The sequence below is a fragment of the Anopheles moucheti genome, chromosome 3, assembly GCF_943734755.1.
Source record: "Anopheles moucheti chromosome 3, idAnoMoucSN_F20_07, whole genome shotgun sequence".
NCBI classification, from domain to species: domain Eukaryota; kingdom Metazoa; phylum Arthropoda; class Insecta; order Diptera; family Culicidae; genus Anopheles; species Anopheles moucheti.
Window position 1 is genome coordinate 14,561,899 of NC_069141.1, and position 143,380 is coordinate 14,705,278.

General features: G+C 42.9%; 10 protein-coding genes across 13 annotated transcripts; 4 read left to right on the plus strand and 6 right to left on the minus strand.

The window, feature by feature from the left end:
* Positions 1-7,358: 7,358 nt before the first annotated feature.
* On the plus strand, positions 7,359-17,618 carry LOC128301217 (FERM domain-containing protein 5). 2 transcript variants are annotated; one of them, XM_053037587.1, is made up of 8 exons: positions 7,359-7,984; positions 9,197-9,301; positions 10,226-10,268; positions 10,614-10,787; positions 13,188-13,567; positions 13,643-13,731; positions 13,810-14,027; positions 14,277-17,618. In XM_053037587.1, the coding sequence occupies exons 1-8, from the start codon at positions 7,895-7,897 to the stop codon at positions 14,900-14,902; spliced, it is 1,725 nt and encodes a 574-aa protein (XP_052893547.1). In that variant the 5' UTR covers positions 7,359-7,894; the 3' UTR covers positions 14,903-17,618. The 2 variants fall into 2 exon arrangements, with proteins under 2 accessions (XP_052893547.1, XP_052893548.1); XM_053037588.1 differs by lacking the exons at positions 7,359-7,984; positions 10,226-10,268 and having other exon boundaries at positions 9,192-9,301; positions 13,810-14,036.
* On the minus strand, positions 10,820-11,341 carry LOC128301219 (uncharacterized). Its single transcript, XM_053037590.1, has 2 exons — positions 11,042-11,341; positions 10,820-10,978 (listed from the first exon to the last, which is right to left on the minus strand). Exons 1-2 carry the CDS (start codon positions 11,309-11,311, stop codon positions 10,820-10,822), a joined length of 429 nt encoding a protein of 142 aa, XP_052893550.1. The 5' UTR covers positions 11,312-11,341.
* LOC128301218 (uncharacterized) lies at positions 12,357-13,007 on the minus strand. Its single transcript, XM_053037589.1, has 2 exons — positions 12,759-13,007; positions 12,357-12,695 (listed from the first exon to the last, which is right to left on the minus strand). The coding sequence occupies exons 1-2, from the start codon at positions 13,005-13,007 to the stop codon at positions 12,357-12,359; spliced, it is 588 nt and encodes a 195-aa protein (XP_052893549.1).
* A 1,375-nt stretch (positions 17,619-18,993) lies between the features above and the next one.
* Positions 18,994-35,519, minus strand: LOC128300476 (uncharacterized). Its single transcript, XM_053036548.1, has 21 exons — positions 35,425-35,519; positions 34,269-34,366; positions 32,769-33,445; positions 32,659-32,703; positions 29,690-32,587; positions 29,239-29,618; positions 28,965-29,175; positions 28,525-28,883; positions 26,470-28,462; positions 26,216-26,374; positions 25,196-26,148; positions 24,687-25,103; positions 24,190-24,600; positions 24,012-24,123; positions 23,093-23,944; positions 22,134-23,018; positions 21,927-22,068; positions 21,051-21,850; positions 20,901-20,981; positions 20,242-20,828; positions 18,994-20,167 (listed from the first exon to the last, which is right to left on the minus strand). Exons 1-21 carry the CDS (start codon positions 35,517-35,519, stop codon positions 19,186-19,188), a joined length of 13,137 nt encoding a protein of 4,378 aa, XP_052892508.1. The 3' UTR covers positions 18,994-19,185.
* Positions 35,520-36,078: 559 nt separating this feature from the next.
* On the minus strand, positions 36,079-44,659 carry LOC128300499 (galactosylgalactosylxylosylprotein 3-beta-glucuronosyltransferase S). The gene is made up of 6 exons (XM_053036577.1): positions 43,739-44,659; positions 41,655-41,738; positions 39,560-39,922; positions 38,974-39,236; positions 38,501-38,855; positions 36,079-38,241 (listed from the first exon to the last, which is right to left on the minus strand). The coding sequence occupies exons 1-6, from the start codon at positions 43,845-43,847 to the stop codon at positions 38,180-38,182; spliced, it is 1,236 nt and encodes a 411-aa protein (XP_052892537.1). The 5' UTR covers positions 43,848-44,659; the 3' UTR covers positions 36,079-38,179.
* Positions 44,660-47,118: 2,459 nt separating this feature from the next.
* LOC128303746 (ubiquitin carboxyl-terminal hydrolase 3-like) lies at positions 47,119-53,478 on the plus strand. The gene is made up of 7 exons (XM_053040803.1): positions 47,119-47,966; positions 49,706-49,853; positions 49,920-50,463; positions 50,531-51,034; positions 51,107-51,249; positions 51,323-51,469; positions 51,545-53,478. The coding sequence occupies exons 1-7, from the start codon at positions 47,708-47,710 to the stop codon at positions 51,759-51,761; spliced, it is 1,962 nt and encodes a 653-aa protein (XP_052896763.1). The 5' UTR covers positions 47,119-47,707; the 3' UTR covers positions 51,762-53,478.
* A 201-nt stretch (positions 53,479-53,679) lies between these two features.
* LOC128302443 (peroxisomal biogenesis factor 19) lies at positions 53,680-55,178 on the minus strand. Its single transcript, XM_053039268.1, has 3 exons — positions 54,960-55,178; positions 54,740-54,869; positions 53,680-54,650 (listed from the first exon to the last, which is right to left on the minus strand). The coding sequence occupies exons 1-3, from the start codon at positions 55,024-55,026 to the stop codon at positions 53,960-53,962; spliced, it is 888 nt and encodes a 295-aa protein (XP_052895228.1). The 5' UTR covers positions 55,027-55,178; the 3' UTR covers positions 53,680-53,959.
* Positions 55,179-57,054: 1,876 nt separating this feature from the next.
* LOC128300339 (protein transport protein Sec24D) lies at positions 57,055-61,230 on the plus strand. 2 transcript variants are annotated; one of them, XM_053036360.1, is made up of 8 exons: positions 57,055-57,204; positions 57,329-57,505; positions 57,583-58,284; positions 58,357-59,754; positions 59,831-59,999; positions 60,065-60,664; positions 60,802-60,995; positions 61,087-61,230. In XM_053036360.1, exons 2-8 carry the CDS (start codon positions 57,383-57,385, stop codon positions 61,228-61,230), a joined length of 3,330 nt encoding a protein of 1,109 aa, XP_052892320.1. In that variant the 5' UTR covers positions 57,055-57,204; positions 57,329-57,382. The 2 variants fall into 2 exon arrangements, with proteins under 2 accessions (XP_052892320.1, XP_052892317.1); XM_053036357.1 differs by having other exon boundaries at positions 57,334-57,505.
* A 3,905-nt stretch (positions 61,231-65,135) lies between these two features.
* On the plus strand, positions 65,136-67,021 carry LOC128305627 (phosphoglycerate kinase). Its single transcript, XM_053043172.1, has 3 exons — positions 65,136-65,348; positions 65,435-65,783; positions 65,982-67,021. Exons 1-3 carry the CDS (start codon positions 65,287-65,289, stop codon positions 66,816-66,818), a joined length of 1,248 nt encoding a protein of 415 aa, XP_052899132.1. The 5' UTR covers positions 65,136-65,286; the 3' UTR covers positions 66,819-67,021.
* A 1,585-nt stretch (positions 67,022-68,606) lies between these two features.
* Positions 68,607-114,897, minus strand: LOC128305688 (trafficking kinesin-binding protein milt). 2 transcript variants are annotated; one of them, XM_053043263.1, is made up of 5 exons: positions 113,578-114,897; positions 76,693-76,971; positions 74,421-74,621; positions 72,777-74,354; positions 68,607-72,683 (listed from the first exon to the last, which is right to left on the minus strand). In XM_053043263.1, exons 1-5 carry the CDS (start codon positions 114,599-114,601, stop codon positions 71,710-71,712), a joined length of 4,056 nt encoding a protein of 1,351 aa, XP_052899223.1. In that variant the 5' UTR covers positions 114,602-114,897; the 3' UTR covers positions 68,607-71,709. The 2 variants fall into 2 exon arrangements, with proteins under 2 accessions (XP_052899223.1, XP_052899224.1); XM_053043264.1 differs by lacking the exons at positions 76,693-76,971; positions 113,578-114,897 and adding an exon at positions 75,511-75,556.
* Positions 114,898-143,380: the final 28,483 nt, after the last annotated feature.

Sequence of the window (143,380 nt, forward strand, 5' to 3'; positions counted from 1 at the left end):
GGACCGGCGTCGGTACGAAGTTTTGTTGTGGTTTTGCGGACACACTACAACAAAAACATTTTAGAGTTTGAAGCGAGAAAAGATAAGTGGTTCAATATTCAAGATCCTGCGTCTTGAACATCTCAGTAGAAAGTGTGACGAATTCTATGAGGTTCGTGGTGTACTGATAATTACTACTTCACTGAGGAACTCCAAGCGATCATTCAATCATCTCGCCCCGTTCCGGTCATTTAGGCTCGGAAATAAATCATTCCGTGTGTCAACTGCATTACCCTTTAGTGCATCAAACCCACGTAAGGAAGGCTACGCACTGGAACTGTTCAATTTGCGCACCTAATTACATGCCACACAGGTGAGCACAGTCGCACGGCCACCATTTCCTACCACGTGTTCCGCACACAAACACAGGGTGGGCGGAAAATTGAAATCCACTAAAGGCGATCTTGCTGCATCGATTCCATCCCAGCTGCTATAGATGAACCGTAAACGGTGTGCCTTATTAATGGGACACCTTAAAAAAAGTAACGCCTCCAAATCACGGTTCGTTATTCGCTTGGATCTCTATTCAACCGGGCGGTTATTAACAGCAACATGATTCATCGATGCATTTATAGCGCACAAAGAACAAGGGAGGCAATCTTACACGGGGAATAAATTTTACTGTCAACCTGAATCAACTGGCCGGCCCGATGCTGGCGTGTTGAAGATGACAGGCAGAGCAAACACAACCCGGTCACTGTGAATTATCGTCAGGAATGCACCCAACAATCGCGGGCCACTGACCGTTTCCTTGCGCATATTACGCGTGACACACACTAGGTTCCGCGCACCCACCTGAAACTATCAAAAAAACATTCCACTCGTGTCGGAGGGCGGCAGTTTCCCTGAGACGTAGAATGCGACGTTGATTTTGTTGGAAGAAAGCGTCAGCTGTGTCCCCGAGGTGTGTTTTACGTACGGGACATGCAGCCAACAGCTCAGCAAATCACCTTTCACACACAAACAGATCACGCTCTTATCTGACGAAAGAACAAACAAACTGTCGCATCGGATGCATAATGGATATGCATTTATGATGAATTGTGAGCAGCATTTCAAAACGCCGAGAGTTTGTTTTTGGTTTGGAAATACGATAGCGAATGCTTTGCACTATCATTACTCGGTGATCTGAGAGCTTGAAACAGCTGTCATAACATTCCAAGCTAAGACTAAGCAAATCGCCTATAGCTCCATTATTCACACCCTTTGAGAAATGAACTGTAATTGTGGAAGAACCTCCATTCTCCATAGTCACTACATTGATAAGCCGCATTAACTTCTTCGAAAGACTCGCCAAACAGGGGTGGATCATCTGTTAAGCAAACTGATAGTCCCTGAACTTCAAGGGACTTCGATCGCCATGAATACCTGAAGAGCTTCGCCGATGTGATGACAGGCGGAGTTAGCCCGCTTGGGGCCCCAATAGAAATTAAAATATCAGCCACTGGCATTCAGCATAGTGTCTCCAAGGAGTTTGATCGCCGCCGTCCGACTTCTGATACTGAACGACACAGTCCTTTGATTGTTTTATAGAGTCCATATGTCCAGGAAAAACTTGCGTGGAGCAGACTCAAATATAGAAATGGATAGGATGTCGCTGACATGTGTGCCAGAGAGATCAGGATATAAACTTAAAGAACGACAGGACTTGATCGTAAGCAACTGAAAGACTCCTTCATCAGACTAAAATCACCAATTAGTAAGTACAGCTTAAGAACTTTGATTATTCCGACTTTAAAGAATAACTTCTACTAACAAAGGAGTTCAAGTGAACTCCTCAAATTTTACTCTTACTAGAGATCTCACAGAATCTCTAACTTTCTATCAACTTTCTGTTGTGTACAGCTTCACACAGTTAGCATGAACTTAAAATACAATAACCAAGCTGTTCGAGAAGATCCCAGAACCTTCCAATGTTCACCTCACTGTACCGGAAGTTTATTAGCTTATTCGTCAACTTCAAACAGCGTGCCTTTCGACTTTAGCTGGGATTAACGGATTTTCGGTGAAATTATTAATTTTTATAATATCCCCATCGGTCGGTGGTTTGCTTCATGGTTGGTTATAACAAAGCAAGAGACTACCAACACCGGACCGGGTGACAAAACATCAGTCGGATTCGTACGCGCTTCATTCGCTCGAAGCAGACGTCTTGTGATCCTCGTCTAAAAGTGCTAAATATAGCTGACTTGCCGATCCGTTTGACTACTCTCACGAAACCGGTGTTTGTAGTGTGCTGATGATAATGGCATGTTTTTGCCGTCTCCAACACCGTGCGGTGTGTTTGCTGACATTTGGTTGGCTCCGTATTTGCTAGAGGTTGTTTCTTACTTTCGATTTGTTATTTTTTTCCCTTGGTCCGAACCCTAACACGGCCGCACAAAAACCACCTTTTGCACGGTTGTTCTCGTGCACTAGCAGCGAGCTGTCACTACGATTACTCGGGCCGACTATGTAGGAAAATTCACCAAAGATTCACCGGTCCCCCGGTGGTCACCGAGCGCTTGGTATCGGATTAGTCTGAAGGTTCGGTTCGGTTTCTTCAGCCAAATACACCTGCAGCATGTGAATGAAAGGAAGCAGTGACGATCGACTGGTGCAATCAATTGTGCTACCAATAGTAAACCAATGACCCGTGGTGAGCACTGAAGCCACTGTATCAACCTTGGCATTAAAATGCTTCTGCCAAAGTCGATTGCTAAAGTGATTCTAGCGAAGGGAAGCTGCTAGCTCGCTATCGAAGGATACGAACGACATCTGAGGTTATGCGAGTGAACTCTCTTATCTAACTATGCATCCTTTTAACAAACCTTGATCTGTCCATTGTTCTGTTGATGTTGCTGCTGATGCTACTGCTGCTGCTGTTGAGGCTCCTGACAGATGATTTCTTTTAATCAGCACTACAGCTTTCCTTCTAGTAGTAGAGATCCTTTCGCAAAGGACAAGCTTGCAAGACACAAATACACAAACGAATTCACTATCTCACATACAAACACGCACTGTCAGTGATCCAAAAAGCACCATCCAATATAACTACTTCAAGTGTCTGCCGATCTGATCTGAGGCACCGGATCTTCCAACCACAAAACACACACTGCGAAAGAACCCACACTTGTCACACTTGCTTCTGGGGGTGCACTACCAATAACTCCACGACGGTTATATCTATTCCTAGCAAAATTTCGTTTCGTTTCGACAACTGTTACTTTAGCTTGTTTAGCTGCTTACTTTTCGGCGATCAGTCGCGATGGAGCTGGATCCGTTTGTCACCAAGATTACGATCACTTTAAGCCGCTTTCCGTACTTGAACCATCTCACAATTCTGCTGCATACTCCAACGCACACGTGCGGGTAGTAATCTTATATGCCACACAATTTACAATACTATGAACGAAGATCAACATGTAAAGCACTCGTACTGTATGAGATAAAATAAATAATACAACGATCCACAAATATCACGAGAATATCTTGGCTATAATATCTTGCTGTTTTCGCGATTTTCTTTTCCTGATTTTTGGCCTAGCAGTTTTCCCTGTACTATCGATGCTGCTGTTCGGTGCTTGCTCACAAAAAAACTTAACAATGAGGGTATATATCAAACAGTTGTTCCACTAGCTAGAGCTGGCTAGAGTGTTAAGTACTTGGTCGTTTCTATCAGTCACAGAGCTTAGACGTTACGCGTTCCATCGTCCAACTCACACTGGCCAGTTTTTCCGAGTACGATCGTCGATCGGTCGAGATCGTGGGTTTTCCCCCCGAGGGTTCCGCTCGCCGCCACATCCGCCCGCTTCGGCGTTCTGTTCTTCCCACAGAACACGTACCTTTTTGCCGCTACCAACACAACTATCCGACACAGCGAAAGGGGCAGGCTGATTTTCGGGGTGTTTTCCCAACATCTTCGCTGTCGCCCGGTGGCGTTCTCGTGGAAACCTTACCCATCGCCCAAAGGATAGAACCGCTTGCGAACGATCGGTTCCACACCTCCCCACGCGTGGTGACACCTACAAATCGTTGAAGGTTTTCCACCGGCGTTGCTTCCCGCATGCCCACCCCAGTTGCGGCCGACCTTTGCTTTGGCAGCGTGTCGCTTGTTGTGTCGCCGTGCATTGACACAGGCCCAACACCCTTCGATTGTGCGTTTTGCAGGGTTGGAAAGGGGTGACCGGTGGGCCGAACCGAAAAGCCTCACCATGACAATCCGCGGACGCCGGATTTCGTAGCGGTGTGGTACAGTTTTTGGCATTGATCCTATTTTAGTAACAGATTCAATACGATTAGGCGCAACGTGCGCGAAAGGGTTTCGGGTTGTGCGGTGATGCGACCAGAAAACCCACCGCGAATTCAAGTGGGCGGGCGGTCACAGGAAACCTTTCGCTGTGCTGCTGTGTGCGGGGTGTGTGACGAGAGTGATATTTTTGGCCAGTTGGAAAAACCTCTACGCGAACCGCCGGCACGCACACACGCTTCAGGACAGTTTCGTGTTTTTCGTTGATTTCTTTTAGTTTTTCTTTTTGTTGTTGGTTTGCTTCTGGTTGCGAAAGTGAAAATGGACTGCTCAGTGCGTCGGTTCGGGGAGATTCACAGCTTCTTCTCGCATCGATCGGAATAGCACGCAACGTTTCCCTTTTTTTCTATCTTGTTCATTCATCGCCCTTTTGCCACGATCGTGCGTCTAAGCAGTCAGACTGGCGCACCGTCCGTAAAGCCGCGAGCGGCGTTTGCGCATCCAAGATGCGGTCCCCAAAACAACCACCCAACCACCGATCCCGTGCCAACCCGTTCCACATCTCCACCCACCCGGGGCCGTTTTGTGCCGTATCGCCCAATGTGTTGGACACCTTTGCAATGGACGGTGCGCAACATGGTGCGCGAAATGGGTAGTTACTCGCGCAATCTCGCGTGCGTTTCCATCCTTTGCTGCTCCACCGTGGTGCGGACTGTGGACGAAATGTCTCCACCAGCTGCTTGTAAGCAGTTTATTATCTAAACAGCACCGTTCAACGAACGCGCTAGTCCGGCCGGCTACATGGACCTGCCGCATGACCTTCGGTGGATGAAAATGTTCTTCCGTTTGCACGAAAATCTGAGCCCATCTTCTTGCACACCGACCCCGGACCCCATCCCATTTGATGGTACCAGATAAAATCGAGCGCACCGCGTGCAATTAATTGATGATACTCGCTTCTAGACTGCCATCGAAGAACAATTACAAAAAAAAACGGGTAAAAGAAAATACGTGGGAAAAACGAAAAACACACAGCAGTACAAGATCGGAAGCGATCTTCGCCAACCAAGCGAATGGTGCGTGCGTGCGTCCGTACGTGTGTGTGAAGCTCAGTGTGTGAACGTGAAAAAGATTTATGCGTTGTAGGAAAGAATCGTAGAAGAGCAATAAGAAGTTTTAGAACGATCGTGCAATTTATTCGCTGCGAGTGCGAACTTTTGCTGCCCACACTTTTACTCGATACAATGTCTGCGCTCTGACAACCACTTGTCACGAATGTGTTTCCTTTTTACTGAACTTTGAAATTTGCATAAGTTTTTAACAGATTTTAGGTATTCAGATAACGAAAGACATTATTTTGGAAAAATGCTACATTATCTTAATATTTCATTATAAATCGTATTTTCAGATATATACACTTCAAATTAATGAATGAAAGAATCAACTTTAGTAAACAGAAAGATAAATAAATATTTAACTATTACTCGTAATATGTTTGTTAACAGCTTGCAGTTTGAATTAAGATAAACTTTCTGTATAAACTTACAAGAGATTACAGGCGATACCCAGCAATTGATTCGAATTGAATCTGACCCAAACGTAAAACGTGACGATTGGGGGGTGAGAAGGAAAACTCACCAAACAAAAGCATTATAAAACGAACACAAAACAGAACCTAGTCTTGCGAATGTTTTCTAAATTCGCACAGCGCAGGTCATTGTCCTTGCTGCCCGATGTTATGTTGTTTTATTTCTACTTGTTATTTACACTACCAGGGCTTTGCATAAAATTGCGACCGAACTTCTTGTGGCCGTAACATTGTTGATAAACTAAGCGTTTTCTTCTTGTGTGGGGTTTGATTTTTGGTTTGATTTTCTATTGTCAATACGTTTCACTTGGTCTGTGTACTGAGTGCTATGCGTACAGAGAAAGAGTTTACCGATCAGAAGTATTTGATAATAACAGTCGTGTATCGTGTGCAGATTGGCTTGCGCACTCAATCTACCAGGATGTTTCGCGCGATCTTCCCTAGAGGTTGAGATGAATAGTATAATTTATGTCGAGATCGGATTATATCTGCAATCAAAGTGAAGGTATTTTTACGTCCTCGCCATAATCATATTTCTTTGCCGTTCGGCAAAATGGTGGCAAAGTTTCGTTTGCTGAACCAGAAATGAGTGGGGAAAATTCGGATAGAGAAGTTGTTGATGATGATTCATACATTAAAATTAAATTTATTCTGGATCGAAGCTGTAAGCGAGCAATAAAAAATGAGTTTCATTTATCTTGCTTGCTACTAAAATAGCCAGCATGAATATTTTTTGAAAATGTTACAAACGGTCAATCATTTGCTCATTTTGTCCTTTGAAAAGTAGCTCCATTTGTAGCTCACAGCTCACAGCATGGAATACACGTACACAGCTTTGCACGGACAAAGGATATCGATGTTTAAGGATCACCAGGTCACGCAAAACGTCCCATCTTTGACAGCTACGCTACTTTGTTTTGTTGCGAATCTTTGTTTATGTTCCAAAAATCTTACAATTTTCCATGATTTTGGGTGGAAAAGTGTACACTAAAAGCAAAATTATATAAAATCAATCACTCTTTGCTTATTATGCTAAACCACAAACGTTACGCAAAGGATAACCATTCTAGCGGAATGTCAATACAAACGCCATGATGGCGGCACCTCTTCCCCGTACAGGATATCAACACAAGCGTCCTCGTTCACGCACACGCTGACACACTCGAGCGTTTGACAGGTCCTCGCAGTTGCACCAAACGCACCTAGAACGAACCCGTACGCACACCACGGCCGTGACCGCGCACATACAGTCAGGCAGACACACGCGAGCGAGCGAAAAATACGTCCGAAAGATTTCAGAACCATCGCTGTAGTTCGCTGCCTAGGTTTTGAGCGTTTGTCTGACGTGGATTACGACGAACGTAACGAAAATATCAGTATTCTTAGCAACCCGTTGTCGAATGAGCAGTCACGGGTCGGATAAAGGCTAAGCTGTGTTACGGAACGGGTGTCGTGCAAAGGGTGCCTCGGTCGCCAAGAGTGTCCTAGTGTTTCTAGCTTCCCGATTCCATGCAAAGGTGTGTTATATGTGTCGTTTATTCCCAAAGTCCTATCATCCCGAACATCGCGTAAACCACATTATCAGCAAGATAACGTCAATCTCCTGGCCAGGAAGCATCGCACAGGATATCAACAATTTTTCTGAAGGAACAACAGTCTCCATGGGTATAGAACCGCAGCGCTGTCAAATGTTTTGAGGATCCGATCCGTACCGTACCCGTAGAAAAGCGCTGGGCCCATGCTGCACTTTCGCACACAAACACACGCGAAGTGTGGTGTCGTCCTTGCAGAATATTACCCAAAGTGTCAATTATCATCGCATCCCGGCCAACGATCTCTTCCCTGTGCCAGATAGAAACAAGAAACCTCAGCGACCTTTCTCCGAATGGTGGTGTGTGCGTGTGTTGGACGGTAGACAGTTGGTCGCGTATGCCCGCGAGGCCCTTGACCGGCTGATTGCGTTTACGAGAAGTAGCAGCAACCCCAAAACATCCATTCGGCCCAGTACAGCTATTCCCGGTTCCGGCACCACGGCTACTATGTTCAAGAGCCGCAGCGAGGGCAATGTTGTTTACAAGTGCACCGTTCGACTGCTGGAAGATCTCGATGTCCTGGAGTGTGAATTTCAGGTAATGGTTTTTACGGGGAAACACCCGGTGGTGGTGCTAGCAACATTGTGCTTCACTTGTATCCTTTATCGTGATCCTGTACTCTCTCCCTCTCCCTTATCGCTCTCTCTCTCTCTCTCTCTCCCTCCGTACCGAGCCAAAAATGTCAAGGACTACTATTCACATCTATTTCAACTGGTTCAAGGACTAAACGGCCTCTTGACCACCATCCATCTGGGGCTTGGTTACGAGCCCACCATGCAATAGGGCGCTCGAACGGGGATAATGATTTTGCCTAGACGCGAGGTTCGTGCCTAACAGCTAGATGGCCAATGCAACAAAGCGCTTCTGTGTATCATCATCCATGCAATCACACCACCGTGCTCCGGCGTTTTAAACATGAACGGTGGCGCTCGTCACGAAGCGCATCTATTCAAGTGTGCCAATTTTGCCGGCACCGTTCCAAGTGTTCGTCGGTGTGCATGTTGGGTGGTAGCATTTTATTTCCCCACCACCAGTGCTTTAGTCCTGACCGTACCGGTGTGACCAGTGCACCTGGAGCAAGGAGCAGGCAGGCAGGAAAGTAAGCGCGACACCGTTGCATGACTTATGACTTTTGCGGATATCCAGGACTACTCCCCTGTGAATGATGGTCTCATGGATGAAGGTTTGTTGGACATGCTAGGAAAAGCTGGGTTTCCCTCGTTCAGTTTCGCAATCTTGACGCGATACGGATACAGACGGTACGGTGTCATTCGTTCGTGTTGCTTACCGACACGATCGGCCACCGTATTTCCTGGTGGTGCTGGTGGTCGATGAACGTACCACGAACAAACCGTCGATAAATGTGACCGATCTAAAAATACTTTCGGTCGCGCGCGGCTATCGTAAACTTTACATTAATTATACATTAGTTATATTAATTCCATCCGCACGCCGGTTCCAAACCCACAAACCCACACACACGACTGACGCATTCTCGTGTATCCCTGCCAGCCTTTTTATCCACATTAAACAGCATGCTTCATAACGCAGGGTGATCGGGGGATGGTCACCGTCGGTTTCTTTTGGACACCGAGCGCACGGAGGAAACTTCTTGCTTCCCGTTTCATTTTCCCCCCTACCACTCCGCACGATAACACAACCTATGTTTTATTTTACTCTTTTTTTTGGGAGGAAACGGTGGGACAAATGGTTGGTGTGTTTTTAATGTTGAATGTCTTCTATTTTTAGCCACACCATAAGGGTAGTTTTCTGCTGGACTACGTCTGCGAGCAGCTGGAAATCACCGAAAAGGATTATTTTGGGCTCCGATTTGTCGACTCCGCAAAGCAGAGGGTAAGCATGGGAACTGGTAGAGGGATTTGGGCAGCAGGTTAATGTTTCGTGATATTTGAATCGCTACCGGTGCAGTGCGATAGTGCTTAACAGTTGGATAACGTACTTGTATGTTTATGGTTAAACACATAAGAATACTGTCGTGACCTAAAACATAAATTATTTTTGGAATCCTATTGAGGATATTTTTAAACATGTGAGAAAAAATAATGCATATGTTTAATCTAGCATAAGGCTACAACAAATAATGCTTTGGCCTATATTGGGCATATCCTACCGTTGCGACACCATGTGTTATGTAGCCTCCCCTAACGATAACCTACTGATCGGTGGTCATCATAGAAGTCTAGTCCTAGTCCCGTCTAGTTAGAACGAAATTGAGGTTTTTCCTTTAATCTCCGAGCTCCTGCTATCTTGCGTAGTATTTTTTGATTAATTTTAAATTGAACTATTAAAAAATGTGTTTCGGATGTAGAAATGAACATAAAAACATACATCGAAAGTAACAAAAAGTTCGATGATAAAAAATGTGTTAAATCAAAACATTTAAATTGCTTTCAAATCAGGCGGGAACTGTTTTTAAATTATTATGTCCTCCAACTTTGAAAACATGGTTTTGGGATAATCGCGACCGAAGTTTTGAGTCGTCGCTCGAAGCACTGCGACAATGGTACGCTTGTCGGCCTAAAACTTTGAAACGATGTATCTAATGAACTTCCGGAGTTACAACCTCCTTAACATGGTGAAAGGAAATGTTATTCTTTAATGTTTCTTCAAACTAAGTTACGTCGTTTGATACATTGGATACATTCTTTAGTTAATAATTTGTACGATTTCTTGGGTGCTCTTACAACAAACTTGTGCATAACATTCAACGTTCTCTTTGAATCTTTCTTCCCAAACTCCCATGCAATAACCTAACAGCATTGGCTCGATCTGGCGAAAACTATAATCAAACAAGTCAAAGGTAGAGTGTTTGAGGCCACTTTTATAAATCGACTGTAAATGTCTCGTTCATTTTGTGTGTTTTATTTTTCTTGTCTTATTTTTTTGATGAATTCTCGTTCTGATATAATATATTTTTTATTATCATATTAAAAATTATTAAGATTATAAATTGGATTAAAAACTATAAATTAAATTGGATCAATTCAGATCGCACCAGTAAACTATTCGATACAATTTGTTTATATCCTTTATTTATTTTTTCATATCTTTCAACATGTTTTTTTTTTCTTCATTTGCTCATTTGAATTATCAAATAGATCGCGATCTGTGTTTATTAATTGTACATTTCATTTCCCACCACCAGATGTTGATCCACTCGTGCTTTCGTTTCGTGTCAAATTTTACCCCGCCGATCCCCTACGGCTAACCAACAATGGGAAACTGATGCTGTACCAGCAGTTAAAACGCGATCTTCGGCATGGCCGTTTGTACTGTTCAGCTGGTGAGGCGGCCGCCCTGGGAGCGCTTATAGTACAAGGTAAGTTAAATCGAACGGATTTAGCTCGCTGATTACTGCTTGTCGGTCACAGCGATTTCGACAAAATCGCACTGCATAGTCTGGTTGTGTTTGTTCAGGAAGCGGAACTCCATCTGCCAGAACGCGTTCTCGATCGGAAACATTTCCAGCATCTGCAACTTTAGCTCCGACTTATCTGCCACGTAACGTCCCTGGGGATGAGAAAATAAAACGAATAACTGGGGAAAACCTTCACTCAGTAGGTGTGATTGTACCTTCTTCAATGGACAGCTTAGCGCCGGTGTAAAGATGTCCATATATTTATGCAGTATTGGGTTGCTCTCGATCTTCGAGCATATATCCTCCATGGCGATGTGTTCGTACGTTTCGCAGGCTTCCTTCTGCAGGTTGCATCGTTTCACAAAGAGCTGCAGATGGACCGGTGGTTCTATTTCCTGCGTCACGTCCATGATCGCACTCAACTCGATGGCGTTCGGTTTACCAAACACTTTCACCTGGCTCAAGGTTGCCGCAGAATTTTCCATGTGTTTACAGTTGTCGTACGTAATGACGTTGTAGAACTGTAAATCATATCGTGCATATAAAAGTCTCACTTTGGTTTGCACTGAAATTCATTTTATGATTACCTTTGCCAGTGCAACGGGTACGAGTACAACCTGTGCAAGCGCTAATGTTAATATCAAACCGTTTCTAAATGTAGCACTCATCGTGCCGCTGTCGCAAAACCTGTCAACTGATACCGAATGAAAAATGGTGTCCAATGAGTGCATTTATATTTCTATCAACGTATTTATATTATGTTTGGATGGGCATCAATTATATGCTCCAATGGGTTGTATCATTTTAAAATGTATCACAACTCCAATGGTTAATAAATTGGACAAAAAATAATTGCATGATCGGTTGATTGATGTTAAGATAAAAAATTGTTTGGCCTAATGGATATTTAGGCTTCAGTTTATACACATGACCGTGAAAGGCCGTGTAATGTAAACTCTAATTTTAGGAAAAATGTACTTTGCCTCATTCGCTCAACGGAATCATTTGTGTAGCAGAGCTATGTTTACTATTAACTTAAACGGTCAGTCTTTGCTAGGAAAACTTCCAGGAAAGTAGCCAAAAAGGAGCTTAGATCTCTACGAAATATGAAGAATTTAGGGATTGTTTAAACCACGGACCACCTAAAAACCAACAAGCATGTTAATATTAGCGTGTCTCATCGACCGATTGGCTGTCTATAGCTTCACATACCCATGACCTAGTCAAGAGCTTGATGTTCTTAAGTTATGGATATAAAATAATAATCCAATAGAAAATTATGGTATTTTTGCGGTGTTGCATTAATCAGTGTGTAAAAGTTCTAAATCAAACAAATTAAATTGGTATTAAAATGTCATAAATCGACGTTCAATCGAAAGGTCGTGAAGAAGCTGATGAATAACAGGTACAAAAAGAGAATAATAACACAAATTTATAGTATTTGGGTTTATTTATAAGGAACGGTTTGCTTATCAAAATTTAAAATAATAGAATACACAAATGTATTTCCAGAAATAGATAGTGGAGTGCTTAAATTCTGTTGCCCTTCTTTCTAATCACCACAATTCTTGCCATCATTTCGACACAGTAAACTATTCGTCCTGTCGCCGTTTGCTTTACACTAGTTACAATTTTCCATCGGTATCCACTGCCCGGTAGATTAACGATCGCTGACATATCCCACTTGGTGTTGATAAACTGATAATCCCCTGGCTGAACCGGACACGTCAATGGTTGCGAAATACTGTTTAGGAAACGATTTCTGAATCCGGCATCCTCAAAGTACTCACATAGCACATCCGTTTCGATCGTGTTGAAAAATTCACACTTGGAGAGATCCATCTCACAGCGTCTGATGTTTGCTTCGTACTGTAAAGGTTAGACAAAAAATGCCTTGTAAGTCTAGCTCCTTCCAGACATGTGATTTCTTACCTTCAAAGGGCCTTCAATTTCTTCCTTTGTGCGAAGTGTGCAGTTGAATAAATTCTCGTTGGGCTTGTTGTTTACGCTATATTCCGGCAGCATTGTCACGAGAAATTGATCCGCTGGATCACAGTTATTTATACGGTCTATTTTAAAGTATTTGACTCTCTGGTCTCTCTGTCTGGATTTGGTCTCTGTGATGACTGGAACGGTGTTTAAAGCCACCAAGTTCAGTACAATAAGCGTTGTGATGAACATAGTGTAGAAGATGTAAAATCTAACAATTTACTGAACTCGTTGCCCATTCACGCTCTCTTTTTATGCACTTTCTAGACGGTAATTCGCAAAAGCTGCCAAGTTAGCGTACATGATCCACATTCAGTATTCTCCATCAATTAAATTAGAAGATTAATTAAGCGATCTCTATCTTCCATCCAGATGAGCTTGGGGATTTCGATGCGGAAACACACACCGGTGAGTACGTGTCGTCCCTCAAAATTGCCCTGCGACAATCGGATCAGCTCGAAAAGAAGGCGATGGAGCTGCACCAGAAGCGGGAACCGGGCCAGGAAGCGGTCGCGGTGTACGATGAGTTTGTCGGTATCGCGCGCAGTTTGGAAACGTACGGTATCGATCCACATCCGGTGAAGGATCACCGTGGTACACAGCTTTACCTGGGAATTAACTTTTCCGGCATCAGCACGTTCGCGGCGGGACGCAGAACACAGCACTTCCGCTGGCCTGAGGTGCACAAGATCAATTTTGAGGGCAAGATGTTCATCATCCATCTAGCGTACTCGGAGGACCGGAGAGAAGTGGTACGTGGCAGTGTACTTTGACATTCGACTAGGTTTGCAGATGAAACAGATACAAATATTTGGTTTTATTCGTAGAAAAAGCATACTGTCGGATTTAAGTGTCCGTCTGGTGCGGCCTGCCGTTATGTGTGGCGATGTTCCATCGAGCAGATGTTGTTCTTTACGTAAGTACTCATTGACTCAACTCGGACGGGAGACCGTCCGATGAGCATGCACTAACACAAATCTCCTTCTTCCAACAGTCTTCCAACTAGCCAACACGCCTCCGTTGTTTCCGGAGGTGGATTTTTCTCTTGGGGTACCAAATTTCGTTACTCGGGGCGCACCGAACGGGAACTGATGTCGGAAGCGCTCCAGGCTCTTCGCCAGCAGAAGCTCAACAATACCAGCCCGAGCAAAAGGAAAGCGCAAAGTGTGCCAGCGACACCCTCGAGCCCTCAGGGAGATTTGGCGGAAATCCGTAAGTCCCGTAAGTCACTGCCGAACGCCTTCACGTTTTCCACTAATGTATTCTCTTGTGTTCTTTTTTTGTAATTCATTACGATTTTACGATGCTCCTGTCCCGTGCTCTTTCACTGTGCATCCTTCTTCCTTTGTGATCTATTTTCGTGTGTGTGTGTGCGTCTGTATGTGTGTTTGGTTGTGTGTGTGTATGTGTATCTCGATTGGCGCTTATCGTGTTATTACCCCGGCTTTTCCCACCCGGCAGGATATAGTAGCCTTCCACGATCGACCATGTCGGAGCCGCTGGGCGGTTGCGGCGATCATATGGCATCGTCCGTGTACTGCACCGACAATCCACTGCCAACGCTAGAGACTGTGTCGGAGGAGGCGCGCAAAACGAACGGTGAGAGTAATGATCACCTGTCCGATTACTACTTCCGCGATTCGTTCGACCATTCGTCGTCCGAGTCGGGCTTTACGGCGGCCAACAGTGCAAACGCGATCGGCGATCACCACCACCATCGGCACGGGGCATCCTCATCCGGTGGCCATCATTCGCATCTGCATCATCACCACCGTCAGGCGTACACGACGGACAACATCCCAGCGCTTGCCATCCATAGTGTTACGAACCATGCGGCCAGCATCATCCAGCAGCAGAACGCAAGCAACAGTGCGAAGAATGCGAAAAAGTTCTCCCTGGTGCAGGCGTTCGTACCGTCGTTTGTATTCGTCGTGGTGGTACTGATCGTATCGGCGATCTACATCCTCGAAACCGATTCCGAGCTGTTTGCCTCGATGCGCAACTGGCCGGAGATGATCTGTTTGCGCTACCAGTACTACCAGCCGCTGAAGGAGTTTCTGGCGAAAAAGTTTGGTGCCATATTTTGATTCATTCTGACCGGACGCACGGAAGCATCCTGCACTGGCGACGATGGACGGACCGTATGTGGGCAGGGTGACGGATTTTCCACCTACTATCCGCCCCGGGAATACTTTCGCGAGCGGGATACGAGCGGCGTCGGTAACGAAACACCGATTACGCTCACGCTCACCCTGCCAACCGCAAGGGCTATGTGAAGAGTGGTAGCTTCTGTGCTGAACCCCACGGATTACAATCGGTTAACATCGAAAAAAACACTAACCCCCTATAGCTTAGACACATTTGCTTGAACAGAATTATCGGTTAACAAGTATTTTTTCCATCGCGCTAGTATTTGCAGTATTTGTAATATAATGTCAATCATTTTTGTTGTATTAGCACCGCTTCGCATTGCCCTCTGGGATAACGTTAAAATATTCGTTAAAATTCAGTTATTTATTTATAAGGGACGATGGCTAAGGCTTGACACTACTAAACATTTATTCTTAGATGCAAAAAGGGTCCTGTTTCTGTATTTATTATCCGCGCTACCGTATAAGTATTTGAAGAAAATGGAAAACAAACCACACTGACACATGGTTCGTATTAGACGACATGTTTGCATATTCTAAAACAATTCGCAACTTCTCAACAACGAACCAACCAACTCCAAATCCGTCTTATCTGTATTTTTTGACGCAGTGTTAAATTAATGAGAGATGATATTAATGCTACCGGTTTGCTTTAGTTGAACTGGAAGATAAAAGAAAGATCCCAATCCAGGTTTTTACGCAACGCAACGGTATGCTCTGTACCTCCCCGCTACGCTAAAGCAGTATTGATTTGATCGTGCTAAAAGCGACACTTTGTAATGTAAACTTTGTTAGACTTATGCTTAAAAACGCTTGGATTAGTATCATAATGTCGCACTTTTTCTTGAAACGCGCCTTAGCATTATAGTATGTTAGTCGATTTTGTAACGAAAGCGTTGTGTTCGGGATCCTGTGCACCCTATATCGGTTTTAGTGATGCAGAAAAAATAACAAACACTCTACTTCATCGTACCTCTCTTTTCTGGGACCACCATCATATACGGTCACACAACACCAACCGCGTCAAGGTGTCGCTCTTCTGTGGCAAATGCATTCTGTGCAAAAGATTCAATTCTCGAAACGATAGTTTAGCGCTTAGTGAAAACAGACCGGCATATTAGCAACCGTCGGGAAGCGACAAACGTGACAATGAAAGTAATATGTGACAGAATAATGGTAAAACAATGGCTTAGCTTTTGCAAGGCTCCCCTGCAAAACGAAGATGATAGATTCAGTAGGAAATGGGCAGTGAGAGGAAATAGAAAGTTCCCCCAGGAAGCAAAATCGCCAAATACTAAAAGGGAGATGATATGTTGGCTGCATTAGGAAGAGTCTACAGCATGGTCGCCAACCTAAAGAAAAACTCTTACAACACACAACCGGAATGGTGGTGAATGTTGGAGAACTTTACTTAGAGATACAAGAGTGTTACCTTCTTCCTCGGATTACTTGCAGCTATAAAGTGCTGTTAGGCGTGTATGATATAAAACCTACGACGAGGATGGCAAATGACCGATTACTTAGCTTGAGATATGCTTAAACATGGTTCAATTCACATCGGAGAAGCGCACTCTTCGGCAGTCAACGGCTCGAACATTTGAAGTAAACAAGTATTAGCTATTTAGAAATCGTAGGATAGCTCAGAACCTGCTTCATCATTCCAGATTAGCGGAACGATATTGGATAAAACCCAAAGGCCAGTGATAAGATAAGCGTAGGAAGATGCGGCAAACGTATCTCTTGGTCTCGACTTGCCCGCAAAACAATGGCCATGGCGAACGTGGTGAACGCAAAAAGAAAACGGGGAACGGAAACTAAGTATTAAAACGCGCTAGAAATATTGTCGAAACCCATTGTCGTTCCACGACCACTGTCTGCATGAAATCAGTCTGCTTTTGCTTACGGTATGCAGGTGCATCATATACGGCTCTGTATGCTCGCTTAAGAGAGTTCTAGATATACACATTAATACGGAAGGATAAAAGCTTCCAAGCAGCAGCAGAAGGGGACGAATGATTTGTGTGTGGCCAACAGCTAAAACATAGCAGTATTTGCAGGAAGAAGATACATGATGAGAGCGATGACTAACAAATGTAAAACACTGTTTCGTAATTGGAATATGTAAGCATAAAACAGTGCACATGGGCAAGGTGAAGAGCTATCGTGTGGAAATGTGGAAACTTTAAGCAGAATGCATTTTAAAAACACGCACCAACACACCAACACAATACAAAAAAACGAAACAAATTGCTTGCCTTATTTGCTACTGCACCGAGAAAGATAGAGAACGAGAGAGGGAGGGTTAAAGGTGTCCCTTTGGCGACAGTGAACATGAAAGCATGGTTTTATGGTGCGATTGATTGTAGAAGTAAAAGTAATGCTGCATTTAAGCAATTCATTAACTTTAGCTAGGTAATTTTGAGTATTAGCTCGAAACACACGTGCACTACGCTGCCCAACATAGGGTAGCTTGTGTGTGCGTGTGTGTGAAGGTGGACACCATACACGAAGGCGCAATTTATCAGCGATACGTCCATTACTGTTCGAATCCGTTCCGCAGGATGTTAGCAATTTCCTACGGCGCACGGATATAGCAGCTCACATTTTTACGGCTTGAAAAGAGAGAAATTATGTACGCTTTAGTTAGTTAACATGCACGAGTATTATAGTGATTTATCCGTTTTTTGATGTTGTTTATTTCGTAAGAAGTCGTTAGGAGACAAACACGCTTTAATTAAGATTGTTTGAAAAGAACGAAATTCCATTGTAATTTTTGTCAGCAATAATACTACAATTGGAAGATGAGATAGACACACTCCAACTAGCGACAATCATTATTGTTTCGCTGTTTTGCTACTGCTTGATGTTATTTTTTTTAATTTTGGTAAACTGTACTTAAGTTGCTTTTTAAAAACTACCCACAAAATGCCACCGACTAGCTGGATTTATGCAAGCAGCAGTAGCAGCAGCCGCAGCAGCAGTAGAACATATCAGAATGGAGAAAATAGACTTAGGAAATAGTTATGTCCCAAAGCCCAAATGCCCATGTAAACAAACGATAACACTACGATCTGAGAAAATGATCACCGAGTTCCTAAACTCTCCTCATTGCAACTATACCAGAAAATAGTTACAGAGATGCAGTAGTACACGATTACCGGATGCCAATGATAGCCGCTCGCTTTTCGGTAGAAAATTGCTTGCCTTTATTTATCGTTTTAGCAATTTTTAGTAAGTACAACAGCACCCAAAATATCTTACTTCTTTTATTGACCAACTTTGGGTGCAGCAAAAAGATCGCGGAACGACGCATCATTACCACATTCACTCATGTACGAATCGTTTCCTTTATAATCTCTCAAGAAATCTCAATGGTTTAGTGTGAAATCGATCGTTCAAATACTTGAACGAACAGATTTAAAATGCAATCTCCCCCGGCCGGTCAAGTCAATGCGGTACAACGGTGCCATTCGAGGATGGAAATGTATGCAATACAAAACACTTTCACGTAAGCACTGTTTTCCGCTCGACCACTAGCGTGTATACAGTTTGTGAAAGCACTGTAACTTTCCAAGCTTCTACCCTGTTCCCTGTAGCGTGGTAAGTACAAGTTGGGTTTGTTTTCGCAATAGCGCAAAACATTTAACAAACACTGAACTTTGCGCAAAGTTTAAAACAAATTTGGTACAGAGTAAAGCACACGCTCTGAAGTGTATTGATACAAAACGCAGAACGATACCCTTCCTGCGAGTTACAAGAAATCTTGATATAAGAAATGGACGCTACAAAAAAAGAACAAATAAAACAAACAGCAGAATGCAAGAAAGGTAAACAAAACTTTAAAACTTTATTCTAATAGGTTTTAAGATCAAGAAAAGCAAATGCTGCAAACAAAGAGAGTTAAGAAGATGCGAAGGTGAACAAAAAAAAACAATTATATGTAACCAAACTGGATAGTAATAAAATGAGATAATCTTTCCTACATGCAAAGTGTTTTGATTCCTTATACTTTCACAATTCAACAAGCTTTAATTAGCTTATTTATTGTTGTTCTTTTTCATTTAGTTTTATTGTATATTAACACTAAATATACGTTTGTTTCACCTCAACTTTACATGTTTGATCAATTTACTCTAGAAATATGCCGCATAATTTGCATAAAATGCTTATAAACTAACGTTTCGCCCGTTCAGTTAACCCTTGTGCTTCAGCCCTTACTATCAGAACTGCTCGTACTCATCGTCCAGCAAAAAGTCATCGTCTGGCTGCATCGCGGACAGTAACATGTCTTCCGTCATATCTTCGTCGTCCATCGAGAACGGTGAAGGATAGTGACACGGCGTACACTGCATGTACGCCACACCGGTATTGTGCCCGGTACATTCGCACCATTGGCAAGTGTTCGGTTGGGCCGAAACCGCGATACGTTTCGCAAACACCTTGATGAACTTCTTCGTGTTGTTCGTGTTGGAGCGATCCTGACGCAGCTTGTGGCCTCCAAATATGGACCCGTCCGTTTCCAGCGCGAGTGCAATACATTCGCCAAGCGTTTTCTTCGGCAGCCGAATCTGCTGTCGCAGCTCCGCATCGCCCTTCAGCTCCTTCACGTCCTTCTTCGTGTAAGCTACCTTGCTATCCATGCCGTAAAACAGCCGGGAAACGCGAGACTTTTGGAACGACAGGTCGTGATCGGCCAGGATGTGAAGCTTGATGTCATTCTCGAGCAGAAGTTGCGCCATCGAGGAAAAGTCTAGCCTCATTCTGGATTCGATGCAGCGTGAGCACGGTAGCACGATGAACGTTTTCGATGCTCCCGGACGGAAGATGAGCTTCGAGGCCTTTATTATGGCGTCGAAGATGTCTTCGTTCGTACCATTGCCGATCGTGATGTGATCGAAGAACGGTTGCAGCCGATCGTACGTTTCGAACACATTGTTGCCAACGACGACACTGTGTGGCCGATCAAACGGTGCCAAACCACCGAACGCCACCACCCCGAACAGTGTATCGTTAATGTTCAACTGCTGCAGCTCACGGTTGATACCATCTACCAGCAGATTGATGCTCTTCGTCTGCACAAACTCATCGTTGCAGGGCTTTGCTTCCACGATGAACACCACGTCAGCCGCGCTCGGGACACTTTCGTTACGTAAATTCTCGAATGATCCCTCTGCTACATAGGTCCCGTTCATTAGCTGGCAGCTGAAAGTCGAAACAACCTCGATATGTTATTGTTTTCCAAGAAAAAACATCACTTCAAACACTCTAATACGCACCTAATGCATTTATCCGGCACGCGCAACAGAACATTCTCGAGCATACAAGCCTGAATGTATGCCAATGCGGCCGTACACGCACCACGGTACAGCTCGGTAGAGTTATCGTTGGAGGGCTGCAGATTGCTACCCAAATCCATACACATTTCGTAGAATGGCGTAGCGTCGAGTTCCGAGAAGCAGGTGGATAGGTACGACATCTTCTGGTGGAAGAACTCATCGCACAACTGGCTAAGGTTGTTTGAAGCTCTGTAATAGTTGCTGGTGTGGTTCGTTGCAGTAACTTGTGCGTCGCAACCCGGCAGAGCCCAGCTGTTAAGGAACTGTTCATCTGTTTCGCTGTACCGATTGCTCGAGGTGATCCGATCGTCGAACGGTTCGTTGTTCATTGTGCCAAGCAAACCGGCAACTCTGCCAAAGTACCACCCGTCCAATTCCAGCCAGCATAGGTGATACCGAAGACTGCACGCAAGCAGGAAACCATGCTGTGACTGCACGTACAGCAGGTCCGACTCTTGGAATACTTCCGTCTTACTGCCTATCATTGCAGGCAGTGCAGTTGCTTCTTTGCTGTTGATTTTCACGGACTGTACATGAGGGTGAAAGTAGAATTATTGTTTAACTATATTTCACTTTCATTTAACGCGAATCATACATACCATTTTAAACACATCGATCGCAATTGTTTCTTCATCTGTTATGATCGTGATCTGTCGAGATGGTTGGTCGTGGTTTTGTAGCTAAAAGGAATGGATAAAGCACACATATAATTTTTCATCGCCACTATCACGCAATCTCTCGATACATACCGATGGTTCCAAAAGCAGCGTAACCGATTGATTGTGGTAGTCATGTACCAACAAGTACCGACACTTATTCGAGTCATTCAGCTCAAGCGATACGAAACGTTTATCAAACGACATGTAATGTCTCGAGCCGATCAGCAATCCAACACTCTTAAACGGTGGTAACCACATTTGGGGTTTAGCAAACGGACATATTTGCTGCCACAACGTCCAGACCGTCGTATTGCTACCGGCAAACATATCCTGCACATCGGTGATGTACTTGAACTCAGGAATCTCGTCAAATTTGGGCGTTTCGTTGAACGCATGCCACGACATGGGAAGCTTCTGTTCCAGCTCAATGACGCCATTATCCGGATCGAAGATGAACTTGGTTTTCGCCTCACGGTAGTGATTTTCGGTCTGCAGTGCGGTCTGCGCCATATGTGACAGCTTCTTGCGCAAGATTACCCACAGCTGATGCAAGCGCCTCTTTACCTGGAACTCCTCGGCAAGCCATTCCACCTTCGCTTGTGCTTCGTCATAGCGCTGTAGGAAGAACTCTACGTACTCGATCTTGCGCAGCTCCTTGATCTCTTCCTTCAAACCCTCTACCACCTGGTACAACTCCCGTGCAAAGGGAACCAGCTGGAAGTATTTTTCCCACAAGAACCGCCGCGTAATCGATGAGTACTTTTCCAAGTTCGTGAACATGTCGTTCGTCACCAGATCCTTGTACAGATTGTCCAGATCTTGGGTGAAGTTCGTGACCGTATTAAAGTACGGGGAGTCTGCAATTTCTTGCGTTTTGTTGTACAAAAATGCTGCAAGAATAGAAAGGAAAATTAGTGTTGGATACCTGATCACCCTTGTTTGTATACGTAGCGACGAAGAACTTACTGAATATTTCATTCCCAACATACCAGCCGAGCGATTCGCCGTAATGCGCCAGTCGGATTATCGTAGGTTCTATGTTCTGTAGCATCTTGTGCCAAAATGTTGTTGCCATCGCCGCAGTCTTTTCCCACATTTCCTGAATATTCTGTAGAATGTAAAGAGTACATTAGGTTGTTTCACTATATTTCAACACCTCTGTCGACACAGTACCTTTATAAACTGCAGATGTATGTCCTTCACGAATTTATCATACCGCTCCAGAGAATTTTCCAACGTAGATGACAAGTAACGCATGGCATCACCCTGGAAAATTCTTCCAACGATATCGATCAATTTCTGATACGTGATTTTCACGCGTTCCAGCAACCAAGTGATGGATTTCCCGAAAGCCTCTCCCGATTCGCCCATCACATTCCACAGCTCGGTCAGAATCTTTGGCAGCGATGTGATCTTATTTCTTATCGCCAGCTCGTCCAGCACCGTGATGGTAAAATTAATAGCCGAGCGTATGTAAAAATCATCCGCCGCATACGACGCGTTGAGGAACTTTTCCAAATCTTCCAGATCGCCTTGCAGTACGCTCAAACCAGCAACGTCCTCAAGCAACCCTTCTACGTACGGTAGGGCGGCCTCGCTAATGCTCGCCGTGGTGTCCTTTGTTTCTAAGTATATGTGCTTGATCCAAAACTCGGCATACTCCAGCAATCCGTGGTGCATTCGGTTCACGTAATCTTTGATCCAGTTCTGGACATCCGATTTGATCTGTGGGCGCCACAGCAGGTGCCCAGTAATTAATCGCGAATGGTTCATCTTCAGGTAGTAGGTCACGTCTACTTCGCGCGCATTATCATAGTCTCTCCAGAAGTCGAAATAGGCACTGCGCGAATCCGGTATGATGCCGTACATGTGCACGTTTTCTGAGCCGTCGGGCGTTATGTTGATCTTCATCTGCACCAGTTTGTCGTCGACGTTTAGGTAGAAGAATCCTACGGCATCTACCTCCGGGCCATCCAGAAGCGTTCCATTGATCAGATACACCGGATACGCACCTTCTGCCTTAGTCCACAGGCGATATTTACTTTGGGAAGTTATTCGCTATGGGAAGTGAAGAAAATATCAAGACGTTAGCAATCGAACAACTCACACGACGCCATGTTTCTACAACAAACCTCGTAATGCATTTCCTTCTTAGGCATATTTATCCAGCCCAGCACATGTCCGTGCATCTGCGACAGATAGGCACGTTTGTAGTGCGAATTCGAACTCACACCGTACAGTCCTTGTCTTACGCCGACCGATCCGATCGAATCAAGGTCCAGGTCCGACGCATCGTGCCTGCTAAAAAGATGGTACGAATAGTTCCAGTAACCAACGACTGGTTTAAGATCGTTCAAATCAAAGCCCATCGCCATCAGATGCTCATCATCATCGTTGTAACGCAGTTCCATCATGGAGCTGAACCAATGCTTCGGATCGGTGAAGTAGTGTGCATTCAACGTGACATCCTGCTGGAAACTAGGATGTCCCAACGCCACACGTATATGCTGCCCATTGGTGGTCCTGTTGAACAGGTCACGCCACTGAATCCCGCCTCGAATCGTACGCTCCTTCGGCAAGACGCGTTCGTCCTCGGAGTTTTCGGTGCGATTCGGGCTGTACGAGAAGGTAACATCCGAATCGAAGGCTCTCTTCGTGTACGAGTACCATCCATCCGCTGAAATGTTACGCTTCGGGTAGGATATTTGTAGCGTAAAGTTCTGTGACGCCAAGTCATCGCGCGACCGGTTGGTAAGCTTAAAATCGTACGCAATCCACACGTTGGGCGATAGCTGCAGCTTGGATTTCTTTTTGCTCACATTATTCTCCTCCTCGAAGTCGGCCGTCAACACTACGGTACGGTTCGAGTGGATAGCTTTCACGAGATATTCCTGACCCATATCCTTCCGCATCACATGGAGCTCTCCGGTAATGTTGAAATTGGTTTTATTGTCCAGTTGGAATATTTCTGCTCGCTTGATGTCCTGTAGAATTCGATCAGAAGTTAACAACAATTCGAAGGATTCCCATTAAATTTCCAATTACTCTTACCAGCGATTGCACAACCGGATCTAATGTGCTTAAAGAGTGCACATAAAGTACTCCCACCGGCATGTATTTATTTCTCAGCGTAACATCTATCGTTTCCTTATCGAAGCCAGCCCTGTAAAAGGCACATCGAGAGAGTGCTATTAGTTTGTCGACTTGTTTGCGTAGTTATTGTACCTACCTTGATTCCTCCTTCGAGGTGTACTGTCCGCTAAGCACCTTCTCACTGTTATAGTCAATCTCTGCATGGCCGTTTGTGATTAATGGTCGCTGCGCTAGACCATACTTGACCTCAGCAAAATGTCTAGTTTGCAACGGCACTTCGATCTTTATCGTTCCTTGCTGCTCGCGCGCATTATTACTATTCCGATAGGTTGCTTTCGCATCAAAAATAGCGCTCGATTCAGGCCACGTTCCCTTCAGGTACCGTATGGATTCGATCGGGTTTTCAATAAACTCCAGCTGTCCATGGATCCACGATACGTTCAAGAACGGAGTGGTGCAATTAAAATCACCCTTCATGTTAGACAGATTGGTAAACGCCACATTAGCGCTTGCCACCTTTGTTGATGCCGGGATGGAAATATTGCCACTTCACAAAGAAAAATGTTAGTAAAAGAGGAATGTTCAATATGTTCAATACTCTCGGCACCTACGCCTGTCTGAATTTCTACTTACCTAAAGAGATATAACAAATCCACAATATTGAATGTTCCGTGTGCGGAAAATGCGTCTTCCAAATGCCACGGCCCTCGTAATCGTGCCATTAACTCCCGGCTTTCCCCGTTTCGGAACATGTTCAACACTGACTGAATCCGTTCCTTGCGAACATCGGGACCCCAATCAAAGCGCACCAGCGCTCGAAGATCACCAAAAGCACTGTACTCCGTATGGTAAGCGTACCGTTTGCGGCTTTCATCAGTTTCGTACGAAGTTTCCATGTTGAAGGTTTTCACCGGCTCTATGAAGGGTAGATCACCGTTCATAACATAGGCTAACGTGTGTACATCTCCCACCGGCTTCGGTAGCTGTACTTTCATCACAGCCGACAGATCGCGGATGGAAATAAAGTCGACCGACGCATTGGCGCTGAACCTGAAAATATAAACGAAACGGTGTGATTACCCTGTTCCTTTTGCGGGGACAAACAAACATAAAAGTACTCGGACTTCGGATCGTTTACTTACACCCAGACGTTATTCAAGTTGAGATCACCACCAAAGGTTAGGTTATGGTTGTTTTCCACATCCGGGCTCACGTATCGCACGCCTGTGCGGAAGTAACGCTCGATCGAGTCTCTTAACACTCGATTCTCCAGGGCAAACTGCATGTTTGACTTGAGTGCCCAGTTCCACAGGCAGCTAGCATTGCCGGACACGTTTCTAATGCTGTACCGCGCAACAACCGAACCCGAAATGGGTTGTACATCGAATACCATCTCGATATCAGCCTGATCGACACCGTAATTTACCCAGGGCGAATGGAGATTGAACTTGCCCAGCGCTTTTCCACTTGCTTCCGGGCTTATTCCGATGTTGAAATCTACATTTTTCAGACTCGGTTCGGACGATTCCAAGCCCAGCTTCATGAACCAATCGGACATTGCCGACAATTTGAAGCTACCGCCCAGTTTGGCTACTTTGGGACCACTTTCCAGCTCGAGATTTAACTCGGTGATGGCCGAATTCTTTGTGCACTGGTACCGAATCGATCCTATCGAACCTTCCGCAGAAAGCGGTTGAAACACTAGCTCTGCTCTGTACGGAATGTCGTCAGTGATCGTTGCGTCACCCTCTAGTTGGAAAACGTACTCGTTGCGGTACAGCTGGCCGGAGACGGCGTACTCACTACCCTGGCGATGCTGCAGACGTCCATGGATGGACAAATTCTTATAATCCTCCATCGGTACGCTAAGGTCAATCGTGAACATTTCACGGTTCCGCTCCGCTTTCGCTCGGATCTCCTCGGCCAAACCGTTCTTGTCGTGGAATTTAATATTACAGTAAGCTTTAGGCAACGGTGATCGGGTGATCAGGAAATCGGTATTAATTAAATTGATCGGTAGAAAATTGGATTGATATTTTCCGACGCCCTTGATGTAATGGGGCTTCGCAAACGACCAGCTTCCATCCATGCGGAACTGCAAACAATTTAGAATCAACGCATTAGCAACGTAAACAAAACCAATTGGTGTGACTAGTACTTACATTACTGTACAAATCGCCGTCGTTTACCATGAAGCCCAAATCCATCAGGTTTTCGGTGTTGGAGAAATCTTGCTTGTAGAACACACGACATGCATAGTATGGCATTAGTGGCGCACGCACCCAAATGCTCATGAATGTATCGATGAACTCATCTTCGCTCTGCAGGAAATTCAAGAAAAACCCCGTATTAGCACAAAACATTAACTATTGTTGCTTGTCGTTTCGTCGTTTCGTTTTGGATCGTCGTCCCTTACCTCAAACGACAATGCCAACGATGCATCTGTGGTCATGGTTTTAGCGGTCAAATTTCCTTTATAGCTGTGGTCTTCCAACTCTAGCGTGCCATTGAGGAAAACTTTCTGCAAATTTTTCATCGGTGTCATGAGATCGACCAGCGCTTGATGTTTATGCACCTCGGCCTCATCCAGGCTGTACTTGTAGTTCACACGGAAGCCGGTGTTGACCCATTCCGAGCGGTTGTTAAACTTTACGTTCATACCAACCGTTATATCCGTCGCCTTGTAAGAGTTTTTCAGCAACATCTCCGACGTTACCAAGTTCGCCACCGGGAACGGTGTCTTGAGACGCAAGCTGTTCTGCATGTTCAAGAAATCCTTGAGATAGAACCGATTCCGGATGTCGATGTCACCTTGCGGTAGTTTAAGTTTACCGATCGCACGGTACCGCGACTTTTGCTCGGTCAGCTCCAGCGTACCTACGATCGTGGGTAGGACAATGGTGTACAGCTCAACATCGCCAATGAAGTTAAGCAAGTCCTCCTCGTCATCCTCCTCGTCTTCGTATTCGTCGTCGTCGTCATCCAACTCCTCGGCAGCTTCATAGGTCCACTGATCGTCCTCGACCATCGAGGATGCCGTTTGCGACAGCAGCTGCAGTATCAGATTCGGTTTCGGTTTCGAAATAGCCTTCAGACCCAGTTTGTAATCCGAAAACTTGCCCGACAGTTCCACATCGACGTACTCTGGTCGCTTGCTGTCGATAACGACTTTCGCGATCAACGCACTCTCCTCAAACTTCTGAAGTGGCGTGTAGATGCGGTACGAATACTCGAAATCCTTCAAATGTAACTTTCTCCACACGCCTGTACAGCCCAGCACCATGTTGTTCATACCGGCACGGAAATCAATGTTATCCGACTGGAGCTTACCGCGTAGAATCACCTTTTCCAGATCCTTCAGCGGTGTCGCAAGGTGGAACTTTACGTCAAAGTCCTGCGTGGAGACGACCGCGTACAGCAGCTCTATACCGAGCGCAGTTTTCGGCGTGATCACTTCGGCCACCAGATGCCGGTTCTTCTCGCTCACACCAAAACGTCCATTAATGTTGCGATAGTTTACGTTCGACGAGGTAATGTTGGTCGTCAGCATACAGTCGACCAGATTGCGCACGTGTCCCTCCACAACCATTTCGTACTGATCGTCGTCCAACTGCACCTCGGCCGCACCGGTAATGGCACGGTTTTCGTTAAAAGAAATCTTCGTTACAAGTGCACCGGTCCGGTAGCTGTTGAAAGGACTGATCAGTTTCAGCGATCCGGTGATGTTGTTATAATGCTTATCCACATCGTACTGCCAGTTGGAATGGACGGATAGCACCTGTGGCGGCTGGTCCGCTGGCTGGTGTTTCATCGAGCATATCGTCTCGAACCGATTGGCTGTATACTTGTGTTTCAGATGCAGCTTTACCGTAGGCACATGTTGGAGGGTACTGGTTAGTTTCGTGTCCAGCTCGCAGTTAAAGATCTTTTCGTTCGATCGGTAGTAGCCCATCAGTTCCAGCGCCAGTTGCCTATCGTTGGCCCAGTGTGCAATAAGGTTCGTGATTAACTTGTTGTTCTTGAAGACAAAAGTGCCGTTCAGCACATTTCGGGGCCAATCGTTAAACGTTGAATTCAACTCTAGCAATAGTGACATTTTCGGGAACAAATCATCATCCTTGCGGGCATCCAAATGCAACACAATCGCTTCGCTAGAGTTCCACGAGACGCGGGCGTTCGCTAAATATCTTGGATCACTCAGCATCGAGTCGAACGTGCCGCTGAAGGTGCGGTTAGGATAGGATAGCAAAAATATGCCATCGTAAAACCGATCCCTAGGTGTGTTCAATTCTCCCGACAAAGTGAATCGCTGCGTCGGATCACGGTTAGCATCCCACTTGATCTCTACTCCGACTTCCCGCTTCAGCGCTGTCGAATAGCCTCGAAGGGACATGCTCACATCGCGAACTCTGTAAAGTAAGGTAAGGTTTAATCACCGTCTTCACTCCCCATTTGCACGCATTTCATTTACTTATCGATGTGTAACTCGATGTCCAGTTGCTTCACCGGCACAGATTTTAAAAATGCCGTAAACTTATACAGCTCTTCTTTCCATTTTAGCCGCGCGACGCTCTTGGTGCCATTCTCGACTTGTTGCGTATGCTGCAGTAGGATCTGGTACGGTTTGTTATCGTAAGAGGCTTTTACAGTCAGCTTATTGTCCAGCTCGTCCTGGATGTAAATCAGATCACCGTACGCTTCCTTCAACGAAGGTCCAATATGTGCCGCTAGCTTCGCATGGTGGTAACTCTTCACGTTCGAACTCCGGTCCTTGTACCAACCGCTAACGTTGAGCGCGTGCATCGAAAACCAAATTCCCGTGAAATCGAACTAGCCATGGAGGTTGCGAGAGGAGAAAAAAAGGCGGAAAACATTACATTACATTACAACGTAACAAGGTACTATACTTACACTGTGCTCTTTCCGGGATATTTCGTTTAATTTCAGACTAGCGGTACAGGGATGAAAGCCCGGCACGGTCAGATTGAACGTACCGAAAAAGCGAAACATCTTTTGGCGTGGAATGAAAAAGGACACCACACCTTCCACATTCCGATTGGGGGCGTAACGAAGCAGCATCCGCACTGTATGATCTTTACCCTTTTTGGCCGTACTTTCGTGGCTAAAACATAATAAGATGAGATGAGATTACACCCTACTAGAGGAGATCTGTAGGTTCACTTACACAACCATTGCCTTCATTTCGGTCTTTGATTGAGTGCTGTTGACTTCGAACGACAGGATGGTACGTTCCATCAAATTCTCCATTGACTGTTGACTGTTGGCCGCCATTAGCTGTAGGCCGCGGAATGGATTGTCGCTGGCGAATATAAGCTTAACTACGGTGTCGTACGCTTTATCCTTCAAATCCGGTGCGTTGTTGTGCAGCAAGGTGAAATCGAAACGGCCAATTCCCTGCACCAGCGTTGCATTGAGCGCTACATCAAATTTCGGATAAGCGCTGGAACGCAAGTCGAAGTTACCGCGGTACACCATTAAATCCTTCTTGATCGCTTCTGCCAGCGCATTGACAACCACATGCTCGACCTTGTTCGATGATGAAAACTGCGTAACAAACAGTTGACAGTTAGCAATGTGAAACAATAGTCAGTATCGCTGTAGTAAACCCTACTTACCTGATACTCCATTGAGTTGTGTATCATGTACGTCGCATCGTAGGAAATCGATACGTAACCGATTGTTTTCGCCCGAACCCGCTTCGTTTCAAACATGATCGTGTAGTCCCACTGCGAAACGTTGTTCTTCGCCGTCTGCCTAACTTGACCGTTCATGCCGGCAATCCGTTCGTTATTGATCGACAGATAGAACAACGGATAGTACATCCGGCCATTGCGGAACTCCGTCTTGTTGTAGCCCATTTCCAGCGCTAAATACTTACGATCGTTCACATTCAACGACATTTCCATACGATGCTGTTTCGGGTTGTTGATGTAGATACCGACCGCCTTGTGCGAGATGTTACCATTCACGAACGACATGCTGGCCGTTTTACGTTGCGCTTCGTGCGTGACATTCGCACGGAATATTCGGGGAATGTGCGAATTGGGCGTCTCGAAGAGCACCGACACGATCGTATGGTTCTGCCGTTCGGTCCAGCTGTACTTCAGCGCAAACATCTTCGCCGTCAGATCTGCCTTCTCCAGGCTGACGTCGAAGTTGATCGGTCCGCTAAGGATAAGGCTCGGCACCACGATATCACCGCTGCTAGTTACGTTCGGCATGCTGTAGTTCGCGCACATTTTCAACCCGATCGCCTGATCGATAAAAGGCCACGTGCAGGTGGAGTTGGAGTAGCGGCTCTCAATACCAGGCTGGCGTACTTCTCGCCGTCCCGTCGATACAAGCATTTCCGATCGGATGCTTAGGATATCGTTACGATCCTGCGGCAAGCTAACCTGCAGCACGGCTTGTTCCTTGCCGCGTATCTTTAGCTGTGCCGACCAGGCCGAGCTGGAGTACAGGTTGGTCTTCACCTTGATCGCCGTGCCGGCATACATAAGGTCGCTTTTCATCGTGGCGGTCAGGTCAATCGTCACGCTCGGCTTAATTTTTCCCTCCATGTCCACCAGAAAGCGGTTAAATTCTAATGCACGGACAATGCCCGTCATACGCAGATCTACTGACGATGCGCCAACAAGACCCAGAGCCAGGGGCATCCCGGTACTGAGCGGTACATCGTACGAGGTGTCCAAAAATACAGACGACTTCGTGTAGGCACGCTCTTTGCCGGAAAACAAATCCTTCAGCATTTTGCGCTGGTTCGCAATGCTGCACAGTTCTAATCCATCGGTGTAGTAGCTCAGCTCGTTGCCAAATATCTTGACACCGATCGTGAACAGCGGATCGTTGAAGTTACTCTTCAGATGGTACCCAAGCTTATCCACCTCGTCCTGTACTTTTCGCGCAATCAGTGCTGGCAACCGCTCCGCCACTGCAGCACGTTTACGGCGCCCACCATCCTCAGTATCGTCCAAATCGTCGCTCACCACCGTATCGTCTTCAAACAGCTCCAAAATTTGAGTGGGGATGTATTGGCGCAGGAACTTCATGTGCTTCATCAGTTGTTCGTTCACTATCTTGGCGCTGTACGTTCCATTCGGGCCAAAAAATCGGTGCACCGAATCTTCCAACCCCTCGAGCCGCACATTCAGCTCGAGGAAGTTGATCGACTCCCCGAACAAATCCGTCGTCAGGTTCAACCGAACCGAGCGCGGCAGGTACGATTCGGCACTGAAGATAACGTTACTGTCGACCGTCAAGCCAAAGTTATACTCATCGAAGAACAGTGTCTGCTCGTAGTTGCGCGAAAACATGCGCACGTCTCGGCGGAACTTTTTGCCAAAGTTTTCCCCATTCTCTGCCAGCAGGCCCTGCGTTGCGACCCGCACCGGGGACGCACTTTTGGCCAGATTCGTCAGATGGGACCACACAAACGAACCCACCTGATTCACTTCCTCCGTTTTCAGCACGTGCTTAATCAATTTCACCGACAAATAATCGGGACAGCGCATGGCTTGCAGATATGCGGCGATGCGCACCTCCACGTCCTGCTGGAACGATGAATACACCTTCAGGAAGTAATCCTTCGTGCGGGTGCAGTCACTGCGCCGAAACACGTTCACTGCTTCCACGCGCACCGACGTCGGATATTGATCACCTTCGATAATTTTGCGCAGCTCGTAATTGAAATGCTCGTTTACCACACCCATGTTGCTCAGTGACATTAGCAGCACGATCACGCGTTCATGTTTGCGACGATTGTGCACCAGTTCCGATCCCACATCCTGCAGCGTTTCCAGCAACTCTTCCTCCAGGTTCTGTACGATCGCCTGTACTACCTCCTCTTCCGCACAGTCGGAGTGTATGTTGCAGAACGTATGTACTACCGCGGTTGCCGACAGCAGGTACGTCTGATTGCCGGACTCCTTGCCGTATTCGATCAACTCCTTCATCACCCCGAGCACTTCCTCGTTCGGGCGCGTCAAATAGGCGAACGATTCCATCCATTTGCTGGCAAGCGGATGGCTTACCGTTCCTTCCACGATGTGGTCCTTCATGACTTTTACCGACGCAGCTGTACCGATGTAAGGCAAGCTTTCTACCAAGTGGTTTTGTCCATTCTCGCAAATAGATTTCGAGCGCTTCACCAACTCACTCAGTGCCGTGTCCGATAGGACGCGAGCCGCAGTAAGAAATTTGAGAAATACGTCCGGAAATTCGCGCTTAATGTTGGGGAATCCTTGGGCACACAGCTCTATCAGCAGCTCCCGGGCCGCTTTGTTTTCATTGTGGCTATCGCGCACCGACGGTGTATGATCGTACAGCAAAGAGGAACGGTGCTGAATGTCAATCTCCTCGTTTGTATGACTATCATGAGTGTATGCCTCTTCATCGACCAGCTCCAGTTTATTGGACGTCTCGGTCACGGCACCGCTCAGCCCGTGGGAAAATGGTTCCAGCTGATGACGTTCGTAGCAGGTCACACTTTTATAGATCGAATTATCGATCGAAATCTGTAGTATTTAAGTAACACATGTGAGTTAGTGTTCCAAACCTCGAAACATTTACCACACTTTATACTTACATCACAATAGCTGGTAGAGTTGAGAATGGGCCATGCAACATAATTCTGGGTGAAAGGAAAACATTTTACTAGTACACAACACACAGTAGTTAATCTCCACCGTAGCTTACCGATCGAAAATCGTACGCCACCGTTTGAATAAACGATATGGTTTTGTAGCGCCGCTTGCACGACATGATGTCCTTCGTCTTGCGGAATATCAGGCTGGTCCCGTTCCGACCGTTCGTCTTGTACTTCACATCGCACACACCGGACACATCGGTTTCGGTCGTTTCGTAATCGATGTCAAACCGTGGCATCGTGTTTTGCAGGGTGGACAAAATTCCACGCTTGAAATTCAGCGTCCACACTGGCTCATCGCTCTCATGGCACAGCTCGCTGATCGTGCCATCGTGGAAGGCAAAGCGAAGCTCGAAACGCGTCAGCTCCTCGGCGATTGCTTCACTCTTCGGATGCACACCGCCCAGTTCATCATGATATAATTCGAGATTATCCGTTGCGCTCGGTTCCTCTCCATACTCAACGTCCGTATCGTCTGTTTCCTGCACCGCTTGTTCGCGTACTTCGATCGAGTACAGCCTCAGTATACCCTGGCAGGGCGCATAGTAGTCTACCTCGACGACGGACGATATGTGTAGCTCCGAGACATTATCGCCACTACCGACCAGGGCGGTTTTCACGAACATCGAATGGTCGTACTTGTACAAGGAGCCAACATTGTACCGGAACTTATTGTTAGCATTGGAGCACACGGGCCGTCCACAAATGCGAGGATCTTTAAGGGGATCTGCAAGCACCAAGGAAATTTATTTATTTTCTTTCCTGCTTTCCCTACATTGTAAAATCTGTAAAAATGTGCTTTGCTTGTATTGAAGTCTCGTGAAAGATACATCTTCCATAATTAATCTGATGTAATTCTCCAGGCGCATTAAACATTTACATTACTGAGGCATGGGCTCTGTCCAAAAGTTAACTAAAACCACCCAGTAGCGTTCGAGAGGAAAATGCAACTGCTAGTCTTACGATCGGATAACAAATTACACTCTCTCCGGACTCCAGTTGGTTGGACATGTCATAAAAATCACACCGAACAACTCTTCTCGAAAAGTTTCGTTGGAGCTGGCAGAAAGAAAGGATGGGTATTTGTGTTGTGACAATTGCTAAGCAAACACCAATGAAAATGCTTTCCTGAGCCCGCAAAGTTTTGGGCCTGAGTCAGCAGGTGACCCAAGAACTGATCATCTGTCAATGGAACGCACTCCCGGAGGTTTGAAGGCATGTAGGCAGGCAGGCTATCACCTGACACAAAAGGTGTTGAGGTTTATTGCTGGTAGGATTGCTCTGTTTCTGTGCAGTGGCGATCGTAATTCTCATTATGCATTAGCCCAAAGAACGGTTTCAGTCTACAAGTATTGATCGAACCGTAACTCCCGACATTCTAGACTGTAAGTAACTTGTCCTCGATAGTTAGTGGGAGGGTATGCTAAATTTGTGTTCTGTTGATTATCTGTACTCATAAAAGCTTATAGACATAAAGCACTGATGCAAAACAAAATTTAGAACAAAATTGTTAATAGATATTAAATGGTAAAAAAAAACTTTGTGCTTACTTCTTTTGTAACCGTCGACTGTGCTAATCAGTGCGAGAAATAAAATAAATCCACGCACTACACTTTTTCGCCGCTCCATATTTGCATACACTTTTAGTCTTCGGATATGCAATTAAACAATACTTCAGCAATCACTCATTTTCCTCGAACACAGCACATGATTAGGATTCTGAAAAGATAGCACACGAAAATGGTAAAGAAATATGTCGGACACTCCTCGCAATCAAATGTATCGATTAGTTTGATTTTTTTGCGAATAATAATTTCTTTCACTGATTCACTCATTTCACTTCCTAAAGCTATTCTTGGGGGCACACGCACGATTGGCATACATCCGGGCACCAAAATATTTATACACACACCGGGACAGTTCACATAATCTTATCACTTAAAAATGAAACAACACAACACGATCACGTCCCAAATCCCGGAATCTGTGTCGTTCGGCGTGTTCACAGGACGTACGTTCCCTTTTCCTTTCTGCCTCGTAATGCGCGTCCACCCATCTAGACGACTGGTGCAGTTGAATCACTTGATACCGATTGTCCGGCGACATCACCGTAAACTTGAACTTTGGCTGCGTACGTCAATAAGCGGCGATTGTTTGCTTGGTTTCCATTCCATCACTTAATCTCACATTGCTGCTTCTTGTGCGTATTTTTCTTTCATGCTGCCTGCAATCAGTAACTTTGTTGATAACGAGAGGATCATCTTTCTTTCAACGTACTGACGTTGGGATGTCATTCACCGTGCCAACGTGGAACCGACTGATCTTCGCCACACTGATCGTTGAATGCGCACATTTTCACCTGATCGGCATGATCAATTTCACTTACAAACCCATTTTTTTTTTTGGGTCAGCTGTAGGAAAACACGGTTGTTGTTTGTTTAAACCAACTTGCATGGACGATAATAGCACATGGTTCTTCGCCGTGTAACGTTGCGTAATCAGAGCATTCACGATCTGCTTTTAACAAGTAGGCCCAACAATTGCAAATCACACCGAACTAGAACTTCGCTATCAGACACCACAGATTTTCCCCTTTGCCTTGATCGTGTTTTATCCGCGTTCAATCGCCAGCTCACCACCTCAGAGTGACGGTATAACTCCTAATCACTAGCCAGTATGTACCACGCCATACACCGCTCAACTTACTGGAGCAAGATCACGAACCGATCCGTACCAAACGAACGAACAAACTGACGGAGCAGGAGTATGCCCCGGGCCAGAAATCCCTGCAACTCAGACATCAGCCCCGATAGTGAAGCGACGTGATGAAGATGAGCATTCTCTTTATCACCAGTCTCGTGTCAAAGGTCTTGTACGATCGGTACAATATAGAACGGAAGAAGTTCATGGGGCGGCAGGGCAGGACGTTCACTGATTCGTGCGTGTGAGCACTCTCTCGTGGAAGATTACGATAACAATATTCTCCCAGGAAGGAGTCTCGCGATCATGCTTTTTTTCATGATTCCCGTCGCAATCGATGAGCCGTGAAGACGACGCATTATCAGACACGGTGAACAGAAATAACCAGAGGAAATCAGCAAACAGGCAGGCAGATAATATATTGGTAAAAGTGAAGTAAAAGCTGCTGATAAGTCTGTGGAACGTTTCCCGATGCGGCCGACTGTATTCTGGAAGGAGCGATAGGGTTTGAGAATTGTACAATAATGCCTATTCTTAAGAGGGTTATTTAAGGTCAGAATTGTTTAAACTATTAGCAACAGGGTAAAACCCTTCTATTGGATACGTACCCGTCTTGGAAAGTTAAACGCAAACACGAAATGTTGTCTTTCCTTTACTTTGTATGTTTTCCTTTACTTGTATCAATCTTTTATTTTTATCCAATTTTTACCATCACATGATATCAAATATCAAAATTATAAAAAAAGTTGTTCATTTCCCATCTAACTACATGCCTTTACAGTTTTATGCTCAAACACTTTACAATCGATACGTTTTGTTTAATTATTACAGATCTTTTTGTTTTGTGCACTAGTATAAATAGATGAACATTTTATAGAACTGGTATTCAAATGCACCTACACTGGCGCCAGTTTTAACCATGAGGAGCAAAGATAGTAAACATGGGTCGAAGCTATCGAAATTGATATCAAACGAACAATATCATTTATGTACATTATTTCCTTAGACTTTCCGTTACAAAACTGCTGCTTCCACTGTTATATAACTTGTAGTTTCATACAAATATAAGCCGAAACTTAGGTCAGTTGGACGAATCAGTAAGTTAAATCGTCCGCTAAAATCATTTGATCGCCTGGCACGGGGTTTTAATGTAACGCAGGGGGAGGGCAATATTGAATAGCTTTCTAAATTAAAATTTAACAGCGGAAACATGGACAAACTTCTACAGTTTTTACAAACATTGGAAGAAATTACTCCTTTAATTATCCCTTCCTGGGGGAAGCCTGTTTCAATTTCAATCCGGTCAGTGGCACACATTACGCATACAGATTCCAAGTTTCGTTTGTTAGTTGTTTTTTTTTCACCATTTACGACCATTTCATTATTACATTACTAAATATTGTGTCTTTTTTACCGATGCATTTGTCTGGAGTCTAAAATCAACCGCTAACGCTCATTGGAACTCATTGAAGCTTAACTAATATCACAAGGAATCTAAGCTAACCTGGGCAATCTATAGCTATCGCTATTTACCATGATAGTTTGGTTCTTTTCTATTGTGCTACCGATGGACTAGTATTACTGAGTGTATGCTAAATTACAACGATTTGTGTGCTTCAAATGAACTCCCAACATATGGAATGTATCCGTACACAGGGATGGGGGTAGTGCCCAGTTACGATTTTGACACCCCCATGTTTGGAACCAATCAAGTTCATGGAGAAGGATTCTAATGAAGCATGGCAAAACACACACAAGAGGATTTCGAAAAAAAACTGTTCTTCAACAGTACTACCTACACAACCTAACTAAACACCTGGGTTGTATGCTACATACAACAAAATATCAAACTGTAATTTTCACACCAGCCATAGGTCTTTGTTTCGTTACATTTCACACTTCTAGTACATTATTTAAAATGCAAAACACCGTTACACGCAGTGTATACGGCATTTGCAGTAACCTTTTACAACCATTATTGTGCGCGGACGAATGGAATACAACGCTAAAGTTTTCATTCTTTACCAATAATTAAACAAACAAGCATGTGTCTTTACAGTAGTAAACCCTTGTAATGCAAGGGACATGAAATGTCTAAATGAACAAAACACACAAAAAATGTGAACTAAACGGACGCACGGTTAAAGTAAAATTAAAACAACCATATTTCGTTTTGGCTGTTCCAGTAAAGTCACAGCTTTATAGTTATCCCCTCATTCAACTAGCTACATGTTTACAATTCAAAGTGTGTTATTGTTCGTTTATGATTTGTTCTTTCGCTTTGCGATCGAATTTGCGCTCTTTGTTGCTCTGCTACGATGTGATCGTTTTGCTTGTTGTGCGCGTTCGTCCGTGAGTTTAGCGACTGTTGTTGTTCGCAATGATTTTTGGCATGCATTAATCATAGGCTTTAAAAGCAACAAACCGACTAAAGGAGTACCAAATACGTAGTAACTTTTCCACAATTTAAAGGCAAAGTACAATTAAAATCGTTCTTGTGTCCAATTGTCACGTCGCAAGTTTTTCATTTCTCCCTGGGGAATCGGTACTTGATAGCAACGCACATTCTTTATGATTTTCTGCTAGTGCCGTGTATGCGCAAGAGTCGATTGCATAGCATTTTAAAATTAACAATTTTACGACTAATGAAATAGTGGAGATGTCGCAGGCGAATTTCCGTGCAGCTCACTGAAGAGTTCAATTGAAAGCGTTTTAGAAGATTGTGACTTAGTCCCACTAGCCGGCGAGTGGATTTCACTTATTAGCTAAACCAAAAAGACAAAGGTTTGACGCTGCCATTCACAATGGCCTGAGCTGTGGTTCCTACGGAAAAGAAATAAATAAATGCAACAATAGCTATAAATAATATCGTAATGGCATCGTAGCATATTGAAAAAAAAAAAAAGATTTATAACGCAAATATTATATCTACAAATATACTTAATGCTATCAATCATTTAAACCACTTGATATGTTAAATAGCCTTTTTGTTGGAAACGTTACGTTCATAAAAAAATAACAACCATACGCACACGATCTCACTTGCAATGCGATAACGTTTTCTGTCAACATTTACACTTACCTTCTGATTCGCTGATATGATTCACTCCCATGCTTTCCAGCTGGCTCAACAGTGCGCCCAGATTCAGCTTATCTAACTTTTGCCGATCCATTGAGATTCGTACGGTTGGCGATTTGCTGCTTTTCGTTTGCGTGTGCCACACGAGAATATCCGTGCAGTTGCGCGCCTTCGGCTCAATGTCTTCCAGCTTCAGCCCGATGCTCTTCAGGAATTCGTCCTCCTCGTAGCCGGCCTTGTACGGCATCGTTGCGTTAGGGCTGAGTGCCAGGTACTCGAGATTGACCGCAAACCCGGCCATATCCACTGGCCACTTACGTTTGGCTGGCCACGAATCGAAGAAACCCTCCACGCGACCCTAGTTAAATAACCAAAAAAAAAAACACACACACAACAAGAAGGAAGCCAATGGTTAGTGTATCATTAGCTTCACACTGCTTTATTGCCCAGCGAGTGGTCAAGAGTGGTTTGCTTACGTTTCGCACGATGGGCGTACTGATGGCATAGTCCCCAATCAGTCCCACCGGAAACATGGAAACTTTCTTCGTGTAACGAATCTCACTAAACAGCTTCAGGTCGAACGTGTTGTCGTCATCGCCAAAGTAAAGAACGCCCGTTTTCTTCTGATTTTGCCGTATCCAGTTCAGTGCCGCACGTCGATTGGCAACACCGCGGGGTGCATTCTTCCGAAGACGGTACATCTCTGGCATGGGGCTAGCGAGCAGAGTGTACGGTATGCCTATGCGTAGAGAAAACAATAAAGATAAGGAAAATGTTCAGCGGTTTATTTTTTATTCCTAGTGAGAGATTGGCAGATATGAAAACAATCTTGGGCAAATTGCTGAATACAACCCAACACGTAATTATTTTTGACAATTGTATAAAATGACATCTTAGAAGAAATATTAATAATAGAAATTAGAAACCACCAAAGTGTTGTTTAATATAAACTTATATACAAATACGTTATTGTGTACGACAAACAATGATCTTTAAAGATTAAAAGATCACTCTAACGGTTGAAACAACTATGACTATTGCCCCGTCATGTAAAATACTTACCAAACTTTTTAATGTGACTGTTTAACGTAGCGCTGCAACTGCTCGTGTCGTCGGCCACGATCCAGTGCAGCCGACCCACGTGCATCAGCGTTTGCCCGAGCCGAATTATTTCCGGTATCTGCTCCCGCCTCGGGTAGGTCGGCGTAACAAAGTATATCACCGGTTCGGTACCATTGAACAGTTGCGAAGGTTGCAATAGTTGCTGGTGTTGACGATGGTTCCGTTGTGTAGTGCTGGGTTCTTCCGCTGTCTCGGACAAACTGTATGTAGTGTACAATGACTTCCGGTGGTCGATGTGACTTTCGTAACAAACTACCAATTGGTCATTTTCCAGCAACAACGGATATTCTTTCTCGTAATCTTCTAAAAACAAGTAAAAAGAAAAGAGAGAAAAACAAACCATTTATAAATTCAAAGTGTTTTTATATTAAATTTTCATTTAACTAATGTATGGTAATGGGAAGTATACATTACTCGACTGCGTTACAATAGTGAAAATGTATCACCTAATAAGATCGTCCGTGAGAGCAAAACAATGGATATCTATTTTAATCGCTCCATCGGCCGCATATTTATCCCCACTAATTGTAATTATGCGTTGAGAAAATGTCAATAAAATATGGCACAATTTATGATCACATATGGTGCCTACCTTTCCATCTTTTGAATCGCTTCACGTGACAAACATGTTTCTTGATCAGATATCAATATTCTCACCTCGTCTGGCCGGCAGGTATTGTGACCGCCGGAAAACAAAACATCGAAACAAACTTCCAGGGAATGGTAGTGTAACATCTTATCACTTATCATTTTAATTACACTGCACAACCTTCAGTAAAATATCAGTTTCCCGTACCCATTGTAAATAATCATTGTTGTTCTAATCTTGATGTTGTTTTTCGCTCTTTGACTTGTTTATGGATTGCAATTAAATAGTCACATGCTAAACATGAATGTGCAGTTAGGACTAGGGCTTCGAAATTACCGGAGTGTCATGTGTTTTTATATGGCGCCATTGTACGTCATATGGATGACGTTAACTATTCGATTGTTTTTTGTTCTGCTGACTGACGATTATGTTACAAAAAATGGCACAAGTTTCCGAATCTCCATACAGCCAATTCCCTAATAATGAGCAAACACTTCAACGAGTTTTTCTCATACGGAGCAAATCTAAATACTAATGAAATACCCCTTATAACGAGCAACATTTCACACAACGAGCCTGTTTCTGGCATGCTCGGTCAATTCGAAATTTTGGCCTGATATGACTCAGGCAAATACCCCACATCAATATGATTTGAGAGCCAGCCATTAGAATTCAGGTTTGACAATTGCAAGCATTAACTTCGAAGAACTTCTATCGGAGCATAACGAATAAAAAACTCAAATGTACTAAAGTCGTTAAAAGAGAATTGACCTTTTTCGATTATTAAATAAATTGGTTGCGATAGTGATGGTGGAATCTGTGGGAACAATTTAAATACGTTTCAGCGTACGTAAGTAATTTGGGCTAAATTTCGATCAAATGTTTCTATTCTCCAAGCTTCATATTCTTGTGGTTATCCCACACTCAATACTGTTAAATATATCGTTCAATAATTTATAGTAACAAAAATCGTACTTTATCATCTAAATAAAAAGTACAAATCCTCGTCTACTGATCAATATCAAAAGAGAACCGGGACATATTAGAGAATAAGGTTGCGTCGCTGACCATAAAGCAGTCATATTTGCCACTTAACGGTAGCAAGTACTAAACTTTAATAATTCAATGAATGTGCCACTACAGCCCGAACATACTGCTTACGTTACCGACTATAACTACTGTACAAAGTAATACAAGCTACTGGTTATACATATGGTGAAGATAAATTCCATAAAGCCGCACGCGATGAAAAGCACAACAATGCGGTGCTGTAAAACTAAGCGAAACCAGTGTACACATGTCAGGTGATTTTCTTCATCGTGTCATCAGCCGCGGCAACAGGCTGGCATGCCCTGGCGGCGCGAGAGAATCAAAATAATATCGAATCGAAGTTCCTATGTTTTCCCTCGGTCCCCAATGACTCAACTTATTATTGTGTGTTAGTACCTTTGCGTGGGAACCCTTTCTTGCTTCTCCATGGCAGATCTAACCGTGTAAGGACATTCGTTTCTTCGCTTTCGTGTTTTTTGTCTGCAAAAGAAAATTGATCATGTAAATAGCGGGAAAAGCTAAACCGGAAAATGTTGTGTGTGGAGAATTTTTGTTAAAATGTATGTCACATGAAACAAAAAAACACGGATTAAAGTTACATTTTCAACTTCAAACCCAAAGCAGACTCAATCCAAAACCCTGTAGTTTACTAATTTTATGTTATGAAGTTGATAGTATGTTAAATATTCATAAACATTACAAGTTATTCAGTAAAGTTACAACTTTTCAACTCAGTTCGTTCGATTATTTTAAACAAGTATTTTTTCTTCACACCTAAACAAAACTTAGTGTTTTTACATATTGTTTTATTAATATATTTACAAATATCTAATTTTTCTTAATAAAATTATTTTATAATTTCCATGTATTATTCTATTCAATGTTTACATATGTAATTAATTATCTAATATCTTAGTGCACACACACATTAATGGTTTTAATTTGGACAAGAACTAAGTACAACTCTGTTTTCAATCATTACTAGTAGAGCTTTATCATTTATAATTTCATCAATCAACCTCCAGTATGCCCCTTAAACCAAACCTACCCCAAAGTGGCAGAGAAGAACCGATACAACAGATAAACGATCACAGCACCCCAAAACCGTCAAGTGTTCAACAGACGTGCTTGAAGCTGCCAAACCATCCACGCTAGTGGTGACATGAAACATTAGTCATAGGCAAAGTACCAAAGGGCACGCAAAGCGAACTGGCCAGCAGTAGTGCCTCTGTAGCAAAGCGAAGCACATTGAGCACGGTCAAATAGCAGAAGCGTCCCGGAACAGAGTCCAAAATTCAATAGCAAGGAGAAGCAAAGGGGGAAACCCACCACCGCCACCATCACCACCAACACCAACCGGTCTGTGTTCCGCGTTTATCACGTGGCCTACTACAATCCACTACACACCACGTTTGTTTCTTCCGGTATTGTGCGCACACAGCACATGACCTGCTTGGATGAGCATCGTTAAAACAATCATAATCGGCATAATTTCTTCACCGGTTTGATCCCATTATGGTTACAGGTTGGGAATTGTCAGGTAATTCGTTGGTAGTTATAGATATTACATACAATTACAGCGCACGTTAGTTTCGTGTAATTGGAAACGGGTACTGTGTACAGATATCATAATACCTTCATTAGTGTTCATTAGATTTCTAATCAAAAGCATCAAACCATCGAACCAAACTGGGCAGAACCCGCCGTCACAACAAAAACCAGACTCCGAACGGTTGCGTTGCAATTTGTTAGTGAATTATATTCTAAAAATTATATTAATCTTTTAACCATGGTTGTGTACTGTTTAAACACATTTTATGTTTAACATAAGTTCTGAATCTGATAAGAATCTTAACATAAGAATCTGATTCATATATCTTAATCAGAATCTTCACTCTGCGAATTCGTGACTCCTCAACAGATCATGAATCCCGAAAGATTCATTAATCATTAACCCTTCAAGTTTTATGAATATCCAAAGAACGACTCCTCAACAGTTTATGAAACATCGAAAATAGCTTATTTAATGAAATAAGAATAGAATATGAAAGTAGTATAGAAGACTGATTACGTAGAGCAGTAGAGTTACTATTCTAGTGTACACTTTGTAGATAACCTGGGATGATTTATAATTTGTTATTCGAACAAATGCTGCTCAATGATTTAACGCAATCGAATGCAAGCAGGAGCTAGGTTAAATCTTCAATTCAATTTCAACAATTTCAGAAGTTTCCGCAGAAAGTGCAAAATAAAGGCAAGGCTTCTCAGCGATTGATGTGTCTTGGAGAGTTTATAAACCCTTAAAGATTATGATCAATATGTTTAGAGTGTATTCATGATTTAAAAGACTCTTTACTGCAGATTCATATCGATGACTCATATCAAAAGATTCATTAGACACAACACTACACAAACAAAGAACACAAACACCCTTATGCTCCGCTTACAGCATACATACAGCAACCATCGCTTTAACTTACCTTTGTTGTACACGAAAAACCCAACAACGAACAGGAACAAGCACGCCACAACAGCGATTTTGAGTATATTTTTCTGCCGTACGACGGAAGAAAATCGAGCCACTGCCATTTTTGTCACCGTGCGTTATTTTCAGCTGTAGCTTAGTTCTTTCAATGCCGGTCAATGGTTTCGCAGTACTACTACTGGCCGGTGACGGAATTATTGGGAAACTGCTATTCCACGGATCTCATGAACCGGATTTAGAGGCGAGTTGAACGAATACTTATATTTTACGATCACTCTATTTGGTACGTTTGCTGCCGCATAAAAAATGATTGATAAAAATATCTTTAATCAATCAAAAATCTTCACTTGCTTTTTCTCTGTGTGACACACAGGCCTGTTGGTTTAAGTGCTGTTGCAAGTATCCGTATGCTGAAGGAATATCATTTTCACACGAGGATGCTTATCGCTTTAAGCAAGCACTAAGCAGACGTCTTCTTATGTGGATATGGTGCTTGATTCTAGCTCGTTTACTTTATTAAGAAAACCCCATTCGGCACATTAAGCGCCTGCTTGGATGGGTCAATAGTTAATGCCAGAGGTACGTGGGAAGTGTTTGAACATTCTCGCACAATTAATCTGCCAGCTTCACGTACGGCATAGTACGTGTTGGGGAAGTTGCCAAATAAACTGTCGCACAATTCAGACACTATCAAGCAACACACAACAAAACCTTCACCACACAAGACCTGTTACCATTTTCTCTGTTACGCATTTCACTTTCACTGGTTCCGTGTTGTGTAACATAGGAGGCTGGCTTTTGCTGTTCCACAGTTGAAACTAATAGGGCGCGCAATAGTTGGAGGAGCTTCACTTTCGAACCACTAGAAGCATAACCGCGTAGGCCGGACCCAGAACTCTTGGCTTTTCGGTAAGGAAGTTTGCGAACGAGCGAGAAGCACAACGGAAAGAAGCTACCGCAGACAACTTTCCATTTCGCAAACTATTGTTTTTCGATGCTCTAAACGCTGTGCGTACACACAAACGGACTGGGGCGCCCGAATCAAGAGCAGCACAACGCGCAGCAACCGCACACCCCACTGTTTTTCTTGGTACTAGTTTCGCATTGGTCTCTGCTCTGCTTTATGCTTTTTTTGTGTATATTTTCGCACACTTTGTCACTCTGCTAGTCGGCAGGGCGAGGTTGGTAGAAGGGAACACTGTGCTTGCTATTTTCGATACCACGCACACTCCTACACTTTTAAATCGTGCTCTCGTCCTGCCCAATTTGCACTCATTATTCCATACAAGAAAACGTACTCCTTGGTCCTTGAATGCGGATGGAAGTAGATCCTACATGGTGTTATTGCAGTTTGTATTTAAAACACGAATACTGGATGAAAAACCTTTTTAAAACATGCGTTATCGACATGTTTATGGAATACCAGGAAGGTGACAGTTATAATGTGTGGTAGTGTTGGTGCAAACTGTTGACAGATGGAGCTGGCAGCTAGATTTGAAGTGGCGGGTAATTAAGAAAATAATAATTATCGTAAATATTATTCTTTTAAACCATTCATGGATGAGAATAATTAGAAAATACGAATCGAAGGCGGTAAGATGAAATAATGGTAAAATAATGGTAATAGTAGAATTAATTAATTTCGGTAAAAAGGAAGAATAGCATTCATCCGCTCAAGTTTCTAGTGTTCATTTTGGAATGATAAGGTCATTTTACACGACTCGTTTTGATTGCAATGTTTTTGTATACAGAATTGGTACGTTAAATTTTTAAATACGAGGATTGCGACGCGATGAGAATGAAAATTTTGAAAATGGTTTGAATATTCTGAAGAGTATGACAGGAGATTTCTGAAATGTTTTGAACAGTTTTCGAAAAACCGTTTAAATAGTAATTTCCGAAGTTAAATAAACGCTACTGTATGTTATAAACTTAGGCTCAAAAAATAAACAAAGCTTAATTATTTCAGGTGATATAGGCCATTTGAAATATTTATTGGCGGCGGCTTGGGGGAGGCCCGGTGGTATGATAGTAGCGGCGCCGGTCTTTACACGAACGGACCGGACCATATCCCATTCGTATCAATCCCCCGTAGCAAGGATTGACTATCCGGCTACTTGATAAAATGAGTTTAATAAGCCGGAAATGACAGGCCGGAAATGACAGGCTGTGCAGGAAAGAAGTCTACTAATATAGAGCGATTTGACAAGTAGCCAAAAATTTGTTACACGTGATTTGACGTTTGGACGCCGATTTCCATTCAAATATTTTGTGTATAATTTTGTTCATTAAACGGGCCGGACAATTCAGGCGATTTCAACGTATCAAAATATTATCCAATAGCTCTCCGTAGCACCATCGATCACCCTCTCTTAGGTCTGATTTCCAAATTATGTTATTGTAACAAAATATATACGTTTAAAAAAATCAGAAATGAACATGGAAACCTCTGTCGTGTAAAATAGCCTTGAGCGCTTCTGGCATTCATTCGTTGCCCTTTCCCTTTTCCTCCTAAAATGGATAGTTGAATAAGATAATTTGGAATTAAATATAGAACACAAGCAATATCATGGTAACATTTGGAGACAATAAATTCCCCGATTTAGATAAGAAAAAGGTATATTTTTCTCCTTTTCCCGGTAATTCAACCCTTGGGAAGTTTGTCTTGAATATAAAGAGCAGTTGAGATACTTTCTTGCAATTTGCAATATGGAAGTCATTCAACCGATCAAGCACGGTTTCAACTAATTATTTTGTAATACCAAAAACTAATTGAAGCAAATAAATTGTTTAGATTTCTCGATAGCCTTTTAGATATAATTTATTGCATAATTATCAACAAGTACAGATTGGATTTTCACTTAGCCATTCAGTTTTATGTTAACTACGCGAAAATGCTTCGTAAAATAAACGAAAAAATTACCCTACCAACGACACAGAACAATTTAAACTGCCCTTTGCCTTTATCCAGCTTGATGACGAGTAGAAACTGCGCTTTAGCCTTCAAGAACATCATATGAGCAAAACAACACACCATCAAACAAACGCACACGACGCAACGCTGCCCTCTTGCCCGGGGGTTGTCAGTGTGCGTGTTTGGTTGAATTTGTGCTGCTGAATGGTCTGTTCGCTGTTCTTTTTTTACTACCACTGCAAGTTTTCCGCACCGTGTTTCGAAGACGCTGGAAATCCACGCACGCACCAACGTGAAAATTTAGTAGCCTAAAGTTAAGTGAAGTGCGTTGCATAAATTTCAAGCGAACCCTGTGCGGCTGTGTGTGTATTCGTCCGTGTGCCAATACGGATTTAATTGAAGCGTGTGAAGAGAGTGCGAGCGAGTGGGGCGGGGGTAGTTAGAGCGGGGCGGGACGGACGGACAGCCTTGTCGTCCAGCAGGAGTGCTGTAGTGCGAGTGCTAGAAAGAAGAGAACACGAAGAATTCAGCAAAGGTAGCACACACATCGGCTAAAGGGGCCTCCGGACAAAAAAGCACAAGCAGACGGAAATCAACGAAACGGGCAGGTCCTACACCATCATTTCCATCTGCCCCAGAACCCCCCACCCTGCCTTCTATTTGGGATTGTCCGACTGCTGCTGCACGGGAGCAAAAACCACAAAAAAGAATAGTTCCTCGTTCTGCTGCCCTCGCTCTCCCTGCACGGTGAAGTGACCGACACACGCACTACGACGATATTACACCAGCTGCTGTTTGGTGCTTGTGAAAAAATAGAAAAGAAAACGAGCTGTGCGAAGGTGTGCTAAAAAGCAACAACCCCACGAGAGATACGAAGCCAAGCATCGTCACGGCGGGGTTTCATAAGCGAACTCAACGTAGATCAGCCAACTTTGTCGCGGAAACCCTTAGCAACAGAATATCCCAACTCCAGCCACCTCCCCAAGAGAGGAACAAAAGCAAAGCACCCAAAGCCAAGCGCAAGTACTGCTTGCGTGTGGTGTTGTGGCAATGGATTGTCCGCACATCGTCGATAACGTAGGTCTCGGTAAGGAATCGATCAGGGCGGTGAAGAACAGCAACATCGCAACTACGGCCGTTGCTGCCGAACCCATCATAAACACCCCCGTACGAGATGTGTCGGATGCGGTAGTGCTGTCCGACGTAGTAGTTGCTGCTAGTCCGACCACTGTTCTCACGGTCGCATCTACTGCGTCATCGTCCTCATCACCATCATCGGCAGCAGCGTCAAAGCATTGGAAATGTACAGGTAACATGATTCTGGGATACACACGATTCAGCTAAGATTAGTGTTATCTAAACGACACCACACGCTCAAAGAGAGAGGACGAGACGCGGACAGTGTCTCGCCACCCCTTCAGGTTCCGGGGTTGGATAAAAACCGTGGAAACAAGGAAGGCAATAGCGCAGACTAGACGGAGTGCGTGGATTGTGAAGTGCGAAAACGAAACAAAAAAAAACCCCTCATATTACGCTTCTCTGCTGTAGGCCGCTGTCCGTCAGTCGCCGAATTGAAGAAGCAACCCGCCAGTTGCCCTTCACCGTCATGTCATCGCGATGTGTGGTGAAAAGTTTTGTGAATCATTTTAATTTGCTTAATTTTTTGTCTACCGTTTTGTCAACATCTGGTTGCTTTGCTGTGTTTGTGTATGCTTTGCCCACCACTGCCCACCCACCCACCTAAGGGCATGGGTTGCTAGGAGTAAACAAAAAATCGATATTACATCACACGTTAAATTTATTGCTCCTTCGGACGCTACTTTTCTCTCATACCACCGACATGTGTAAAGTGGCATCTCTTTCGCTCTGTGCGAGGAGCTGGGGAAGAGAAAATTGCACTCATCGCAAGCCCTTTATTTGTTGTAGGGATTCGCACTTAGACCTGAGGACATTGGGGGATGTAATTGGTGGATCGCACTAATGCGCCTTTGCGAATGCCTCCCAATGTCCAATGCTAGATCCAATTATATTTGTCAAGATGTTATGAGCTGCTTGAAGGAACCATTTCAGTTTTCACTCGGATTCTCTATATGCACCTCCTCAGTGACACTGATTCTGAGGGTACTATTTCATGCGGGGGATGAATCCCAGTGCATTCTCCGTACATTAAAAAAAATTGAGGATATAAAATGCATATTTTTAGACAGTACAGACAACTCTCTTTCTCTTCTGTGTGCTCCCATATGGTGGTATCCCTTTTTTCGCTTCGTTTGCCAAAATGCCACGAAAAGATGGAATTTTATCCGCATGTATGCTACTTCAGTCTATAAACTGCAGAAGGTACCACAGCACTCCGAAACGTCACATTTCGCCCGCCTTGCACGGTGTACTGCATCATCATTATCATCATCATCATCTGCATCCCATTCATGGCTGCAATAGCGCAAAATACACATTCATGGCCAAATCAGTGTAGTGTATCCATAATTACCGTCGTAGTTTCCCGTCTATATAACGTGTGCCAGCACACGGCGAAGGCAGGGGCACTCTTTTCTTCTGACAGAACGAATTGATAATGAGAAGGAGAAGAAATAAATGAACTTGGGTCGATCTTTTGTAAGCGCGCACCGCAACGCATCACCATTATCTCTCGCTTTCTCTCTGTCTCTCTTCAGTGATTCATGGTTCGCTACACCAGTCTATCCTGTAAAACGCGTTATACAGGTTTACTTTACCTGAGCATACAGTTCCGTGTGTATGTGCGTGCGTAACGCAAGTGAGAAGCGACCGAGAGTTACACGCTGTACGATAGATAATGTGTGTGTGTGTGTGTGTGGTGTGTTATTGTAGGGTGGTCTGCTGTATCGATCTGCTGAAAAGTATTGCAGTCGTATCCGATATATACCGTTGAAATATATAAGTCGAGGAGTCTATTCAATTAATTAATTATTTACTAACGTTATTGTACCTATCTTATTTTACTTTTGTGGTGCTATATTTATTATTGAATACTAATTACCTTTGTTTTATACCGTTTTTTCTCTGTAGAATGTTCAATCAGCAAAGACAACTGGATGTGTTTACAGTGCGGTGCGGTACTATGCGGTCGCTACGACAACGGCCATGCATTGAAGCATTCGAATATGAACAAAAATCATAACATTTGCATGAATACGTCGAACCAGTCAGTCTACTGGTAAGTGTGGTTAAATTAAATTACTCACAGGCACTGTTCATCAACTTTATCTTTATCTTGTTGTAGCTATAAATGCGATGAATTTGTGATAAACGACACCAATGACAATGCACTGGAAGAACTCCGGCAAGAGTTAAAGGAAGGCAATGGCGATCAGATGGATACGATCTCCGAAACATCCTCCACGCTGGAAGAAATTAGTTCATCTAAATCGACGCAAGAAACGGCCAGCACTTCCTCGTCGAGTGATTCCGGATGGGAAGAACCATCGCCGACCGCACTGGTTACACCCGTACCAATACCGACCGTTGCTATCGTTAGTTCGCGAAAGTTGCGTCCCCGCAAGCGTACGATATCGAGCGATAGCAACAACGAGAACGGTGCGACCACTGCCAAACGGAAGTCGATGCGGCGAGTCGTCGGATTGCGCAATCTTGGCAACACCTGCTTCATGAACTCAGTATTACAATCGTTAAGCAACATACAGGAGTTTAGCTGCTACTTCAACACGATGCCTGCACTGGAGATGAAACACAAACAGAAGTCGTACCATTCGCGCAGCATCAAGGAAACGATGGACGATGTGTTTGTCGTGGAGGAACTGCGCAAGGTAAAAACCTCAGTGATAAATGGTGATTTAAGGATGATTTATAACATTTACTTTCACCCACCAACAGGTTCTTCTGAACCTCAGTCAAGGTGGCGATGGGTCGAAAGGTGCCATCTCACCCGAGTGTTTGTTTCTGGTCATCTGGAAGGTGGTACCACAGTTCCGTGGACACAGGCAGCACGATGCACACGAATTTCTGCGCTATATGCTTGACCGGCTTCACACCGAGTTGCAGCAGGTATCGTTTCCGGTGGAGCTTTCAGCACAGAAATCGGGCGAACACAAAAATCCTTACAACGTATCGGGGTTAAGTCACCTGCAGGCGAAGGGCCGAAATTCCATCGTCACAAACGTGTTCGGAGGTGTTCTGCAAAGTGAGGTGCGCTGTCTGATCTGTGGCATGGAAAGCAAAAAGCACGACCCATTCCTCGATCTATCGTTAGACATTCCTGAAAAGTTTTACAGCAAAGATCACGCCTCGGATGTTGGTGGAAATGGGGTGGATGCGACGAGTGGAGGTGGTGGGGCTCCTGTTTGCCACATTGCTGACTGTCTCTCCAGCTTTACAGAGGTACGTAGATGGTAAAGAGCAAGTTCCAAAGGTACATTATTAACCTAAACTTAACAATATATGAATTTTTAGGTAGAAGAATTAGCAGAAACTGAACTATACTATTGCAATTCGTGCAAATGCAAGCAGAAATCGACCAAGCGCTTCTGGATTCGTCGATTACCGAACGTGCTGTGTTTGCATATAAAACGGTTCCGATGGAATAATTTCTACAGGTACGTCAGATATTCTTAAGCGAGCTGTTTTGAATAAAGCCTACCTGTAATGCATAACTACATTGTTCCACAGAACAAAGATCGACCTGAGAATAGCATTCCCCATAAACGCGCTCGATATGTCACAGTTTGTGCTAAATAATGGACCGGAAACGAGGCGATCCAATTCCAGCTGCAACATTTACGACCTAGCCGCCGTTATCGTGCATCATGGCAATGGGTACATAGGTTATAGGTGCACAACCTCCAAACAGTCTCGCTTATACATATTTGTTTTCCCTCCCTTAATATTCAGCTCCAGCTGTGGTCATTATACGTCCTTTGCCATCAACAATGGTGTCTGGATGCACTTCAACGATCACACGGTGAAGGAGGTGAGCAGTACGGCGGTCGCCGAATGCAAACCGTATATCCTGTTCTACATCAAGCGTGATCCGACGAATGCCAACCGGCTGTCTACGATCGGTACCGTGGCGCCAGGTGCTGCAGCGGGACCCAATCAGTCGTCCTGAGATTAAGTTATTTTGTTTCCGTTCAAGACTGATTAAAATTCGTAACTGTTAATCTGACTGATGATCCGCTCGTTCGTTCGTGAACGTATTTTCTTTTCCGGGAGTCGCCGGCTTTCGCATTACATTAAAGTGCATAATACGTTTGGATTCAATGAAGTTTAGTTTGATCGTAAACGGTGATTCGGTGCCGAGAAAGTATAAAGAAGCTATTCAAACGTATCCCACCAACAAAACCATTGCTGGTGCAATGCATTGCATTACCGTGTTTCTTTGGATACCATTGTATTGGGTTTATTTCATTTTAGACCATGTTCCAGTGGTACTAGAAATGTAATACAATGAGTACCGCCAGCGTTGATAATAGTGGGTACGAAAAAAAATTAAATAAAACAAGTTTAGGCAAAACGAAATTATACAACGTGTGTAGATGCACAAATGCGGATGTGAAGGAAATCTAAACAAAATGCGATGCAACGGCGAAAAAAATGTATAGAATTATAGATATGTATAATGTAGAATTTGAAATAGTTTACAGTACGGCTATAACATCATAAGGATTCGGTGAAGTAAGATAGAGTAATTTAATTTTGCTACCTAAACAAACCTTTTTCTTTCTTTTTCCATACAACAACGCTTTTCTTTCTCATTTTCTTACTTGATTGCTGTCCCAGTGCTTTTTCTTCTTTTTATATGCTGCCTCTTTTTCCTTTTCTACAGCTCGTTCTATCTATTCGAGTCGTTTCTTTACTTTTTGAAGATAATGAATTTGATATGTGATAAACAGATGCATTTTAGTTCGTGTAAGGAAATCTAGCGCGTACAGTAAGAAAACTGTAGAAAACGCCGTTATGCAAAAAGCAAACAAAAGGAAAAACGATCAAATTACAGTTTCAACTCACACGATGGTGTGAAGCACGAAAGACGCGGGAGTATGAAACTAAATAAAAAAAAAAATCACATAAAGGCCGCTCAGTTTCGTACACTACATAAACTATTTTAAGGCATTAAATCTAAGTATGAGTATATTTTAAAATTGATAATTTATAAGATTCTCAAAGAGGCCGCCCCGAGTTATTGTGATGTTAATACAGTTTTGTCTACGTTTTTTTTCCTTTTCCTTTGATAGAGAGCGTTTCATCTGATTTCACTATTTCTGCTATATGCTGATTGCAATGCAATCTATCTAACTTTTTATGCGAGCTATTTTATGCTGTTTCGAGACTAAAAACTACTAACACTGCATCATTCAATCGCCAACTTATCTTTTTTCGGTTGAAACCTTTTAGTAGTCGATCAGATTCTCGAGTGCGAATGTGTGTGAAATCTTCGATAGAATGCAATTTTTTCCTTTCTCAGTAAAATTTAATAAACACAGAACCGAAGGTAAACCCATCTTAAACTTTATTCCTTACCTCTAAACTACTCTTACTTCATTCGATTTGTTAAACGAATAAAGCGGAAAATGGTACACAATGTTGAAACGACAACAATATTACCATTGCCGTTCGCTGCGACGTATGAAAGACAAAGTTACGACAATGCGTGGTACGAAACCAAACTTTTATAAGAGCAGACCGGTCGGAGGAGGTAAAGTAAAGGAAATAGAAATAGGGCACAAAGGCAAAATTCAAATAACAAAAAAAAAACAGTTGATAGGAAAAATTTAACGCATCTTTAAGCCGGGATTTACATTACAAATTGAATCTATTCATTCAATGCTAAGCTTTCTTCTTCAATATCAACAGCAAACAGGCGAAGAGAAACGAAAACAAAAAAAAAACACCTGAAATAAAATTTAATATTACGTGAAACAGCATAACACCGGAAGGTAGCGCACTGTACAATAGAAAATGATTGAGATGAAACGGAATTCAGTTGTTAAGGGTAAGTTGCACAAAACAACACAGTAGTGTATACTTGTATGGAACGCTCGCGGCGTTTTTATTTTTAATGAAATAACAAAGATTAAGCAACCCAAATACGGTTCACCGGGAATATTATTCGGCCCCCCGGGGGAGACAAATGTAAATCTAACAATCAAAAGCTCTATGCGCTACCAAAAAACACAGCATACCCGGTAATACACCTGCAGTGTCAAGCCAACACCATCCATTACACCGACAACGGGCCTGGGGCACCATATTTGTTCGCTCAGTTAGTGGTCAACAGACTAATCCCGCCCGGTTGTTTCTTATGAGTTAACTGATCGGGCAGGGGTTTTGCTCACTAAATGAGGATGGATCGATCGTGGGCAGGTTGAGATTTCCCCCCATATCGCCGACCAAATCGGTCGGCGGTTGTCCAAGATCCTGCATCGATTGCATCTTTTCCAGCACGATCTGAAACCGGTCGCGTTTCACCTCGGCACTGTCGTCAGCCTTTTCCTTCTCCAGCTCTGCGCATACTTCCTTCATCAGCTCTAGCTGCTTCTCGTACCGTTCCTTATCCTCCTTGGCTAGGGTCGCTCCATGTTCCGCTAACCATGGCGGGTACTTAGCGACCAGATCCCGCATACTCGGCAACAACACGTCGGCCGACAGCAAGTTCTGCATCATGTTTTGCATGAACGGTAGAAATGCATTGTTTTCACCCGTCGCGTTTAGATCGATGTTGCCGAACATGTTGGCTACATCTTCCGGGCTGAATGGTGTCTGCAGGTTGTCTCGACCCTCGCTCATCGCTTTCAATGCATCGCTAATACTTTGGCTAATTGATGGATCCAGCGTGTTGGCCGGGGCTGCTTCCGCTTCAGGCGCACCTTCCGCACGGACAGCCATACCGGCCGCTTCTGCGATTCGTTGGAATCCGAGCATTATCTGATCGCTGTCCACCTTCTCACCCCCACCGAACAACGCGGCCATATGTTGTTCAAACATTTTCGCTTGTTGACTGTAAAATTGAATGAAATTGAATTAATTACCATATGATTGCGAAGTTACGTCCTAACAGGGGATGAAGCTTTGGAACCGTAACGGTACTTCATAAATTCTTCATTCCAAAGTTGCTCCGTTGGTGGATCTTCGTGCTGCTCGCTCTGTGCACCCGCAGCACTATCAGTGGTCTGTTTTTTTGGTTCATCCTTCTGTTTATTGAAATCTTCTAGCGCACCTGCAATGTAACGGGCCGGGACATTGGGAATCATTATATAATCTGCACACACCCCATGTTCCGGACACTACACAATATTGCGGTACTTACTGTCGAGCAGATCGTCCAACTCTTTGTCCCGCGAGCCGTCTTCGGTCGGTTTCTTTGATTCTGCCATGCTACGTTATGCTACGTTTTAGTTTTGCGCTAGAACTTCTCGGCGGGGACACGGGATTAGACTATGCGCCAATCATAAATGTGTACTTTTGTACACCGTCGAAAATTACTTCCTATTTGCACGGCAACGTATCGAGAAAAACACGCACAGTCCGAATCTGATGCAAGAGCACCCAAGCAGCAATTCTTATTGCTCACCGAGAGCTTATCCCTATCCCTTTCGCACATTCCACTGCTTTTCTCGCTCTGCTGAGACTTGGGTAAAAACATTTAAAATCCAAATATAGTGGAGTGCAGATTTTCCGTGCTCATTGGGATTTGACGGTTGCCGGATATCCGTTGTGTTAATCTCTACGACCGCCATACCCGGGTATCCCATACATTTTGTATGGGGAATGCAAATTTTTCGTCTTGAAGTTTAAATAACTTTTTTTGTAATTACAAATTTGGAACACAAAAGCGGACATTAGTTTTCTATACAATCGTGAAAAAAACAATTTTAAAAGTTCCTGTAGTATTTTTTAATGTTGTTTTTGTGTATGAAAACCCAACTTTTGAAACACCGTGCGTGACTACAAGAAACTGAAAGGAGGTGTTGATAACATCTAGAAGTATCTCGAAAGTATCTATAAGAGTATACTACTAAAAGAGAAACAAACAGATGGCCTTTAGCATTTATTCATAATGTATTGGATATAGAGCGCTTGCAGCATACGTCATGTACAAAAAAAAATTAATGTTCCGACTACTACAGCTACGAACAAACGACGAATGTTCTTACATGAGTTATGCGAAGAGTTGACAATGCCTGAAAACCTAACCCGATACAACAACATCCAAATTATGCATCACTTCGGCCCTCGTAGTGGTATTGAAGCCATGAAAGGATGTCCTACAACAGCAAAAGATTCCTTTGAAACGATTGCTCCGATAAGACGAGACGTTAGTGGCAGTCGAAAGCATACTAGATCTTGTCATCTGATTGACGGATCTTGTGTTTTCTGTATAGAAAACTAATGTCCACTTTTGGAGCGGCCCGGTGTCATGATGGTAGCGGAGCCGGTCTTCAAACGAACGGACCGGACCAAATCCCATCCGAACCAATCTCCCGTAGCAACGACTGACTATCCGGCTACGTGGTAAAATAAGTCAATATGGCCAGGCCGTTCTAAAGAAACAAAAAAAATGTCCACTTTTGTGTTCCAAATTTGAAATTTTAATTTCCAATATTTAAGTTTAAAGACGAAAAATCTACGTTCCCCATATAAAATATATGGGATATCCAGGTATGCCGGACGTAGAGATTTGGGGTGAAATTAAAGGGAATAAATTTGTAAAAAAATGATATTTCCAGTCATTCAAACGACACACATTGGGTATTTTCTAAAAGAGAACTAAATTTTCTGAAGATACAGCCAAAATCTGGTAGCAATCATATTTCAATAAAAAGTTATTTAAGTTTGAGAACGAAAATCATACCCGGGTATCCGGTCCTAGAGTTGACGGATATTCGGCAACCAAGCATCCAAGCAGACGATAAAAGTGCAGTGGAAAGCGTGTGTGTGTATGCGATAATCTATTTTATGTATGTTTTTATGATAAAAAAAACAATCTCAATTGATGCATTAGAAAATGTGAACGTAAAAACTATTGTATAGGGCGTTTAAACGAATAGAATTCTATTCACATCCGAAAACCGCGCTGATGGAAGCGCAATCCCGTTGTACGAGAAGCTTCCGGAACGGCCCTTTCCTCGGCCCTTTCCTCGTTCCTTTTTCGCTTCTTTCACTTCCCCCTTTGGGCTGGACAGTCCTGCCCGTTGTTGAGTCCAAAAATGAACTCATCTTTTTCGTCGGGAAATACACGATACTTAAGGAAAGCGAAAAATGACCAGCACTCGACCCGGTGTGCTAAACGCAGCAGGGAAAATCTTCGTTAAATTACGTGGCACCGTTGACAGTTTGGGTGACACAATCAAAATAGACGAATCAATTCATTTACGTACGTGGATATCAGCAAGCGAACCGAAATTGTGCGTGCTCAACTAGAAAAGAGATTTTTCCCGAGTGCCGTTTGTATAGTTGCGTAGTTGTGTACACAGAATTATGTTAATTGCCCAACAGTGAATTCATACCGAGTTCTTGCGACGGAAAGCCGCTGATAGTAACAGAAAGAAAAGGTCAGTCGTGTAGGAATGCGCAAACCAAAAGATCCAACTCACCAACTGTGTTCGCGTGTGATGACTTAAAACTGGCTGGAGAAAAAAAAGCTTCTCCTAACATATCGTTTGTGCTTCTTTGCAGAGTAGATTGTATTTTTTGGAGTCACAAGTTACGTGAGCGACATAATCCAACAGCATGAATCCGCAACTTGCGTACGGGCAATATCCGCCACAAAGCTGGCCACAACAGCAAGTTGCCCCACAGGCGGGAGGACCCCCACCAGCGCCGATGCCAAGCTTAAATGGAACACAACCCAATGTACGTCACAAATAAATGGAATTGCCCAAATGAACAACATTAACCATTTTTCTTTACATTTTTTTTTCTAATAACAGCATCAACTGTCCAATCAGATGCAAAATATGTCTTTATCGGGTCCTCCACCACCTCAGCAGCAACAGGGTCCTCCAAAAATGGGTGCACCCAATGTGAATGGTCCCGCCTTGGCCGCACCGCTACCATCGTCTAATTTTACGAATCAACAGCCTCCTATGGTACGTCCACCGTCGGCCGGGGGTCCAGCACCGGCTGGATATGGTCCACCTTCCCAGCAACAACCGGCACCACAGGGCCCACACATGATGAGTAATGGACCGCCAGGACCACCGCCTGCCGGTGGTGTGAGACCTCCGGCACCAATGGCCGGTGGATACGGCCAAACTAATGGGCATCAAATGGGTGCTCCAGCTCAGCAGTTTGGAGGTGCCGTGCCACCGATGGCGGCTCCTGGTGGAGGGCCTCCACGCCCTGGTCAACCATTTCCCCCTCAGCCAGCCGGTTTTCAACAACAGCCGCAACCTACTGGATATCCATCTGCTCCTGGTGGTGGTGCACCACCCCAAACACAAGGTGGTTCTTATGGTGGACCTCTTGGCGGTCCTGCGCCTCCCCAGCCACAGCAACAATTCCCCGGATCGGGACAGCCTGGACAACCAATGCCTCCGCAGCAACAGCAGCAGCCACCCCAAGGATATCCGGTCCAGCCGGGTCAGATGCCACCGATGGCCGGTGGCCAAATGCCTCCAAGAGGATATAATGTAAGAGATCTTCGAATGGGTAAACAAAGAACACAGTACCCAGGTGTTTGATTGTATCACTTTCTCCCACAGCAAATGCCGCCCGGTGCGGGATATAATCAAATGCCTCCCATGGCTGGTCAACCTCACCAGCAGCAGCCACCCCAGCATCAGCTTCATCAACATCAACAACAGGGGTACCATCAAGGTGGGCCTGCAGGTATGATGGGTGGTCACTATCCAGCACCACCCCCAGTACCACAGCAGAAGCGTCTCGATCCGGAATCGATGCCCAACCCGATCCAGGTGATGGCGGAGAATCAGGAAAACTGTGGTGGCATCTTTTCCACCAATCAGCCCGGCCAGTTACCACCGCTCGTGACGACCAAGTTCGTCACACAGGACGAGGGTAACACCAGCCCACGCTTCGTTCGTTCGACGATGTACAACATTCCGCAAACGGCCGATATGATGAAGCAAAGCGCTGTCCCGTTTGCGCTTATCATTTCGCCCTTTGCACGCACGGTCGAGGGTGAACTGCCGATCCCCATCGTGGACTTTGGTGAGATGGGCCCGATCCGGTGCATCCGCTGCAAAGCATACATCTGCTCGACGATGCAGTTCCTGGATGGAGGTCGTCGCTTCCAGTGTCAATTTTGTAAGGCAACGACCGAAGTGCCGCCCGGATACTTCCAGCATCTCGATCACACCGGGCAGCGTATGGACAAGTACGAGCGGCCGGAACTAGTGCTCGGTACGTACGAGTTTGTCGCGACGAAGGAATACTGTCGCAACAGCACGCCACCGAAACCGCCCGCAATGGTGTTCCTGATCGATGTGTCGTACAACAACGTGAAGTCGGGGCTGGTGCAGCTTTTGTGCGCACAGATGAAGAACATTATACGCCACCTGCCGGTGGATCAGAACCAGCAGCGTACGTCGATGAAGGTCGGCTTCATCACGTACAACAGTTCGGTGCATTTTTACAATCTGAAAAGTTCGCTCGCCCAACCGCAGATGATGGTAGTGGGTGATTTGCAGGAGATGTTTATGCCATTGCTCGATGGGTTCCTGGTAGATCCGGAGGAGTCGGCTACCGTGATCGATGCACTGATGGAACAAATACCGAAAATGTTCGGCGATACGCGCGAAACGGAAACGATTCTGCTGCCGGCACTGCAGGCGGGTGTTGAAGCGCTAAAGGCATCGGAATGCGTTGGCAAACTGTACGTGTTCCATTCGTCGCTGCCGAACGCGGAAGCACCCGGCAAGCTGAAGATACGCGACGATCGCAAATTGCTCGGTACGGATAAGGAAAAAACGGTCCTAACACCGCAATCGACCGTCTACAATATGCTGGCGCAGGAATGTGTTTTGGCCGGTGTTTCGGTGGATCTGTTTGCGTTCAACAATGCGTACATCGATTTGGCGTCGATCGGACAGGTGGCTCGTTTGACCGGTGGCGAAGTTTACAAGTACACTTATTTCCAGGTATGTTGAGCGGGAATCACTCCAAATCGGTTAGAGGATTGCTTATTGAATCGAATTTTACTGTTCTTTCTGACAGGCGGATATTGACAGTGCGCGGTTGGTGAACGATTTGCTGAAAAACATTTCGCGCCCGATCGCATTCGATGCGGTGATGCGCGTACGTACCTCGACCGGTGTCCGTGCAACCGACTTTTATGGTCACATGTTTATGTCGAACACGAAGGATATGGAAATTGCCAGCATCGGTAAGGCAGTGCCGCTAGACAATTGAACGTTTCGATCTTCTAGAGTATTCATCTTAAAATTGCAGATTGTGACAAGTCCGTGTCGGTGGAAATTAAACACGACGATAAGCTTACGGATGAGCTAGTGCTGATACAGGTGGCGCTGCTGTACACCTCGTGTTCCGGTGTTCGGCGACTACGCGTTCACAATCTGAACCTGAAGATGTGCACATCGCTGTTGGATTTGTTCCGCTGCTGCGATCTCGACACCACGCTGCTGTATTTCGCCAAACAGGGTCTCACCAAGCTGATGGACAACAATCCGAAAGCGGTAAAGGATGCAATTGTGCACCGTGCGGTACAGCTGCTCGCCTGCTACCGTAAGCATTGCGCTTCACCGACCTCATCCGGGCAGTTAATTCTTCCGGAAGGTATGAAGTTGTTGCCGCTTTACGTGAACTGTCTGCTGAAGAACGATGCATTCTCCGGCGGTTCGGACATTTCCATCGATGATCGATCGTACGTGATCTACTACGTGATGAGCATGGATTTGCCCACCTCGGTGCATTACTTCTATCCGCGCTTGATTCCGCTGCACGATGTGAACGTGGAGGGTGGCGATGCGGTCCCGGCGGCTATTCGTTGTACGGGCGATAAGATGCTTGAGGACGGTGCATACATTTTGGGTGAGTTGATATTGATGTACTCCAGTAAATTGGTTGTAATAGATTTTGCTAGTGTTGTGCTTAAAGCTTATGGATTAATGTGAAACTTTGTTGGAAAACCTTTCAAATCAAATCAATCTTAATATGTCTTTTTTCAGAAAATGGTGTTCATATGTTCTTGTGGTTGGGATTGTCGCTGTCGTCCGAATTTACCCAATCGGTATTTGGAGCACAGTGCACGCAGCAGATTGATACTGATCGTACGGGTTTGCCAGTATTTGATAATGCTCTTTCGAAGCGTATACGGGGTATCGTTGACAAGATCCAGGAGCAGAAGCGTCGTTGCATGCGAGTAAGTACAGACCAATCGCGCTTTATTTAAAATTGTTGTTAAACAGCAGAGTGTAATAAATTTCCGCGTTGTTTTGTTCCTTCTTTCGCAGCTAACACTCGTTAAACAGCGCGACAAACTCGAAAGTGTATTGCGCCACTTTTTGGTAGAGGATCGTGGCACTACCGACGGTTCGGTGAGTTACGTGGACTTCCTCTGTCACGTGCACAAAGAGATTCGGCAAATGCTGAGCTAGCTGGCCAATACCACTAGCAACAACGGCAATGCGAGCAGCGGTGGCAATATAGCAACCAGTTTTTTCTCGGGCGGAAGGTTTAGATTTAACAACGGCAATGGTGGTACCAGCAGCGTCAAAACGGGTGTCACTGCTGCCTCTACTATTAATACTACTTACAATACTACACGCAACACTGTTATGGCCAATTGTATCCATCCCGATAGCGGAACCCGAACGATCGACGTAAATGGTAATGTAATCATGCACCATGCGCAACCGTACGTGGCCGCTGTGCACGTCGGTAGGGAACCAATTTCTCTCCCAGAGCAGCACGCAAAGGCAAACACTTACCACGGCACTTCGGTGCCACCGAACCAGCGTTCAAAATTTATGAGTACAACACGTTGCGAAGGATATGTTGGAAGTCGCATCGCGTCCCGTTACGATGAGGACGAGGAGGATGACGATGGTGGTGGTGAAGATGTGGACCCCGATGGTACCATTCCGGAGGAAGACGAGGAGGCAGAGGAAGTTGTGGATGAGCAGGGAAATAATACGGTGGAGCAGTGCCGAGCATCATGGCATCACCAACGACCGTCTGTCCAATCGCCCTCTCAACAAGTTCAATGCTCACGTGAGGAATTTCGTGGAAGCGTCTCGCAGACACGCACCCGTGCAAATCGCTATCGACGCGCTTTCGGTGGCAGATGGTAGGATGGCGTGCGGAACATACTTAGTGAGGAAGTTTGGTCAATTGTTTTACCAGCAGGCTAACTTAGCTCTTTAGGTATTTTGTTATATTTGTCAGTTTTTAGAACAATCAAGTGTATGCGAAAGTTCTTCTCTATTTTACAACGGTTCAGTTTCACTTCCAATAGCCTTTTTTGTATTTGTGTTATATTTAATATGATTTAGTACCACGATATATCGATATGGATGCGATTTGATTTAATCAATATTATGCAATGATTCAGATAAGCCGAATGCCATCATATAATGGGCTATACTAATGATTTTTCGACGATCACGTTTAACCGTTTCGTCTGCCTCGATAGAGCAATTCCGGTATTTTGGCAAGTGTAACCAGAAAATGCACAGATGGAAGCTGTAAAAGGGAAAAGGTCTATCGAGAGAGGCAATTCGGCAGAATGGGATACACTTTCGGAAAGGTGCACAGCAGCAGACACGTAAGATTGTATGTTGATATCGATTTATGAATCCAATGGTATATTATAAATAGCGAAAATATATACAATTAGATCTTTAGTTGCATTCTTCTTAATTCGAAAAGCCACCACCGTCACTGGTCCTCCACAACACACGTTCCGCTGCGACCGTTTATTTGTATTTTGCTTCATCTTTTTGAGCCACTTCGAAATAGCAGCCGGAGTCACCTGTAGCGTCGTTGCTATTCCTTCCAGTGTTTGTGTCCGATCGCGGTACCGATCCAGCAGTGCCTCTATTGCGGAATCTTCAAACTTTTTCCGTTGCCCATGTCGTTCGTCGTCTTCCAGGTTGAAATCTCCTGCCTTAAACCGTGCAAAGCACAACCGATAGGTTTGCTCTGCCAGTGCATGCTCGCAGTACGTTTTTCCGTTTCCGTACGGTGACTTTCGGCGGCCGTGTTGGCTTTCAAAAATAAGTGGAGCAATACGCCACGCAGAAACACTTTACTCGGCACAAAGCACGACACTCGCGCACCGTTGCGTGGACTGCACATGACTATCATGCTGGAAAGATTTTGTAAAGTACGTTGACAACATGCGAGAGTGGATGTGCTATATGCACGCTGCAGGGGTATTGATGTTGGCTCTTGTTTTGGATGCTCTCCTGGTATCAGGAGTCGGAAAACGGTTCGTTTGTATGGAATTTCGTGACTGCATAGGGGATTTTGAGAGAGAGACAGTGGAGGATCAATCCCCTTGGAGGCCCAGGGCGGAACAACACAATTGTTTTCAGACTTGCTATACCAGGAAAACATGTTCTTCAAGAGGTGATACCTGCAGTGTGGAATTAATTTGCCTATCACTATTGCATTACATACTATCAAACCCGTGAGAGCGATCGCTAGTGTAAGGAAGATGGATGAAATGGAAAGCATCCTTCATCTCGTTCAAACTTCCCGTCGGCTGGTACGAAATTCCATACCAACTAGCTATTTTCAGATTGCCGATACCAGGAAAGCATCCTAGGAAGATGTAGCACCTAGTACAGCAATTTTGCTCGAAAAACGCCGAAAGATATGCAATATTTAAACACTAACTTTCCCGTTGGTCGTGAAAAATTTCTTCGAAAACCACCAGTTTCCGAATGTATAGTACCAGGAGAGCATCCACGGAAGAGGTAGCTCCTGGTAATTTTGCCCGCCTAAAGGTATGCAATGTTTAAACACTAACTTTTCATACAAACCAGCTGTTTTCAGATTGCCGATACCAGGAGAGCATGTACTTCAAGAGGTAACAACTGGTACCAGCCGAGTACCAGGATGTTGCACAACACATGTCGCACAACATATGTTGCGCAACATATGTTGCACACCATCTGGTATGCAACATATGTCGCGCAACAATTGTTGCGCAACATCTGGCATGCAACATCTTACATGCAACAACTTGGGATTGCAACTACCGGGAAGCGCGTGATTTGTGCTTGCTCGGCTGGTACCAGGTGTTACCTCTTGAAAAACATGCTCTCCTGGTATCGGAAATCTGAAAACAGCTGGTTTGTATGAAAAGTTAGTGTTTAAACATTGCATACCTTTAGGCGGGCAAAATTACCAGGAGCTACCTCTTCCGTGGATGCTCTCCTGGTACTATACATTCGGAAACTGGTAGTTTTCGAAGAAATATTTCTCGATTGACGGGAAAATTAGTGTTCCTGGTTCTGGTGCAATTTCGTTTATACTTTAAAGTCACAAAGTCGATATTCTTCTCTGCATTTAATTTATCACATAGAAATAAATGTTTTATATAACTAAGGAAGATGTTTTTGACCATTTTTTTACCTTTTCAATTAAATGTTTGTTCTATAAATTGCTCTTCGCACAATCGGTACCAATTTTTTGGGGCCCCCAACACGGCGAGGCCCTAGGCGACCGCCTACTCCGCCTACCGTTTGATCCGCCGCTGGAGAGAGACAGGATACTTTCCATTTCATCTATCTCACATGCGCTGGCGATCGTTCTCAGGAGTTTGATAGTATGCGATAATGGTATCCTATGTAGTATAGAAGATCTGCTATCACGTTCAATGACAACCTGCGAGAATGGAACAGCTGTGTGCACGCTGGAGGGGAATATATGTTACCTCCTGTTTTGCATGCTCTCCTGGTATCAGGAATCGGAAAACGGTTCGTTTGTATGGAATTTCGTGTCTGCACAGGGGATTTTGAGAGAAAGATAAAGGATACTTTCCATTTCAACTATCTCACTTGCGCTGGCGATCGTTCTCAGGAGTTTGATAGTATGCGATAATGGAAGCCAATGTATTAAGAGATCTGTATCTGTACAACAGAACGTTTGAAGTCATACCCATACAGTCAAAATGTTGGACATTGAACACATTATGTACGAAGGAGAAGGAAGACACTTATGGATTGAACAAGCAAGAGCAACCTTTTCGCTGATTAGTGGTGACTAACATCCAATTAAGCAGCCATTTTGATTGCAGCTTCAATTTTAAATGCTGTTTTGGGACTAAGATTGCAAAAAGGCATTTAAATAAAATTGTCATTTCGCATCGTTGTTTTAAAATTATTTTAAGCGTACGATCAGCCCTTGTTGTACGAAATAAAAGTTTTGATTTAGTTTGAATTGAAGTTTTGTAATTATACATCAATTCGAATGGTCGAATGCGTCCGAGTGGGCGTCCCACTGTGATGTCCTTGATGTGACATTCAACATTTCAAGATTGGTGAAAATTTTACCAAACAGACGTTGGAAACAATAATCTTGTGCCGCTTACCATCATCCTTATCGGTGCGCTCGTGCGTTGATTTTCGGGCAAATCCACCGTAAAATTGGTTCTATTGTACCGTCTTGCCAGTAGATTATCTCACCTGCTATCGACCGGAAAAATGGCTCTCAACAAGCTAAGCATTGAAAACGTCGATCTGAAGGGCAAACGGGTGTTTATGCGGTAAGTGTGCCCATCCCGGGAGTGGAAAGAATCGATTTCGATTTTTCTCTAAGTAGCCTAATCGTATGTGCTCTTCTCTAAAACAGTGTCGATTTTAATGTCCCAATCAAGGAGGGCAAAATTACCAGCAATCAGCGTATTGTCGCCGCACTCGATAGCATTAAGTTTGCGCTCGAAAAGGGTGCGAAATCGGTGGTGCTTGCGTCCCATCTTGGGCGCCCGGATGGTAACAAAAACGTCAAGTATACGCTGGCCCCGGTTGCGGACGAGTTGAAGAAGCTGCTTGGGCGTGATGTAACGTTCCTGAACGATTGCGTCGGTGCCGAGGTGGAAGCGGCCTGTAAGGATCCGGCGGCCGGATCGGTTATTCTGCTGGAAAATGTCCGCTTCTACGTGGAGGAGGAGGGCAAGGGTGTGGACGCTAGTGGCAATAAGGTAAGCGGCAGCGAAAGAAAAGAAAAGCAACCCGAAGCTTATCACCTTCGCAACGGAACGTTGCTGCGGTATATAAATAGGAGCAGCTTGTGCTTTGTTTACTACGGTTTGGCATTTGGACGATTTCGCGTCCAACCCGAAAAACCATCCGTTGCATAATAATAATGTTCCCTCTTTTGTCTCGCAAATGCCCCGTAGGTCAAAGCCGACAAAGATAAGGTGAAAACATTCCGCGAAAGTTTGGCCAAGCTGGGCGATGTGTACGTGAATGATGCGTTCGGTACGGCTCACCGTGCCCACAGCTCGATGATGGGCGAGGGTTACAGCCAGCGGGCGGCCGGTTTGTTGCTGAACAAGGAACTCCGCTACTTCTCGCAAGCCTTGGACAACCCACCAAGACCGTTCCTGGCCATCCTAGGCGGCGCTAAGGTGGCGGACAAGATTCAACTGATCGAGAACCTGCTGGACAAGGTAAATGAGATGATCATTGGCGGTGGCATGGCCTTCACCTTCCTGAAGGTACTAAACAACATGGAGATCGGTGGTTCACTGTTCGATGCCGAAGGTGCCAAAATCGTGCAGAACCTCGTCGACAAGGCCAAGAAGAATAATGTGCAGCTCCATCTGCCGGTTGACTTCGTGACGGGTGACAAGTTTGCGGAGGATGCAGCGACCGGTACGGCAACGGTCGAGGGCGGCATTCCGGCCGGTCATCTTGGGCTTGATATTGGGCCGAAGTCACGCGAAGCATTCGCGGCCCCGATCGCCCGGTCGAAGATTATCGTTTGGAACGGACCGCCCGGTGTGTTCGAGTTTCCGAACTTTGCTAACGGTACGAAGTCGCTGATGGATGGCGTTGTTGCCGCTACGAAGGCGGGCACTGTGTCGATTATTGGCGGCGGTGATACGGCTTCGTGCTGCGCCAAGTGGGGCACCGAATCGCAGGTTTCGCACGTCTCGACCGGTGGTGGCGCATCGCTGGAACTGCTTGAGGGCAAAGTGCTACCGGGTGTGGACGCACTGAGCAGTGCGTAAAACCCTTGCCGGCTGGTGTTACTCCATTAAGCATTAAAGGTCACTGTCTCGTTATTATAATAATGTATTGTAGCAAGTGTTGTGTGTTACAGCCGCCATGTCGTTAAAGTACCCATCTCACACCGTCTCCAGGAGGTATGAATAACCCGACGGTTCGACGAAAGATTATCGTTGTAAAAGAATAAAACGTCTAGAAGTCAAAAGCTTTGAGGTTTATTTCTCGTGGAATAGGCATGGGTTTTCGCAACCTTGCTTGTTCAGCCAGGAAGGAAACTAGAAGCTGCCGGAAATGAAAGCGTTCTTTGCAGAGATGTACCTATATCAGAACAACTTAGCAACGTATTCTCTGAAAAAATATTTACCTGATATTTCCCATCTTTTCGGACAAGATTTACAGTGAAATAACTTCACAATTATTTAGTTTACACGGTAAACGTTCGTGCTAAATTTATTGAAGAATGTGCTAAAGCACCGAATTATGCGCTACGTACATCTCCTACTGCATGTTTTCGAGATGTCGATTTCTTCCGTTTTCATCGTACGTTGTTCAGGTTCTAATTCTAGTTAAGCAGCTTATTTTGCATCCAGTACTGTGTGTGGTCCAGTTGGTAAGGAGATTGGCTTTATTAATATTTCGCACCGTTTGCCGTCGCGTATTAATACTTACGAATAATGCTGTGTGTGATATTGTCGCTGCGGAAACATACAATATGATGTATGTTTCCAAGGTGACCGGAACACTGGATTTCCATTTGGATGTAGCGATTGTAAATCGAAGACACAATTTTTGGTAAAATGGTGGTTCCTTTCAACGCGTGTTTGCAACACGTCCGCACGGTTCGAAGTTTTAGTAGGAAAGGCAAATTTTGGCTCGAAGAAGCCAAAATACCGGTTTGCAAACAAAACAGTGCCCAGCTGACGGTGCTCGCTGATTAACAAGGTTAACAAGCTCCAAACAAGGCCGATGAAAGGCTTCCGCGACCGATTCCTTTTTAGTAACCTGCCCCAGTTCAAAGAAAACCAGCCCAAAAATCGTCTTTTTTACGGGGTTGACGGTAATAATTTACATTTCACTTTCTTTATTTTTTGGAAAACGTTCAAAAATAAAAATGAATACGCGATGACCAAACTATGTCAGCTGGGTGCTTGAGCGAGGTATCCCATCTGTCAAATTACTGCTCCATTCTTTCAGTAGCTAGTTTCGCTACTGGCTCATAGATGGCCTGTACTGTTGTGCATGCCTGTGTGCAGCGGAATAGATGTCACCTCCTATTTTGGATGCTCTCTTGGTAGCGCAAATCGGAAAACGGCTTGTCTGGATGGCATTTCGAATCACGCTCAAAATGACGCGCGAGAGCGGAACAGCTGTGCGCATGCTGTGATGTGTGTAAACGTGATAAAAACGTGTGTAAAAGTTATATAAAGTGATGATGATGATGATAAGCCCCCCTCATACCCCAACACAGGTTTGAGAGAGACGAAATTATCTTTAAGATATTTAAACTCTAATAATCCTGTATATAAAAAAAACTAGTCGGTAAGTGGTGGCATCAAAGTACGAAAGTCATCATAAAGCAATAAAATCGTTAGCAATAGGTTATCAATTACAATACACGTTACAATACAATAAAAATAGCAATAGGTTATCGTGCCTCTAAACAGTTTAAATTAGTTTGAAAAGGAAAACACAATAAATGTCAATTTCATAAATTTTCTATATTTCTTTCACGATTATTCTTGAAGGTTAATAATAATAATACACCGTTTCAATGGTTAAATTCTTTTTATTACTGTAACAGTTCGGTCTCTTTTTTAAACGAGGAAGAAGTTCGAATGACTTGGGCCAGAAATGCTTGCATCATCTCTACAACACGATCTACCCGCTCCGTTATTAAACAAGCTATCCATGTAATTAACAGTACAGTACACTTTCTCATTTTTGTAAGTTTTAAAGTTGCAATTGGAGATCCTTGTTTATTATTTTTTTTTTCAAATAACCCGAAGGAATACACCATGCGCGCATAACATTTTTCTGCCATTCAACCACTGTGTGCAACCGCAATTGGAATTTCTTTCACTGTTCTGAAATGTTGTATAATCTAGCTGCATTTTAAGTTTGAATACATCGTAATTTCATGATCATTTCATATCTTTATTTTGCCATTTCGATCTATATAAAAATAAATACTTAACTTTCTCTCGTTACAGCTATTCTGCAAATGGAGGAGTTGTGTGTTGCAACAACAAACCGTTCCACTTCTATCGGCCCACAACTTACAACATGTGTGTAAGAGTGGTGCGACCCAAACACGGTGCGTTTTCATATTATGCGCGCTTTCCATTAGCTTTCTAAGTTTGTGAATTGTTTCCTTTTTGTTTCCTCTAGTTTATTAATTATCTACAATAGCAGCAGCAAACTTGAATGTTTTTTATTCTTCAGATTTCCCTCTAAAACATCCTGCACTTTATAGTATGTGTGTGTGTTTATTTCATCTTATCCACCATGTTTAGCACGTGTACGCGCGAACTTCCTTGTCTCTTGGGTGTATTAGCCTTCACTATATTTGCTCTATTTACACATCATCGTCCATAACAAACTGTTCAGCACAAAAACACAAACTAACGAAAGGCCTCTCTGCTTTCTATCGCCTTAGCAACAAAACCGATGTTGATTCAACATTCCATGCTACCCATCGTACTCTCATCACATAGCCTTTGCATTCGTTTAACGTCTCCTTCGATAAGTGTCTTCTTCACCTTTCACAGCACCTTCTAGAGAAATAAATCGAAACAATACAAAAAACTACTCCGATATTCGGACATGGTATTGTGCCTCGTATTTCACGTTACCCTTTAACCACCTTTTTACTGGTGCACGTATTTCTGGTTTTCAATTAAAAAAGAAGTAAAGAATAATAGAATAAGACCCTGCGAAAGCAAGTTGTTCATAGTGTGACGTCCTCTAATTATAAGCCCTACCCATGCTTCGGGCAGGTTGTAAGCTGCTACACGCACTAAAAAACTCTCCAACTGTAATTTTTGCATTTTCCCTTGTTTTTGTTCCTTTTGCCTATCTACTAACCTTGTTTAAGCACCAACACAAGAAGAAAAAAAGGATAAAGTAACTATCGGCTTGCTAGATCTGTCTCGCTATCTCTCTCTCGTGCTCTTCCACTCAAATGAATTTAATAACATGAATGAAAGGAAGCATTAGTGTGTAAGATGTAGATGTAGATTTTAGATGATAGTTGTTGAAATATTACACTACTTCTCCTTTCCATGCGCAATACTTTCCTTTCGGGAGATGGATCTATTTCGCTTAAGCAGTTAAAAGATGCAGCAGTTTACGTTTTACAAAAAAGCTATATCGCGTGCCGATATATTTCAGAAATTGATGTTGTTATACAGCGTGTGCAGTAAAGTTACACTGAGAGAACTAATATACTCTCAGCCTCACGGAGAGGAGGATGGAAAATAGTAACTAGGCCAGTCAATTCAAGCCACTGCAACACATGAAGAGATAAAGATGGAAAAGAATAGTAGCGGTAGCCAATATCTTTATCTCGCATTAACTGATAGTGAATGTTCTCTTTACAATTGATTCCGTCCATCAATGGGTTTGCACGAGCTTTTCCAGATGATTTGGGGAAAGGTTCGGAACCGGACAGAAACGAATGGTGTGTGAGAAATGTTTAAGTAATTCGATCAATTGGAGTTACCGTATTGCGTTGGGAAGGAAGGTGATTACGATAACAATGTATTTATGATAGAGAAGTGAAAGTATTCGTTGTTGATTGGACTAGAAAAATAAAATAATTAGGTGGTGATATAAAAAATAAAATCTGCTAATTTTACGCCTTACTTTTGTTAGTCTTTTTTAGAACATTCTACGTGTGATGTTTTCTACTCAGAAGTATTTGTGATGTGCCGCCAGTCACTACCAATTTTCTGCCCTTATAGTAAGCATCGAAAAGCCAAAATTATCGCCATTCATCATCTCTAACTGTTTGTGTTTGTTTTGAGTGTAGAACATATCTCGTTGGCGAGGGAGAATCGGGATTTGGGTGTGAAGTCGCGTTGAAGAATTGACAAATTAGTCCTACTACAATATACGGCATGTAAAGGTTATGTATGCAAAATAAAATCTTTTGTAACAGGACATATGTCCACAAGGAGCCTAATTCTTCGAAAAGCGGAGGATTATTATTCTTGCTTTCTGTACACTACATAACATACCACCCCCTTGCGGGCGGTTCAGTTCTCGGTGGCATCGTATTTTACTGGACACGCCGGAATGTTCGATTCTACTTGAAGCTGCTAATACTCTTCTGCAGGAGCAGCATGAAACGAAAGCACCATGTATCTTACAGAATACTGAAACTTCTATCAAATGACGGGTAGGACAGCGCGCAATGGTGTTCGAGAATGCGATGAAACTTACTGAATCTTTTGGTGCTTACAATCAATGTAGGGAGGTAAAAATGGTAGCTTGGGCGGTTTGGATGTTGAAGTTCGTATTTTCCTTTTTTCCAAAGTGAAGAAACATTTAGAGCGGAAATTATAAAGCACAAAATGAAGAATGTTTTCCGGTGAGTGAAACTAAGAATTAATGCTTCGTTAAGAACTTGTTTGTATGTGTGCGTAATATTTATGTAACGGATCTACTAAAACTCGGTAGAAATAAGGGAGCTTAAGTTACGTGTGGATACTATTTAAATAGGAAACAATCGGTTGTTAAAATGATACAGCAAAGAAATGAATAAAGGTGGATAAACGACGTGTGGGGGCGACCATGATGAAACGAACTGGATATAACTACCCAAAATAACTTCAACCCGGATCTGGATCTGGTCCTTGCGTTCTCACTAGCTCACTAGTGGTTAGCGCCTAATTACAGCAAACCACCTTTGCGTCCAAACAACAGCGAACTAATCGTACCGTACACGCTCTGGCCAAGCGAACGACTTTCCTCCTTGGCCGTTGTTTGTGGTGCCGTCGTCGACGATGGTGCTGCTGCTGCTAATTGTTGCTGTTGGTTCTTACGACCGTCCTTACCGCTTCCACCACTAGCAGCCTTTGCTGTTGGTTTGTTAGCCACCGTGCCAAGGTCGGGTCGCACACCGGGCCGATTGGAACCGTTCACTGTGCCCAAATCAGGCCGCTGGGACCCACCGTTGGCACCATTTAGTAGATTGCGGCGTGATTTTTGTCGCTGCATCTGCTTCAGTCGTGCCGCTGTCGTTGGAGAGGCTGTAGCAGCCACCGAACTACCCATCGTTTCCTTCGTACGGGGTTCCGAGTCGAAGCTGGCGACGGACGAGCTGTCGGAATCGGAGGACATGGCCGTACTAATACCGCTGCTAGCACCGGACGAGGAAGCCATACTCTTAAGGCTATCGTGCGACAAACCCTTTGTCAGTACGGCTTTGATCGTTTCCTTATCGATCGTTACGAGGTCGTCCTGGTGTTGCTGCTGTTTACGGAGGTGCTTCAGACTGGTCAGCTGTGCCATTGGGCTGCGACCACGACCGGTTGCAGCCGCAGTGTAGAGCGCGGATGTACCGTGCAGGGCAAGCGGACTGATGCCCGGTGGATGCTGGGGTGGTAGCATTATGTTTTCCAGCCCGATACTCTCAACCTTCTCCATGATCTTGATGGAGCGCAGCGCCTTCTTTTCGAGCCGCGACAGAGCGACCTTGTTGCGGGATATGATTCTCGAAGGCCGATCTGCTGGATCAGTGGCGGAACCATGGGCCGCGCTACCGGTAGAGGCCGTGAATCGTTTGCGTAAGATGTCAGCGGTCGACGCTAGTAGCCCGGATAGCAATGGTGGTTCTGGTGACATAGAACGAGTAGGTGAGCCATCTGTAACAAAGCAATTATAGATTTATTATTATTTATTTTTCACTTATTGATTTATGAATTCTTCTAAATTAGCCCTAGGTCATTTTTACTTACCGGGACTATTGCAGGGTGTAACCGTCGGTGAAAAGTTGGGCCCGGCGGGCGTATTAAGTGCACTGGGTGTAACCGCTTTGATGCCTCGTTCGTTCAACATTGACGCCAGTCCCATGTTTACGCTGAACGTCGAGCAGGAATTGCGACGCGACAGGCTGGAGCGTGGTGTCGAAGGAGCGGTCGGTTGCCGCGTTGGACACTCTGACGTCATCTGGGAGGACATTTGCGAAGGCGGCAAGCTGAAGGTGACTGCCGTCGTACCGTCGTCCGGATGTAGTACGGTGCTGTTGGTGTACGTGTACGTGCAGCCGAACGATTGGAACCGCTTTCCGGGGTGGTCTTCGGTATCTTCATCCTCTTCGACGTCCGACAGCGAGTATGTCTGCAGGCCGAGTTCGTCCAGCCCGCGTCCACCCCGTATCGTGACGCCGGGACGCTCCTCGAGCAGACCGCTCAGCGTTGGCGTTGCCAGCCGGGACCAGTGGTGAAGCGTTTGCGAACCCTCGATCGGTTTCACAATCTGCAGCTTCTCTGGAAGACGCCACTGACCATTACCGCTACCCGTTGCCGATGACGAAAGCCCCGAAAGTCCGGACGAACCGGTCGACATAATACTGTCCGGTGTGCGGCATCCAAGCGGTATGCCCGTCGGTTGCTCGTCGTAGCTGTACGTGCCCAGCGGTGCGTGTTGCAACATCGCGCGCCTAGCAAGAACTTCCGCTGGTGTAAGACGTTTCAGCGCCGCCTCCAGATCCTTCGCACCCGGCGCACCCGGGATGCCCGTTTGTGCAGGGCCTGGATAACCATCGTCAGAATCGGCAGTAAGACTTTCGCGTGAGTAAGACCGGCCACCGAGTGAACTGCCACCGCCGTACATTGTGCTGTACACGGAAGAACCGCTCTTGTACGAATGGGTCATTGTCATTATTCCGGCATTGCCGCTACCATTACCGGCAGTACCACCCAGTCCGGGATACACGTACGGTGCCATGCGTGGCTGCGAGGAGGAACTCATCGTCATCGAACCGAGCTGCGAGAAACTATCACTGAATCCGTTCGGATTTGCACGACTAGCAGAGCGCACGGTTTCAAACACCTTCCGATAGCCGGGTAGTTGTTGCTGTGCTCCCGAACCAGACATTAGGCCACCCATCATGGAACCACCACCGAGACCACCGCCTCGCACCGAATCAATACCCGAATCGAGACTGTGCTCCGAGTACAGGGATGTTTCCATCAGCTCCGATTGTAGCGAATCCGGTGCGGCGGCCATTCCCGTAATACCGGGAATAAGTGAGCTGCGTGCGAGCGGTTGGGAGCGTTTGCGTTGACGGCGAAGTTGTTCTTGGGTTTCCTGTAGCAGGTTTAACACTTCCTGGTAGCGTAGTTTAAATTCAGCCAGTTCACCCGCCAGGAGGTTTTGATTTTCTTTGGTGATGCTTAGCAGCGAGGATGCCTCCTCGTTCTCTGATGTCATCTGATGCAGTCGAATCTCTGCCTCCGCGAGCCGCCCTGTAAGACTAATGATCTGTTCATGCTGCAGTCGGTTCTCCTCCTTCAGTCGTTCGAGTTCCAAATCTGTGAAATGTAAATGCGTACGGTTAGTGTGCTGCAAAATTTTGCGATTCAGTGAAAGATGCATACTTAAACCATCAAACTCGCTGTTGGCCGTGGTGAGCTGGTTCGCGATATCCGCCATCAGCCTGCGTTCCTGCTCCTCGCACTCGTCCGTTTCTTTCACTAGCTGGGCGGTTTCGGTGCGTAAGGATTTGTTTTCGTCCTCCAATTGCTTAACCTTCCGCTGCAGCAGCTCCAGGTTGATCGACTTCGATGCCGTCGGTGTGACTGCGTAAGAAAAGAAGAAACGACGCGTGTGGCGAATTAGAACTAGTCGCAAGGTTTTTGCAAATTTCTCTCCGGGGAGATGGAGAATACGGTGAGCGAAACGTCGTGTGTGAGAATCAAATTGGCCCGTACATAAAAATCGAATACAAAAGCACTTCGTCGTAGTTGTTGCTGCTACAACTGATAAGCTGTTAGCACTGGGACGCTGGTAACACGGCAACATCATCGAACGGACCAACGCCATCGATGGGTTTTTGGTATGCTTATCGCTTTGTTTTCACTGTGCAGAAAGCACTAGTACGGCTGCTGCTACTCCCATAAAGAGACAAGCCCCTGCAAAGGCTTGACCAACCGCGATTCGTGGTTTTTGGCTTCCTACACTTGCTTGATCTTTTTCACTCTGGAAACGGCCCATCAGCAACAGCCCTAGACTTTATGGACGAGGTCGATGATTATCAATCGAAACCCATCACATCCTTGGGGAGATGAGGCACAAAAGCGTTGCACAGAACCACACACTTTCCCACACCCCGATTGAAGCGTTTTCAACTGCGAAACAGAACACCTTTCCGACTGGACGGATGGATTCATATGGCACACGCGATGGGGCATGGATTTCATAACAGGCGTAGAAAATAGACGAGCTTTTCCTTTTGCTATTGATTTTCTGTTTTTTGGTGATTTCTATTTATTTTTGTTTTGCTTGTTTGGTTGCGCATTCCGAGGACTCGGAAGGACGATTACAACACAACCAGAGCAAACCACACACGCGACTGAGCTGTTACCAAATACGAGCGCACCTGGTCGGGGAAAAAACGCGGTACATATTTCATCGATTTTCAGCTCGATATAATTCCATTATGCCAAGAGCGACTGTTTTGTTTTGTACCTTGGTGTGCAGCAGGACTAGACAACAATCCCCGGGGCGGGGTTCCACATGAAAATGTGAACCGTTTACGTGTTGAACTTAAAATTAGAACACTTGCCACTGAGTATATGCACCGCACTGTACCCACTCTTGATACATTCGTATGCAAATTGCCTCCTATATTAGCGCCTGGTAGACGTGCAAATGACCCTTTTGCGCCGCAACGCCATCGTTTGCGACTGCAAACCCCATCCAAAGGAGTTCGTCCCTCTTGATAAGAAATCAAAGTGATTATTTGAGCGATAACGTACACCACCGCCGTGTAAGTGTTGATTTTCTAGCATTCCTAATTAAAATACCGCCAACCTGAGGCGCACTACTTGGGTAAGAAGATTTCAATTTCACATTTGTCTCGCACGAAGAGATAAGACATGGGGTTTGTAGATGTCAAGTTCTTTGCTGCTTTATCTCGCTTCAGGAGTGTACGTCATCTTGCAGGTTGATCGTACACACACACACGGAGCATATGATGCAATGCTATTAGTTTTGTTAAGCTCACGACTTACGGTGAGTGTTTTATTAAAGCAGAGATTAGACGAGACACGAGAAGACTTTTCCGCCGTTATTTTTTGCGTCTAAGTTCGTCTAGGCGGCACTGCAATTTTGTCTTCGGTAGGTTCACTCTGGTGATATTTAATCGACCGTTTCAATAGCTTTCACTCACGTCGGCTGATCACACACGGTCGGGCGCGAAGTTTACACCAGTCCAAAGCTTCTCGAACACGGAGAAGAACTGAAGATTATTGTCTGCTATTTTGATAGCGTTAATCATTACATCAGTAAGTCAGATTGTATGATGCAAGTATAGGCGCTGCATTGTTATGCTACGAAACACAGGGCCTCGAATCTTACGTGTTCCACAAACATGATCTTCCACAGCTGAGTGAAAGTGGCGTTGGAACTATTAATTTCGATATCCATTCTTCTGTCAAAAAAAAAAAGGGCAAGGAGTTCAAACACTTTATCGCTAATCGCAGGTTGGAATAGGCTCACGCGCGACGTGTTGTGTTGCAGACGAGAATCAATTTTGCACGTTGGGTTACAAGGATTCCCCCGTTGGCTGAGTATTGCCGGATGTTCAACTTCAATCAATCATATTGCGAACTCTAAAACGACAAAAAATTTAACGCTCTAACTACTTACCATTCTCACTGGTGTCGTCGGCATCGTTCGTCAGTATCCCGATCAGCTCGATCTTCTGATGCAGCTCGTGCGAGAGCTGCGCCCGGTTTTCGTTCGTAGTTTTTAGCTCCTGCTCCAGCTCGGCGACCCGGTTCTCGAGGTGCGTATTCTGCGCTAGTAGCTCCTTGCCAATCTGTACCGTCAGCTCGAGGTCCTTTTCCTTCTCTTCCAGCAGGCGCGTTACAGCATCTATGTCATCGTACGCGCGGGTCATTTGGCTCACTCGGTTACCGCATAGGACTGTGGATGGATAAAGAAGAAAACCGGATGTTCTTGTTAGTAACACTAGCGCAAACACGGAGACTTCAGCATTCCAAGTATCTGTTCCATGACGAGCTTACCGCTTGGAACACACTAAATATTATTTGATTAGCAAATGCAACATTCGAGCTACAACTGAACAGAAAACGGAACATAAAACAAATGTCTGGGCACTGCTACAAAACGAACTCCAAACGAACGTGCCCCGGTAGGGAAAGATATTAATCAGCTAAAAAAAGGAAGAATTGTGTATTTTAAATGCATAATAACTACATTGGCACGTTTGCCGATCTATAACTTGATCTTTGACACGCGACACGCAAGTTGCTTGAAGTTGTTGTTTGAAATTGTTTGCAACACCTTTGTTGTCACGAAACTGCCTTATTAGTATAGTTATTCGTTCAAGGACGCTTCCGATATGACAACGACTAAAACGACCAAAGTGACTCTAGAATCGAAATGTGTTTCTCGTTTTGTTTAAAGCCATCTAGAAGGGCTTAGAAAAAACACCGGCATAACACCATAATTTCTCTGCACGTAATCCAGTTCTCCCGATGAGGAGGACAGTTTTCCACTCCCTTAAATAACGATTATAAGTGGTTCGTTCCCCGGTTACGTTCCGAGGTATTGGAACGTAATGGAGTGTATCCTTTCCTTCAACCAATTAAGCAGCACTCGTTGTGCCACGGGAGGTGTTTTTGTTTTTTCTTTAAGCTTTTGTTATGTTTTTAATGTTCACCTTCCCAAACAGCAATTATGTTGCGGAATTGGTGCAGAAAAGAAATGGTCATTTTTCTTTCTCATGGTTACCGACGCTTAACCGTTTCAAAGTTAAACGAAAGGGCGAACGACGATGCAATTTGAAGATTTTTTGGATTATGCAATTTACACAACAAAAAAAACAAAACAAAACCAGAAAACATCATTCGCCAAGGAAAGTAGCACTGTCCAGCCTTTCTCGATCGAGAAGAGACCTGGTTTGGCTTGGGTGATCCAGTTTTGTGTCAGCGGTAACAGAAACTCGTGACGGAACCATTAAATAAAGCATTACGAACTATCGAGCAAACAAATTAACGAATGGGGCGTTAGGAAGCAGCATCTTTGCTACGCAGACGGCGCAAAAGATGTTATGTTTTTCCACCCAATCCCCATTTTGTTGCAGTTTATGAAACGATTTTTTTTGCATTTGACTGTGGTTTAATTAGACGATGGGCTGAAACCGTTATTTAAAAACAGAAAATTACGAAATTTGAGAAAATACAACTCTTGTTTTCTCTTTTTCTATTGTATACGAGCATGAAATTAGGATCGTTTCGAACTACACGCGTTAAAACAACTATTGGTCATTTATATGAATCTACAGTGAAGAGTTATTCAAATAATGAGTCGACTCTCAAAGCTGTATGATCATCATTGAGCATCCTTTAATCTACGAGGACTCATGGATCTTTAAGGATTACTTAATTTTCTGAATGAAGCTCCAGGATCATTAATTCTGCTCAGACAATCATCCAGAATCGTGAATTTGAATCAAATTAACCCAACACGTGTTCAAATCATAACAATCACAACAGTTTAATTGTAACACTATTTTATAACACCCCATAAATCGTGCCTGATATTTCAATGCCGTTAAACGCTAAGCAAATAAAATGTTAAACAGCAACACCTGACAATTCAACACGACAAATGGGGCCATTCTTTTACCGAAGAAAACGGTGAGAAAGGCACAAAATCTTACAAAAGAAGAAAAAAAACGAAACTCAATCAAGCAGCAAATTCTCTCAGCTTAGTACAAAGTACATTTGACATTGATGACTTCGTGACCCAAACGAAAGAATAGCAGTCGCGGCGAACACCCCCGCCCAGGCGCGATCGTGCCACCTTTAATGAAGTCATTATGCAACAATTCGTTTCTTTTCGCTTCTATTATTTACTTAAAGAATACTGTACGATGATATCGAGCAAGGGAGCCAAGGGAGAAGAAGGTGCAAACGATTCAACACAGAGATCAAGCTTGTTAGATTGCTTCGCCCCGGGATCCAGTATGGCACGTACAGTACATTGTTTTGGAGAAAATGCTTTTAAACCTAAACAAAGTTTGTATCCGGAGCCATCCGAACTTGACGTGTTTTTTAAAAAAATGCATTAACTCTCTCCATACAGCAGCTCCAAACAACAAACGCGACAAAAGCACGCTGCTGTCTTTATTGAGAAGATCAAAAGCCAAAAAATTAAATGTCACGAATATGGGAATAGCGAATGCTGTAACAATGTTGCCATTCATCACACCCTACAATTGAGACAAGCACTCCCCTTTTTCACTTGCCGTTTGCTGTAATGTCTTCATTCATTTTCGTTAACAACTTGTACCAAATAATGTCTCCCGCTGTTTCTTATGCCAGATTCCCGCGGGCCAAACAAAAACAAATCGAACATCGTTATCGAAGTGCAGTCGACTTTCGATTTCGGTTATACGGGGGTTCGGTGTGAAGCTACAATTTATTCTATTGGTAGTGTTTTATTTGGCAATAGTTGTTAAAATCAGTGCAAAGGTCGTGAGATTGTGCTGGCGGGAGATTAATGGAAGTTGAAGAACATACCTCAATAAAATATAAAATTTATCAGCAGTTTATTGGAAATTCTACAGAAAATTATATCCGACAAAAAAAACTTCGAATTCTTCAATCTTTCATCATATTTCATGACACGACTCAGCAATAGCTCGTGGACCTCTTTAGCCTTTTTTTCCGAAATGCCAAACGAACGGGGCTGAAAAGTGTTCCAATTACTTAGCTCCCGCTTTTCACGGTGCACTTATCTCCGGACGAACCCCCCTGCCGGATGGCTGGCGGGTGAAGAAAAGCTAATAAACGAGAGCTGTTGCTGATGTACGATCATTCACCGCGATCGCACATTACATTACGAAACAACAAAACAAACGAAAGCTTCTTATTAACCTCCTTGTTGGCCTCACCGGGTTGAGCGCCAGGGATTCGGAACCGTTTCGACCTTTCACTTCGATAATTCTCCGGACGAATCGAAGCTAATTCGATTGCGATCATTTCCTCTACCGTGCGGTGTTGTTAGCGCTATTTTCGCTTTTCTTCGCGTGGCGAGAGGAAAAACGATCTGGACAAGGGTTGGACTCTGGCGTCCTGGAACGTTTAAGCGTTTTTTTTTGCAAGGTTGCCCAGTTCCGAGTGCCTTTAATTAGACCTTTGGTAGCCGTATCCTTCGGAAGGGTTGTCTTTAGATGTACTGTAGCGTCCCTCCAGGTACCTTCACTTTCTATCATGTTTCTTCATCTACCACACAAATAATGCTGAGCCCGGTTGAAAGCGAAAAGTCAATTGTATTTAAGAACAACGAAGCATAATTCCATGCTTGGTAAATAGCGAACAAGAAAACAAAAACATTGATCGTATCTTCTCGATAAGCGATCATCTTGAGCATAAAACATTTACAGCAATGAATTGCACCCTTTTGCCAACCGGTCGAGCGTGGGATTGGAAAAGTGGCTTCAGAGGATTATAATAAAATTCCCCTGGTTTGATCGAACTCGCCCTTCACGTTGCAGCGAGCAAAATTCCTGCAAGTGCAACAGTGTTAAAATATTATTTCTCTAGTCTCACATCACAAATAATACCCTTCTATAGCCAACCAACTTCAGCCGGTTTCTCAGCTTAAACTCCGCTGTAAGTGGGCAGGCAAAAGGTTCGGTTCCGCTGGCATTAGAATTGAGGGGAGAGTAAATATTTTCCCAGACTTTTTTCGTTGCGATGAAATCGAACACGGGTAACTTCGAACCGCACCTTGTCGGCACCTGGCATCTTTCATGAATGAGCAGTACTCGACCGAGTTGTCTTCGCCAACTCTTTGGCCCCAAGCTGAACGTTTTGGCGCGACGATACCAAGAAAGACTATTGAACATTTGATTGTGAATAGGGAGTAAAAGTTCAAACGCCAATAGATCAGACACTACTGCAACAGGTTTGCAAAAGCGAACCGAACACGCTCGGATCCAGATAAGAAATAGTAGACATGGTGCTGAGAAGGTGTGGATGTTAACTTTAGTATGGTGCACCTACTGTAGCATGATCGGTTCAATGGAAACCCGTTTGTTTTATTTAATTTCATTTACTTTGGTTTTGCATCTGGTGAACGAATTGCAATTAGTGGCAATGCAGTGCAGCTCGTACGGGAACAAGATTTTCAGATAGGATAAAACAGCTTCCGAGCTCAAAGGTTCGAAGAATCTGTTACGGAAATTTGTTATCCAGTCTTGTGTGCTATCTTTCTACATTATCCATCAGACAGGGCCTTAGAAAATCATTGTTATAATAATAAAGGGTCTGCAACTTTGACATTGTCAGAAAATGACTTCATTTTGATTTAATTACATCAAACATAAATTATGTTTTGACAGACATAATGATGATTTTTGGTTGGAAACTGGCATAACTATTGGTTTTTAATTAGCTGAAGTGTATAATAATTGTTGTATAGTTATTAAAACAAATATAACTATGGGAAAAACATTGAAGGTATCTAGCAGACATAGAACAACACACAAAACAAACACAATTGCAGAAAAATCACACACAAACACACTTAAAAACAGGACAGAGAACACACTAGAAATCAAAAAAATAATAAAGACCTCAACCAATCAGTATCTCTTTCATGTCAATCAATGAAATGTGGGTAAGAAATCATCAAACCTTGCCGTTTTCCATCACCTTGCTGCTCAACACCCATTAGCACCCCACCCCCATTACCAGCGGTAAGGGTTGTTGGCGCTTGGTGGAGGTGATCCTCGGACGGTTCCCTTGCCCCACCACAACGCTGCCCCTTCGTGTCACTTGCGAAGCCGACAGAACTGACCAGAGCGTTCGGTGCAATGTGTTTCTCCCCGTGCAGTGCGGAAGAAGCGACACCACCATCACCACCACGAAGATTACTTAGCGTACTTTTCGATGTGCGAAGCAACTTTGGCGTACTTCGGTCAGCTGCTTGGGACGCCGATGATGAGATTGACCGAGACCGAGACCGCGATCGCGCACGGCGTATAGTGGACAGGAGCGTTGAAGCGATGCTTGAACCTCGATGCTCATCATCGTCATTGGTGTTCTGCTTCTCGTCTCTACGTGGATGCTTTTTTCTTCTGGTAACCCACCCATTTTCCTTACGGTGTTCGGGACCATCTTGGAAGTACTCGGTGGAAGACGCGGGTGAACTGTCCTGCAGACGCGATGGTGTGGCGGATGGTGATACGGATGCCGGCAGGGCCGGTTCCGAGCGGCAACTACAATCGTCCGGTTCGGTTTCCGTTTCACTTGCGTTTGTGTCGGTACCATGCTCATCACCATCGTGCACGGTCAGGCTGGACGATTTGCGAGACTTTTTCTTACGAAACACATTCACTGCACGGGAGAGCATTTTTGGCCGATTGGTTTTGCTTTTTAAGAACTTTCTTTACCTTTACATTCGGCCACGTTCACGATTAATGTTTGTAGACGAGCACAAATAGACGTAGCAGAATTATTGAGCTTTACCGTTAAAGCTTTACACAACCTTTTCGATCACATTGTTTAAGAGATACTGCAGAAAATTGATAAATCAACACTTTAAAATGATAGCTTTAGCTGCTAAATATTAACAAGTATCCAATTATAGGAACGATATATATTTAGAATTGCTGACTTTAAAATCTATGCAACAAGTTCTGACACAGGACGACCACCAGTTGCTAGATAATATCGAAAGTTTTACAAATATTTAGAGAATTTCAGGTTTTTGGTAATTGGTTCTTTAAATAATTAAATAAATAGGAGCCTCCACAGTACACACAATAATGTTTTGTTACCGTTTGAATCGCAAATTGTCTTGAACAGAACTTGGAAGATGGAACAGAAGATAAATAATCAAATTACGATTAACCCACATACGGAACCAATCGCATCTTCGTCTGTGTCTGTAAAATATTTGCATGTCTTTCGCCTATTCTGTGGCACGTGGAAACAATCGATTCTTTCCTCTGCAAAATTGCATAACGGACTAGTGATTCGCTCTGACGAGGATGCTCAATAGTTTCCAGCTCTAGTAGCGGAACATAATTTTTTTAACTGTTCTGTGAAGTGGCATGGTACAGCTATCAGCAAGCGAAGGTTGAACATTATCTAATAGGCAATTGCGTTGAAAATCGTTTAGAATTGGACTTGCAAAAAAAAAAAAACAACCAAGAAACAACCGAACATAATTATCTCCCAGTTCTAATACCATTCTACTCCTCATAGTGGAGATGATGTGGCAGAGATTTCTTTCCCGAAAGGAACATATTCGCTACAAATATATTAGCGACGCAAGAGAAGAGAAAAATGCATTAGCCTAAAAAAAAACACGGGAAGATCTTCAGCCAACGACCGGAACAAAAGCGTTGCACTCGTTCAAACCCGGACAGGTGTAACGGGGGCTGGAATAAAGCACTTAAAGTAATGCAAAACTGTGCAACGTTTCCTGCACGGCACACGTTGATGACCCCGGCACACCACAAAAGGCAGCCATGATAAACTATGGCGCAATTTAAAGTTCCGTTCCTAATTGAAACGGACGTCTATTAGTGCACGCGGGAATGTTTCCCTTTTTTTTCGATCGGGAGTTCTGAAGATGATCTTCTGCAGGAACGTCGAGAAAAACTGGGGAAAACGAATGGCACAATGAATTCATTACTTAACCAATATTTTTTTTATGGAATGACATAGTTTTGGATGCAGCAATGCGTTAGCTTCTACATGTTAGCAGGAGGCTAATGTCAGAAGCGTCTTGTAATGAGCAGCAAGGAATTTCCACGGTCATGGTCATGAGTGATAAGTGACTGTGTGCAAATGATGCGCCATGCTGATATGGTTTTCTTTCCCCGGAGTTCAATTAATGCACACCGGGGTGGAAGTAGACTGAAAAATGAAAATCACATCATACTCTCTCGCAATAAGAAAATGCAACTCTTTGTAAGAGGGATGATGATGTGCATGTGGCAGTGCTGATTACTTTGAAGGAAGATACGAAGAACTGGTGCTTCTTTTCTCTGAGCTCTTACTCCCCTCCTAACGGAACAGGGTTCGATTGACACCTGTAGGGAAGATACGTAGCTGAGATGTGATCTCTCGCAGCATAACTAACTGTAACAATTTCATGCGGGGGTTGCCCATTTGCACAAAGAGAACAAAAAAATGCAACCTACATTCATTGCATTTACTGTGCACCACACACTGTCGACCTTCCACCAGCAACTTAAATCATATTTAATCGCATAATCGTGCATGTACTTACAAGCAGTTAACATGTGTTCTCTTGGCAAAAAGAGTCACAACCCTGTAGCGCGCGAGGCATCTAATGACGGTAACAATATAACCCCTGGTCCGGGGAGCTTTCATTGACAATTGGTTAAGGGTGGCTGATTCCTTTCCTATCCCATACTGCACCGTCAGTTTCGAAATATGTTAAGATGCGTTGTCAGCAGACGAAACATGAGCAACGGAACAACAGCTTCCCGGTGGGTAAAGGTGCGCCACTCTCGAATGCTTTTGTTTCGCGTGTCATGGAAAACTTGTTGCAATTTACTTGCAGGCAGGCGCATCTCCCCGTTATGATGCAGCCAACCACACTGACACATGATAAAAAAGGCATAACATTAGCAGCAAAAAGAGAGATGTCAAGAAGAGCATGCAGTTGCATTTCTGTTTTACAATGCGATATTACATCGCACAAATGATGCATCGCCCCGTGGCAGCTATTCGCACAATGTGAGAAATTTCTGTTCAAAGTTTCATCTGGTTGCTTGGGTCAACGATTTTCCGTCTGCTCTGCCCTGCTCTGCTGGAACCGGTTGAGATGCTCACGGGAAACAAAACAAATGACAACCATAAGCTCAGCTTGTGCGTGTTTTGGGAAAACATTCCTTAAGCCGCTCGCGAAGAAAATCTCACTACTCGTTTACCATACTGCGCGCACTGCGCACCTCTTTTCCGATTCATTCCTACTAACAGGGAGCAAAGGTAAATGACCAGTGAGCGATGTCCGTCTTGTTCACCTTTTCCGCATTGAGAAAGACCCGCGACCGGCTTGTCGGAAAAACGGACCCACCGCACAGCATATTAGTAGCCCAATTGATTGTCCAATTATTTCGGGAAAATTGAAGCCTGCCGAAGCACTGAAACGTTGTAGTTGGTTGTCTGTAACGTTTGATGCAGTGGACTGGCAAAATGGTTGGTTGTTTTGTCTCTGGAGCAATTTTCTCTTATGCATGATGCTGGCAGGAATGCTTACATGACCTGACCTTCTCCATTTTGAGGAATGTTTTTTTTTTTTTAACTTTTACAACCACTTCTTCCTTCACATTTAACTCTTTGTAAATTCAACCTTCAGTATATTGGGCAAATTTGGGTTATTTCCTGCAAATCCACAAATATATGGAGTTACGGGCACAACATCACATACACAGCAAGAGCTCATGCGCACGCGATTGACTTGAGGTTGGAAAATGGGTTGCGATTTTTCCAATTTGCCATTTGTTTTTCTTTCTACTTTGGTGGCAATGCAAACGCGCCCAACATCAACAACAACATCCCGTGACAGCCACCATCACACCAACACCCAACGAACAATCGGACGAGGAAAATTGATAGTTTTCACTTCACTTTTTTCTATCTGTGCGGTGTTTGCGTAGAAAAAGCGTTCATACGCAGCGTGAAAATGGTATTATTTTTCACTTTCGTTACTTTTTCCAGTGTTATCGTTCGTTGCAAATCGCGGCACGCATAAAATACCGGACCAGACATTCGGTCGCGTCGTCAAAACAGTAACGCCATTCGTTTGCAGTGCGTGTGTAGCGAGATATGTAGGTTTTTATCCGGCGGAAATGCGGTAAAATGAGTTTAAGGTAACGATCAATTATCAAACCATTTCTCACTATCGATGGAAAAAAAGGAAATTACATCGTCGATTGAAAAAAAAACCCTCTCAACCAGCTGAAACTATTTGTTCGAGCACTTGTGGTCGGAAAAAAACTGAAGTCAGCAAAGCAGCAATACGACCGAATGTTAACAGTTTAATAATCGTTCACCATTCACTCCGTGGAGTGGAATTTCTACCACATTTTCTTCACACCTCGTGGCGTTATAGCATTGTAAACTTTTTTGCATCACCGTAAAAGAAAAAAAAAGCTCGCGGTATTTATGATTGGTTCACACACGTGACAAATACGCGCTATTTGATTCTTTCTATTGCGTTTTAAAGGTGTTTGGTTTACAATCTTTAATCGAGAATCAAACTCCTAAATTGTACATGACAACTATGGTTACAGACGAGGACTAAAATAGACTGAATCATTGACCGTCTAACAACCGGTGGGTGCTCCTCCTGTTAAAGAGAGCTCAAACGCAGGAGAGTATTGCCAAAATTGCGAGCAGTGTGGATGCTGCGCAGAACCACGGTTGATATTTTAAACGGAAAAGGAAGCAACTCCAACTCCTGATATTCTAATGTGTTTTTTTCTCTTTTACCCGATGTGAAGTATTCTCATTTCGTTATGCAATCTTTTAAAAATTTTGCAATATTTGAATGAGTTTGTGATGGATGTGTTGAAGGTACAAGAGTTATAAAATTCGAATTATTAATATTCATTAAGTAGATGAATGGGATGATCGAATTCCTAAAAAAATACAGAAATATACAAAACTTGTTCTACTGATCTTCTCATAAATACGATGTATTAAACTGATTATAAGAAAATTAACAACATAACATAAGCTTGAAGGTATAGTAAGGAGATGATTTAATCACAATCCAAGATTCTTACAAATGTTTATACCTAGCATCAAAAAACACCTTCCGCATGATATTATTCTATGTCTAAAGCAGATCCGAATGCTTATTTATTCAAAATTTAATACATTAGTTGGATCACAACAAAATAAACTTTTGCGAAATATCTAACACTGACACTACTACAGCAAGCGGGCAGGAAAAGAACAGCGAATGAAAGCAATATTGTGAAAGAAGCAACACGGAAAACGGCACAAACACACACACTGTGACTGTTGTGCACATGCGCAATCGATGGGCCACACCACGGAAAACGATGGTAGCGAAAAGAATCGCGCTTGGATGTTTGATGATTGTGTGTGAACAAATAAGGAAACAATTCTTTGCAACAAAACAAAACAACACATCTCAAAGGCGAATGAAAATGCATCGATGAAGGTTGAAATGGTTGTGCTGTACACGCAAAACAAAGGTCTACAATGGCTGACAACACTGCATAGAAAACAGGACATGACCGAAGTTGAAAGATTTCACAACATGACGATGCACCTGGTTTTCCTGCGCTTTTCTTCCCCTTTGCGTACGTGAAATCTGAACTTCCGTCGTGTTGCAAAGATCGATATTTTCCTCCCGGCGATGAACGCTACCGAGCTCACGTACGCCAAATGATTCGGGAACTGTTCCGAAATATGTTCAACACTAATAGCGCAAAGAATATTCTTGGTCACATATCCTATCACATCGAGTGTTAAAAAAGCACTTTACACTGATTTATTTTTTGTATGCAGCATCCTTTGGAATTGATGAGAATTTCGAATTGAAGACTAAACCTTCGAAACGTAATTGCAACACTTTCAGAACATCTTTTTAAAATTATTGGCCTTTGGGCATGTCACTTGAAACAGGCTTCTTGTTGTGGCACATTATGGAAAGGTTTTTTGTACCTCGTATAAACAATTGATTCAGTATTTAAACGCACAAAAACGCACACACATCCTGTATTGCTCTCTTTGTTTGTTGTTCCATGCAGCGATATCCGTCCACACGCAAGAAATGTCAAACGTTGACTGACTTCGGTGCGCTCGGTATTTTGCTCCCTTCGCATGTCCTGGCCATCTAACACACACTGCCGACTGCTCATTCTCTATTAGCCTCACAGCTGACTCAACTAGCACACGAAGTGTGCGTAGCATATTACTATTGATTGCTCGGTGGAGGTCATTCTAGGATACAAGAGATAGCAATATACGCGCTCTTGTAATGCTTTCTTCTAGTTTTGCTCAAGGAATTATGGAATTTTGGTCTAAGTTTTTTGTGTGCAGTCCTCAGTTTATATCTTTAAAAAATATCTGAGCTATTCGCATTAAACCACCTTCGTACAAAGGCAGTAACGTGACACGCATCAGCAGATCACGCTTACTTTACAGACACACTCGGTGTAACCGTATAGCGCGTTTGTTTTCAATTTTCTTTTCCATTGTCATTTTCTCGTACATCCTCCGCATGTGGATTGTCACAGTCGTTTCTACGGATTCGATGCGTTTGTTTAGCGTTTAAAATGCATACCTTTTCCATTTGCGACTGCCATCGAGAGAAGCAGCAATAATTGTATCGTTTGTTTACCCACATACAGATGGGGAGCTTAAAACGGGTTTCACTGAAACGAGGGTTTAAACGGCATCAACAATGCGACGCGACATATTTTCCTTCGATTGGTGGAAATAGAAAATCCACTGAAGAGAATGCATAAGACGAGAATGTAGGGGAGCTTTGGTTTTCCCTAAATAAAACAGATCTAATAAAGCATAAAGTAGCTTTAAAATAAGTCAATCGGAAACGGCGGCAGCTTAAAATGTTGTATGCGTTAACGCGTAGAGTAACGTCGCATTGCATCCATTGTCGACACCATCACGCAGAGCAGAATGGTGAAGTTTAACGTAGCAGAAAATGGAAGACAGTTTAAGACGGAAGCGAGTTGAGAAGATGCATGTCGAGACGACTGTTGGACGACGGATGTACAAATCCGATATTAATTGTTTATCCGTTGTTGATTGTACGTTTACGTAAAATTGATTTTGCTTCGAATACGTTTCAATGAAGAGTGTTGCAAGCATGAATACTAATTCCGGCGATGCGTAACGGTGACGAGACGATCCACGGAATTGATTATGCTTCGTAACAAAATATCCGTGTGTAACAGTTTAAATCTAACAACCTTCAGCAGGAGAGAGAGCTTACATTTTTAAACATAAATTTAAAAGGAAAACAATTTAATTAAGAATGCTGACACATAAAACATGTCATACGGTTAACAGTACAAACATTTGTAAGTAAAAGTGTCAATGACTTCGGTCAAGTGTGTTCCGCGGTGCACAAAGATCACTTTACGAGATCATTATCACGCAATTAAAAATGCTGTCGTGAGACGATTTGTTTTATTTTCCATTCAAGTGAAAGAAAAAGCTGTAAATTAAGCACAAACTACCATCATAAAAGCAACGATCAGTATGCTCTCGGACGCATGAAAGCACAATTTAAGCCTTGGACTTTCCGACGCGCGAGAATAATGTTGATTTTTGGGAATAATGAAGCGAAATGAAGAGCGAAAAAGGGAGTTCCAAGGGAGACCATCAAGCTTTTCAGCACACAGTGAGATGTATTAGTGTTTTCTGACTAAAGTGATTTTTCACTGTGGTGTATTTGAGAACAGCGAACATGTAGAATTTTGAAGAGTTCATGCTTTAATTTGGATAGTAACACCGAAGGCACACAATTCGCTACTCTGCACACAGTTCTCACGTAATTTATGTTGATGAACGTGAGCTGAAGAATTGTGCAAATAAATTTGCCTGATGTGAGAAGTAAACTGATCGTTCCCGCTACATAACAAAATGAGGCAGCTTCGTCATGGGAGTGGTTCGCTGCAGACAGACATATTCTTTGTTTATATTTTAATCCAAATAAAATGAATTATTTTGATTTGCTTCACCTTTTGGGGAATAACCTCTAACGGAATAATGAAGCTACATCAATCAAAAACCTTATCTTGGTTAGATTTTCTATTAGTTTGTTATTGATTATTGTTATTGAGTTTGTTTTGATAAAGTTTAATAAAACCGAATAATAAAACAAACGAATAAAACAGAGCTCAAATAATAAAAGAACACACATACGGGATGCTCTTCAACAATTGTTTGCAAAGCAAAGCAGTTGTTCGGGTGACCACGACACGTTGGGTTTGCGTTGATCATTAAAAATAAATGTTCAATTTCCTGTTTCACACGAATCCAAGCAAACACTCAGTGCCAGATTTTCAGCAGGGCAAATGAAGAAAATTGGAACAAATGAAAACAAACTAAACCGCAGCTTTAATGCGAAAACGAGCTGTGAAAAGTAAGTTTAACCTCGGAACAGGAAAAGTGAAGCGAAAATAATAACGTATGTGAACAGAACGTACGGAAAGAAAGGAAAAACAAAACACATTTACTCCACAGACCACACGGGGACGCGCTTTGGGCAACCTGCACCGACCAGCGAGCAAACCAATTCGATTTAGCTTCGGTGCCCACTTCCGTTTGCAATAAACATGTCCCAAAACACAACGTCAGAACCTCGCCTGAGCGTCTCGATGTGCGGCGTGAGAAAGTATGGTCCGTGCGCATTATTTTACGCAACGAGAACAACAATTGCACTATAACATAATCAAGCTGCAGCATAAAAATCCGTGCGCCTAGGCTTAATCATACAGTCACGTCCAGGGAGTAACCGTCGTTGGAGTCGTTTTTTTTGCAATGCCGCAGAATGTTTGACGTAGGCTTGCAATTTTTCCCTTTGCGGTTCGATACACTACGACATCCAGCTCCGGCTGGATGCCGGACGGTCAACAAAATTAAAGCAACTTGCAGAGAGGTCTCGTACCTTCAGTGGTTGGTGGCGCTGCTTTATCGTCACACCATTGCAATCTTTTAATCCCGTGAAAATCGTACCGACGACAACACAGTTCGTGATCGCACGATCACTCTTCCTTCCTTGCGAACGTTTGTGTGTACGGAATTCCAGTTCCGAGCCGTGCCGTCGCACTGTGTCGTTTCTCTCCGCCAGACTTCAAGCTCAAGATTAAGGCGAAAAAAAAGGTAGTGATAAACATATTTTCCACCGCATTCAATGCAACCGCCGGCTGGTCGAAGAATTCATTGCGCGTTCAAGCGAAAGTGAACTAATCATGGCGACCTACGGAACGGTTGTTCACGTCCGTTGTCACGACGGAGATGACGATGACCGCGAGGTTAAAATTGGAAAAAATCACACACAAACACAGCGCGGCTTCGTAAACCAGTGGACTCTTATGAACCTTTATATTTTGCGAAGGCGCCACCCCTTTACCAATTGCCATTTTCTCATAGGCAAGCAACTCTAATTTTTCGGGGCGTTTTCCTGAGGTGTGTGCGCCCTTCTATTTTCCACGCTACGAAACGTGAAACGCGAAAGCAGCACCTTTCGTTATCGTTCATCGGGTGCATCGAATGGGAAAGTACTCGCCTTTGCGATGGCAACAGATCAGAATGTTTGGGCCAATGTTTTACTGACAGAGATGCCCGGTACCGAATATTCGAGGATTCTCCGACATATGGTTCTTGATGTTTACTAGCTCAGTGATTTTATTATATAAATTTCATTTCATTAATTTTTTTTATTATATAAAGTTGTATTTGTGAAAATTTTCTCATAAAATGTCATCTAAAATGGCGATTGCATTATAGCGCAAACAACTTTAATTTTCAAGAGCGATATTGCACTGGAAATCTACTCGGAAATTCGAGGAACATGAATTACTTGCAGATGATAAGTATCTCAGGTATAAAACCTATAAAAATTTGTACCACAAGCTCCATTATTTCAATTACAGCAGGAAAAACTAATAACATATCCGAAGATATTGGATAGTAAACAGACATCAGTAACGTACAAGTCAGCGTTTATCAACTAAAAAGTAATTACAGAATACATCTCGCACGCTTGCGTAACGCATATGAGGTAAAACTTGGACCATTTCTCCAATTGATTCCGATTGGCATATGCGAGATGTGTTACACACATTGTAAGGAAATTGGATCACTTTTCCCAGGCAGAAAACAAGACAGTTGGCTGCACCTTGTTTGCATGTCGACCAGACAAAATCTCAAGCCTTAGCAAAGAGTACACCTACCATCACACCAACCTCCGCTTTGGGTACGAAACGCATTAATGTCTTCACCTCGCAAGAATTAGCCGCGATCGGCGAAGGCATAATAAAATTCGCGATCACGGGAAGGTGTCCGTTATTATTTTCTTTTCTTATGTGGGTGTGAGTGTTTTTTATTTCTTCTTCTATTCCGTTCACACGCTGCCAATAGTGCCTCTTGCTGCCACCTTTCCTTTGGCGTAATGTGTTGTACAACAACATTGTTCAGCAATTTATTTCGCGCTTCGGGAGCGAAAACACATGCCACCCCTCCTGGGGTGGGGAGGTGCACACGCACACGAAATGAACATTTTTAAACAATCGTTGGTACGAAAAAGAAAAGATTGAATGCAAATCAAACTGACCATTGTGCTAAGCTTCATCTATTACATGCTAGGGGAGAGAGATTTTTTTCATCACAACCATCTCCACTACAGCTAGTATGCAGATCACCAAAGAGCACAGCAAGCTGGTGTACTATTCGGGGGAACTTTGAGGAATCGTTGAAGAAGGAAAACAGTAAAACAAAAACATTGTTCACTCTTTAAAGGGCTAAACTAGTTTCCCATGAAAGAGAAAAAAACAGCAATCCAATACTTTGGACACAGCCGGGTGGTAAAGCAATTGATGGGAAAAGCTGATCGCACACAACGAGCTACCTCTTTCCCGCGTTGACGCCTACGCACTTCCGCGTAAAACGGCCTTTTCACAATTTTGCATGCTGCTTTACGATCGATCGTATCGATCAAAACAGAAGAGAAATATCATGCGCTTCTGTTGCTGCATTGCTGAGTTGCCCCCGGCAAGGCTTAGCACGCTGGTAGCGTAAGTCTCTATGTTAGGAAATAAATCCCTGCACGCAAAGCCGTACGGTTGGCAGACACACGCTAACTATGGTGTCAACCTTTATTCCTAACGAATGAAAAGTAATTGCTACCACAGGGGGAGAGACATTAATTCAGTGAGCCCACACGGAAAATGGGTAATCACGATTTTTCCGAAAAGCCTTTCAACTCCCCAAATGTCACCGGATGGCTAGCATCGATCGGTAAGGATGATTTATTGTGCGTGCAGTTACTGGCGAGTGGCGAAAGACTTCATCTTCTGGCAGAAATATTAATTGAATCGTTATCGAATGTGGTTATATGTGCAGACAAACAAACACAAGAATACCTTCACTTCCGAGCCCGTGGCTAATGCGCGAAACGAGGGAATGTCACCAAACGCTGGCGCATGTGTTATTAACTTTACTTTCCTCCTACAATCCTACGCGCATAACTTAACGCCAACGCGCAATCGATTGTAAGCATTTTGACCCCTGTTTCCCTCTTATTTGTTCCACCAGAGTGTGTGGCGAAAGGTTCCGAGAGGCAAAACCATGCCTAGCAAAGAAAGCGAAGCAAGGGCGAATGAAAAACATTTTCTGCCAATTATTTTCCGAGTGGAAGCTACAATCAATTCACTGTTCTAAACATATCATTACGCTGTAGGCTTTTGATTTCGAGGGAAGGATTGTATGTTCACCTCAGTTTAGATTGTAAACGGTAGCAATTGTTTCTGGAATTTTCGAACATATGCAGCTATACACAAATGAACTATGAACACTAATCTTCTGTTAATTTAAATTGTAGTGAAACCCAAGTTAAGCCTCGGATAAATATGATCTACAACATACAGTATTACATGAATAGTATGTAAGCCGTCGCACAAGCTTAATCGAATAAAATAGGTGATCGTTGCAATCTACTAAAGCGTTTTGCAAAGCCTCCTTCTGTTGTGGACGAGAAAATGTGGTTACGGAAAATGCACTCACTGAGTACATCATCCCACAGGGGTGCAAAGTGGGCTCTGTTCTTAATAGTCTGGGCCCACCTGCCCCCGAGCAACGTTTGACCTGGTTTTCGTAAATGAAGGTTTCTGGGTTGCTACCAGCATATGACCATTTCCCATGCTTGTAATGTACTCGATTCATCGGTAACCTGTGCCGAAGCTGACCTGCGTACGATCAGGGATTGATGGAATGTAGGGTAGCTGTGATAGAAAATATTCTTGCTAGCGAGTTCGTCGCTTTACTACTCATTTAAGTCTAATGTTTTAAACACAGTTCACAGCAAGCAGAATGAAGCGGTTAGTGGAAATAGACATTTATGATTCTTAAAATAATTTAAAAAAAAAACAAGTAGTTTGCAAACCAATGTTCCACAAAAAGTAACAAAAAATTGAAATTAAAAAAAATTAAAATCCCTAAAATGGAAGGGTCTCGAGGAGAAGAAACAAAACTTTCAACTACCAAAACCGTGCAACTGTTTTGCAACTCTCGAAAGCTGAATCTCGATATATGTCATGCAATGTATCTCCTGGTAAATAACTTGCCTATCCATATAGCCACTTCAAAAACCACTTTTCAACGCAAACCTTTCAACGATTGCATTTCGATGTACGAAAAACCGGTCCGTATTTTAATACTGTCTGGTTTTTCATTCCGGTTCAAGGGGACCGTTCCTTACATTACTGTAACGTTTTCCATAAAGATACATGTTGAGGGATAATGTACACAATCTATCAAAAAGTTCCCATTTCATCGTTTCGCTTAAGATGTTTCATTCCGGTTATTGGCTTCCAGGTTGCCGTGCATTGAGCACATGAGATGAAAATGTGTACGGTTGTTTTATGTGATGTGATCTTCCGTAATCTTCCGTTCCTTACTTTAATCAATGGAACGTTTTCCTTTGCAGCAGCTCTATTGCTTGACGCGTCCAATCGATTGATACGTCCCCTTAGCCGGATAGCCTACTTTGGGACATGTTTCCCATGGACGCTGGGTGGTAAAGTTCCTCAATCAACCAACCAGTCATAACTGCAAAGTGCAAACGAGCGATTTTGTTTTGTATTCGCCTATGGCTTATCCATGTTTGTTCCGCAAACATGCCAACCCCCAAGGCTATGGAGCAAGCGTCACATACACGACGACGCCCGAGATGATTTTTCATGAATCATCATTGATCGATCGATTGCCCTTACCCTTGGATGGCAGCGATCATGGCAATGGATTGACGGCTGGAATTGATCGATTCGATCCCGTCGTGCCGTTTTGCAAAGCTGAGCAGTACTGCAAGAGGAAAAGATCACGAGGCGTTTGCCCTTTGCTTGCATTGGGTTGCGCTTTCTTATTTAAGATTAAGTTGTAGGTCTTGGCACATTACATGCCTGGATAAATTGTGTATTGATCGAGAAAATCAGAATTTATTTGTTCGTGAAATCAATTACTTAAAAAAGGTGCGTTGTCAAAAAGTACATATTAAACTAGTATCATAATTTACGTGTTGTGAAAGAGCAAAGCTATCTTTACAATAAATGCAACAACCTCGCAACTGAAGAGAGTGCAAGTGCAAATCATAAAAGCTTTTCAACTTAATAAATGCTTTTTTTTCTGAACGTCATAAATAACAAAAAATAGCAGCTAAAGCAGTGAAAATTTGCTAATAAAAATATCACACAGCGCTCAAAGATGACACTACTGCGAGGGACAGAAAGAAATACCTTCGAACATCATCCGTTCGCTGTCGTAACCACCACAGGCCGAATGATAGGACGTGGTTGGTTCGGTGAAGCGAAAAAATCCACTCCCACCAACGGATCCTGGCGTGTGAGTTTCAAACACCATCTCATCGTCCTCACCAAACAGTCCCGATGGATCGGTATCCTGTTGCTGCTGTCGCTGGGAAAGTTGTTCGTTTTTAAGCTGCACAAAATCAATGTCTTCTTCAGCGAGTAGTTGCTGCTGTTGCTGTTCATCGAACGAATCGGAACGACGCAAATACAAATCAGGATCACGCTTGTAGGAAGTGGAGCAACTGGTCGTCCGCAGTGCTGACCGATGTCCATGGGAATTTGAATCGTTTGGCACAGTTGGGTCTTGGTCGGAGCAAGAATTTTCCAGCTCGATCGTACTCCGTTCGAGCGTTTCGATGTTCTTCGAAATGCCAAAGTTGGCTTTCGCTTTAGTGACGATGCCTTGCGTAAGCAGCTGAGCGAGTTCTAAGTTTAGTGGTGTACCGCACGCATCATCCTCTTCGTCGCTGACATTTGTTCCGAGTCGTCTGCGGTAGGGATGGCTGCTATCGTCTTTAGAAAATTGGCCATTTTTGGCATTCACCCCCTCTTCCCGAATGTCCTCATAATCAAACACCTCGAAATCGGACGGAGTGGAGGAGGATTTATCCATTTCATCACCGCCACTTTTAGGAGATACATCATCTTCGTCCATTTTGAATACGATTAAACGGTGCAGTCCAAAACTAAACCATTAAGGCCAATGGACACATTACATCTCACGCATTATCACTTTCTTTCCCAATGAACGAGTCGTTGCTGGATTGCTATCATTTCGCACGTTGCTGATTACAGCTTCCTTCCTTTTCATCGCGCGGCTTCGCTTACCATGTGTTGCTTCGGCTGTTGTGCGTTCATTTCCCATAAATATTTAAATTTCTTTTTCAACGCCACCAATCAAGCTGCCTGGTTTGCTCTCCTTCTACAAAAGGCACTTTGTAAACGTTCACACCTGAGTTATATCAACAAAAGCCACTATTGCGAACCACTACACCTTTGGAAGAGTGAGGAAGAACGAATGTTGCGATCATTGGAACTAACACTTTTCTTCAAATCCGATAACACGCGACCACCATTTCATCACCGATTTGATCCAAACTTTTGCATACATCCCGTCGTATTACACCGCGTACGTGCGTCGTTGCACATCTCTATTGTGCGTTCACGCCCGTTTGAAGGCGGAATCTGCTAACAATTATTTCAATAGAAGTGTGCAATTACTCAATATCATTTCTCTACACATGTCTCAAGACATCATCACAATGCTGTTTAGACGAGAATCGGTATGACTTATTAGCTCGTAATGCGTGCCGAGGCAAAGTAAAGGAGAATAGGAGGAAGGCATTTAATTTTCACACGCGCACACATATTCAGCTATCCCGGGGGCTGGTGATGAAAATTTGCTCAGCTTTTGTGGAAATGAAAGAAAACAGCTAACTATGCGCACGTGCGTTAGAGTGTGCGTTCGCTCACGTGAACATGTATGATCCATTCTTTCGATTTTGATGGAGCTTCATGGACGGAGCAACACAGCTCAGCGGGTGAAATGGGTGCTAATACCTCGGTTGCCTTTGATTTCGCGAGCTGGGAAACATTATTCAAATGAGCAGCGTACAGAGAGTGTGGTAAAAATAAATCAAACTATCATAAAACAATTAAGGTGGCAGAAAAATGGGAGAAAATAAAGAAATTATTGACGTGAAGCATCGGAGAAGGTAAAACAAAACAAAGGCACAATGGAAACAACCGATAAAGTAAGCATCTTCATTACGTTGTTTAACCATCATCATCATCATCATCATCAGCAGTACAGATAAAACAAAAGTATAAAATAAACTCGGTGGAATTTGTTTTCAAAGACCCCGGTGCTATAATAAGTTTTAAGATATCATTTAACACTATCGTTGGTAAAATGACAATTGAATCTATTAGCATTTAATCTTTTTTTTCCAATGCTATTTTTGCCAATTATCAAACAGATACATTATAAAACGAGTGAAAGAAATTAATAACAGTCCAATTCTGGACAGGAAATGCTCTTCTATTTATATAGACCTAGTAGAGAGATCGTGATTCGTGATCGTGAATAATTAAGCTACTGTTTTTCTTGAGATTGTAGAAATAACCTGATACAAGACTCTCAACGTAGAGCAATAAACTACTTAAGAAGCCTCAATAAATATAATACGAATAAAGACATTCATGTTAGTTCGCCAATAATGTCATTTAATCCCAAAAAACATAGTTAATCCCAATGTGATACCAGAATTTTACTTGATTAGTTACTACGAACGTTAGCAATACTCTTCAAACGCCGTCGGTACTCAACTGGTTATGAAGTAATCCATGTTACTGATTGATTGGAACACTTTGGCTCGTCCCAGGGCAAGGCCCACTTCCTCCATTTTGCTCAGACTCATTGTTGCATTAAATCGATAAGGTTTCTTTGTCATCAGCGAGAAGAAACAAACCAACACATGGGTAGTACTTTAATTAAACATTTCACTTGAGTATCGGGAAACTTCACTCACGAACCATTGCACATAATATAAACAGCGTGGCTAGTAAAGTGCAATTGGGTTTTGCTAACTTTTCAATTCCAATTTTACGAACAAGTGACAACAAGTAATCAATTAACAGAATGCGATTGCTTCACAAAACATTGTAACACCGGACACCTTAACTTGATCAATTGTGAACACGGGTTTTCCCCAACAGACAGCGAAACGAGAACTCATTTGAACGAAAACACTCAAGAAGCTCCAAAGCCCTTTAAACTGTTCGCATGCGAAGATGCGAAGATTAACTCCAATTTTCACCAACACGCGGGTGTTGTGACGCGCTGGACTGATGCAAGCGAACTGAGAAGCCGGTGGCGCCGTTAATGCGTCCAAAGGTAGGTTTTTTTACTCGCTACAAGCACCTTTTCATCTTTACGTTAAATGTTAAACAGCCAACACAGCGTCACAGCCATCTCCCTGTAGCCGCAACGAGAAGCCCAAGAAAAGCTTACCAAGCTGTGTTGCACAGGTTTTCGTGTGGGGTTTCGGAGCCCCACGGTGGAAACATTTACTATCTCCGGCCGCGAGAGCGTGTTTGGCCGGGAGAGATCAAAACATTTCCCAATGGAAATCAAAACAAATAGAAATGCACTGCAATACAGCTCTGTAGAGAGTCCGTAGCTAGTGAAAGAGAGTCCGCTGGAGAGAGTACCATAGTGAAGGTATTCGGAGAACCATTCCGGTTTTTGCCAGAAAAGGCTAATAAATATCAAGAGAAGTTAACAATAGCCTCTCAGAGAACTAGAAATGCACTCTACAGAAAGTGGTGCAGTCATTGCCGGTGAAAATGCATCACAGGGCAGTGTTGCCAGACAGCGAAAAGCGATACAACTAACTATTCGTTAAATAAGAATTTGTGTAAGAAGTAATCTTATTGAACAAGTTTGTAGTTTGAGAATAGATAATGTTCAACAATATTTGAATTATAAAAAAAGATTGATTATTGGAAAGTGTTTACTTTACAAGTTATGTTATTTAAGCTACTTTATAGCATAAATAGCTAAAACAAAACTGCAATTGTACATAAAAAAACAAACACGTTACTTCAACAAGCACAAGCTTCGCCTCACGGTTAAATTATTCAACTGTCCCAAATAAATAATTAATGGCACACAAAAGCGCAAAGAACATTTCTCAGACGAATGGGGCAGCGAGACGTCAGCCAGAGAGATAAGATTATTCACCCACATTTTGCTTTTATCCTGTGCCGGGGTTTAGGGTTGATAAGCTTCCACAGTTTCTTTTACAAATCTCATAAAAAATCGTGCGATCATTTTTACACACTTTCTTCAAGCTCAACGTCCATGACTTAGTGTCGCAAAAGGTTGTATACCGCCTCGCCCTATGACGGAGGATTTTACCTTATCAAGTAATGCTTTACGCATGTCACGCGCAGAAAGATAACATTCATTAATATTAATATTTAAAAAATTATTACAACCGGCAGCACATTGTTGCTTGCTGGCTGTTTTTAACCACAAGAGATAGTAATAACAACGGTTCAAATTTGCAGTCGGAAGCCATGCCTTCACCAATAGGAATGGTGGGTGAAAAACAAAATCTAATATCAAAAAAAGGTCCAACGATAACGCGCGGTAGAAAATGAAAACTAACACTGGCGCGGCATTGCCAAGGGAAAGTAATTATTTTCTTCCCATCCCAATCAACGATAAATGCTCCAAAGCGCACGGGTTTGTGGGCCATTGTGCTGTTTGTCAAAATTTCCCCCCTTAGGCCAGATGCACTAGTGCAACTTGCATTGCTGAAAGCCGAGGGGAAGGTCATCATTTTTTACAGGCAGGGTTTCAAGTGACAGGCGAAGACAGGCATGAAGCACTTCTCTTTCACTCACTATGTTTTCTTGGAGTGAAACTCACAGGAAAATGCAATAAATAATGTGTGACATAGTGAAAATCAATAAATAAGCTTTGTAGCGGTAGAGGAGCTTTGAAGTTTGTGGATGGACGAATTTATGTCCGCAGACAGCAGCAACGGCGTAATTAAAGCAATTGAAATAGAAGTGATGTTTAATTTATCTTAGGAATTAAAAGATCAACTATTCTGAATATCCACAAAAACAATGAGCAACTTTATAAAGCCCTTTAAAATTCCCTTTTTTAGTGGACACTTAGAATTAACAACACTTTCTTAAGGCACACAGTCCAACTAACCTACCTCCAAAATTACCACCGAAACACAACCACCGTTGGTACTGCTGATCACATCGTCATCGAGACGACAATCTGTTAAATGACCGATGATAATTGATCGGCGAGATTTTCCGCTCGGCACAAAGCTGCCGGAAAACATTGGAAAACAAGCAAATTTCACCGATCTTTTGGAAATGTCCCAATTGACACTGCCAGCAAGCGATTATGGTAATACTTTGAAGCGGTGAAAATAAGCGAAGCGATAATCTATCAATGATTTCTAGCAATGGCAGTAAATGGGAAAGAGCGTTTTATGTTCAAGTGTGATCGAACATTTGGCTAACATTTAGATATAAAGTTTTATTTGCATTATCGACTGAAGTTCCCAAATTGAATTGAATGATTTGAAATGATCAAAGCAAATATTTATGCAAAACGAACTCTTTCCACATTTTGCCTTCCCTTTTCTCGGCACCGCCACACGGTTGATCTGCATATTTCATCACTAATCGGAAAATCGTGATCAGTTGCCGCCAATCGTCGCAAAGCGCGAGGAAACGAATGGGCGAATGTAAACATCAAACGATTTTTCACGAAACGGAATTTAACGTCCAACCAAACTTACTCGTTATTCGTTTGCTGCAACACATTCACCGTGTGTCGTGACTACTTCTGCTAACTTACAAATCTATGAAATATTTGACCACTTAATTGCATAATTACTGGGTGAATATCTTGGTATGAATCGCCCAAAACCCTACGAATTCGCTGTTGCGGCATTATTCTTTCCGGTTTATTTTCATTTTCATACGATTGCGTTTGCTAATAATACGGACTCCTACTAACCCTGTTTCGCTTCCTTTGTTGCCAAATTTGCCCACCGGCCCAGCGGAAGTCGTCTTTCAAGCATCCCCTTATTAGCAACACTTTTATCCAGCAGCTACGACCTACGTTGCCTACGCCTAAATTCAGCTTCCGTTCGATGGATCGCGCTAATGCGGCGGGGCAACAGCTTCAACGCCGAGTTGCACACTGAGATGAGCACTTTTGAAACGAATCAATCAATGCGCCATTTGTTATCCTCTGGGCATTTGTTGGTGTGCACGACACGCGACCGAGACCGAGAGTTCATAAGGATGGACGCAAATTATTATTTCATCACACGGGCAGTTACTCGATAGATGATCTTTGTCTCGTCGCTTGTCGCGGTTCCTAGCCATCGGATGAGTTTATGGCCATTGCAAATTAATCGACACGTCAAACCGAATTATAACAGGTGAGAGGTTGAACAACATTCAAAGTTGAAAGTGAAAGTGTTTCTTACATCATTTTACTGGCGACTGGAAAGTGGCAGGACATAGGTGGCATGGTAGTGATGGCTTTAATTTTTGCATTGCTGTAATGTATGCTATTTATTATTCTTTGTTCATTAATCCGTGAATAATTACCCTGTTAGAGGTTCGAATCAATCAAAGCATCTATATGTAACACAATCATTTTTCCCAGCTACACTGCATTAATTTAGTCGTCCAATAAAAAATTGTCGGAAAAATACCCCAAATAGGCATTTTGGGCGAGTTTGTGAAAATCAATATCAACCGGAAAAAAAGAAGAACCTGCCTTCTAATCGAAGGGTATCTTTTATTCGTTGCGCCCGCCTTCCAAAGCCATGCCTAAGCGACCATTCCTTCGGTGCGATTCCGATGGAAAGGAAATAAAACGGCACCTGACCTAGTTTACTTTCCGGTTTGACCTAACACCATTTCTGGTGACGGAGGTGAATGTTTTGCATCCATTTCATAAAGGTGAAATTAATTTACAGTTTCCTACCATTTCTTGCTTTAGGTTTCTGCGAAACGGCTGGTAGAGAGTGCGCAGCAGAAATTACCCAGAAATTTGAATAAACAAATTTGTACGTTATCAGGCAAGATGTTCAATTCTTCACCCCAAACACAATCTGGAGATGTTTTAAAAGTTTCAATGATCGATGGTTACTTGTCGGAATGGTGCTATTTAAATATCTTATCAAAAAACATACACGAATTCGTGATCGTTGAAATGTACATACTGGAACTTGTTGAGTCTTGTTTCTTGGGGGTGGGAGAATTCATTGGAGCACATTTCACAATGTTAAACTTGCTCCAGGCCTGGGATTGAACAGAGATTGAAATCTTCGGTACTCATTTGGAACTCGTCGTCCGGGAATTGGAGAGACCTTAAGATTTTACAAAGACGACAGCCTGATCGTGATCACGTAGACACCAACATTCCTCCCTCTTCTCATGTACTTTTTCTCTTCATGTATTATGCATCAAATGTACAAACCAGATAAGCGAGCCCAAAAAGACATAAATTTCCCTTCGGAAAAATGCTCTCCTCTCCTCTCAAAATGTATCCGAACGAATCGCTGTGTTAACGATCCATTTCGAACAATTAGAACTGTTTTGCAAATAATGGCTGCAACTTTTCGCACACCAAAACTAGCGCAAGTTACGGCGCAGGCGTTGAGCAATGTTCAGGCCATCACCCGGTAAAGCAGGTGGCAAAAAGATCATAACAATTTTTGAGGAGCTTGCTTGCGGTCGTTTAAAACAATTCGGTGGTACAGTTGTGACACATTTTGTCCATTCAAAGATAAATGTTTTTTTGTTTTGTTTTAGAAAAAAGGTTTCCGAAAAAGGCATCTTGAGAGTGAGATTATGAGCTTCAGAAAATGTGATTGCCGCTTATCTTGCGTTCATTCCGTCCACTCGGTCTGATTGCGTTTCGGACAGTTTGGAAGCACTAAAAGGGGTTGAAATTGTCTAATGGTAGACAAAAAATGTACTATGAGGTGGAATTGTGTACGCCACATTTAAGACAAACAAGTAGTATTAATTACGATCTTTGGAGGTGAGGTCAACGAGAAGCGTAAGGGAAAATTGCCACATCATGTAACAAATATCTAAGCTATTGCATTCTGTAGGATATAGGGGAGACTACTACGTAGACTACGGAAGATTGTTTTTATGACTAAAACCTTAAATGAAAAAAAAAAACATCATTAATTTATCCTTTCTGCAATCCTACCATCCTATCTCTCGGAAGACTCTGTTGATTTGTGTTTCTTCAGTCCCAAAGAGAAATGGCTTTTGTCTTGCGTATCAGTAACCTTTATCTCGAACTCGCCACAACAACAAAGTCAGTTGTTCATCAAGGGACAAACAAAAAAAAAGACAGAAACTTGTCTCATCTTAAGCCCTCAGCCACTTGATTCGAGTGAAACAATGGGTTAGTTTCATTCCCAAACACGCCTTTACCTTGGCATGCGGCGGCTATAGCAAGGTGTGATGGGACGTCATATAGACGCACTTTGCGGGGCGCTTCGCATAAATGAGCGATTTTTCCTGTCCACCATCAACGCATCTCCGGGATAGATCATAACAGTAGCTCGCTATATTTGTTTTCCCTCGTTTCTTCCTCCCGACTCTTGCGGTAACGAAACCGTCGATTAATTGCGAGCGCGCGCGCGCATTCGCTGCTCTCGCCAAGTGTCAGGTTGACGATGATCGTGGGTGCGAAAATTGTGACCCCGTCCAATTAATTCTCCATCTTCAACATCTCGTTTCCTTGGGCGAATATTTCCATATAATGAGACTATTCTGAACTATGCACCCCAGGTCTGTGGAGTCTGTGAACCTTTGAGTTACTGCCTGGACCGTGCTGTGGTTTGCGTTTCAATTAACCTCCAAAAAATGTCCGAACCCAAACTGGACAAACTTTCGCCTTCTTCAGGTGGTATCACAAATATGGCGTAGGTGTCCGTTTGCCCTTTCAGTTTTGTTTTTTGAAATTATCAGCAGGGAAAGTGAGTGGAATGCAGCGGACTTATCATAAGTCGATTTCCCTTTTTAAATTCATTGCTACGTTTGTCGCTTAATGTCTGGTAGTATCTTATTTTTGGGCAATAATGTCTAAAAAAGTATATTTTTCGGTACATATGATTAAGATTCATTTAACACAGCTGGGAGAATATCTGTACAATTGAATCTTCATCTTCATACAATTGGAATCTTTAAATTATGCCTTATAATCCGCAATTACTAGCAAGTGAGTTTGCCAAAATTACTTCAATTGCTAGTATAATGTTTACTAACACGATTAACCATGACATTCCCTAATGTGTCCATATGCAACTGTCAAAGTAAATTAAAATCCTTATTTTACCAATTAACGACGCTCATAATTGCATAATATGTTTTACATAAATATCGCTTCAGCTCGTTCACTGAGCGTATGAAACATTGACAATCCTCTAAAAACGGTAAACAAAAACAATTTTCATGTTACACGTCGTTTCCCAACCCAATGACTTAATTTAAATCACCACGCTCCGATTGCAATTCGATTCCAAATGCATTAATCAACAGACATCAAAATCAAGCATATCAACGCCGCGGGCTTTTGTGTGTGGTACGGTACGCGTTTTTGCAAAAAAGGGCAAACGGTTGGGTGAAATTAAAATCATCGAAAGTGAAATGAATCGATCGAAAGATCAGGTTCCCATTCGGTTTCGGACACACCACAATCGCAACATAAGCCAACGGCATAGCATGCCGTCCCGAAAAGCATGTTCGTATATGCATCAGCATCAGCCGGCAAACGTTCTCTTCTTTCTTTCAAAGTGGTCTCCAGACTCGAACAGACATTAATGAAAACAGTGTACCACTTTCACTAGGACAGTACAGCTCATAGTTTCATTTCCTTTTTTTGTTGCCCCTCAAAGCTTCACTTTCGATGACATGTAGCCAATAATATCATTTCGTTTGGACGTGACATGAGGTAAAGTTCAGCAAAGAGAGGCAAAAAAAAACATGTGGAACTGAAAATAAATCCTTAGCAGTTGTTCCTTTTATTGCGTTTTCACGATCGCACGAATTGCAAAAAGCGATCGGCAAACGATATCCTGGCGATTACATTCATTACACAATGAGCGGCGTCATCTCGTCGACGTGGTTTGTTTGCTATTATTATGCAGACCCGTTATGTCGTTGCAAATGCTGTCCCGAATGGTGGAATGGAAGGCAAAAAACAAGTCCCATTTCGATTTTCGATTATGTCTCCCCGTAGGGATTTTCTTCCGATGCGACGGGACGCTTTTTCTTGTCTCTTATAGAGTGTTCCTACGCATGGTTTTTGATTTATCATCGAAAGGAACCACTCACGTCTTGAGTCTTTTCTGTGACAGAAAGAAGAAAGAACAAGCATGACAAATGGAAACCTTAAGTACGCCCATGTGTTCACAACAGTGAATGTATTCCCTTAACCTCCAGTAAATTTATTGGCTTCGTGTACTTAGAATTTATCAATTCACTTAATTCCAAATGTATTTTTTTAATGTAATATAATTGTTTTGAATCTCGCAGTGTACTGCCTCCATAACAGGACATCAACAGGTGCAATCTTACAGTTTTTTCCTTTAAAAAAAGCACACAGCATGACGGTAAGCGATATGGACAGCACAATTATTGTATTTATGTTTGCTGCCATTGAGACAAACAACAGCAAAATAATAGCCGTGTGTGGCAGTCGGGAGCAACGAAAAACTACCGTCATTTCAAGTGCACTTTCATCTGAGTGCATACAAAAATACTGCATGCTATGACAGCTGGTGGTAAATTTATCGCACCGTAAAATGGTTCCAATAAAACACGACACCAACCGATACGGATCGCATTTCGTATTAGGAGAGTTGCGCGTCACGTCTAAGCGCGAAACGACGAACCATTTCTTTACCAAACAAGTGTTTTTTAAACCGTAACCAAACGTTTATCCGGTACCGAGATTGCATTGCCAGATGTAATTCCGTCTGTTTATCGTACTCTCGAGTACCCCCCAAGCAAGCACTATTCGCATGGCAGAAACCTGGGTTGAAGTTAGGTTCAATTTGTTTGAATTTATCAGACAAACACTTTCGTGTCTGAGCACGATTCGGAATAAATAACAGGCGGAAATTAGTTTTTAGTGTAGACAAACGAGATGAGATTAACAACAAGCATGCAAAGTGGTGGTGGAGTTGAGATAAAATATAACTGCTGCGCTACCTATACAAGTGTCTTCAAAAGTGTGTTCAAAAGCCGTTTTACTCATCATGTGCTCACGTCACATGAGGGCTATGTAGCAACAAATGACGTGACGATCGAAATCACATGACTGTCAAGCGACAGAGACCTTGAAACGTTAGCATATCGGTACACTAGAAGTTGAATGTTATTTATGCATTTATATCCATTTATTATTCTTTGAACTGCATCCGAAGAATCGCACATACTGATCTTCGTGCGCCACCAAACATGCTAAACAATGCTTTAAAAGCATCCGAACCGAGGTGTCGATGACATAATTGTTGCACTCGGTGCACTATGAGCAACAGACACAACGTTTCGTGAAGGCGTTCGTGAAGTTTACTCATCCGTGTGAAGTTTTTACGTGCGTTTTTATTCGCGTAGTATGGTAGTAGTGATACAGTCAGCAGTGCGTTTGCAATGTGTTGGTGGTTGGTAGCTAGATGTGGTGAAGGAATTGATTTTTTGGTTCACGAAATTTGTGCACGGAACCATGAAAGTTGACGTTCATACATCTCTCACGTCGTGGCCTCCCAAAAAAGAGCTCCTTCCAAGGCGTAATGTGGAGCAGTCGTAGTAGTGGCAGCCTAGTACTTTCGATCAATCCAATCCTATTAAAGAGAAATTTGGCGCCGATGCTGTTAAATAAAGAAATCATGATCCACGGCATTTTTGCGGACGTAAAATTAATCTGGGTTGGAAAGAGTTTACAGCCTTATACGGAATTGATGCGAGTTACAATCAAACACCGCATTAACATTAAAGGCACCGCGAGGAAACCACTAAACCAAGTGGTGCCCAGGTGATTTCAGTTCGAAAGTTTGAGTAAATCAAACTGTTGATATCAAACATGTTTCTGCTAATTATATAAATAAGCGCAAATGAGCTAATACGTCAACAAAATTCCAAGCTATTAGATTTGGGCGATCTGGTTCTGGTTCGGTTGGAAACTTCCCCGTTCTCGAACGTTACATAACAATTTGGACTAATGGCGGGTTCCTCTAGTTTCGGCTAGTTAAAATAATGTAGCAGCCCACTAGCAAAGTTTTATTTATCGATGTAGTAGTAATAACTATATTTCCCTCCACTCCACCAATAAGATCACGGCTGGGTGAGTTGGTGGCCACGGTACTCCGTAACAAGCAAACATAAGCAGTCCATTCGCCACGCCAGTACGCAATCAGCGTGAAATTCACGGGCAGTTTTTTCTTGCTTTGGTTCATTCCAAAACCGCCAAACACCATTCGGCCACTACTACAGCAAACTAACTGAACAGTGCTAAAAAAGGTGTTGTTTTTTGCACGGGTAGTAACTATTACCTCAATAATTTTTCCCCTTGTTGAAAGACAGACGAAATAGTTCGTGTACCTTCTTTTAAGCATGACCTATGCGTACCGTTTCATACCAACATCATTTGCATTAAAATTTCATTAAATACAGTCCCGTATGCTTCTAGTGAGCGCGAGAAAACGGGAAATCGATAGACTTCCTATATGCCGTTTGCTTCTCTCCCCGTTCTTTCCGGCAACACCGGTTACTGCAGCAACTCGGACAGAATCGATTCCACACTCCGGGCGACCTTCAACTTCCGGCCGGCCGGAAATGAAACAGGTCACTCGCAGAATCGTTCGCTCCCCTCATAACGAACTCCCCATTTCCATAAACATTGTAAGGGGTTGTACAACGCCATTCGGTATGTTATCAATGTACTGCTGATGGGCCAAACTAAAAGCAAAACCAAATGATAATAGGTAATCAAAGAGGAACATAAGGTGGAATGGAAAATGATGAAACATGTCGAGTAAAAATAACGAAAAACGAAACGCTACCTTCTTGCGAAATCGTACGGTGGAATGGTATAACGCACACTTATGTTTGAGCAACACGAACAATTCCGTCGACGCTGTAGATGAGAATTACGTCCAAAAACCAACTACCGAAGGACACGCTCCGTGTTGCTTCTTGGAAGCTGTTGCGTTGCCAATAAAACGGCGTTGAGACAGAATCCTTTTTCGCTCGGGTTCGTTTCGTTCGATCAGGAAATGGCAGCGTATCCTTGCTGTTGATACACGCAACCAAACTTAGCACACAGCTGGAACATCTAAGCTTGATCGAGTGTTGACTTTATCGGTTGGTTCACCGTATACGTAATTCGACATTGATTTTATTTTTTGTGTTACTGCTTCCAGACCATTCGCACTGTTCATTCGCTCAATTGATAGCGATGATTAATATCATCAATGGCTCCATACTCCGCATACAAACACGACGCTGCATACACCACCAATCGCGCACGCACATTTCTCGACCCCTATTCTGAACAAGGAACGATCTTCACGAAAAGAGGGGATAACATTGAAACGAGCTAAGCATATTGCAGTAACACGGAATTTTACACACTTCACCACTTTGTGAATGCGTCACTTTTCGACTGGAGGCGTCACACTTTCAATTGGAAATATTACGCATAAGAGGTGCAAAACATTTTAAAACACTACCGTACCATGGAATGAGGATTATCACGAAACATTAGTGGTAAAAACACGCGAACTGGGAAACGAAATCACATCAGAAATTTCATAAAACCACGGAACGCAGATCTTTGTGCACCATCGAGTGTTATGAATGTTTACGAAGAATTCAACCCGGTTGTAAACGGATACCCCGAAAGACTGACAGCTGGAACCCGAAGCATTTTCGAACACGGCCGCACATTTTCGAACTAAAATGTGTGGTAGAAATTCAGACTGAATGGAGGCGTAGATAACAAAATGAAAATAACCAATAGGACACTTAGAAACAAAAGAATAAAATGAACAATTCAACATTGTGTTTTATGACTATTGGCATCAGATCGCTACACTGTTATTCAAGGCGTTTAGTTTTACTAACAGCGCCGCCTAGCGGACAGTAGCGTAAGCAAACCACGTTCGACATAATTTCGAACACAACAAAACCGGCACGCCCGATGACTTATGCAATCTGCCGAGCACGAAGCAAAAATTTACGCGGTTGTTCGTACCCTTGCAGGGATATTAGTGAATTTAAGCAATAATTTAAAGTAAATTCATCATCGTGGACTCTTGCTTTTGTAATCTATATAAAAAAGGAAAATAATCACAACAATAAAAAACTACACACTGGCCATATAAATGATTTGCGCACACAAAAAAGCGATAACTAAATTAAATTGTCGACGCCACTAACCATATTATGCCGCAGCACGCTGGTTTGGTCACGCGATTCCCTGGAAGATTCGAAACCCTCAAACAAAACCTAACATGTAACATGAAGCAAACAAAAATACATTTGAATATTGACATGAGCGTTGATAAACTAATTCAATCTTGAGAGCAGAACGCAAATAAACCTTTCATACATTTATTTCGCAAACACGGAGGAGGTTTGTCAAATACAGTGCTGCGACGTACTGAGGACAATCATTTGCTTTACATCAAGCTGCACAAAAAATATCACCAAGGCTAGGATTACCTTGGGACAAAGGTTTCATCAAACTCCAAAAATGGACGCGATCGATGACAACGATTCTATTTTTAATGCTTCCTTAGCACGATATCAGCTGTTTCGTTACGAGCACACACAAGTGAACAATCCCCGTTTTTAGTCTTATCAGGGTGGAAAATACAGCAAGGGTAAAAAGAAAAACCAAAAGTGGATAAAAGTATTTTGTTTCTATTATCCTAATACTTAGGATAAATTGTTTCCTTCCATTAAACGAAAAATGTCTCAAGTGTTTAATTCGCCTGAAAACTCTACCTCCCCAATGGGCACAACTGCTCTACATCGATTAATTATAAAAGCAAATGAAAATCCAATAAACAATAAAACGCATTATCGGTTACCATTTTGCATCGTTGTGTGTTCCGGGCCACACATTTAAGAGATACGAACAATTTTGCATTAGTGCAGGGGGGAAGGGGCGAAAAGATCACGTGAAAGCCATAAAAAAGCGATGCAATTTTGCGATCCATAAAATCGCACACGGTATACATCACATGGCGGTTGGTTTCGCTTGCCTTCGCGATTGTATTGTTTAAGCGAGACCACTCCGGACAGGAAATATGCACATTTGAAACAAGACAGGAAAAAGATGAAAAATTGCAAAAACTGAATCGGCAGCCTAATGGATTCATACGAGTGGTCCAACTGGCTGTGTAACTACCGGCATATGTGATAGAGGAAAAATCCACAATTTTCTTTGTATCGCTCCTTCAAAATTGGCGGTGTCGTTCGTCTCAGCTCAAGTGAGTTCACATTTGGGGAAATGTATTTATTATTTCATACTCACACGAGCGACGGCACACATGGCGTTGGAATCTGCTCACGAGAGGGAACAAGCAAAACAAATAAAAAAACTTTGACTGACATTGAAAGTGAAAAGGGTTTGGAACTGAACGCGGCATATTTCTATTACCACTGCCACTTTCTTGTTACCTATTTCCTTCCGCCGTGTGGTTCGAAAGACCAAACTTAATGATGAGAGAATTGAAAATTTAATATACGAATAATTCAAGGCCTGCGTAAAGATGAACAAGATAGATAATGTACTATGACGCTTATTTTATGGTTTGTTTGTATCCAATAATCAATGAAAACTTTTACAACACAAAAATAGCGCCGAACATCGATATCACCGAACACCTTCTAGCAATTATTCAAATGAAATTCCCCAGAGATAGAGACTCAGGCTCGGAAATGATTAGATGCGAAGGTGGAAGTCACGATGTCTTAGATAACGTTATCGAATCCTCTTCACATTTTCTGGTTGATTGTGACTGTCGCTTCCTAATATCTGCACAAAACAGCATCATACACTGTGAGTTTTCATCGCTACGCGATCGAGGAATAAGAAAGTGCACTAACCAGCTAGCGGCGGTGATCATTTGACAAATTACCACGAACTTCTCGAAGGACGTAATCGATAATATATCATCGCAACATCTTACATTGCAGCAATTGTCTCGTTGACTCGCGTTGAAAAGACGTCTCTTTGATAAAAATCACTTACTAAGCATCCGCAAGCAAGATGTTAGATATCAATTTATTAGCCAAAGCCATTGGAACAGCATCCTCCTCATTAGTAATCACCTTGGGTTGAAAGATCGCCGCGAGTGAAAGGACTCCGCACTTATGCATAGGTAATAAATACATACGACTGGTCAATGGTTTGCCAAATCTTGCAGCATTTTTAACTTAACTGCACGAACGATAAGACCCCCCGGCAGGTGCCTGTGTTTGCAGACAAAGTAGACCCGCGTGCTGCACGAATGCGTACGTGCGGGAACGAACAAATCTTTGCCATGATGGTAACTTTCGTCTGAGGTTACATGCAGAAGGGGCATGTGTGATGCAGCACACGGAAGCATTCCCACATTTGCCACATTTGGCATAACGTGCAGCCTGGGTGATAAAAAAAAACACACACATGTCGCTATAGCTTCTTGGCAAGCGCACGACATTCGTCATGTTTTGACAGTTCGAAGAAGGAAGATATTACGCAAACGGGACCGGTTTTAATCCCATCCGTGCCAGAGACCCGCAAGTACAACAGGCGCTAGCTGTTGTTTTTAGTGTCCCCAGGGCAGTGAACATGTCGGTTCTTTCGCATCGATAATAGCTTCAAGGAGCGGCTACTGGACACCATTAACAAATGTAAAGGTCTTCCCACAACACCTTTCACTTTGCAGACGAAAGTGAAATGATTACTGGATGTCGCATTTTGATGGACGTCAATCAACCAGATTTCGTGGTACACCGCCATTGATAAGCCAAAGATGTAAAGCACATTTTCAGTAGATACTAACATTACTGAGGGATCGATGAAATGATATTAGAAATAGTTTGTAACATTTTCGAGATTTCGTGATAGGTATAGCCATCAACTGATGGCAAAAGATGCATGATGTTATACTGATATGATGAGACGGTCCAATTCAACTGTTAGAAATTGCCGGGTAGCTGCTACTACTACCAATTATTTAGTTTTCTGCCCATTTCCACCAACCGGCAGAAGGTGCAGCAAGACAACTTTCGCCAACACTCGCTTGATGAAAATATTGATAGCGAACATGCAGTTATCTGTCTTTTCCTGTCACAGTACAGAAATGATGGCTTGTAGATCAATGGGGTGCTTGTCGTACTGTAAGCCTGAGAAGTCACTAAATAATAATACCTTTTTCTATAAAGGCTTGTCCAGCTACGTGATCGTCATGTTGTCGCAGAGTAGTAGCTAAAAGGGGCGTTTCTATTCGAAGCTACCGATATCAAACGAAACTTTCGATTTTAACACTGTACAAAACATCAAAGTACAGCTATTAGGTTGTTAAACGGGTTTAAATGCAGTTTACAGTCGTGAGATGGAATAAAATAGCAGATGATCAAGATGATTGGAACTTTAAAGCGATGTTACTTAAGAGAGTGAAAAAGATTCTTAATAATGTTACATAATTTATATACCTTCTAACGTACAAACTTCATCTAACTTAACTTACTGTTTGTAGATATTGAAAATGTTGTTTTCATTGATTGGTTTACTCACCTGGAAGATAGAGAAAAAAACAAGAAATTAGACATGTAAACGGTAGCAACTTATGTAATTTGAATAATAACCTAAAATTGGAACTATAGGATGAAGACTGCTCTCAGACATTTATAAGAATTCAAAACAGCAACACAAATCACGCATCACTGTTTGGAACGGGGCCAATGAAACATGTTCTGAATAATGGTAACCTAGACCCCACCAGGGAAAAGTGGTCCCATCTATCCATTCAACAACGGATCTGGGTTACAACAAGCAAGAACAGTAGCTGCAGAAAGAAAATTGTTTGCACTGCGCTTGACACTGCAATTTGCAACTCCCCTTACTGCCCGCACCGCACATTTGTCACAATTGCATAAAAAAGACGATGCGACAGTGGTTTAGCAAGATCAAGTATCATTATCATTACGTGTCTCTCAGGGTCTTCCGACCATAATTAACACCGTTTAAGCCTGCGACACCGGCACCATTCCGCCGGGACATTGCATCGTGCTCGGGCGCTCATCCGTAAGCGCACCATTCGTAGTGAATCGTCGTTTGATTGACCTACCTTTCTCGCCTGCTGTCCCCGAACCGGAGGAGGTGTTGTGTACCACTTTTAGATAGGCCAGTCCGTTGGATCCTCGTGCGACATAGTACGGATAGTCGGGGTACTCTCCCGACAGGCTCCGTTTGTCCTCTTCTTCGATAAAAACTGACGGGTCGGGATGTACGCGATCGGTGTTTTGCTTTGCCAACGATTCCAAGCTGACACCGTACAGGGCTTTAACGAGCGGTGAGTCTATCGATTCACACGATCGTTGAAGATCCGGTACACTGCCACCTAATCGCTCCCGTAATCTTCGCAACCGATCGGAGGCTTCCAGCTCCAGCTCCAGAAAACTGGGCCGATCATTTTCCTCGTCGCTGCTGTTATGAAAGAGCGTTTTAGCTCCACTGTCGGAGGATCTCCTGATCTGATTCGGCGATGTTCCTTCCGCCTCCGAGGAGATACTGGTGACGGTAGACGAGCTACCACTTTCCTCGCTAATACTTCTTAAGTAGTTTGAACTATCGTTTAAGGATGGCGGCACGTTACAAAATACTGGCGTCTGGCTCGACTCGTTGTACTGTAGGAATCGCCGCAGCTGGCGGAACTGGAAATGCTTGCTCTGCAGGTGCCGTTCGAGCACGGTGAATGTGTTCTGGAAACCGCGGCTCGAGTCACTCGGCCGACTGGAGATGGACGCGGGCTCCGCATCATCCACCACTGCCAACAGACCACCCTTATAGTCGTCATCACTAGCACCGGTACCGATCAATGAAGATGATAAGCTGTCAGTTTCACGCGCTCGCGAAGATGACCGAATATCTCCCGGATGTTCACGAATTAGCGTGCTGTTCAGAAAGCCTTTGCTGTTCTGTCCACCAGCATCATCTCCACCTTCATGCCACGGAGGATCACTACTGAACAGCTTTCGGTAGACCTCTTCCTCATCCACCGTTGCATTTCGCACGGCAAAGACGGCGGCTGCCACATTGCCACGAATAACACCAGAATCGGTAGTATCAACTACCGGGGGCACTGTAGACATTATTGCTATAGAGCACACACACAAAACTTCCGCACGCGTATCGATCACATTCTTCCGGCGCAAGAAGCTAGCGCAACCGTCTTAGGTGGATGCTTGTGACCAACTAACCGGACCCTAACACGGACGACCACCACAGCAAGGACTCACGCTTTTGATCACTTGTTGTTGCTGTTGCGCAAATTAATTATAGCTTATAGGTCACTTTCCTCCACACGCTAGTGTTTTCATTCTTCCATCCACTTTTCATCCAACATCCAGAAGTATCGCATTTTCTGCAAAGACCTATTGTCGATCAAAACAGGTTTTCCGACTGTTTCCGACGTGACGTTTGCGGGTACGGTATTCCTTTTGGTGGGGAGGGCCAATAAAAACACGCAATTGTTAGGCACTTATGAGCAATTCACAGATGGCATACGGACAGGAAACAGCAGCAGTAGCAGCAGCAACAGCATCAGCCACAAAGGAAGAACAACAATCTTTCGGGAATCGAGCAGTACCTTAAAACAAGCCAGGAGGATAATGATCGAACGCACCGTTCATGCAGCGCACCCGAACACGTCCTCTGCACAATTTCTTCAGCAAATGGAATAACATATCCAAAGGTGGAAAAGACAAAACCCCTTGTTGGCATAATAATAAACACGAAATACCATATTTGAAGAGCTGGAAAACAGCTCGATGTTGAAATCGGAAACCAAAGCGCTTTTGGCGGGTTTCTTTTCCATGTTTTTAAAGCAGTATAACAACAAAAAAAGAAGTTCACTAATCGGAAAATGTATGAAATTTAACCTCCGGTTAAATGTCACGTGTCACAACCCGGACACAACCTGACATCTTGCGATCGAAGTAGTTTCAATCGAAATGAATAATGCAGCTGGATTATTTGCCACCGTGGACCATAAATAGCCAAGCACCAGAGTACAGGGAGGATGGTGAGCAAATGTCACAAATAAAGAGACACATACAACTATTGCACAAAGATGCGAATTTCGATGCGTACGTGTCTGAATTGCACTTGTTTTTACAAAGAAAACTACACTACTCTTCTCGGTTTGGTCAAACCGAATGGTGGAAAGTGGAAATGTCGACAAGGTGAACTGGTAGCAGAATGCATTTCTTCCAGTTGATTACTTCGACATGAAGGAAATTATAGTCTCTGTTGTCTGCTTCATATGATGTTTTTTTTTGTTGTGCTTTTGCTACATTGGAGCAGAGGGTTGTTTTATTTCGTTGAGAAAAAAAAATCAATAACCAGCGATATTTTAAAAATTTGTTTCAATAATACTTAAACTCCCAACTGTATTAAGTATTTTATGGATAGTTACTTCATAAAACTATTTCTAACAGATGTCTTTTAATTTAGGAGTTATTGAAATTTTTACTTCAAAATAAATAGTTAAAAGACACCTAAACTACGGTATAACTGTTTAACTCCAAAAACTAAAGTAATTAGTTGGATGGTAACTAGACGACTAATCGAGTAGTGCTGCTAACGTTAAGAAAATGAGTATATTGAAGTAAATAAAAACAAATCCAACATGGCCGTATATTCTATAAGAACATAACATAGCACCATAGAACATTATGCTCTTTTTTCAGTCGAAACTTTCAAGCAATAACTGACAATAAAGAAAATCGTGAAGTTCTCTGCAACTTCGTTGGCATATCTTCAACTATATGAACCATACTTTCAGCCTTATGTCTTGTTTATTTCTGTCATAAAAAGCGTGTAGGATGCCACTAGATTATCATCCCCCAATTGGTTACTTCCATATAAAAACAGTGTTTACATATTGATAAGCCCACATCCATATCCCATTGAACGCAACATAACCGCATTATCGGAGCAGAACCGATAACCTGTCCACCGATCTTCACATGATACGACCTATCGTAGACATCGGCTTCATTTCGGCGGTGGGGTGAAAACATTGGGTGGCACAATGGTCAACGGCTGTTAGGAAAACGCATCCATATATGCCAGATGCCAAACTGGGGCTTTCGGTACAGTTTTTGAAGGAAAGACAAAACACAACCCGTTAATGGAGATATCGTCGTGTTTTAATCGATGTCATTAGTGATGTCGATGTTGGGAGCATGAAATGAAAAGTTTCCGCCACCGTTTCAAACAAACCAAAGTCACAAGTTTCTTTTGTTTATAAATTCACAGACTCAACAAAAAAAAAAAACCTTCCAAAGGCAATTGGTCGTTGGATACTCAACGCCAATGTTTCAAACTATCGCCAAACTAACTGTTTCCCACAAGTAGGTTATAAAAGTAGATCGATTAAAATTAACTTTTGAACCTCAAATTGAATGATGCATTTCAATGTTGTGTCCAAAGCGGGTTGTATCACCCAGCACAATAATTTTTACTGACCTTAATGTAATTAAATATAGTTATAAAAGGAACTGAAACTGTACGCACATCGAAGGGTTTGGAATCATGTGCGATCAGCAGTCTTAATGAAGTTGTATTTCTCACATTTGCTACGCAATCGGCAAAATGTGGCTCAATTGACTCTCAGAAACAAACGGTCACGGCCCGTCCAGCGCGTTTAGGGTAGCGCAATTAATCGTCAACAATGAACGCGATTAAACTGTGACTAATGCTGCCGGTTTTGCAGGGAAATAGCAAAACCACTGCTTGCATTGAGCTGGTTTAAGCGAGAGCTTTTCTTTTCGCCTTCGCTCTAATTTGCATGCTGCTTTTGCGTAGTTTTGCACCAATTCTGTTGTTGACCAACCACGTTACAAATGTCGCCGGCAAGTGGCGAGTTTCGCCCAACTAGTTAAAGGCGCAAAAATAATTATACACCAAGCGGAGTAAGTATTCACCTGTACGGTACACGTAACGCGCTGCGTGGTAACGGTTAGGTTCGCAAATCTTGCGAGTAGCTAAGAAAATCGATACTCGGACGGGACGGGAATCTCTGGCCTCCGTCTGATACCAAAGGTGACACAGTTTGTGTTCCGTGCGTTTGTTGACATTATAGTGTTCGCCAACGGAACTTTTTTCCTCCTACGTGATGGGCTGCTATTAAGGCTAGGGGATTTGGGTTAGCTAAACAAACTCCACGCCTAGGAAAATGTCATTGATCCTGGCGTGTCCTTTTCAATACAATTTATTCCGTCCTTCGTTTGTGGGTGCGAAACGGCGGAAGAGTATTTCCGAACAGGTTTCCACGTGCCCTACCGGCAAAAGACACGTAAAAAATCTATATCGTTTTACTAACACTTATGAAACTTGTCAACACAATTTCTTCCCCCCATTCCCGATCAACGGTCAAATGTAAAATAATGATAAATTATCGCGATTTTGCCAAATCATCTCCATTTCGTTAAAATCACTCGATTGTCTGAAAATAAAAACTATTCTCCTCCTTCAGAATTACTACTGCAGGTTATTGCATAATGAAATTGGTAGAATATTATGGAAGGTACCTTGAATGCTTATAAAGTATAAGCAAAAAAAAAACGCCTGTCTCATTCTCCTAGCGCCTTGAAAAGTTTGGCGAATGACAGCCCTATGTCATTACTAGTTTAGAAAGCGTTTGATCGTGACCACAATTTTCTACTGCGTCATGATACGCTTTCAAAAGGCGTTTTAATCGAATGTTGGTTTACATCCAGAGATGTTTTGTGGCAAACTGAATTGTCCAAGAAAATATGAAAATTTATTGGGAAAATATGAATTTATGAGAATATTTAGAAGAAGTTCCCAAAAAATCCATAAAACTTTATCACAAAACCATTTTTTTAGGGAAAAACTATATCGATTGCATATGGCCAAACCAACATTAACTATATTACCCTCTAAGCCTAAGCGCACTTAGCCATATCTTATCATCTCTGCCATTAATCTGTCCAATATCTGTCATCGTAGCAATAAAGATGCCCTTCCTACAACTGTGCTGGTAAAAGCAAATCTCAATATCCGTAAGCGAAATAGTAAAATGAAATGCTAAAAAACCCATCGTAAAAACGTGATCGTCGATGCAGGTTGTGTGATCGATCGGGAAATAGGAGTGCACCATGGCTATGCAAAGAATCTGGGCCAATTTAGAGAGGGCCATCGTCGGCATCATTGTGGAACTAGCCATAATCCCAAAGTCTCTCCCCTAATTAAGACTTAATTACTGGGCTGACGGCAGTGTGCCCAAATGGTAGCAACTTGCAATACGCAACACACGAAATATGCGAGCGCATTTTTAGGCAAATTAAATGCATTACAGTCCGGGCGAATCGAAACCACCTCCCCCTGGTAAGCAATGAGAAGTAATCCGTTCCGCAATCGCTCACCGATCGTGAGCGTGCGGCAGAGGAAAATTAAGATGCCCAAAAGGATGTAAATAAAGTTTCATCGATCGTTGTGCGGGGAGTGCGGGCACAAAACGAACCCCCTAAACGGGCGTGCGCAATCGATAGCCGGGGCCCGATACGCATTTACGATCATCTCGAACGTCAAATGAGGAAGCTACAATTAGCCGCATTATTATCGGTGGACGAGTATTCGAAACAATTCAATAGCACCTGCTACGCAACAACGCTATCACGCCGGCTACCGTTTAATACCCTAATCGTTACACCCCCTGCCTGTTTTCACTCATCCGCATGCAGTTGTGTTCACACATTGTACGGACTTTGTAGATGTTTTCGTAAACCGTACGGCCAGCCAGGGGTCTCAGGGGAGCGACAGAAATGGCACGTCAAGAAAGCGCCATACAAACCGGGGCTGTGCTGCGTAAAAAAATGTGATCGTATGCGCGCGTGAGTTTTGTGGAAAACGCTTCTTGTTTTCTTGGAACACCACACGCCACAGTGACCCTAAGTTCCCCGTCCAATTCAGGGATCAACCAAATTCATTCGCGTGTTGGATGTTTCTGTCGCATCTCTGCGCCTGACGATGGAATGCGCCACAATATGCAGTGTATGTGCATTCGTGTTTCGTCCCTGATTGACCATTAACCGGGGGAGGTTTGAGTTTTCGAAGGAGTTTATGTTTCATGCAACTGTCACTGGTCGTATATTTGACGCCAACATAAGCTGACAGTTTCAAATTTAATCTAGATCATTTTTTCCCCCGCTTGTGAGATGGAGCGTGATTTACGATGATGGGGCCTACAATTGGCTGGGAGGATCATTGAGTTGAGACGGATTATGTGGTCACTTGTTGCTACACCCACACGACGCGAAGCTCGTTAGCGGTGGAGTTTATTGGACGCATTTCTGTCGCTGGGTTCGGTAAGATGAAATATCTAAATTCGATTGGACGTATTGGATGCATATTGCGTGTATTATGAAACAATCAGTTTTCTCCGTTGTTTATCTGCCTAAATGCAGATACAACTACCTCATTGAATTGTGTTTTATAAACTTAAATAAATACCTCAAGAAGATGTCTCGTATAAAGTACATTAATTCCTATCGATCACAGAGCAACGGAAGCACTGTATCGAATTCCAAAACCTCAGGAAATTCCAAAAATAGATTCTTGGTTTACCGTTCTCTGTAGTCCCATGAGGTATTGCTCTCACAATCTTCAGTTTGGGTAAACATTATCCGAACATAATCACAAACACTCGGAAACGAGAACTCCATTCCCTTGGGTTGCTTCCTCTGGCCTTTGTTTCGCACTTGGAATTGGGAGAAAACTATTCTCGTCTAGCTGAACAAATGCATTCCTCTATTGCGTCAGGAATTTTCAAGTTCAGCATCTTTGTTTAGGATATTTCGGTGTTGTTGACTGTTTGTACAGGGCACGTAGACACTAAATAGGAAAAGATCCAAACTTGGTCCAAGTGCTAAGAGCCGTTGAAAGAATGCAAACATTGGCGTTTGCTGGACGACTTCCAGTTTTGGGGACCAAATACGGCGACAACAGAATCTACAAAACGAACCATCCCTAGCTCCATAGTCAACAGACGACATTCTAAAACCTCATAAATTCGTCGACGGGAACAGTTTATTTCAATTTGTAGGTCACAACTGCTTCAACATTGGCTTGACAATAAACCGGATGTATGCACAACATTACCACAGCAACATTTTATGTTTCGTTCCATCAAAAAACATGCTCATTTACAAACAATTATGCAGTGGATGAGAAACGGCTTCAACGAAATGAAAGAAACGTTTCTCAAGAGCTACAATGTGGCAAACCACAAGTCAATAGAATAATGATCGTCTGTCTAATGATTCGGACAACACTTTCTTCCGCATCCGCGAGGTGGATCTTGCATCCCAGGTAGGAGGTGCAAATTATTTAACCACGAAAAATCATTAACACCCCTTATTTCTTTTGCTCACCGCGCCTGCTCCATTGGCCTAAATGATGGGTGTGTTTGACATCATGAAGAGCATGACCATTTGAAAGCCCTTTTACAATTTCTTTGGAAGAAATGCGCATCCCCTTAACCCGCGAAAAAAGCGATGATTATTTAGCTAATTGTCACAGTCGGTATCTGGGAAGGCTAGATGGAGTGTAAAAATAGCTATTAAACATGACCAACAGCAATACGCGGGGCTAGCGGTTATGATAATGGGTTCTGTCCAACATGTAATTGACATCATTTTTGCGACCCGTTCACATTTTCTTCCGGGGTTACCCAAAGGAAGGTGTCAAGTTCTTCGCTAAACCTTATTTAACCCATTTTATCTGATTGTAGAACATCTCATGAAAGCTTTGGCTGATGAATTAGTTTACACCTTTTGTAAATTAGTGAGGGGGGGTGGTTGGTTGGTTGTCAAATTTATGACTTACTTCCAGCAACAAATTAACATCGTAAACTATACATATTTATGATTTTATGAGTCAAAAAGTCTAACAAAAAAACCAAAAAAATAAAGTAAAGTCATAAATAAGAGACAAAACTTCAAAGATACTTTATAAGCCGCAAAATTCGATCCACGTACAATGTTTATCAGGTGTGACAAGTAAAAAACAATACAACAAAATGTAAATACAAACAGTCGAGACATCATGTACCACTTGAAAACAGGAATGAGTAAAAAAGTAAATAAAATCCCCTCTTTATTTACTAAAAGAAGAAGAAAAAAACGTAAGTCAATCCCGGACGAACCACACAAGATTATTTATCAATGTATTATTTTGCAAACAAATTTATCAAAAGAAGGAAAAAAGTGGAAAAATAGCATCAAAACAATCACGTGGTGGGGCTTTTTGCTGGCAAATTTTGTTTACTCATCAACCCTCATAAAGCAGCCGTGAACGTTTCAGTGTGATTTTGGGATTGTTTCATCGTTCAGGCACAATACCAAGCGTCACCAATTAACGTAACACCCACCACCTGCTATGTTCGACCCAGTCCGATACGCCACACGTTCAAGGGTAACACTTATTATCTTAACCGGTGGCATTACAAACAAGATCTTCCTTTCGCCTCAGTCGTCAGCGTCTCGGCCCTTGCGCGACGGCTTCGATGGTTTAAAGAGTGATACCGCAATCTTATCAGCGGCACACGAGCAGTGATAGTGGTGGATATGCCCCATGTCTGAAGATTAAAAGAAAACAAGGTTTCTCCTTACTATCTATCTCTAACCCTCGGACCTGCCGCCGTTTAGACATCCGCTAGGCAAGCAAAAAGGGAAAAAGTGGTACGTGATCATCAATTGAGATCGAGCGAGAGAGTGAGAAAAAGGGAAAATTGTGTGGCCACAAGCGAGGCTTCTATTTTCCAAGCACGTGGCGGCCAGGCGCCCTCGGTTGGTTAGAAATTGTCGATGGAAAAAAGGTTTTCCGCCGATGCGCGGGTGGGCACTGCTTGCCGATCGTTATGTTGCATGATACAGTTTGTTTTTCTTTTGCTCTATCTATTTCATCTACCACCCGCACTTTGTGTAGCTGGTTATTGGTGTGTATGCGTACTCCTGTTTTCTTGTGCGGCGCGCAACCAAACGCACCTGAAAATGCACGTGTCGGTGGTTACTGCTCGATTGCATTCGACCAAAGTGATAGCGATGGAACGCTGTAGGTGTGTCTGTGCGGTGAATTTAAGCTGTTCGAGTCATCCGAAACACCAAGGCCGCCTCATCCACAAACCGGAGTCCGGAGGCAGTGGCGGAGTTGGGGGCTATTTTTCCCTCTCATCGGTTCGGTGAGTTCAACACCAGCCAAATTTCTCTCCATCGGTTTTTCGTCCTCTGAATTCGGAAAAATCGACTCGCCACTCACGCCTACACTTCCAATTTCCCACCTCACGTGTGGGGTTGCCGGGTGGTACCGAAAACCAACAACAAATTCCAATAGTCGCCGAACAGACCATCGGCCGTACGTAATGAAATTGAAAATCCAAAAAAAAATAACGACAAAACTGATCGCCATATGAGTGGGGGGAGCAGGGGAGTCTTACAATGACGCTTGTGGCTTATGTTTTAACGCGCTTTCTACGACCGAAAATGGACACGGCACGGCACACATACAGCCACGAAACGCTAATCGCCGGCTTAGGGGTGTCTGGGGGCCCGCGAATGTTCTCTTGCGTCCGATTGCGATAATGACCAACCAACGCCCCCGGGCCAGGAAGTGGATAACATATGGAGGAGGGCAACGAAAACATTGGCGCGACGTCATCTCGCGGGGATTTATGTCCTTGGTAAACTATTGTCTGAACTAATGAAACTCTGGAGAGAATTCCAGAGAGTATAGGATGCAGTACAGGATACGGTTCTGTAAAGGTGAGCAGATGAGAGTTCCTGTTGGAAGAGTTGTGTGCATTGTTGTTGCTCTTGTTCGTTTATGATGCTGTTTTGCTGCTGCTGCTGCTGCTACTGACGTTATTTGTATTTATACAGAGATTCCGACACTTTCACAACAAGCATATGCTTCTTGTTTAATTCATCTCAAAGAATACCACACTGATTTAACATAGAAGCACACTTTTCCAACACCGAGATACGTAACAACGGTGCGGTTTTCCTTTTCTCACACAACTCTTTCATTTGCGCTGCTGTTGCTAAGGAGACGCAATTGAACATTACACTTTTATCGACCTTTGGTGCGTCGCACTGAAACGTTGGAAAAACCAACGTTCACGACCATCACCAACAAATCCGTCAGGGCTTACTTTTTTACTTCTCGCCTGTACTTTTCACTATCTTCTTTAGGATCTTCGTTGTTTGCCACCACTCATTTACCAGTTAAACAATTTCACATTCTAATTTTAATTCTAGCGTGCACTTTTTCTGTTTTGCGGTTACTTCAGAAATCACCCCGTGTTCGGGCGTGTAGTTTGTCAACGATGTTTTACCACCCCCAATTGGAAAATATCACCGGAAGTACACGTCAATCTTGAAAGGATACGTTCGCATAGGCACGAGGCACTCGCACTGTATGTTACTGCATTTCAATGGTTAGCTCGTGAAGTATCAATATACAAGCAATCAAACACACGCTGAAGAAAACACGCGCGCATGTTTCTGGCCACGAAAGGTGTACAATTTAGTGCAGCTTCCTTTTTTTTGTCGTACAACACAGACACCGGCTTTTCGACTCCGCCGACGGGAAGGGACCGCGAATGCAAATGCCCGAAACGCGTAAGTAGGCACAAACCTTTCGGAACGCGCTGAAGGTACTGCCGCCGATTGGATTTTACAGAGAATTTCTATAAATACAGCCTGTGTATGCATCACATGATGGTTTGTGGCGCGAGGCGAAACACGCGGCCTGGGTTGGACAGCTGACGAGACGACGCACTGTGTGTTCCACGAGGAGAACGAACAGGAGGTTCGATTTTGACTCACGCTCTGGCAACTTCGCACAGACGTCAGACGAGCTGACCTCAGCAAGCTACACGCACGCCCGGTCTAGCGATAGCAGCAACGATCACATCACCATCGCCTTGCATTGGCTATCACATCGAGGTGCTAAAAGAAGGATTGACCCACCGGCACACGTCGGTAACACACGATTGGTGGTCAGTCGGGAATTGATTTATCTATTACCACTATCGACATTCGCACCACCATCCGCCGGATGTCGTAGGACGGTTCACGGATTAAGGGCACAGCTCTTACACCAACACTTACACAAGATCGTATTTCAGACGGTGGACAGTAATAAAACAATTCGAGTTAATGTAAGTCCTTTTTCGCTAGCGTGTACAATTCTAACCTAACACGATTCGAACCACACAGCCAACCGACACACAGTGTACGAGAAAACAAACTAACACCGCGAACAAAAAGGCGCCCGGATCGACGCATTCCAAACGCGCTCCCTCTCATCGTAGTAGGTCAGGGCTGAGCAAACTTTGCGAACATTGAGATCACGTAAAAGAATGATTTATTTATTTAATACTTTTCACCAACAATGGGTTTTACTAGTTCGCAAGAAGTTTAAAAATAAATTAAATTGCAGTTTTTTTTAAATATGATTTTAAACGCGATAAAATATCGAGTTAAATTTGAGATTGAGTTGAGTTTGAGAACTCAAACCTGTAAAATAATCGAAAGCACTGAATAAAAATTCTAAAGATTAATTATACAGTAGATCAGAAGGAAATATATTAACAACTAAAGATATTATTTAATATTGGACTAAAATGAATGAATAGTCAAAACGGTAATAGAATACTGATTAAACTTAAATAATTTATCTTCATTTTAGCAAGGTTCATAGTTTTCACAGAAAAATGATATCACGCACATATTTATGAAGGATTTTAAAAGGACTAAAACAAACAAATTTTATTCCATTCGACATATTTGCAATGGACAGTTTCATTATTGTTACTCACTGGATCGATCAGTTTGCCAAACCCTGAAGTTGATTTTTTCTCTCATTTTCCCTTTCTTGTGCTCCGCTGCCTGTGGGGCCAACTCCACAAACACACAAGCGTTAATGCTCTGACGAGCATAGAGTTAACCCCATTCGCCTTTCTCTCTCTTTCATATTCACGCATCACACATCCTTCTGTAGAATACGCACATGACACATGTGTTTGAGTAAATGGTTAAAGTGTTAAACGGTCGCCAAAACGATATAAACGTTAGAAAGGCCAATCTCCGATCGCTCCCACTGATACCAACACAAAACATACGGCTCTCTCTCGTGGATCGTGTTTCTTCTCCGGCTTTGATAGTGTTTAATGACAGCATGAGCAACTTCACATTCAGCAGTGTTAAAATGCGAGAGAATGTTAATGCCAGAACCAGCTGACTCAATACAAAGCAGCAAGAATTCGAATACCTTCCACGGTTGCGAACGTACTCGAGAAGCTGTGAACATGTGTTCAACTGTCACCGACGCGACGTGGAATTAATCGTGACGAAGAGAATGCAAATTTCTTGAGCCATAGTAGGAAATTTACGCAATTTGGTGCATCGCAGTACATTCTGCAAGAGTAAATTTGCGCCGGATGCAGTTGAGACGAAATACAAACGGTTCCACAGTGTATTGTAAACAGAGAGAACTTCGCATAACGTTCAAAGAGAATTTAAACAGCAAGAGAGAATTTGCTTTAACCATTGCATTAATCATACAACTTCCAACAACATTAATGTTTTCTTATCAAAAGGTTAGTGCTCTCACGGACACAATTGCAATGCACTTACTTGGAATAAACGTGGTTCGGAAATTGCAATTCGTTCTGTGTTTTGGAATCTCTGTTACTAGGAGACTTACTAGACCACTGTGATCCTGTCACTGCAGAATGATAAACATCTCGTGGGCATTGCAGTCAGGCGAATGAACGCAGAGCACGTGATTAACAATCCTACTTGGATCGATTCTTTCAAAACACTTCGGATCGGATAGTGTTGAGTTTACCGCCATACCAAAAAACCGGTCCCGTGGAAAGAAAATAGCAGCGAATGCCGACACCAACCAGCATCGATTTGGAGGTTTTTGTGTATGCAACTATTCTAGGGGAATGCGTGAGGTAACAGGAATTTGAACCACGAAAACCTCCTGCAGTGAGTTTGCAAATAAAATATAGCCTTGTGCCAACGCCAATAGTGGTTTGCAGCAGTCAGACAATTTTGGATATGGTAAGGAATTTGGCACAGCGTTGTGTGTTTTTGGGGCTGTTTTTCAATTACCTCACCACTGTTCTGCAGAAATAGTTCAAGGTAACAAATATTGAACTCTTGCCATTTTTCTTTAACAAATAAAAACTCAAATAGGCTAAGTCTCGATGCTACGAAGCTATAGGACTATAGTGTGTCTTATATTCAATGACCCGATTCAGAGTCTTGTACGGACAGAAGCTCAAAACCACAAAAGCACCATAACGATCTGCTGCTGAGCAGATATACGACCATCCTCTTATTCACCATGCGTGTAACTCATACGCCAATTCGAACGTTGTTCTCGATCTGTCAACGTTAACGTCAAACTAGCCACAACCAAACTATCGTAACCTCATTGCCCGGAATCAACGCCGACGAGGTGCTGTGGTGGGAGAGCAGACAAAATAAACGGTGAATTTATGATTTAATGTTTCCGCACACAAAACCAACGTGCCACGTGAATGATGAGCAAGCAGTGAAGCGACCAGGGTTAAAGGTAGTCGGAGGCGTGCTGGAACTTCAATGGACAACAGCCCACTTCCATCACTTCGTGCGTACTTCACGTGTGGAGCTGGAAGTGATGTGTACAGCATTTAAATTTCCTGCGTGACTTCGAAAACTTTATTTCTCTTTTCTCTCTTCTTTCTACTGGTAGAGAACTGGCGAGACATTCCTTAATACCTTCGCCGACATTAGTCATTGAAGCAGAGAGAAAATATGGAAGTGGTTAATACACAAACAAACCCCTTTTCTGAAAGAACCGGTCTTGGACGTCGGTGGAGAATTCCAGCAATGAGTTAAAGATTCATAAATGTGCATCAACTTCATCCGATCGTCAAAGAGGTAGCGGGTGATTCATACCCGCCGGCATAAGCGGCAGTTGAGTGGAATCGTTTCTCAGGTTGCCCGGGTTTCGTGATGCATCATCGCTTCAGCAAGAACTTTTGTTTTTGTTTTTGCAACCGGCTTCTTGCTGGCTTCGTCTATTAGACTTTCCGCTTACGAATGCGGAATAATAATTCGTCTAGCGCAGGAACGTTGCATATCTCATTAAACATGCATTGTTTGCAACATAACTCACGCCCCAAAGCTATGTTTTACCAGTAGTGGCTCCACGGCAAAAATGCCCTTCTGCCCGATAGCTCTTCTCCTAACGGTCCTTTTTCGTCTTAAACGTGCAGTTTGAACGCGTGAACAAAATAGCATTTTTAACAGATCACTTACCACAAAAGCATCTGCTGGGAGCGTGCACCATGAAAGGGTATTATAGGTTATTATGTTCATGCACATACCGATCGACGGTTGGGAGCAAAATGGGTGCGTTCTTAAGCTGTTTGGCAAAAAAAGACAGATAGCTCCAAGAACTAGTTCTAGCTACTGCCAATCTGGCACCTGGCTGGTTCGGCAGTTCAGGTAATGCTGGATACTTTACTAGAACATGCTAGATGCACCTTCGGATGTTTTTTTAATGGACACTCTCAAATAAGTTGTATAAACACATGAGTTTTATGAGCTGTCAGAGCACGATCGTAAAGTGGAGAAAAAAACAAGTCAGCGCTTGCTGCTCTAGACCATATCGCTATATCGCTACCACTTGGCACGGCTCTCCTGCTTTTCCTTAACTCACCCTTCGTCCCACTCATTATTATTATACCACAGCAATTGCAACAGGAACGCAAAAATGCAATCCATAACGGTGTATACACACCGATCGTACACCGGTGGTCAAGGGCTTCGGGCGGATTGGTTTAAATTTCCAGGTGTGCATGTTGGCACACCATGAAAAGTAGAAAATCAAGTGCAGTATGAAAACACGAATAGGTAGCTGCAGGTTTTCTGCAGCCATAAACATCATGATGCCCAGACCAACCACGATCGATCATCAACAGGTTTGGAAACTGGCGAGCCTGAAAGAATGATCGTTCTGTGCGTGTGCTGATGATGATAGCAATATGGTTCATTATCTAGCAAACAAACGGCGGATAATATCTGTAGCGCTGAAAGTGGGAAAAAACTATCAGCACGGTGTTGTAGAACATCGAACGGAGAGAGGCAAAGAAATCGCGAACAGTAAACAATTTAAGCCGTTGTTCTTCACTAATGTTAACCAAAAGTTAATAGCTTTCTTTATTTACACTGAGGATTTTATGGTTAAGCTTTTTGTTGCGGTTTTCTTTTCTTGTTTTTTAAATACCTCCCAGATCTTCTCGTTTACAAGCTGTAATTCTATGGATAACAGATAATAGATATGAGTTTATTAAACACACAATCATACCACCATACCATAAGGTTTGCTTTTGAGGTCGAATAGGTAAAAACTCCATCTGCGATCGCCCGTGATCGCTACGTAAAGGCGTAAAACTTGCAACGCAAAAATTAGCAAAAATAGACAAAATTACCAATACACACGTTGCCCACGTTGCTGTGCGAATGATCGCACCGTCCATCTGTCTGTCAGTCAATGTAAAATACTGTTGGCCCAGGAACGCAACATGGCCTATACCGCCGTGCCGGAATGGTGTTGATTTTTCGCTATATTTAAGAGGTTTTCGCGTTTGGTTTCATTTGTTTTGCGAGCTGGTTCCTTTTTTTTCTTCTTTTTGCTGTTACAAACCTTCAAACTGCCGCGTTGTTGCGAATGTTGAATAACAACGATCGCCACCGCACTCGATTGACAGTCGGGGTAAGTGTTGAGAGCTAATGCGCAGAGAAGGTTGGACGATGATGGTGGTGATCGGGGGTGCTAGTAACGTTCATATTCAAAGATACCTCACGTTTTTGGTGGCCAACGCCCGAATGCAGCGCCATGTGCCGTCCCGGTGTCTGTGTGTATTGTGTGTCATACAGCTGATGGTCGCATCATCTGATCGCTATTGACAAAAGCTCGAAACAAAGAAATTGTTCCAAACGGCGCGTGTTTTTGTATGTAGTAAAGTTAAACAATTCCCAAAAAAGTGTTATTTTATCGTGTCATTCATTGTACACGTAACTCGTAAATAGTGGAGTTTTAATTAAACAATGACGAATTTTGTTTAAATTTAGGCGCCATTCGGCTGTTTCAAATTAAAATGTATCTGATAATTTGATAAACATTTTAACCTATTTTTGCTGCACATTTAACGACAATGTTCACGAGAAATGCCTTTCAAATCCGGCTTTTACAATGCTTTGCCTTTAACAAGCATTTAGTACAAACAGCGACAATCATAATTGGCATCAAATTGTACCCAATTTGGGAAGCTCGTCGATATCAAAAATGTACCCTAAAAGATGACCGTGGGGTAATATTGTGCAATAGGGGAGGCAATTTTCTGTTGGTGTACTTTTTCAACCCTATCTTTTCAAACCGGGCCTACGCCATTTTGAGATTAATGTTGGTTGTAGGTGCGAGAGAGACTGATCCGTACACTTATAAATGCTAAATTATCATTGCGCTTAAATGCGGGCGAACATTGATACCTCAATGTCGTTGCAACTGATTCAGTGAAATACATAACCAACAATTGACAGCACGATGATGTTCGATTTGAATGTTTAATGCAAAAGTATCGAACATTTTGGAAAATTGGAATGAATTTTCCAACAAATAAATAGACACGTTTCACAACGTTCAGGGCTTTGCAGAACGAAACAAAGGGGATCATATTTTGTTACAGAAAGGAAATCATAATAATCTCTTAACAGAACCCAAAGAAAGCGCCCAAGAAACCCCTCATGATTCACTTGCGAACTGATTGTTTGAGTAGACATTTTGACACCGTTTGACATAATCCTCTTTAATACCGATTGCTCAATTGTTCTGCGCTTTAGTGGAACACAGGATTGTTTTCACCTATTACGCAATACAGACCTGCATTGAAGAAGCTATAAACGCATTATATTTCTGGACTTCCTTTACACACCGTAGGACTATAATTGTAACTGGATCAATCAATTGTGTCTGCGGCCGTTGAATACCTAACCACAGCATTCTAGTAATTTCACAAGACAATAATCAACGGCTTCTTATCGTAGTCGATAAGGTTTTGCAAATATGTAACTGTTTCGCAGCAAAGAAAGTAAAGAAAATGGTACAATAAATCACCAACAGGAAATTGTGTTTCTAGAATGCATTTCCTTATCGCACGCGGCACATACATTGTGTTTGATAAAAATATTCAATGATTGGGACAAAACAAAATGCATCCACACATTGGCGTACGTGATGAACCGAGGTTCGCTACTTATCAAGTGATTTAATCCTCTTAAAAATTCAACGCAAAAGATTACAATTTCGATGAGGGGGAAATTTAAAGCTTTATGTACCGTGAGCAAATGCTTCTAGTTACCTTCAGTCCATTAGCCCTGACCTATAAAAGCTGCGCTTTTGCTTGAAATTGTGTATCTCATCTTAACAGGATTCGTTACACAATGCCTCCAGGTAAGCGGGTAATAATCCGTTCAGGATAATAACTACCGGCTAGGAGATTGAATTTTGTACCGCTTCTACCAATTTTCTGGAAAATTTCTTCCCCAATGAAGCCATCAAATCGTGTGACCGACTCGGACGGAAATGAGATGAAGTGTTCATAACGATGCCCAAGATACGGTTACTTAAGCCATCAGATCAGAATTTCCATCATCCATCTTGCACGCATCCGTGGTCAGTAGCTGGCTAAAACAAAACAAGGTTAATACTGACAGGATTTGTACCATGACGCTGCAAGGCGATCACTCAAGATCATGCAGGGACAGCCTAACTGCCAGGCATAATTAGGCAATACCTCTGTACCGAGGGATCGTTTGGGAAATAGTTTCCATAGCGGTGGAGTCTGATTGAAACTTTCAGCATCGTTAAGCTTAAGGTCCGGATTTAGCGGTACTTTTGTGCCGATCTATACCACATTTTTTTCCAATTTATGGTTACACCCATTCGGTGGGATTTATTTCATGAAGTTAATCATCCGTTTAACCGCTTCATTCATTATTGCTAGCGGATGGGGTGTGTGTTTCATGCTGGATGCTCTTGAAAGTAAAATGTACATATTATTTTCTTATTAGTATTTGCAACAACCTCAACGGTACAATGGATTACAATGCACGTAAAGGGAAAGCAAGGTAGTTTAGAGATAATTAAAGTAACATCTTTTGCTGTAAAGGTAACGAGCAATTTGACATAACTTATTGTATGGAGAGTAAGATTACTTAAGCAAAAGAGGTAAACAATCTTATGATTAATGTCACAGCAAGTAGAAAGATGTGGACATTTCCTAAGCAAATGTTACAATATCGCTAGCAATGATACAACGAATGACCTAACGGTCGGAATAATGAACCGGATCAAGTGCCTTTTGGCGTAATGAACAAATTGTATCATAAACAGCCTCCAAGCAAATCGTGTGTGATCACACAATAATGAGTCGTCTACAAATTACACCATCTTAAGCTAATTATGGGATAAGAAAACATGGTCTTATGGGGTGATCTTTCCCAGGAATCTTCATCAGTATGCCATTAGTTCGTCAAGGGTTAGATGTTGCTATTTCTTAGCAGCTGAGCTACAAAAGTTATCAATACAAGAGTTCATTGATTATACGGTTATCAACTAATGAACCATTCTCCATCGATACTGCAGAAGAAGCGTATGAGAAAATCAATCATTTAAAATATTGAAAGAAGGCTTTTAAAACCCGTTATGTACATTCTCTGCTGCCGAAAAAACGACACACGCTGTCATTATTTCGGATGATCACAACGACTCACTTACGTGACTACCGGTTTCGTGACAGTATGTCCACGCGTTTTTCGTGAATATGTTGAAAATTACCTTTATATTAAGATAAATTGAGCATTTAATTACCGCGATCACTGTTGTTTTAAAAATCAACAATACTTATTTTGCATTCGTGATGTATAATCGAAGGTTACCTGTGGTATTGAAAGCGTATTTTGTATTTAAATTTAAATTCTTGCTTGTTCCTAGATGAATTGAATTAAATTTAATCATTCAATCAAGTATATGCACCTACAATATGCGACTTAAACCTAACAATATGTATCACCTAAAAAAAAAACGGTGGAAATCAACGTTTTCCAATCAAATTAAACGTTGCTTCATGTGCAAATGAAAAATCATAGTTGGAAAAAGACTTTTACGCGCCAATTGGCATGCGTTTATTTTGCATCGATCGAACCAGCCAGTAAGGTGTCGCTTGGGTCACGCTTGGATGCGTTCAATTAGCTGTCATTGAGCAAAAAAAAAAAGAATGTTCAAACGTTACCACACTAACTAGACTTTAATTTCCTTCTTTCATGCGAAATTAGCCAAGAGTTGCCCTTTTTTTTAGTTAAAGTAAAGACGCAACCATGAAGTAAAGAACCAGGTAGACAAATGTTTCCTTTCTCCGTTCACTGGTGTGTCTTCGGTTGGAATGTAACCGATAAGGAAATTAGCCTATCGATCGGAATGCACACTTCCTGTACCATTCTGAGGTGCAGAAAAAAGGGGAAAATTTCCAATCCGACAAGCAAAACCATTGAGTCAAAAATAGTTGAATGATCGTTAATATTATTCACACTTGTACACTTGTAGCTTAAAAGCAAAGCGATGATTGATCGTGATCGACATCGTCAAATCGATTCTATGCTGAGAGCTGTCTAATTCTAGGTTAAGTGATATCCGTACATTAATAGACACGAGCTTCCCAGTTTTCTTCTGCATTCTGGTAAAATTGTTGAAAAATTATGCTATTTCTGAATTACGCATGATAAAGTAAAGTTAAAACGAATTTGATATCAACGATGGCTTACCAAGATAACTAATTAATAATTGAACACTGTGGCACGATAATTGAATACTCAACCTTCAATATACAGAAAACAAAAATATTATTATGAAAATTTAAAATTAAAAATATGCTATAAAAACCCACAATTCATAATACAACGCACGTGCCACACACGAACGATTGGGAGCTTACACCCACTAAGTGTACTTCTCAAGTAATCATTGTTAATGCAGCATTAATAATGAAAAATACGCACCAAAGGCGAATGAGAAATGGCCATGAAAGTTAAACTTGCAGAAAATTACACTAAACGATTCCAACAATCCTGATTATAAGTGAAAATGGAATAAACATCCATCCTGCACCAAGCCACTGGGTCAGTGGAATTTTAAGCGTGGAAAAGTGTTGTCTCACATGGGCACTTTCTTCAGTTGCGCCTTACTTGGTGTTACTTCAAATCGGACTCATTTTCATTGGCCACGGACACTGCTGGTGCTGGTTGTGTTGCACGATAATGAGTTAATGCAGCAGCAGGTGAAGGTCACCTTACGGACAATAGTGAACCTTTGACGCAACATAACGATAACCATTAGGGTGTCCATTAAAGACGGATTGTCATAATCGACCAAATTACCTTTTTTCCATCGGGAGCATTATTTCTTAACCGCTTCGAAGGGTTGCAAGTAAAAAGCCTTTTTGGGAACTTCCCACGTCCAGATGTGAACTTCATTTTCTTCACCTTTTCAATCTTCCAAAATTCATCACCAACGAAGGTGAATTTCTATCATGAAATTGCGTCCTCTAGCGAAACGCCACGCTTGGTCCGTTGGTGACCACCAGGGTTAGGCGGAACGCGCAAAACACCTTCGCGAGCTGGTCATTTCTTAATCGATTACAGTAACAACGTGCGAAGTGTCGCGCATTAGCGTCAAGTATCTGTCAATTTTACGATGACGGCTTTGATGGTCAGAGCAAATGGAAACGTTTGCATTGGTGTATTACATTTTCATCACACAGTGGGAAGCTGTGCAAAGGATGGCCGTGGAGACACTGATGATGTGCTGATTGAAAGAACCGCCATGTATTAAAGATGTTATATTTATCTAGATTACTTCAGAAACCTCGCTGTGTGTTTCACAAAGCTGATTTATCCATCTTGCCTTTAAAAAAAAATTGATAAACTTGCTTGTCGAACGCATATTCTTGGGCGTGTTACAAATTTTCCAAAAGTAACCACAATGCTAGTAAAGTTGAATAAAACATTACCTTGTGTAAGCAAACAAGTAATGGCTTGAGAGGATAGATGCAATGTCCATTTGTCTAAACACATGACAAAACATGAAACTGATGTTGATTGCGCAGGGATTATCAATATCCCCGTAAGCAATATAAGCATTCAACAACAAATGAACAACAATGATTTTAATTCAATTTAATTCAAAAACTTTAGAGCTCGATACGATCATCTTCCTGTATCAGGTGTGCCTCGTATATGAGCCTTGACTCCATCAAACCAACAAATTACCTCGCTCGGTATGGTCTACCAGCGTGGATTAAATAGCAATCTACACTACTGGTTTCCCATCTGCTGGCAATTATTTTAAATTAAAGAATTCTACTTCTTGATCCGCTCATAGTTAAACACGTGAACACCAGGTGCCTTAGGTCCGGCAGTATTCCGGACTATCATCTCGAATATAAATAAAAATAACTAAGATTTTGCTTCATAGACTTATCTTGCGGCAAAAATGGGTACATTCATCCTAAAAAAAAATCCATTTCCTTCGACAGAGAACTTTGAACGGAATCAATATTGATAATGGAAGAAGACCATTTTGTTATCAGAATAAATTCACATCTTACATTCATAGCTCTCTGCAATCGTGTCTACCAACAAAGTGCAAACTGATAAGATAAACAACATGACCACTTACCTTGCAAACTCGGGCATGATGACGCTCGCACGAAGTTGAACAGAAAATTAATTTTAACACGAAAAGGATTACTTCCTGATTCATCTAATCTTCACGTGAATTCAGGATTGGAAGGGGAAGTGTACCATACAGAACAGTATTTATTAAATGTTTGAATGTGACAGAAAATAAATTGTTATCATTACCCCACACATTAACAACAATTCTGTTTTGCCACGTGATTTCAAAAACATTCAGACGAGTATTTCAATTGTTGGTTCGTTTTCTTCAATATGAGCCACAACTCAAATCAGCGCCATCGGGCGGAAAGTTCGACAATCTCTTCAGCCTATAGTTCCATCGAAAGCTAACAGAGGGCTCTTGCAAAGGCGCACCGTTTCCGTATGGTTTGTGTCTCTGCCAACGCGAGCAGATGATGTAAACCGGCGGGAAAAAATAGACCGTGCGGCCAACCAAATAAAAATCTTCTCGAAAATAAACGTGATGTGTATTTATAAAAAAGATAGCTACTTACGGAAATAGTTAAGCGCCTCTCGTGTCTGCTCCGTCGTCAGTCCGAGCCCTTCCGTCGGTATCGGTAGCGCCGGATATTGCACGAACCAATCTTGGTTCTCGTAGCCCCCGAATGTGGTGGTTGTATCCGCCCGGATCTTGTACCGTGGGATTTGCTCCTCGAGAAGGGAGAAAATCTCCACCTCGGGTAGATCGTCGGTACTGCATAGTTCTGTTGGGGAAGAGGTAAGAGACGTCCGAAATTAGTAGAAAGACAAAACAATTGCAATCGATGTTTTTAAAATTATATTTCCAACGTGTTCTAATAATTAAAACTAGAAGGTAAATGAACTACTTCTATACTAAATATCCATCCATCACTATGTGCGTTTCTGCATGTTTCAGTGCTTGCGCAAAACGCGATCTATTTGGAGAGTTACCGGAACTCGCGGACAGGATGTCATTGTTAGTTGGACGGACTACGTGTTGAAACCTCGTTGATAGACAGCAGCTGTTTTTAGAAAATGCTTACTCTACAAACAACACGTTGCAAAGATATGATCCCGTAGCGTTCACCAATGCATCACGTGCTTTTGGGAACTGCAGGGAGTGTGCATTCAGTTATTTCGAAAGCATGTTAAAGTCGTTTTGTTGAAATGGTGCAATAAAAACGAACGAAAATGCGATTCGTGTCACCACTTAACAGATCAGAGTTTTTAAATCAGGTAGCTTTGTTACGAGATAGTATATTCGTTGGTTTCATCATTTCGTGAAGAATTATTAATTTTGCCAGCATATATTCAATGTACTTTCAAACTGCAAGATGATTTATCGCAATCAACCTCAATCAACCCGTTCAAAGTACATGTTGCTTTAGCTATGATTTTCTAGAAATCAAGAATTGATTCATCAAATGGACATGATTCAACTACAACGACTATCTTTTATCAGTTCTGGGCGTCTAACCACTTGCCGTTATCGTTAAATATAATGCTTATCACACAGTGTCTCCATAAAACAATATCACATTGCCTTGCAAATGGCAAATAGTGTTTTGTTTGTTTCCTGTCGCTGATTAATAACCTTTTCGTTTGTGCTGGACTAAACCTTTACACACAGCTTTCGTTGGTTATGGTTATTGCTGCTTGCTTCTTACTCTCTACTTTTAATCAACTTTACCAACTTTTCAAAAGCGAACATCGCAAAAAACACATCGCTGCAGCTGATCATCGCTGGTCCGCATCTCTCCGTTGTAATAGCAGCGGAATTGGAGCATAGCATTCGGTGAAATTGAACACTTGTCGCAGGTCATCGGAACGAACACAATCATCAAGCCAAAGTCTACCATCTTTACATGCAATAAGACACTTTAAGAGAATAGCTTTTGTGCTTTTGAACTTCAAATAACAATGTAGCTGTCTTGAACGATTGATAGTTCATATGTCCAAGGACAATTGATTGGTCGCAATATTCTAAAATAACATCAATCATGATTTCACGAAACAGATAATTTTCCAATATTTTCCACTGCACACACGAGTACATCTACACGTGCGGAGTAGCAATGTTTATTGCAACACATCATGCAACCACACTAGGTTCCATCGAATGGCCACAATCTTCGCATCAGCATAACTACTCTCCATTTTGGTTCGCAGTCGGAACAGTGTCGAAACAATGTGCCGGCAAAACTTGACCGTTTTCGCCACCGCCTAGCGGTTCTGCATTTCGTCGAGCCGTATAAATTCATTCACACATTTGCACACGGTGTGCGCGATGCGTTTGAATGAGTTCGAAATCCACGCTCCGTTCGCAGTTGGTCACAATTCATGCGCAGTTCGAATAAGCGAGAGTGATGAACAGACCATCCGGTGTTGTTTGGAGAATAGACCAAACAAACGGGTGTTGTTTATTGCAGTGCATTACACACATGTGTCAGAGAACCAGTTGGAATCGAGAAAATGAAGGTGTATCCCTTGCACAATTCTACACCATAGAAAAAGAAACTCATTAAAACCAACTCTTGATAATGATAATACTCACCAGTTATGCAGCCAACGTCCCGTTTTTCTGTGATCTTTGAGGCCTGCTGCATAAGCAACCGCTTGCTTGGCAGCCCCGGCAAATGCTTTTCGATTGTCGCCTGAGTGTTGGGGCTCAGGGGTATCCTGGCCCCACATTGTGAGGCAGCCAGTTTGGATTGATACTGTTCCTGTGGAAGAAAACCGAAACATTCAACTATTAATTTTATGTAATTCAAATGGACGAAAACAATTACATTCCAAGCCATAATGAATCCCAACCTAACATTGTATGAAAATTTACCACTTTTAAGTTCCCCTGGTACATCGCCAATGTCAAGGTTATGTTGTTGTCAGTGTTAATTTGCACTTTAACCTTTAATTCGTTGGCGGAATTAACGAGATCTTAAAGCGAGTAGTATGTAGCGAGTTTTCCCAACCAATACATGATATCATCCCCAACATCATGTTAAGTTATGTCCATCTCGTTAAACACCGTTAGTCTGGTACCCTAGTTGAAGCGTGAAAAAGGTCACGGGTGACAAATTTTCCGTATCACAACGAAAAGGGCAGGGTTATCCCATTGTACCCGCGCTTTCCCATTCCGGCTGGCCGGAGTGCTGGGTGTGTGCGGATATCTTCGCCGGTGACATAATTAACGCGTCGTTTCAATGGGGATGGTGAAGCAGCAGAAAGGGAATGAGCTTTTACATAACTAGCAAGCCATTGAACTACTAAATTCGAGCTGCGCTTGATTTCAAGCGCAAAGTCCATTGCGGCAGCTTCATCTGTTCGCCAACTTTTTGGCGATGTTCGTAACGATTTCAAGCAGTGCGAATTAAAAATATCGTACAACATTTACCACACTAACGAACTACCGAGCTGGGGCCGTCAACCACATCATAATCAACGCGTCTACTAAACAAACAAACGGTGTTTGGGGAAATGATAAAGCAGTTTGCAGCTTGTGTGTCGTTAGATATTTAATTTAATCGTAAATAGATCGATTTTAGTAGATCATTAAACGAGAAGCAACAATCTCAATATTAATGCTTTTTATGTAATTTTATTATGTCGATATTTTTTGTGAACCTTTTTAAATTAAGCAAATATTGACTCACGGTACTATGTTACACACGAAAATCGTTCACATACATCATTCTGTCAAAAACTAGAACACATCTTTCAAGATCAGTGTAGAACATACATTAAGCAGAAGGGTAACTACCCACTTTCATTACTCATTCGTCTGCTTAACTCTTCCCAAAAATGCTTCGTACAACAAACTCTTCAACGGGTTTGGCAACGTATCAATGCAATTCGTGTGCCAAAACCCATTATAACAAAACCGAACTCTAGGTGTCAAACACATTTGCTGTTCTGTACTTACACAACCGAACCGAACCCGCTTCATTTTACTCTAGGGCATTCGCTTCTATGGCCAGTCAATGAAGCAGATAATAGAGAGAGTATAAAAATAAATCCAAAATGTTAAATAATAAATCGCAAAAAAAAGGAGTACACACACAATTTAAAATAGTTCGTGGTGGATTATGCAACTGTTAGTTCTACAACAGACGATTTGCGTCAAACCGCGCGAAAGCTTGACCCTTTGAGACGACGCGTATCGATTTTTCTACGGCCACCACACATTGGGTCAGGTCAGGAGTTTAACGAACCCAGGGCGGCTTCCGGTGCAACGCGTTTTACGCTGCATAATTTATTGCAACCTGCCAGTAAGACGGAAGTAATCGGTATTTTGCATGAAATGCACGTACTTTATGTCCATTTTTGATTGAAAACATTTAAAAAAAACTACATATCTTCCCAACGGAAATCCCTCCGGTTTGAATAAAATCCTCCGCTGCCGATTAAAATAAAAACGTCAGCGATCTGGATGGATTAGGCGACAAACGGCTAAACATGCATTATGGATGTACAATTATCTTACAAGACGTACCGACAAAAGGGATATTGTGAATTTAATTCCATCACGACAGACAGACAGCAACATGTGATAAGAAACAAAACAAAGAAACAAAGTGTATTTTTACTTGACTGATAAACTTTCTTGGATCTAGTCATGTCTGGAGCGTCCCGGTAGAGCAGATGATAACAGCGCCGGTCTTTACTCGATAGGACCAGTATCAAATCTCACGGTTTAGACATCTGCTGGTCATGTAGGAATTTTGTAAATTGTATTTGGAAATTTGTATGAAATTGTGTATAGAAAAAAAACATACATTGACTTGAACTTTACTAACACCATCTTGATTTTATTCGGTAAACAAATTTATTTGAGCTTTAATGCCACAAAAGAGGTCAGAAGAAGTCAAATTCGAAAGAAATATTCAATTTTTCCTGTGTATAAAAAAAATTTACACATTTATTGAACAAATTAAATCCATTTTTATCGAATCATATAAAGTGAAAAACCTCATACCGGACAACTTAAGATTTTTCCCAATAAGAAAGCAATAACTGCTACTGGTTAATTAGGTATTGTTTTCAGTGTACATAGCACAATTAGCAACCAACAAACAAACAATTAGCAACCAACAAGTGTGAAGGAAAACGTAGCACTGTACTGTAGATTGCTTGCCGTTACAGAACATGATAAGGTGGGCTATATCCACGTCCAAAGATCTGTTATTCGTTGGGGCAATACAACAGCCAAGCAATCGAATTATAACTGAACATTGCCAGCTACTTGCAGTGGATTGTTTCTAGCTGTGTTCCTTGCTTCAAGCTATTCGGCCTGTTTCTGTAATGGACTTACGCATAGTGGCGAACTGTTGAGAGTGTACCGTTCCCGAATAAATCCAACGCATAGTGTGGCCTTCACGTAAGCGAATACACCGACGGACTGGAGGAGCATACCGGATGGCGATGCTGATTTGCTGCACATTTCATATCAAATTCAATCCATTCGTCTCGTTTTTAGCGGTAACTCTTCGCCATTTTGTGCGTATATTTTGCTAATTAAAATCACTGAACTCACTGCACACCAACGAGTACGCAAGCATTTTCATTTTCACCCGGTCACCACTGGCCATCTTGCCATTCGACAAGTCTTGGAGAAAGGGAAAACACACAGCAGGGCTGTGCAAACAGAGAACACACAAATCTTGCACACCTTCAACACAATCTGTTGCACCTTCGTTACACAATATGCTTCGATTTTCTTGGCCCGCAGCTTCTCGACACCCAAGAGCGCAGCGTGTTAACCAGCGAAAATCGAACACTAATCGAAGCGAAACGAAACTAGAGCAAACGGGTCCCCGATCAACTTCAAACCACGTCGCCGGCAAGACGCTCTTCTGGCAGGTTGATTGGTTTGTTTTGTTTGTGGTCTCGTGTACATCTTGCAACGATCTTGCTGTTTGTTGGTGTAAGAAGAGCAGCATCAATAGGGAATGTAAATATTTTCGCGCAAAATGTGTTAATTTAGGGTAAAAAAATAACAAGCATACTGGAGAGCAAATATTGGAAAATCCATATTTATGGCTTTGAATCATCGTCATCCAAGAAACATAATTTATTTTTTGAATGAAACTTCACTAAACAAACAAATAAACGGTGCTAACAAATACATTGATGAACTATCATCGAAAATTTGCACAATAAAAAAGAAAATCTGTTACTTATCCGCTCTAGGGTGATCGAAGTGTCTTTCCTTCAATCGCTAGCCATGAACCCCAGCATCTTCCGCCCATACATCACCAAACAACCTCTCCTCCTTTGTTAGGCGTTAGGGTTAGGCTTTGTTCGCACACAAGTCGGGAAATTATATCAATTTCGCGATCACACGCGCACACCGCGCTCGAAGAGAAAGAGAAGATCGCGCCTGTTTAAGCGATTCGTCATGAGGATCACTTACGCCCGGTGTTACGCGCTGACGCCAATTGGTCGCGAAGTTTCTCGTTAGCGAAGATGCGATGCACTTCGTTTACGTTGTTACACGATGAATCAAAATAGATCCACCGGCGATACACACACCAGGCCACCGGGAATGGTTGTTCACATTGCGCCGGAAGCGTCAAAAAGGCAAGGATAAGTTGAGCAAATGTACTTGGTTCGCACCGCGAACAATGCAATAAATGCTTCAAGTAAGATATTTTGATCGACATCGGATTGGATTGAGTCATGTATTGGGAGACTTGATAGAAATAGATGCAACATTGGGGGAACTATTGTCTTTTTAATTTTGTTTTCTGATGATTAAGTTACTTATCCATCTCCCATCGTGATCGTTAACTTTAATATTTAACAATGTTAATTCCATTACAAAATATAATAATATTCAAGCTCACAAATTATAAAGTAATTATGAAATGATAATAAAAGCTTTTATGATAGAAGATTAAATGTAATATTCACACATTATTTAGTATTGCAGATAAAAGAAACTCTCACAAGATCACACCGATCTCCTGATCGCACTGGTACTGGTACTCTCCGTCAGCTAATTCTCATAGCCCAGCTAAGGAAATGAACTTGAAAACACAGCTTTTCAGTGCCAGTCCGTCCGTTCGTTAGATAACTGGTTTCACACGATATAACCTTATTCGTGACTAGACACTAGCTGTCGCTTGATCTTTACGCAAGCAAACGGGCAGCACAGTTTTCCATCTGTCAGCATAGAAAGCGTTTACGACGGTATTCTACGGCATGAGCACAAGGAAAAAAAAGCATCGACGAGAGTTCATAATTAACACCAACTCTGCCCGTAACGAGCAGTGCTTACAATGTGTAAACAACATCGACAAACGGATTTTTCTTTTGATTGCTAAAATAAAAAAGAACCCAACTTGAGCACGAACTGACGGCCACCGAACGTAACATCGAACGTCAACGCTACATACACATCGAAGGGTTTGGGGAAGAAATAAGTAAAACATTCCTCGTACGTAAAAGGTTTCAGAAGGATGTACATAATTAACATTTTAACGACATTCAAAATTGTTTAAAAGAAGATTGAAGTGAAAATATGCTACTAGTTTGTTAATTTGTAATTTTAAAATTTATAAAACATTGATTTGATCTTTCTTGTCTTGTTCACTAAACGAAACACAACATATTCAAAGCGGAAACGGAAACTAAAACATAATTCTTCCAAACTCATTACATCATCTGCCTTGTGTCTGGCAACATAAGTGTATGCAAAAAACAAAATGCATAGTGCGAAACACAGAAGCTCAAGCTGCATAAATTATTTTGCACAAAACAATGCTCCACACACACACCCCCACGATCGTTCGTAGCACAGATGCATAACACCTAAAACTGTGAGCAGCACTAGGAAAAGCCCTTTCACAGAGCAGCTACTTAAACATAATTTTAGCATAGCATATTCATTACATCACTGGCAACTGAATGCTACTGGTGTTTGTGAGAGGGACTTACGAATAAAAAATGGTGCAAAATTGCGGGAAATTTTGTTAATGAACCGTTAAAAATAACTATAACTCCCGGCTAGTGTGCATAAGTCTAGAAATGTTGGCCAAAACAAAAAACGACGAAAAAATGGCTGAC

Coding starts and splice junctions, on each gene's coding strand:
- LOC128305688 (XM_053043263.1), bottom strand. CDS start 114,601: ATGTCTACAGTGCCCCCGGTAGTTGATACTACCGATTCTGGTGTTATT. Junction 76,972..113,577: donor GGGGACAGCAGGCGAGAAAG/GTAGGTCAATCA, acceptor ATCCATCCACAG/TCCTATGCGGTAACCGAGTG. Junction 74,622..76,692: donor CGACGACACCAGTGAGAATG/GTAAGTAGTTAG, acceptor TTTCTTACGCAG/TCACACCGACGGCATCGAAG.
- LOC128300339 (XM_053036360.1), top strand. CDS start 57,383: ATGAATCCGCAACTTGCGTACGGGCAATATCCGCCACAAAGCTGGCCA. Junction 60,000..60,064: donor TATGGAAATTGCCAGCATCG/GTAAGGCAGTGC, acceptor TTAAAATTGCAG/ATTGTGACAAGTCCGTGTCG. Junction 60,665..60,801: donor GGACGGTGCATACATTTTGG/GTGAGTTGATAT, acceptor GTCTTTTTTCAG/AAAATGGTGTTCATATGTTC.
- LOC128302443 (XM_053039268.1), bottom strand. CDS start 55,026: ATGGCAGAATCAAAGAAACCGACCGAAGACGGCTCGCGGGACAAAGAG. Junction 54,870..54,959: donor GTTGGACGATCTGCTCGACA/GTAAGTACCGCA, acceptor GTTACATTGCAG/GTGCGCTAGAAGATTTCAAT. Junction 54,651..54,739: donor TGGAATGAAGAATTTATGAA/GTACCGTTACGG, acceptor TCAATTTTACAG/TCAACAAGCGAAAATGTTTG.
- LOC128301218 (XM_053037589.1), bottom strand. CDS start 13,007: ATGTTCATCACAACGCTTATTGTACTGAACTTGGTGGCTTTAAACACC. Junction 12,696..12,758: donor AAATTGAAGGCCCTTTGAAG/GTAAGAAATCAC, acceptor TAACCTTTACAG/TACGAAGCAAACATCAGACG.
- LOC128301217 (XM_053037587.1), top strand. CDS start 7,895: ATGTTCAAGAGCCGCAGCGAGGGCAATGTTGTTTACAAGTGCACCGTT. Junction 10,788..13,187: donor GGGAGCGCTTATAGTACAAG/GTAAGTTAAATC, acceptor TCTTCCATCCAG/ATGAGCTTGGGGATTTCGAT. Junction 13,732..13,809: donor GAGCAGATGTTGTTCTTTAC/GTAAGTACTCAT, acceptor TTCTTCCAACAG/TCTTCCAACTAGCCAACACG.
- LOC128300476 (XM_053036548.1), bottom strand. CDS start 35,519: ATGTCTGAGTTGCAGGGATTTCTGGCCCGGGGCATACTCCTGCTCCGT. Junction 32,704..32,768: donor TGGCGTACGATTTTCGATCG/GTAAGCTACGGT, acceptor CCTTTCACCCAG/AATTATGTTGCATGGCCCAT. Junction 23,019..23,092: donor AGAAGGAAATGCATTACGAG/GTTTGTTGTAGA, acceptor CACTTCCCATAG/CGAATAACTTCCCAAAGTAA.
- LOC128305627 (XM_053043172.1), top strand. CDS start 65,287: ATGGCTCTCAACAAGCTAAGCATTGAAAACGTCGATCTGAAGGGCAAA. Junction 65,349..65,434: donor GGCAAACGGGTGTTTATGCG/GTAAGTGTGCCC, acceptor TCTCTAAAACAG/TGTCGATTTTAATGTCCCAA. Junction 65,784..65,981: donor TGGACGCTAGTGGCAATAAG/GTAAGCGGCAGC, acceptor AATGCCCCGTAG/GTCAAAGCCGACAAAGATAA.
- LOC128300499 (XM_053036577.1), bottom strand. CDS start 43,847: ATGGCAGTGGCTCGATTTTCTTCCGTCGTACGGCAGAAAAATATACTC. Junction 38,856..38,973: donor GTACGCCCATCGTGCGAAAC/GTAAGCAAACCA, acceptor TTATTTAACTAG/GGTCGCGTGGAGGGTTTCTT. Junction 38,242..38,500: donor TCATATCAGCGAATCAGAAG/GTAAGTGTAAAT, acceptor TCTTTTCCGTAG/GAACCACAGCTCAGGCCATT.
- LOC128301219 (XM_053037590.1), bottom strand. CDS start 11,311: ATGGAAAATTCTGCGGCAACCTTGAGCCAGGTGAAAGTGTTTGGTAAA. Junction 10,979..11,041: donor TAAGCTGTCCATTGAAGAAG/GTACAATCACAC, acceptor TCTCATCCCCAG/GGACGTTACGTGGCAGATAA.
- LOC128303746 (XM_053040803.1), top strand. CDS start 47,708: ATGGATTGTCCGCACATCGTCGATAACGTAGGTCTCGGTAAGGAATCG. Junction 51,035..51,106: donor GTCTCTCCAGCTTTACAGAG/GTACGTAGATGG, acceptor ATGAATTTTTAG/GTAGAAGAATTAGCAGAAAC. Junction 51,470..51,544: donor ATCGTGCATCATGGCAATGG/GTACATAGGTTA, acceptor CTTAATATTCAG/CTCCAGCTGTGGTCATTATA.